This window comes from Pelecanus crispus, chromosome 3 (assembly GCF_030463565.1).
Source record: "Pelecanus crispus isolate bPelCri1 chromosome 3, bPelCri1.pri, whole genome shotgun sequence".
Taxonomy (NCBI): Eukaryota; Metazoa; Chordata; class Aves; order Pelecaniformes; family Pelecanidae; genus Pelecanus; species Pelecanus crispus.
Genome location: NC_134645.1, coordinates 102,470,376 through 102,591,229, shown reverse-complemented (window position 1 = coordinate 102,591,229; position 120,854 = coordinate 102,470,376). Strand labels below are relative to the sequence as shown.

Here is a 120,854-nt window from a genome sequence, read left to right as displayed (position 1 = left end):
CGAGCTGGTTTGTCAGTCTAGTATTTCAATCCTGCTGTGTCTTCTGTATCTTCAGAGGCACACAAATAAACCATTTAATAATCTAAATACCATGGAAGTGTTTCTGCTTGTTCTTTTTCTATGCTTTATTGTCTTTGTCATGTGATACTTGCTTATTCAAACTCTTTGCAACCGTGTTTCTTTCCCAACCCTTAAGCAAAAAGGTAATGCAACTACCATTCCTCCCATTTTTTTCCTATTAGGTTATTAGCACTGAGGTGTTTGCAATCACAATCTGTTGGCAACACATCTTGTTAGATCTTATGGAGCATGAAATACCTCACTGCCAAGGAAGGTCTCCCCTATACATTTTGATAAAATGCTAATAAATGCATTTTGACAAATGTAACCATACATTCTGAGTAGCTGGTAAATACAGTAAAATATAGCTGCATGTTGGTGTCTTTCAGATGCTGATACCTCATCCAGAACAGCTTCCTTCTAAACAAGTTCTTTGCCTAGGCACAACTGGATCAGCCAAACCACAACAGTTCCTTGACAGTATCATACACTGAATAGCAAAGACTGAGATATAGGGCTGGTCCAATGAAAGTATATACTTCTGCTGATGCCTTTTATAGAATCATAGAATTGTTTAGGTTGGAAAAGATCTTTAAGATCATCAAGTCCAACCATTAACCTAACACTACCAAGTCCACCACTAAAACAATTAAGGGGGGAGTAGCAATTTCATGTTTCCTGGCTTGGTGGCTGGATTATTTTTTGATGAAAGTAAAAACTAGGAATCATTAAGGTTGGAAAGGATCTCTAAGATCATCAGTCCAACCATCAACCCAACACCACCATGCCTACTAAACCATGTGTCAAAGTGCCACATCTACACGTTGTTTGAACACCTCCAGGGATGGGGACTTCACCACTTCTCTGGGCAGCCTGTTCCAATGCTTGACTACTCTTTCCATGAAGAAGTTTTTCCTAATATCCAATCTAAACCTTTATCTGACATATGCATCCAGTCTTCTCTTGGCTTGAGCAAATAGGCATTTTCATATCCTTGCCTGAAACAGACCAATTGCCCCCCTTGCTGTGCTAGGGTTGACCATGGTCTTAGGTGTTCCCGAATATCAAGGAGACACTCCTGAGCTCACAGCAGAGAGTGGCAGGAAATGAAACCAATTATCCAAGACCTAACACAGGCTAAAGCAAAGAATTGATAACAGCCACTCATTCTTCCTTAACATGTGACACACAGGAATGTCACTGTCCTCATTTGAAACTTCTGCATCTGTTCACAATCCTTTTAGCACAACTATCTGCTAACATTCATTTTTCTCTTTAGAAACTCAGAAATTGAGTGGAATGAGGACAGGACCAACAGAAGTGGTGATGAAGTTAGCAGGTCCCAGCCAGCCAGTCAGTCTGAACTGCACAATTTCCGTGCTGTAAGTGTCCCACTGAGCTCAGCTGTGATTCAGTAGCTGGGCACACGTCAGTACTCACATGCTTGAAACAGAAATATCATCACCTGCAAAAGTCCTTCCAGCACAGTGTTTGCTCTCTCACTCCAGCCCAGGTGAGAAATTAGATTGAAGCAATGGCTACATCTGGCAGAATCAACTTCCAGTGCAACTGCCTCCTGGGGCAGCAACTGAGCTCTGAAGTAAAAAGCAGATAGAAAAGTGCTGGATATGGCAGATTTATGGAAAGTAAAGGGAAGGTTAGACACAAGACAACCCAAAAGATCACATAGAACACACAAGAAAAACCGGCACAAAAGCATAATATATGACCTTTCCAATGCAGGCAGTGACCATTCATGACCTGACCTTGCAAATACATGTTGAATTAGCCCTAATCTGCTCTACCAGATAATCTGGCTCAGCACAGATATGACGTAACTGCTTTTATCATTAGACTTCATAACTATGTCTAAAATCAAATAAACCCTATGTTCTCAAATCTGCAAGTTTTATAAATTCATATTAAAATTCTACCAGCTACAAAAGACTTTGTCTTCTTTTAATAGAACACTCTAGATTCATTTTTGTTGAGACTTATTGAAAAGTATAATGTGAGAAAGAGCTTTTGCTTTTATATGTCTCTTAAAAAAATGAGAGCCTTTTCACTGACTAACAAACTGTGTGTACATATATACATATATAAATACACACACTACTATATATATCTACAGTAACCTCCTGACATTATCAGAATTTCAGCATCCTATAATCATGACATATACAATACTAACAAAACAATAAGAAACAGGCCTGGGAAGGATCTCAGAAGGTCGTTTAGTCTTTTCCTCTGCTACCGTGCAGGATCAGCTTTGTCACACTTGATGAAATTTGTATATTCTGTCCTAAAAACTTTCAGTGATGGATATGCCTTAGTCCCCATAAAAAAAAAAAAATTGTTTCAGTACTAAGGTTGGAATTAAAACATTACATTTAAAAATCTTCAAGACAGAGTACAGTCTCTTTTTTTCCCTTTTGCTTATGCTTGGTTATAACAAAGTTCAGTACATTGTTTTTTGCCAGATTTGAGACACTAAACAACATTCTTATTAAAACCAACAGCACTGAACAAAAAAGGGATTTGGGTGGTATTGATTACAATGACATACAATTCCACTAGCCTAAATCCCAGTAGAAAGAAAAAGTCAGAAAGATTCTCATTTACCTAGTGAGGAGTCCATTCACTGTAATTTTTCAGGTTTTTCAGATTTCTGTTTACTAGATTCTTTCTACTAACTGTAAATGCTATCCCAAAGTCCCTTCCAGCTGAGTAAGGCTAAGCTGGTGGTAAGAGACAAGGCAAGTTAATAAGTTCAACTATTCTCAATTAAAATTGCTTGGCTATATATGTGAAGTGAAAGCAAGCTTAATTTTCTTTATCTTCATGATTGCTCCAACAGTAGAGATTTGTAACAGAAATACTAAGATTGGATGAATTACACACAGAAAAGTTTGTGTGCAAAAGCACCACAAGAAACAATAGAGCAAAAGCTAAAAGAAGGCCTGTGTTGATGGCCAAGGACAAAACTGACAGCAATCAAACTGGCAAAGATTGAGGAATATGGTTTTCTCAAGATCAGAGGGCCCATGGTCTGATAACAGAAGGATGGCAATAACGATACACCATATTGTATGTATCATTCCTGTTCCTCTTATCCTAACAGGAAAGCAGATTGTAACCTTAAAGGTACCTCAAATGAGGAAACAAATACAACAGGCAACACATTGTCTAAGATTCATGGAATGTGAAATTAAATTCTGAAACAGAAGAATCACCCTAAAATATTTTTTTATTTCTAAATGTCATTGAAGAACAATCTAAAAACCCATTTGTTATCACGAGTAAAGAGGAAGCCAAGAGACGTAATGAGGAATCAACAACCAATTTCCTTTTTCATCCACATAGCACACAGACAATCCTTGCCAGATCACTTGGACATACACATCTCTGTGCTTGTGAGTATGTGGGTGTGAGTGAATTAAAACTAGGGCTGACTGAAACCAGTGTTGTTTAAAATAATTTTCTGTAAGTTCTCACATCAAGTTCTTTTAGATATACTTCTCACAAAGCTGAGAAAAGGGATGTTCGTATTGAATTGGTTGTAAATGGTCCCCAAAGAGAGACCAGTTAAAATAAAATGTATAATCACTTGAGCAAAGAACTTCTTTAAGAAATTTGCTCCTTCTGTGAGTGCCTTGACAATAAGGCAATAGAGTTGTAGCACTGACAATTATTTTTTGATAAAAGAATCATCATTGTTATCTCATCTATTAGCTATATTTTAGAAATTAGAGCTAGAGTTCTGGTTGAATTTGAAGGATCTCAGATCCTTATGGGGAGTTAGGCATATCTGGAGCATGGTTTTCAGACAGGATCCCTCTGAAGTCTTAACAGCTGTTTTGGGTAGTTTTTGGATCCTAGTACGGCAAAAGCAGAAGTTAAGCATTGAGCTGCTTAAACTGGAACAGTGCAGAAACAAAAACTCTGAGCACCAAGGAAACAGTCAGGCTGACTTGCTGAAATGAAGCTGCCCTTACAGCCACCACGTGAAAGTTTTTGATGTATGACTGCATTGAGTATGAAATTAAGACACTTAAATTTCAGTGGTACAGGTATCTAAGCTGTGGAACTTTTATTTGCTAGTAAGCCTTAATGTCTGCTCTAAGGTAACTGAACTGCTCTTTAGACTCCACTAACTGTGTTGATTAGATTTCCATTGACTATAATGGGGCCATAGTCATCTGCATGCATCTAAATATAAAAATCGAAATTTAAGGGTCTTAATGTCTAGCCAATTATCACTTTCATGCATATGTCTCGCTCTAGATGCCATTGGTATTTTTTTGTATGTGCCCCTAAATCATATTTCTGCAACAGTTTGTTTATGAATGTCCCTCTGTCTTTCAGGATAGGCAACATTTTTACCATGACAACTTTGTAATTTGCTGTTCAAATAACAGCATAAAATATTATTTATTAATTAATGCTTAAATTATCTAATTCTTAAAATAAAATTTCATTTTCTGTAGTAGAACTGTTTCACACAGTTAAAAACTGGCATATTTATAACTGCTCTAGTTGTTTGGTGGTATCTATGCTTAGCATAACAGGGTACCATACTCTAGGCTGTTTGGTTAATGGGTGACGGGCACAAACTGAAACACAGGAAGCTCCATCTGAATATGAAGAAAAAATTCCTTACTTTGAGGATGATGGAGCACTTGAACAAGCTGCCCAGAGAGGCTGTAGAGTCTCCTCTGGAGATATTCACAAACCCACCTGGACGTGATCCTGTGCAACCTGCTGTAGGTGAACCTGCTTTAGCAGGGGGGTTGGACTAGATGATCTCCAGAGGTCCCTTCCAGCCCCTACCATTCTGTGATTCTGTGATTCTGTGGTTTCCTGAATGTTTAACAGTGGACAGACTACATGACGTGAAATGCAGTATATCTGGAGCAATTATTTACTGTTTAGCTCACACAAATTTTCCATTATTTACAGATAATAAGCCATGGAAAAATGTTCAGATATTTCTATTGTAACAGATCAGACTGCATTTTTCTTTTTATAGTGAAAGTAAACTCTTGTTTGTGGAAGTCGTGACAACAATGATATCTGAAATCTCTTGTTTAGTCACTTAGCAACATTCATATCTAAAGATAAAGTAAATTTCCCCTGCATTTGGCTGCTGATAGTTTCAGTGCTGAATAAAATACTACCAGTTTCTAAAGAATGAGATTAAAACTGCCCTTTTTTCATGCTGTTCTTGCTTGTAAGCTCACTATGACTATACAGTTGTTAGAGTACAAGTAAAAATCAAGACTTTGGGGGTTTATTAGCAGTTCTTTGCTGACTGTTCAGACCTGTGCAGTCCCTTAACTTTAATTTCTGTTTTTCTTTGAGTATGGTGTTCGTGGTATAGTCCAGAGTCTCATCTAATTCAGCATGAAAACAAATTTTAACAAGTGTTGTAGATGTCAAACTGTTGCTTTTTAAATCTATTTTACTCATCTTAAACATCACTAAGGTGTTGATTTTTGAATGAAATCCTGATTATTCTTCCTGCTGTTACACACAAACACCCTTCGAAACTCATTCGGATTGTGTTTGTTTGCCCTGATTTGGGTCACTTTACAGAACTCCAGGAAGAAACATCTGCTTTGCTCCCTCCCAGTGGTTATGGTGTGAAGCTGAGGAAAGGATGCTGCACAGGCACTAAAGGAGGAGCAGTCCCATGGGAATACCTCTTCCCAAATGGGAACCCCTTCTCCATCCCCTTAACTGGAGCTGGAACATGTCGAGTTTTACAGAAGGCTTAGCATCCTCAAACCACACACCTTTGACAGAGCTAAATATGAGTTGGGCCCTGAGCAACCTGATCTAGTTGAGGATGTCCCTGATCATTGTAGGGGGGTTGGACTAGATGACCTTTAAAAGTCCCTTCAACCCCAACTATTCTATGATTCTATGCCTTCTTTGCTGTTTACAGCACTATAGTCCTGCATGTTTTTAGTAATGTTTTATTTCTTTTGGTTTATATCCAAAATACATAAGTCTAAGTGCAAGGGAAATGAGCTCTAGCAGTGATATGGATAGCCTTCCACTAGCCCGCATATATCCTGGCCGTGGTGTAGTGCACAGACAAATTTTAAAGTCCCATCATTAATTTTTCATGTCTGTCAGGAGAGGTATGATGTAAAAAACATCTATGGAAAAAGTAAGTTGAGTGGCAGAACATGAAACTCTCTTCTTTCTTAAATGCAGTAACAGATTGGGGATATCCTGTTGCCATTTAATTCTGCCAAAAATGCCAAAAGTCACTATGTAAATTATCCTCAGGATAGGTTGTCATTAGCCTAAAGGCTGAAGTGATTCTCTGTTTTGATACATCAGTATTTGTTAATGTTTAATAGCTGCCTACCATGATTTTTGAAACATGAGATTTTTTAAAAAATTGTAGATTTTATCCTCTGCTTATATAAATTGATTTTGGTGGCTTGTTCCATTTTGCCCAATACTACAGCTGAAAGTCTTACTTTCAAAGTTGTTGCAAAACATAAAATATACTGAAACAGAAATCTAAGCCTGATTCTCCTATACCACAGTTTAAAACTACTCTGTTGTCTTTTCTCTCTGTACCAGTGAGTAATTACATTATAAAAACGAAACTTGTTTCAGTGTGGGTTTTTTCTCTCCCTTATATTCTGTTGATTAAGCTCTTCTCACATAAAAGGGGAAGACTGCTCCAGATCCTGATATATTAAAATGAAAATCTGAATATATGTTTTTTCATAAGTGCCCCAACCATCGCTTTTTTGGAAGGAATGTGTATATCCACTACCACATGGACTGTAAAAGTCTTCATCATTCATTGGAAATGGTATGAAAGCATCCTCTAAATTGGTCTCCTAAAAGATAACTGGGAAGATGTCTGGTTTGGCAGTCCTGCCAGGAGATAGTTTTCAGTGTAGGTGCCCAAGCAATGCAGTGACATCCAGTGTAAGGTGGCAGAAGGACCTCAGTGGCAGAAATTCACACAGTACATGAATTGCAGGATTATGTGTCTGCAAAGGTGAGGAAGTTGGCACTACCTGAGTGAAACACTTCTGTATTAAGCACCTTTTGGTATTAGACATCTGCCTCAGATGATGGAGAGAACTGTTATCTTCCCACCTTGCAGGGATTGTGGGAAAATAAATACCTTAAAAATTGCAAGGCTCTGAGACCAACAGATAAACAGTCTCGTAGCTTTCTAGGATAATACACTGTGTTCAGGACCTATGAGAAAATCCTTAGTTTAAACAGATGGACAATGCAAAATAGTGGGTGGAAAATTTACAGATGGCACAGAAATATTCTGAGGAACAAAGCCAACATTTTCAAGTATAAATCCTCAGAAGCCATGCACACAGTGAAAGAAGCATCTTGTCTGAAAGAAGCTGCTGAGAAGCGTTGGCTCCACCAACGCAGACTGCCCCTGGTTATTTATTTCAGGTTTGATTCTAGCTTTAGGACTTAAGTGAGCATTCAAGCTTGAAAATGTTCATCTGTTGTTCATTATAATGCTTCAGACCAGGAGTTAGGTAGGTCAACCAAGTCATGCTATGAAATATTCACACATAGTAGCTGTTCATAGAGCCAGACTCCCAGGTACTACAATCACTTTTCATTATCTAAAGAGGCATAAGAGTATCAAGCACTTGTTACACATGGCATCAACTGATCACTTTGGACAAAAATTTGTCCCAGGAAAATAGCAAACATGAGGGTCTGTGTGAAAATAATCAAAAGACATTATAGCAAGATTTTCTTCCTTTTTCTTCTTGTTTCCCTCTCTTTAGTTTATCATTTCCATTTTGCTCATTCCATTTTTTTATCTCATTTATCCTCCTTCAGAACTTGTATTCTCTAGCAAGCCTCCTATTTCCCTAATCCTCACTCAGTAACTCCAACAGTGGCGTAAATCAGGCTTTGGAATCAGTGTACTGAAATCCTCCTGTGATTGACAAGTTAATGGATAAACTGTATTCAGATTTCTGAAGGCGGTATTTCCTATCCCTGACTGACAGAATGAGTTCAGGATGGGCGATTTCAACCTCCTCTCATTTCTTCTTCTTGTAACCCATCCCAGATCTTTTTCTTTTTTTTTTTTAGTTGACACCTTATACGATTAAAATTTCTCATTTCTCTTCCTTTCCTCTTCCTGTCTTCTTTCCCCAATGACATCTTCCCAAACATAGTCTCTTAGCTCTTTTTTTTTTTTTTCTTCTATAAGAAAACGATCAAATTAACTTGCACTGTTTCTTCACTGGTTTTATTTATATTTAAGAAATAAAGTTCTCTGATGGTACAAGGAAGGACATTTTAATTGAATATAGTCACACATTTTTAGAAATTGATAACAAGGGATGATATAGTATTTCACTATCTTAGTTTATGTAGTTTGCAAAACAATGTTATGCACTTCAGAACTTGTATCAAAACGTGGCTATATGTACACTATACATATACATATATATGAGTGGAAGGATGGGCAGGTATATGCATGTGTGTGGATATGAATTATCATTTCAAAAACAAGACTAGAAATATAAACTGGAAATCTGTCACAGAAACACATAAAGCCCCCAAATGACTGAACTTTTACTTTCCAAAAAGCAACTGTTTTGATTAATTCCTGCATTTACTAAAATAAAATAGAGTTGTTATTAATTTCTACCCATAAATTAATGCCTTTAAGGCTTTTTCTTCTGTGCAGATCATATGCCAGGACATTCTTTCTTTCTGAAAAGAAGATAAAGTTATGAATATCAATAAGATGTCAATATTTTACTAAATTTGGAGTGGTTTTTCAGTTGCTAAGGGTAAATTCAATCTATTTTCAGTAGAAGATTTCCTGGAGAATTATGGATTCAATCCGAGTGTTTCCAGTGTTGCACCATGACAGACAGTATATTACAGTCATAAATAAAGACATCTAATTAAACCCATGACATTTCTTAAACCATAGCATATTTGAAGGGCACTTAATATATTATGCAAAAGCAGCTGTTACAAACATACGATCCTTGAAAAGAATTCCTGAAGTATATTTGGAGACAAGTGATCATATCATTGTGTGGAAATAACTAAATTTTCTAGATGTTATATCTTCTATTTTAAAGCCCTTGTCAGCATGTTCAGAATAACTACATGTCAGAAAGTTATTTAAAGGAGGGTAACTAATCAACAATGTGTAATTTAGAAAGAAACAAGAATACCACTGAGCTTGGAAACCTAGACAAGAAAGTGTCTCTTCCCCACCAAGCTTTGCCTTATTCATGACACACTACACAACAGCAGTACTTCTTTTCCTGGGCAGTAAGACAGATTTTTATGGAACAGTTGGTTGAAATGGCATTTTTGCCTTTCACTGACTTATGATGGTGAAAGCATTGTATATTTAAAACTACTCATGTAGTAGTTTGAAAAAATGACTGCATTGTTTTTCTGAATCCTCTGTGAGTCTTGGACAAGTTGGAGGATGGCTTTAGAAAATGCCCATATAGCACAGACAGAATATGTATTCTTTTGATGGACGAATCCCAGGAGGAACAGCAGAGCTGACATTTGACACACACTGGTTACTAAACTACATCTCAGGGAGTGTACCAGAAGTGGATTTGCCAGCCATGCCTCCATTAATAAAGGTGAACTGCAGTAGCTACTGTACTTAGTAATTCTACTGGAAAGTTAATTATTAAGATTATATGGAAAACAATTCTATTTGCCAATAGCTTTCAAAATTACTTTCATTTTGATGCAGAGTGAAAAGAAAAACAAGTGGATTTTTTCTAAAATGAAATTCTGTTGAAACAACTCTTTAAATTTCAAGAACTCAAGTTGTGCGATCACTAGAAGTAATCAGAGAACCCTGCCAGAGATCCATCATAATATTAAATTCTGCTGAACCTTCATGAAAATGTACACATCCAAGAAATACTCCAGCCATGGCAAACCTGGATTTTTCAACATGTTTCCATTTCAGTGAAAGTAGTTCTTGTAATTATGTAGAAAACTAACATGAACGCTACCACTCTTCTCTTACAGCAGTGCAACCAACTTACTAGTAACGAGTCCTATTTTGCCACTTCTAAAGGAAATTGGTTAAAATGGATAGGAAAAAATTGCAATGGAAAACAGAGGCATTTTGTGATCATCATTCTTCACAGGTTAATTTAGATCTCTTCTATTCAAAATGCATATTTACCTCAATGAAGGAATTTTAAAATGCGTTAATGTTTGCATGAGACTTGCAGTGGACTGCTAAGGTTATTAGCAAAGACGAGACTGGATTTTTCTGTGAGAAACTAGTAAGTCACAATTGAAAGCAAGGATATAGGGAAAGTATTACAGCTGCTGCTATGATGAAAAGCCACTGCAATGAATGTGCATGAAAGATTTGACCTAGCTCCAGATACATACAAAGTCCAAGATGTCATCTGATACTTTTAATTTCCAGATTAGTAAGAAAATAAAGGCAACATAAAGAGGATAAGAGTCATCCTAATCTTGCTAAGACATTGTTGTGCTTGCTACAGCAGAAGTAAGGCAGAAGTCAGAGTCCTGACTATAATTTTTCATCAAAATAGATTTTCTGGACAATGAAATTTGCCTAGAGAGACAAGACACTCAGATATTTAACTTCTTACTTTAGTGTGCAAAAGGAAAAGAAGAGGAAAAATATGCTTAGTTTATCATAATTTGTACATTTTTTGGAGTTCAAATTCATGACTGTTCTGTCATTCTCTTTATTGACATACACTTAAGTATTATATTCTTATCTGCCTTACAGTTGAAAATAGAATAGAAACTGTCCTAACAGGTTAATTCCATGTAACTTCATTAAAATGAGTTCACTCCTCTCATTTGCCCCAGTTTTAAAGTAATGTATTTTATTCTGTGGCACTTAAATAACTCCTGATTTACACAATAAAAGTGTAAGAGATCTCTGGTCCTTTGGCATGGGACTGTTCTTTTATGAACATCAGTGGATTTCATCCTAAAATGTGCACACTTCTCCATGTGATTTAGCTAAGGGATTGATCTGGGTTTGGAAAATAAAAAAGACTTGATGTAAATTAAATTGCTTATCTGGGACTTCTGATTGTCAGGATGCAGATAATTGAAGGCAAGTTGGAAAACAAACTAGGTTTTCTCCTAGAAAAATTGCCAGAGTGTCTGGAAAAGCAACTGGACCTAGAAATGCTTGCTAAATACTTAATGAGGCAAACAAGCCGAACTTCATTACCTCATTTTTAGCTGTTCAGTATTCTCTACTTTTATATTAGGCACTATGTGTTTCTTAACCAAAGAAATTATTTAGATTATTTGATACCACTTTTGCACTGATGTTATTTCTTTTACAAAAATGAAACTATTCTGGACTTGTATAATTTAGAGCAGAATGAGGCCCTTAGAATTACTGGAAGGGTAGGTGTCTAAGATAACCATAGCCAATACTTTCCAGTAGAAGAAGTTGGATCAGTCATTTTAAACTTGCCCAACAACAGTTGTTTAAGCTGACCTTTTCCATACTGGAAACCTGGCTGAACCTGGAAACTTAGAAAATGTTAACAATAACACTGGTTATTTGTGAGAAGGGAATAAGGAAAAACAGGTTGTTTTCTACATATTAAAAAAATGTGTTTCTTGGCAATATTTTAGCCCCATCTCACTCTCCCCCTGTCTTTCCCTCCTCCATGCTTTGTGCCACGGTTTTGAACTTGAGCAAGACATGGATATTTCAAGGACAGACCCGTTGCTGTCCCTGTGAAATACTATCTCAAATGGCCACATTATAAAGCTTTAAAGTGCCACTCACACATACTCACCATAGAGACCTGTGAGAGATAACAGTCAAAATCCTTAGAAATTCCATACTCACTGAACACATTAAAGCTTTACAAGGCTTGTAGTGATGAGTAGGCTGTTCCTGCACAATCTCCATAAAGTGAATGACTGACCTCATACATGGAGCTTTGGAAATTTTCCCTTTCCTGGCTGTCCCAGCTGCTCTGCCTCAGAGAGGTTTTGGTACAAGAAGTGAAAACTGCAACCACATAGGCTGATTTTTTAAGAGTTAAGAACTCAGACTGTAACAGTTGTCAGAGAGACCTCTGCTCTAGACATATGAATTGCTAAAAATACTGCCTGATTTGAAAAATGAGGCCTCAGCCTTCTCAGACACATTAAATTAATGGATCCCTTTGACCTTAACCTCTCCATACTTCAGCTTCCCACAAATCAAATAGGGATAAAATTCTCCATTATTTCACATGGGCATTGGGAAAACAAATTAATGAATTTTTGTGGTGATTTCAGATGCAAGCGACACATTTCATAGAAAAATCTGTGAGAAAGGTAATGATTCAGAGAAGAATTTAAATAGTGTGCACTGTCAGCTGTAATGAATCAGGTCATATTTTAAATATGTGCTTCTATATCATACTACAGACACTTGGATGCCGAATTAAGATTGCAGAGGCATTTTTCATTCTGACACTTACAAACTTTTCAGTGCTTGGTTTCTCAACCTTACTCACATTTTTATGTTTGTGCATATGTCTATAGCCTTTAAAAAGTGAATTTTGCTGCACCAGCACTTTAAGTCTGTAGTTAATGGCAAATTCTACAGCTTCTGAACAGAAAAGGACTTATGACTGCCACGATTGTTTCTCCTTGTAATTGTTATTAATTACTACTGACTGTAGTTTGCTTTTACAGTCTGTTTTTTCACTGTATGCCCTGCCTTGCATGTTTGTAACTCTCATGAGAGCTGAAGAGTCACTTCAGAGACACTGTCCCTCATTGCTTTGCAACATGCTCACTGCTCTGTGGTTGCCCTACCTTGGCACAGAGCTCTGTTTACAAACATTTTAAACTTTCAGTTACTGACCATAATGAAAAATAAATTACTGATACAGTAATGGAGAAAGATTCACTCCCAGATTTTTGCCTACAGACTATGAAATCAGATAAATAAATAGCAGAACAGATAGCAGTTTACCATTTCTTGTCCTGTTTCACCTCTAAGGGACATTTTTACTGACCAGTTTGTTTTAGCATCACTTGACTTTGAGGAAGGTTAGAAATTTCAGTCTGTGCTGAATGTCAATACACTTAATTACATTTTTAACTGTTGCCAGCTAAAAACAGCCATATAAATAAGTTCTTGATGTTAAAGCTAGAGATGTGAAGGGGGTTAGCAGGAATATATTTTCTGCTTTGTTTTGTCACTGGCTTACTTTTGCAGCTGTGGCTCTCAATTAATAAAGGAATAGATTTACTTGGTAAGAAAGTGCCATATTTACATAAATATCATCCAAGGAAAGTCACAGCTTGACATTGTAACTAGAATTTGAATAAAGTGGGAATTGTAGTATTCAATAGCTTAGAGTTGATAGAAAAGGCAACATGCCTATACATTCACTCCAATACCATAGTTACAGCCAAGGTTACAGCCAACATGGAAAGCCACCAAGAGTAACAGATGCTGTGGCAAATTTTGCACATCATCAGAAAGAAACTTGAACTGTTGTTTTATTTGTATGCTGTTCAAGCAGGCAGATTTCTAGAAAGAGACCTCTAAAAAAGAGCACAGCCAAAAAGACTGAGTCTGGACATTGTGATAGCCAAGTAGGTCACCAAGAAAACAGCAACCCAACTAATATGAAACAGAAATAATCCTGAAGATGAAAACTAGACCAAAAAAACTCAGGGATCCAGCAGAAGCAATCATTTAAATCCTAAGAAAAAAACAGGTTATACAAAACAATTTCTCTAAGAGAGGACACTATAAATCCAGATCAACAAAGATTAAAATAACAGCAGGAAAAATTCACCATAGCAAACCAATTTTACAAAGTGGAAGTGCTTTATCTCAGTGATAAACTAGACACATGCAGGAGAAAATCATAGAAAAGAATAAATACAATATTTGGTGTAATATATCAAAGTTAAGTCTGGAATACTATCCATATGTTAGTAAGTTTAAAGATCTCAAATGTAAAATGGTTGTATCAAACACAATATGCATGTTAGAAGCACCCCAAAACCCCAGTCAGAAAAAGAATCCCAAACACATATGAAATCATGATCACCTTTCTAAGCAATGCAGTATGAGCAAGATACAAACTGAACTTGTTTTATTCACTGGAGCTTCTATGAGACAAAAATGATGGGCTTTTTTCATTACAGTTGTTGCACTGCTGGAAATTTATCCATAATGAAGATTCTACAAATTATAGGTGTTAGGATAGCATTAAAATACATGTGTAGGTATTAATTAGACATAGCAAGCTGCTAGGGACCAAATACAACATCACAGTGCCATACACATCGCATAGAAGAAGAGCTTTTGAACGTTACAGCCTAAACTTAATAAAAGTTAAATTTCACTTAACTGTGCACTGCATTGTGGTTCCCATGTCTTATCAATAATGGCAATATGTTTTAAGCTTTCCTACAAAATACATAGAGACCAATTTGCATTACACTCGGAAGAGAGTTTTCATCTAACATTTCAAGCACCGTAACAAAAATGTTCTATCTTGTGTCCTTCTACATGCTTCATCAGAATTCCTAAAAGATAAAAATTACAGAAGCTTTTCAAATGTACTGAAATATAGAAGGACCATACAGTCAGCATTGTTCTCTATATATTCACTGTAAATGCTAGACGTGCTGTTGCAGGCCTGACTTGATCCTATTTCTGATCTGCCTGTACTTTTCCAAACCTTCCTCCAGAGATCCAAACTGTTTCATTTTGTCACAATAATATCCAAAACCTGTTCTTCCTGTACATTTTTCTATTCAATATCTGAATCAGATAACGATCGTGATTCCAAGTAATTGTAATGTTTGCAACTCCAAACAGCTGCCATCAGTTTTACAAAACACCAAAAAAAGCTAAGTAGACAGGATGTGCTTCTAAACCACAAAGTTCAGAAACAGATTCCCTAAGAAATTCCTGCCCCATTCTGCCATTTTTTTATGATCATTGTTTATTTACATCTTACTGACTGAAATTCTAAGGTCCTGTCTCGGTAAGCTCTGACCTCAAGAAAAAAATCTTCAATGGATTATCGGCACAAAGTCTCCTTCGATTCTTCAAAATTAATTCAATGACCTAGCACGCACAGTCTACTCTTTCGGTTACTCAACAATTTATTTAAATTATGCTGGTCTTAAACTATGTCAGTATTTACTTTTCACTCAGCATACAAATTAGTCTTCCTCAGCCTTATCCAGAGGCATGGAGACTTTACATAGGAGTAAGAAAGAGAAATACAACACATGTACAAGCACTGGCAGTGAAAGCTGACTTTAAGCTAATTTGGGCAGCAAGTTCATAAGCTGTCAGTACTTCACTTCAGTGCCCCTAAAGGACAGTAGAAAGACTTGCATTTGATTATAGACACTGGGTACAAAGCGCAGGTGTATTTGGATTCTAGGCTTTTCCAACCACTTACAAATCTTTAGGAGGTCTTTGCTACAGATCAATGACCTACATTAGCATTTAAGTATGTAAACAGAATAAATACATGAAAAAATTGCTGAGCTGTTAGAATACTTTCTGTATTTGTAGCTTCAGGATGTTAAATAATATACCAGATTTCCCTTTACCAAAGGAGAAAGTTGGAGGTTAGTTTCAGCCAGGCATTTTTACACGCACAGATAGTTGGTTTTGTAGTACAACCAGAGGTGATTAAAAAATCTCAGTCAAGAAAGTTAGCTAATTAATTTCACCTTTTCCCTTATTCATGAAACATCAGCAATATTAACAACTAACAATGTTTCTTTACATATGTATTGGAGTAAAACCAGTTCTCTGTGAATATCAATATTTGTAAATTTGTATAATTTACTTGCAATTATCAGATAGTAATGTCATTGGTTTTGTTTTGTAATTAGATGAGAGTACAAGTTTACTTAATCCTTATATATGTCAAAAAGGAAGTTTACCCATTTTTTCTTTAACTTCATGTCATTGTTCTACTTTTCTGTTCCATTATTTCTTTCAACCAGCTGGACAGCTGAATTTAATATCTCCCTTTGCCTTTCTTGTCTCAGATCTCCAAATCACTAGACAGTGACAAAAGGCGATTGGCAATTATTAACCATGAGTTGTCTCTAGTTGTTTTACAATTTAAAAATGCTGTATAAATCCCATTATTCTTAAATGTCCTCTTGCAGAAATTAAGAAGCTATCATTTTCTTAACTATATTTCCCTAGTCATATCCATGGAAGTGTTAAAAACAGCAACAGCTCTGATGCTGACTCATTCCCCATTGCTTCTGAAGACATTTGTGTTGAATGAATATGAACAGCAGGTTTAAGAGGTATTTTATCCATAAACTGAGCAGTAATACATTACTTTTAATTCCATTTCCAGAAGGTTGTAAATCAAAACTACAAACTCATTTTCCATAATTTTAAGAAGGGAATCAAACTCGGTATTTTGTTGGTATGTTCAAATGAGAGGCAAGTATCTTGCCAAATTTGAAGAGCTTTAAAAAACTTTTTTCTTTAGAAAATCTAAAAATGTATATCTTTTAGTATATAGTTCTGTAACATCTATTTGGCAAAAGCAGGTGGTGCATTGGGTTGCAGGTTTCTGTTCTAGTAATAGAATCTAATAGTTTGGTAGGAGCTCAAATTGACACTAAGTCAATTTGCTTCTAGCTAGTATTCCGACAGCATTTTACCCCAGTGTATCCAAAGCAAGTGAAAAAAGCTTATGTCTTTTTATTTTTTCTTCTTAGAAGCCAGCATTTGCGAGGTAATAATTCCAGGCCAAACTAAACACCATAGGTGTCTTGTCTTAGTGGCAAATGAGCTAGAGAAGAACTTTCTTCTAGAAAGTTTTGGAATGATATCTCCCTTGCAAAGAATAAGTAAGATTGGAAATGTGAGGTTCCCCACTCCTTTGTGCGGTCTTCTTTTTCCCTAGAACAAAAGAAAGGACAGAAAAATAACATCCAAGATGCTCATTTGCAGGCATAGGCAGACTAGCTATGAACTGTACTGCATTTTCTACCATTGCAAGGGTGTTGGAAGACATGGTTTTTTCCTTAATGCATCTACCTGTCTCACCCACATCCCTATACTCTCCTCAGAATAACTCAGTATTGTAACAACCACCATTTGGCCTTCTCTGGTAAACTGCTTGTATTTTCTGGTGAACAGCCTATCCTATTGATTAATTTCATATAGCTAAAATTAAAACCAGTACTCAGCTTTCCTTTACTCAAAGTGGCTTTTTAACGTAAACTGGTTTATTTTTATTTGTAAGAAGAAATAAATCACTTGAAGCTGGGACTGTCAGAGACTTCAGTCCCTATAATACCAGTGGTATTACGATCATAAAAATAGGGCTTTGTAGAGGCCATCCCAATTTAGCTAAAGTATTGCTCTCCTGACACTGTCATTATATGAACACAAAGCTCTTCCTATTCTCAGCTCCCACTTGCAGTTTATAAATAGCTCTGGTGCTCTGCGCAAAAACAGGTTGCAAACAAGATGGAAGGAACCTGTAGTGGGAAATAACCTACCTTTTTGCTGGGGTCTAATTATTGTTTGTAGTGCCGCAATGATCAGAGCCAAAGCACTTGAGTGCCCTGTGTGCTTTAGAAATGAACTATGTCCTTTTTCTCTTCTTTGAGATTTTGTGGAAATGATTCACAAAACAATATTAAAGTGGAGTCCAGTAATGGTAGGTTGATCAAAAGAACAGTTGAGATTAAAAATAATTTTCCTTACTTTTTTCTACACTACCACTGCTTCACATTTCTTCAGGCAACATTTCTGACACGGGAAGAGAAAGCTTGGTGGGATGAGGGCAAAGGAGCACATAAAGTCACCATGGCAATTAGGAGGTAACCAACGCACTCAATGGCAGCAGTAATACAAAGAGGACCTACCAGCTACAGCCATTGGCCCATAGCCCATATGATCTGGCCTGCCTGAGAAAAGGCACTATCAAATTAGATTTTGTCTGGCCAAGATCTGTGGCACAAAGAACAATTTGTGTAGGAAGCAATGATCTTAAAAGTCCCAATAAAAAAAATGTAGGACTTCTGCAAAGCAGCATATCAGGATCTTTGGGAACTTTTTAAGAGATAAGTTTTGTCTTGCAGGGGAATTGCCCTACACATGTATTTTTTATCCTCCTTGACTGTTTTTTTAGAAAGATACTATTAACCTTGCAAAAAGGCAGCAAAGTCCAGCAAGCCTACAGTCACAGTTCTTCCCTCAGAAGGCTCACTATAGTGTCTACCAGGTCAGCTGGAAACCCTTAGCTTAAAATCACATTGCATCCTCTATTCAAAGATCTGGAAAGGGACCCAACAAAAATATATAAGCACTTGGTCCCAGGAGTAGGTTTCAAAACTGAGGATTTGGCATCCATATGACATATATAGCACATAGCAATATGTAAGTTACTCAGAATGACAACATAAAAATTTGAGACCCTGCTGCCCAGACAATAAAAAATCCTGAGGATAGTGACATGTCTGAAATCCATCCTCTCCAGAAATATTGCATGTAATGCCAGACAACAGTAAGGCATTCCTGTCCACTTGTGATCCCATCATGAATTCTTGCTTGACAGCAGGCTGGACCTGGATTTATTTCTTTCCTTCTAGACAGCAATGGAATGGTTTCTGCATAACTGCCTTGAGGTTAACACACTGCTAAGGGAACGACTGCCTTGGGTTTAAAATTTGTCTTTAATCTCAAACCCATGTTTCCTATTTTCTAGAGAATTTTCTAACTGACGTGCTATCTGTAGGAGGTAAATAAGGTTTATAACACATTTTAAAGGGAGGCAGAGAGCAAATTAGGAATTTATGAACTAGTCAGCCAACTGCAGTTCTCAGAAAAATACTGCAATAAACAACCAAATAATGTGAAGGTCTCTAAGGCATAGCCTAAGAGATTTGTAGGGAATCCCCTACACTAAACCAATTTGATCTCCTTCTAAACCAGGAATAGCCCTTGTGGATAGGAGAGAAGCAGAAAAGATAATATGTACTAACTTGTAAAAAGTTTTTTGATACTTTCATGAGACTTTAGTTCAAACAATCAAAGAAAAATATCTTGAAGAAACTAAATTAAGATGGATGCAAAAGCACTTGGGAAGCTATTTTAACTATTTTTTTAAGGAAAATTTAAAATTAATAGTTCATTGTCCGAATGGAGGGATGATTGAGTATAAAACCACACCTATTTTCCTTACAACTGGTGCTATTCAGTAATGTGTAATCTGTAAATTAGATTATCAAATAAAAGAGTAATTTATTGCAGTTGTATTTCTTATTAGGTTTCGGGGAGTGTATAAGCAGATTTAATGACAGAATTAGAATTTGAATGCTTGAACAAATTGGAGAAAAGTTCAATGCAATGAAAGAAGTCACATTCAAAGTATTATTCTGTTTAGGGTTTACCAAAAGTATTACTGCAAGATGACTGGGAAGAATTTCTTCAAAAAAGAATCTGGAAGTCACTGGCGTTTGTAAGCCAAAGTGAATCAACACTGTCTAACTATTGTGGAAAAAATAAATCACACTGGGATGCATAAATAACATTGTTGCAGACAATGCAATATAAAGTAGCATTTCTACTCCCACAGACATGGATAGATTCTCGAATTGAGTACTGCACCCTGTTTTGGGCATCTAACTTCAAGAAAGGAGTTGGACCAACTGAAGCAGGATAAGAGGCAAAATACATACTCTAGAGCAAAAGACTGAAAGAACTAGGTTTGTTTAATTTCAGAAGAAACCTAAACCTACAGAACTCCAGCAATGATTTAGGCAGCCAGTCCACCCGTTGCTCTATAAAATGACCAAAGCTGTGTCTGAAGTGCTGTGAAATATTAGTTTCCTTCCATTGTCCTCCCCCCAAGTGAGAAAACCCAAACTGAATAGATTTGCTCTGGGAGGGAGGGCATGTCATCCATATCTAAGATTGCAAGGAAATTATTGCTACTAGTTTTCCTCTTTTTTCTCCTACTTACCATGTCTGGCTTACTTCCATAAATAACCCCATCATCAGAAATGTAAAGTCAGCACAAAATGCACAGAAGAACACAGGGCTGAAGCACACATCCCAGACCTCGAAACAGTAAATACAAATGAAAACAGATCTGGAAAAAAAAAACGTAATAAGTTTAAACTGAAATGTAAACTGGAAAAAAAAAAACCCTGAGTATTAATTTAATATTTAAAATATTTTAACTATACTTGGAAATCTAGTTAAAAAGATCAGGTTTAGCCCTTTTAAGTCAGGGGAATATTCATTGAAAACCAAGGCACTTATGCAGCAAGCCTCTGTTTTTAGCCAGACAACTAACTGTTACCAACAGGAAGGAGGGCACTAGAGAAGTCTTCTTTACACTGTTTAGTCCAGCAGATGAACTTTGACAAAGGGTCATTAAAAACATTAATTTAACTATTAATTTAAACTTGTTTTTTTGTATTATATTTCATACTTAGAAAGGTCTTAATACAAAAATCAGAAGTTACCATATATTTTGTCCAGTGAGCAGAAAAAACATTTACTTAAATAAAGAAAACTTCATTTTGAATTATTGGACCTCTCTCCCAGATTAGAGGGAGATCTCAGACATTACTGATCAACAAACTTCATTTATTACAGACATCAAAATGTGTGGAAAATGGTGCTTCCTAAGGTCTGTATTTCATGTTAAAAGGCATGACAAATGTAAACTCTTTGTTCAAAATCATACCTGAAATCTTTCATTTCAATAGCATGTATGGTTGAAACCATGTTTTTAAATGAATGTTTAAAGACTGACTTATTGCACCTTTTAGATAAACAACAGAAGACAAGGATTCAATTTGGCTTACAGAAGGTAGTAGTCAGAATCCAAATTCCTCTTTTTGTGTCACACTAACTGAAGTTATGTCCATAGTTCAGGTGAAGTACATTCAGAGCCTCATTAACTCTACAGTCTAGGGTTTTGTCCCTTCTAAATTAACATTAATCTCATTGCCAGCCTTTTAGTGTTCAGTCTGATGCTAAATTGCTTAAAACATGTTTGAAATACACTATACCTCCTTGCTCTTTTAAATCCAGCAATAACAATAAATTACTAGTTGTTAATGCACTGTCCTGGAATGTTTGAGACTTCTGTTTAAATCATTACCCAAAACCAAACAGACCTAACTTAAAAGCAGGTTCCTGTTTATTTAATCACTGGTCTATCCTGGACCATCCTGGACCACTGATGATGCTGTTCCACTATGGATATAACACATAAATAAACAGTGAGTCAGAGACCAAAAGAGTAAGAAGGTAGACACTTAGCTAATAGGTATGGCACATGTGTTCCAGCAAAGGTTTTTACATCTTGTTAGAAAGTGAAAGAATAACAGGAGAGATTGGGAGGCTCTAGTCACTCACTATATATTAGATATGCAATAAAGTTGGAGGATTAAGGGAGTGTTCTGAGAGATGCAGGGTCAAATCCCAGCAGATGGAAGAGAGGATTAAATTTAAGGTCTTGCAGTCCTCAACAAGTGCCCTGACCCCGCAGTATTAGGCCAATACCGCAACATAGTTGTATTTGGAAACCATGTGAGGCCCTTCATTTATTTTGTTTTTCTTAAAAATGCATAAATCATTTCAGGTCAAATGCACCTTTTTATGCTGTAAAAATTAACTTGTGATGGTTTCTGGTCGTTATGGTTTCTAAATGTTTTCAAGGTAAGGATAACAAAGAACTAAACCAGATGTCTAAGAGGTTGTAGTATCCCAAATATTGAAGCACAGTTAGGAAAGACTAGAAAAGCATCTGTCAGGAGTGACATGCACTGATCCATAACTCTTTGGGACAGGAAAATGGACTGGGTGTCTTCCTGAGGTTCCTAGCTAGCCCCATTTTCCTCTGATCTTCTGTCCTTCAGAAGGGATCAGACTGGTTTTAAACTTAGCAAAAGCAGAAATTTTTCCCACAGGCTTGAAGACTACAAGTTCATTTGAAATATAAGAATTTTAGATTCTATTGCATAATTCGAAATATGGACATGTGTTCCTAGGGCTTGCAAGTACTCTACCTGTCATTTTAACTCAATACTCTAAAAACAGTATTACTCTTTAAGTATAAGGATGATAAGAGAACATCCTGAATTCCTGCAGAAGAAAGGTAGAAAATTACCTCCTGTGGAATAGCAGACACATTGTGGCAACTAACTGAATGTATTTATCAATAGTCACATTTGATTGTGCTGCAATTCTATTGGTTTTCGCAAGCTAAGTGGATTAAGGTCTGTTTGGTACGCAGCACAACTCAAAGCAAAACATCAGGCAGAGTATGGGAACAGATACTGATGACCCAGAAGATATGCTTTCCTCTGACTCAGGACTAAGCCAGACACCTAGCATGGTTTTAGATATTGATGGGGTAATTTTTTCAGATGAGTGATACACTAAAGCCATTGGTAAGGAGAGTCCATGTCACTCTAGATCAGCAAGACTTGGAGTGTCACTTTTGGCATGACACCCAACCCCACATAAACTCTGCAGTTTCAACAGAACACAAAGGTGGTTTATTTTCTTCCTATCCCAAGTTGTTGGGGAGACTTATAATGCAAAGAAGCTGCTTCACTTCAATATGGTTATTGTTTGCATATCACTATATTAAATGCTATAGGATGGTAAGCATTAGATGTGTTCAGGGTATTACAATATAATTTTAGAATTTTCCCTTTACTTTTAGATTTATTTTTGCTTGAGACATTATCTACTATTACAGTTAAAAGGGAAAAATCTTTTTAATATTTATGGCCACTAATTTATAATATTACACACAGTTTGACTCACTGAATGCATACGCTTCAGCCTGAATAAATACTAACACAGAGCTAAGGAGTACTACATACAGGAATATAATTAGACAGATGTGGAAATACCGGAATTTAATATCAGAAGCTGTGTGCTGTTGAATAGTCTTACATTTTTTGCCAATCCTGTAATTTCACCAATTTAAAAAATTAGGCATTTGAATATTAAGGAGTCATATGGAATGGAGGGAGACCTGCTCTTTAGGAAGGACAGGCTAGGAAGACAAGAAGGGGGAATTGCCCTTTGTGTGAGAGAGCAGTTGGAGTGCATGGAGCTCTGCCTGAGGATGGATGAGGAGCTGAATCAGAGTTCAGGGATTGGAGCATCTCCCATATGAGGACAGGCTGAGAGAGCTGGGACTGTTTAGCCTAGACAAGAGAAGGCTCAGGGGGATCTCATCAATGTATATAAACACCTGAAGGGAGGGCGTAAGAAAAATGGAGCCAGGCTCTTTTCAGTGGTGCCCAGTGACAGGACCAGAGGCAATGGGCACAAACTGAAAACACATGAGGTTTTGTCTAAACATCAGGAAACACTTTTTTACTATGAGGGTGACTGAGCACTGGCACACGCTGCCCAGAGAGACTGTTGAGTCTCCATCCTTGGAGATATTTAAAAGCCATCTGGACATGGATCTGAGCAACTGGCTCTAGGTGGCCCTGCTTGAGCAAGATGACCTCCAGAGATCCGTTCTAACCTCAACCACTCTGTGAGTCTGTGATAAGCTATGAGAGAGTTTATATAACCATCTACCTTAAGTTGCCCATGGAGGACAGGATTCATGTTACCTCATGTGACCAGTTTGAAATATAGCTGCTTAACGTAATTTTTCATTCTTACAGTCAAGAGAAATACTGCTGAAAAGCAATTTATCCCATCTTAAATACTTATTTCAGAACAGGAATAATTACCCTCTAGAAGGGCTTCTGTCTGTCTCTCTGAATTACAGAGGAAGCCTAGACCACTAACTCACACTTGACACCTTACTCATGATGGCAAAAGTTAAGTGGGATGTATCCTACTACAGTAGGTTTCTAAATGAGGTGCAGACCAAAGTTAGATGTCTGTTTTTCCACTTTAAGGGAAATTATTCTGGTTTAGATTGAGCTAAATGTCTAAATTTGTGTGAATAGTAGTTCATAAATCTGCTGTGTTACAAGTCAGTCCTCTGATTAGAGCTTTCTGTATTTATAATTTTGTTTCCTGTTTTACATTATATTTTATATAATGCAACACCAGATTAATGAAATTTCTTGTAATTCACTCTCTTGAGGCAATGACAGTTACTTCGAAGACAACATTTTACACCATTTTTGCCATATAATAACATGGCAGAAGACAGAACATAAGGAAAGCATACAAATATGTAGGCAGGAATGGACAGCTCAGGCCAGAGGAACTTGATAAAGACAGTATAGAAGAAATATAGGGCATAAGGGAGAGGAAAACCAACCGATCCCTAAGACTAAATATAAAACTGAATTCCTTGACCATTCAGCAGGGGGAAATAAAGTAATAATTTTTCACCTCTGCTTCTGAGGTTGAAAACTGCAATGCTTGAAGAACGTTCTAAAGAAGATTGAGGTAGCCTGGTGCACAAGATACAGGGCTGAGATCACAGGAATAAAGAAAAACAAATACGTAGTCTTGTGGCAAATAACATGAAGAAAACAATATTGTTACTCTTCATTGGTCCCTACAATGCCAGCAGAGAAAAAGCAGAAAGAAGGGTTGTCAAACACAGGCAAGTGAAAATCCTTAACAATAAAGAACTTGTACTGCAAGTAGAGAAACAGTACACAAAAATAGTTATGATGTTACATAATTGTAATAATGAAGAATGCATGCTGCTTTAGTTTATAGAGAATGAATTTATTTGAGCAAGGCAGTGTGGAAATAAGAAAATTATAGGTAGGAACCTTTTTTTTATATATATTCATGACTATGATGGATAAGGAGGTAAACGAAAACATTCATTTGTTTCAAGCAGTATTATCCTGGCGATCCTGCACAGGCTGAAACGTATTTACAAATTGACTGGAGTAGCCATTTACTTTGCGATAATTTTCTTCACCTGCAGGCTGTACTGATACCTCTTTCTTAACTAATCAGCATCTTTAGTAAGTTTTCTTAGGGGCCATAGCATGTTTTTAAAATGTTTTACTTTTTAAAAATATTAGTTTCATGGTTAAGTTCAAGAACTTTTACCCCCACATTTCTCTGTTTTCTTCGTTTTGATTGCAGCCTGACTAAAGAAAATCAGCCTCATCCCCCAAGAGTTGACAGTTACTTAAGTTTTATTCTTCTCTACATTTTTTGTCTGCTGTACCTCCCAGTACGCTGTGCTGACTCCTACTGATTCTGTTCTTAGTCTCCTAGTTCTTCTCATATTTTGAACAGGAATCCGTAACATCTAATTAAGGGTGTGAATTCCCTTATGCTGGAATCATCTAAAGCTGGGAATCCCCAAGTAACTATTGCCTTGGAAAAGGTGACTTATGCTCTGAGATAATTTAGAAGCTTCTGAAAAGTAACCTTTTAAGCTAAAGGCCAACTTCCAAAGGCAAAACTTACCTTTTTCTCAGCTCTTGATCAGAGATAGACTGGATGATCTTAAAGGTCTTTTCCAACTTAAATGATTCTATGAAGTCATATTTATTTGTTTCCAAAATTAGTTTCATATGTAAGAATGTGCCTGAATACAGCAGAGTAAAACCTGAATAAAAGCTTCAGGGTATTTTCTGAAAGAAGACTAAAATAGGTTATCTGTTGTTCTTTCCTAAATAAGGATAGTGAAGTACATAAAAATGGAAAATAGCATAGCAAAAAAACCCCAAAATATGAGCAGTGGAAAAGTACTTATGGCCAGTTGTATTCACAATGGTACCTTCAAAAAAAGTCATGATTCCTGCATTACCTTTCATTGTATTTTAGTCAAATCAGAGAGAGATTGGTAGCTTTTATCATGTACAAACAGTGCTTGGTTCTGAAAGCTTCTGTTCAAGTCTAGACTTACTGAATCACTAACAGGTTGAGAGGTTTCAGAAAATGTATGGTTCACAGAGCTGCCTTATGAGCCTAACAATACAGACAGCAGAGGTTTTCAGGCTTTTATTTGCATCCACTGAGCAGCATAATGTGCTCGTTTTCAGAGGTTCTCTTCAAAGTTTGTAGTGTTAATTCTTAGGATCAGTGTCTGCAGAGTTCTGCTATCACATTTCCCAGACTTTTGAAAATGTCTCCAGATTGTTTCTTGCTTGCTTACAAATTATTAAATAAAATTAAATCTTGAAATGTATCTTGATACTTAGATATTATAAGTTTGGGAATTTTATAGAATCATAGAATAATTTAGATTGGAACAGACCTCTAAGATTATCCAGTCCAACCATTAACCTAACACTACCAAGTCCACCACTAAAACAATTAAGGGGAGAGTAATAATTAATTTCATGTTTCCTGGCTTGGTGGCTGGATTATTTTTTAATGAAAGTAAAACTAGAATAGAATCATTAAGGTTGGAAAGGACCTCTAAGATTTTAAGTCCAACCATCAACCCAACACCACCATGCCCACTAAACCATGTCCCAAAGTGCCACATCTACACATTTTTTGAACGCCTCCAGGGATGGTGATTCCACCACCTCTCTGGGCAGCCTGTTCCAGTGCTTGACAACTCTTTCTGTGAAGAAGTTTTTCCTAATATCCAATCTAAACCTCCCCTGATGCAACTTGAGGCCTTTTCCTCTCGTCCTATCACTAACTACATCGGAGAAGAGACCAACACGCACCTCACTACAACCTCCTTTCAGGTAGTTGTAGAGAGCAATAAGGTGTTATGATGTTTTCTACAATGGAGTTCATTTAAAAACTGGAATTTCTAATAAAATGACAAGCTACAAGAAAGCTGTCAGTAAATTTTAGAATCTGGTTTCTTTAAAAAGTATACTTTGTGTAGTGAAAATATGAGAGTCTGCTTCTAAGCTTCTTTAGTTACTCTAAAGCACTGAAAAAAAATTTTTATTATCAGTTTTACATTCATCTTGTCTGTATCCTAAGAATTTTCTTCTTCTACTAACTAGGAGGGCTTTGCATGGAGTTTCTTTTGGTGGAAATATTGGCTGTATTGGCATCTCAAGGAGCTACTTCACCTTTTTCTGTCATTGCAAATATTGTTAGATTTAGATTACTTGTTGTGACCTATTTAGTAAGACTTGGCACTTAGCTCCATACCTTTCTCCTCCTTTTCCCTCCCTTCCAAAGGCCAGCTTCAAGGACATGAGTTTCACTATATACAATTATCCACAGTGGGTACGTCCACAAGAAAGAGTATTTTCACATCTACTAAGGCAACCTTAATGCAAACTACCTGATTACCTACAATTCCATAAACCAAGTATATCCTGAATACTCACTGGTGCACTTGCTTACTCCAATGGTTATGATGGTATATCCCAGTTTACCAGTTTCTGAGTGGTGCATCTCTAGGAACAAAGCAAATGGATTATTTTTCCTTTATAGCTCTAAGAACAGAAGATAATTTAGCTTGCCACCACACACACATGGGGTACTTCTGGCCCCTTTGGTTCTTACTATTCTCCATTTGCATCACAGACACATTAAAGGTGCTGCCCCCAATTCTTAGTGTTTATGTTATGATGGAGACATCCACGCGATGGTTGATGTCTTTTGGACGATACTAGAATGCGAGAAGATGCTGAAAATAAAAAAAATTACTACCATAGTATTTTCATAACAAACCGGACAGTCACGGAAACTGCTGCAGTTGTTACTCTACCCCTAAGTATACACTAGTGTTTCAGGCAGGAATTGTGCAATTCTACAATGGGAACATTTTAACACGGGTAGGGAACAGTTGCAGTGGCTCCACAATTTTGCATCTAAACGGATCTAGAAACAAACGTGCCCTACTATTCCTGGTGGGGAGATGTTAACTCCCATTATTAAAAAAGTTATTCATGTGGCACCAGAAACATGTTGAAGTAATAGCTAGTTTCAGAAAACAGGATTATTGCCAAGATGCATATGCCTACAGCTTGCATTGCTGAGAACACATAACGAACATGTCAGCTGCTACAATATTACACCCCCTGGTTTGCGGCTTGATGGCAGGTTCAGACACTAGTTTGAAAAACTGAAAAAGGTGCATGGCAGTAGTGGTACAAAAGAGGCCTTTCTGCATAAAGAAACTTGCACAAGCAAACTACAATCTATTCAGTTGTCATATTCTCAATGGGGTACAGGTCCCTACTATTGGTTTGGTATGTGTTACTTTGGCCAAGTCTCACATGACTGCTGGCCAAAGTAATATTCTGACTGTGCAAGCCCTGCGAAAAGACAATTTAATTACACATATAGCAAAGGCTGGTGCCGAGTTCCTCTGGCAGATTGAAAGCAAACCAGCATAAGGCCTACAACACCATTTGAATGTCAGTGTTGCAAAAAGTGGGTGTTTATTGCTAGCCTGATACACTCTACTGACTGAAAGACCAAACAGAAGTTCTTTTTTATAACAAAGACTTAGCGTATTTTTCATTTGCTGAACCAATTTACTCAAGCAAAAGGCAAAGGAAATTAGGGATCCAAAATAATCTCAGCATCAGATCAGGGAGGCTGATAGTTCTCAGATGCTTTCTTGTTTAAAACAAAATAGAAAAGCCACTAACTAAGGTTTTTTTTAGGAAGTACAGAAAATTACTAATCTTTTCCTTGTATTGGTTTACAACTTCCATCTTGATTTTTAAATATACATTATTTTCTCCATTTAAAGTAATACTTGTTAATATCTGTGGTTGTGATCTTTGGATCACAAGATTACACATATTTTGGCTTCCAAATGATTTGTTTTTCCTGTTAAATTAAAAATTTCTGGTTAAATTCAAAATTTCAGAGGTGTGAATATAGGTATATCTTTTCTAATACACTGACAATTATGGTACTATACAAAAGAGAAATGTTCACTAAGCAAACAAGCGACAGAAGGACACGTATGCCTGACAAGAAAATATCATAATTTATATTTTCTATGACATGTTCTAAATTTCCTTCTTCTATAACCATTTTAATCGTCATTTAATAGAATAAAACAGAATGGACCTATTTCATTTGGAAGGGAGCTACAACGATCATCTAGTCCAACTGCCTGACCACTTCAGGGCTGACCAAAAGTTAAAGCATGTTATTAAGGGCATTGTTAATGGGCGTTACTCCATCCCAGGTGCAGAATCCAGCTTGTATTTGAGCATAGAACAGAACTGCAACAGAGCTTCTGTTACCAGCTTTGGCCTCTATCTTTCAATTTTTAATTGAAATCTCAGAATTAAAATCAAAGGCAACAATTTTTAACAATAATGAAATTCCAACTGTAAATGTCAAGACAAACTTTGAGTCTAGTGACAGTACAACATACCAGTTGACAGAAGAATATAGTGAATTATACAAGTGGGCCTGTAAAGTTTTCCTGTCTTGATAATTTGTTAATACTTTGCTGCACAAAAAGAAGAAAAATCAAGGTTCTTCTTGATTCCTCCCTAGCAACAGAGGGGAAAAAATCAGGAGCAGTGTGGAGAGGCTGCTGAACAGGCAATGAGTGACTGATAGCTGCAGTAAAGAATAAGGAAGTCTGGGCACGTTTTTACAGATTTTTTCAGTAAGTGTTTTAATCCATACAGACCTGGAATACTGAAAGCTAATGGTACTTTTTCAAAAAACTCCAATTCCTACAATCTGAAGAGACTGAGGAAAAGAGCATTGTTTAGTTCTGGCTGCAGCACTAACAGCATAAGGCAATAAAATCTGTGGTTAACATTTTAGACCAAAGATATAAATTAATTTTCACACTCATCCAAAAAAACTTTTTAAAAGGGAATAGTTACTAGTCCCTGTAATTGCCGTAAGCGCTTGTAATTGCCATTAAAATGTCAAAGATACTATTATTAAAGTACTAGTTTAGCAGTCTTCACAGATAGCATTGCTGAAAGACAGTAACAAAAAAATCAGAATTATATTGCGGTTTTGTAACAACAGCTATATAGAAACTTTATGCCACAATTTCCTACATACACAGTCATAGCAAATATGGAAAGCACTGTTAGCACCAAAGGCTCTGTTCGTCATCCATGTGGCTAGGCTCCGATTCACCCCCTAACATGTCCTGAGAAAATATTCCCAGGCTGTCACCTTGAACATCTTGCTGAGATAAATGCCATGATATATCCAGAATGTCAGACCATCGGACTGTTCCAAAAAGAGTGTTTGGAGAAAATCTTACTTAAATGAAATAAAAAAGGGCCAGCTTTCCTAATGCATAGGCTTAATCTACTTCAACAGGAATAAATAAGTAGACATGTTGCGAAAGTGCATTAACAACAGAAGACTTACTTGTGAGCAATATTGTGCAATTTTTTTAAACTAGTCAACTTTAGGATTACTCCTGTAATACTTAAATCACCATCTACTTGGATTATATGTTGCCTAAGTGCCAATTATGAATGTTAAACCTGCTGAGTGACAATTACAGCATGTGCCTATAAATCATGACTTCTTCAGTCATGAAAAAATCCTTCTTTAGCAGATGTCCAAAGTTTTAACACATATTGGGCATAAAGACCATTACACAGACAATTCTTTTATTGAACAGACAGAAGCAACATGAGAAATGCACTGCATTTTCCCAATAACCAACTGAAAAGGGGCTTTACAAAGTTTGGTTGTATTTGTGAGGTATCAGTAGCAGTTCTCTACTCCCTCCAACCAGTCTGTGGCCAATGCATATTATCAGAGTTCCAGAAAGAAACTGAAATGACCTCCTCTTACGAAATCAGAAGCAGTTTTAGGACCTGAAAATGGAAAACAGCTCTCATCATCACTAAAGCATCACAAGATCTAGCCCAAGATCATGATGCTATACCAGAAACCTTTAGCATACCACACCTTGTATATGAAGTGCCTATTTACATTAATGGGCAAAAAGGTCTGTGCTAAATCCTCATAATGAATTCAGAGTATTTTTTATAAATATGCATAGACAAAGAAACCAAATAAATATGAAGAATCCACTGTAAAGTCTTTCAGGTTTGACAACGTGCTAGAGCAACACACGTAAATTTCCTACAATAAGCTTAATTCAGTATCACCCTTCAACCACTCAAAACCACAAATACACCAAATATATCTCCAGCACATCAGCACAGAAATTTCCATAGCAGAAACGTTTCCCCCTCTAGCATAGAGCACAGGTCTGTTCCATCAATCTTCTGCTAGAACAGTGTTTTTTATGTGCTATATGCCAGCAATGGAGGGCTCAAATATATGCTGTGACCATGCAGGACCAGGCCATGGAAATAGAACAGGCTTCCTTATTTAGTCTTAGAGTAGTATTTATATTAGTTGATACATAAAGATACATATTTCAAACATAAGAATAATATTTTATAGTTTAACTTTCATGAATCCCATAGAAGCAGCATTCTCAAACCAGAACACATGTACTAGCAAGAAATTAATACGAACCACTTCAGAGTGACGCATGGACACTGTGTGACTACATGTTGAAGACTACTTCCTGGGTACAGGAAGGTTGACAAAGATGATCGTTAGTAAAAAATTGCTTCCTAATTATATTAGGATTCCCCTTCTTGACAAAAATGGCTAACAAAGCATATAAAGTATACACACTTTTACATAAAGAAAGTGAATAGGGAATTTTTTTCACTATTATATTTAGGAGAGTAAGGCAACATCAAGTTATCAGAGATTACAAAACAGCAGATTTTATAAAACAAAAGAAAGTAATCTTAAGGGATATCTTAGCATTGTGATTTTTGAAACTTCGGTATTCTTTAAATTGACTGGTTTAATGTGCAACTTCCTATTAAAACTTTAAAAAAATATTGGTAATAGTCAACTAGGTAACTGATGGACATTCAGGCTATGCCCAAGATTTTATTTTTGACTCACACTGCTTCGAAAATATATTCAAACTTTGTCCTATTATAGTCTCTTATGGTAAAAGTTGTATTAAACTTCCTAACACCAAAACAGTGATGACTACATCTTTGCTTTTTAAACTGATAATATCAGTCTCTTCTGAATTCACCCCACACATTTCTCTTTACAAGCATTTTTTTCTCTTAAAGTTCTTAAGGAGTCTTTTTCTGTTATTTTCTGCCTCCTCAACCCACTTTGTTTCATCAGTTAACTAGCTGGCACGTTATAATTATCCACTTGTCTATTTGCCCTATAAATGTCTTTGACTCTGTCCATGTCATATGAAATAGTACACTACTTTATTGTAGTCTACTTCTCTCTAACACTCCAAGTATCTCTTGTCATCTCAGAGCATAAAACACAGGGATTGCATCTTAAGTGACAACTAGTATGACAAAATTAACTAGAACTAGGGGGTCCAGATAGGGACTATCATAACAAAAATGAATACTAAAAATGACACAGGCATTCTTTCTTCAAAAAAAAAAAAAAAAAAAAAAGCTGCATGTGTTTGCAGACTAAAAGCTTTCTGAACTAAATCCTTTCTTCCTAGGGAACACAATTTCAAAGAAACTGCCAGTGACTCGTATTTCCACTGTAAACTACCGTGCTAGAGTACTGAAAGGATGTTGCAGCAGAAAGTAATCTGATCCTAAAATCCTGATCAGTTTATTGTGCAATGAAAGAGTAAACAAAAGCTTGCATTGTTGGAGAATAAAAACCCAGCATGGATTAAAGCAGGTAAAGAGCTGTTTAATCTGTCTCAGAACTCTATCCAGAGCAAATTCCTCAAGCTTTATTGATGAGAGAGAGAGAAGCTGTCTTGATTTTTTCTCTTTTTTCCCCAAAACCTTCCTAACATTGTAACCACCAACAAATAAACAATATTCCAAGCAGCCATTAACCTTGGGATCATCTTCTTGTTATAGAGAATTCTGAGCACATTTTCAAGAAGTTTTACATGGAGAAGTGGAACAGCTGTAAATTCGCCAGACACATGCCCTGAGTCAGTAAATACAAAACGCAAATGTAAATAAATACAGCCCAGATGTATTTATAGCCCAGAAAAGGTGCGTATCTTGTCCTAGCAGAGACATGTCTCCTGGTCAGAAATCAGCTTACACCTGAAGCCAGGTGGAGTGAAAGGTAATACAAACACATTCTGAATAACACATCTCTCACGTGTTGGGTTACCACAAAAACCTCCTCTGTACGAACCACGGTTTCTGCAGGTTATACAAAAACAGAAGATTTGGGCAAAAACGCAAACCAGTCATGCCTTTGTACAAGTCAATACAAACTGCTGAGATTCAGAATTGAGCTGTTTATTTTTTACATGAAAACCAACTTCTGCAGACTCTTGTAATCTCTATAGTAACAATAACGTAACATGCAGAAGAAAGGCTTAACGAGTTAAATATGACTAGAATAGTATCAGACAAACTGAAGCTAAAAATAGCCTGTTATTTCATAAAGCCAGCGCTGACCCACATTAAGGTGTTTTCCAGGTCGACGGTGTCCAGCTGGGGACTGACGCCCATGCCTCTATCAGTTACGCACAGCAGTGATACCAGAGGTGTTTCCCACCGCCAGATTTCACTCATGAGACGTCGGCCTTGCCGTCACGCCTGTGTCTTGGGAGACAGTGTTTCCTAGGAGCGAGAGAGAGCACAGGGCTGAGAGAGTCCATGTTGTTTCCCACACCGCTTCTGGCCTACCGGGCTGACCTCCCATCTGCAAAACCAGAAATCGAGATTTTATTTCGACTCAGAAGCACAGCATAACCTCCGGACAAAACGCCCCAAGAGCTTGCTATTAGCGTTAAACTCGCAAAAGAGGTTTTGCAGCCCCAAAGCGAAGGGGCTTAGGGATTAAAACTCAGGCAGAGCCGCGACCATCCCACCGCCGTTCACCCTCGCCCTCTGCTTCCGAGGCCGCAGGGCCGCGATCCGCCACCCCGCGCCCAACCGCCCTCAGGGGGAACGGCTCCCCCGCCTCACCCCACCGCCCCCCGCGCTGCCCTGGCCGCCTTCCCCTCGGCCCCGCCGGGCGCCCTGCCCTCGGCCGTCCCCCCCACATCCCGGGGAGAGGCCGGCCGCAGCCGGCGGGGCGGCAGCCGGCCACCCTGAGCCGGGGGCGCGGGGAAGAGTCTAGAACTCGCCGCCCCGGGGGAGCCGGGGGCCGCGCCAGGCGCTCCCCGGCGAAGCCGCCGGCAACGGCCAGCGGGGGGTGCGGCTCCCGCGCAGGGCGGCCCCGGCCCGGCCCTGGAGGCGACCCCCGCGCCCGCCCGCGCGTCCCGCTCTGCCCCCGCCGCGCCGCGCCCCTCCGCGGCCCCGCCGCCGCCCGCTCCATTCACTAACCGGTTCCCGCCGGCTGCCTCCGCCCCCCGGCTCCCTCCCGCCTCCGCCCAGCCTGCCGGCGCCACGCCTCCCCGGCGCCCCAGCTCCCGCCCCGGACGCGCTGGCGGCGCCTCTCATTGGGCCGGCGCGACGCCCGTCGCCGACGTGCGCGAGCGAGGGGCGGGCCGCGGGGCGCTAGTGCGGGGGGCGGCGCCGAGTGTCCCTCCTGGTGCAGCCGCGTCCGCTCCGCGCCAGCCCGCAGAGCCGCCCGCTGCCGCAGCTGTATGGTCCATCCCCGCTCCGCCGCCGAACCCCCTCCGGCAGCTCCGCGGCCTCCAGCGCCTCCGCGTCCTCCTGGTTCTGCTCCTCCTGCCCCCGGCGGTGGCGCCCGCACCCCGGCTGTATGATCAGGCTACAGTCTTCAATGAGTAACCATATTCCTGTGAGTGCCGCCCGCCCGCGCCCCCCTCCCCGCCCGCCCTCGCCCTGCCGGGCGTGCGTCCCGCCGGCTGCCCGCCTGCGCCCGGCTCCCGCGCCTCTCCTCCCCGCTCGTCGTTCCGCCCCCCCCCCCCCCCCGGTCTCCTCCATGTTGTCTCTTTGTTCTGTCGCCCGGGCCAAGCTGGCTCCGGGCGGCTTATCGCAGCGCCGGGCTGCGGCCCCTCTCGGGCGGGCCGCAGGGGAGCCGAGCCAGCCCGGCTGCGGCGCGGCGCGGCTCGGCCTTGCTCCCGCCCCCGGCGCCCTTCTCCTCCTGCTTCCGCCTGCCGGTGTCCCCCTCCCCTCCTTCGCCGGGGGAGGAGGAGGGGGCGACCTCTCCGCCGCTCCCGAGCGGCCCGGCCCGCGCACAAAGCCGCTTTGTGAGCCTGGCTGCCGCCGGCCCCGCCCGCCGGCCCGGCCTCTCCCCGCCGGTGTCTGTCTGCCTGGCGGCGTCTGTCGGGCCGGGCGGGGGGCGGCCGGGAGGGGCAGCGCCCCTGCAGCCGGGGCTCCCGCGCCCCTGGGCCGTGTCAGGCCGGAGGCGGCGGGGGCCGGGAGCCCCCTGCCGGGGGGAGGCCGGGGCCGGGCGGCGGCTCCGGGGCACAAGATGGCTCCGCGTCGGGAGCCTGAGCGAGGCGTGATGCGAACCCGTGACCGCCGCAGCTGGGGCGACGGCGCGGCCCCACGGGGCGGTGTCGCGGCCGGGGCAGCGTCCCCTCGCCGGCGAGGGGCAGGCGGGCCGGGAGCCCGGCGCCCCGCGGCTGACGCGGCGCTGGGGACGGCCGGGGCTTTCGGGGCAAGCCGGGGCTTGCCCGTGGGCGCCCGCCAGCCAGGCGGTGCGGCGGGGAGCGCGGCCGGGCCTCGGCGCTGGCTGGCTTGGCTGGCTGGCTTGGCTGGCTGGCGCGGCCGGCGCTCGCCCCCCGCCGCGGCCCCATGTGCGCGGCCGCCGCCGGGGCGAAGGCGGCCGAGCAGCTTCTTTGTCTCCGGCGCCCTGGGGCGGGGAGTGGGAACCGGCTGCGAGCGAGGACGTGAATCCTTTCCAGAATGAGCGTTATGCGGCAGAGGTGGGGTATGCCCGAGCTCACGTCTGCAGCCGGCCTTGCTCAGCCTGGGCTGTTAGGTGGCTCCTCAGCCGGGGGAGAAGTCCGCAGAGGTGTCATTTAAGTACACGTTGAAGTGGATGTTTCTGTAACAGTCTGCCGTTGACCCTCGGAAGCTCACGAATGCAGTCAAAATACCATAATTTTGACCGAACCTGCTTTTAAGACCTTGCCATCTGGCTTTTCAAGGAAGGCATTTCCTTATGGAGGTGGATCACAGTTCAGCATCAGGACTTTTTGCTTTCCCCGTCATATACTTGGCTGCCCCCCCCAGTAATCTCAGGGGCTGTGCTGCCTAACATCTGCAACCGCAGAGTACAATGTGTATTTAAGCCCAAACAACGCAAGGCTTGCTAGTGGTAGTATGCCCTCCAAAAGCAGAGAAGCAAGGAAGACAAAGCGTTATCAAAATTGAGTAACTATCACATGGTAATGGTAGAAGCAGGATTAGTGGCATTTATGCGCAGGTCTTGGTTGCTGTCTGGTAGCCAGCTACACGTGTGCAAATATGAGCTGACAAATGCACAGTCTTTGTGGCAAGAGGGTCCTGTGATTCTGGGCTTTCTTACTGCTGCTGGAGACAACTTTCCAATATGTCTACCTGCATCTGTGGAGCCTTTCCAAAGCGGTGACTCAGAAGTATGAACCCTGTCTCCTTATAATCTCATAAAACTGTCAAAGCAAAAAAACTGAAGATGACACTTAAATGTCAGCTCTTATTATTCCATTGATGGAACAGCAAAGGGTTTTGAAATTGTCTTACAGGAACAGAATCATTTCAGGGGGAAATGTAGAAGCAGCAATACAGAAATTGCACAGCCATGGGAGGAAATGTAAGAGTGAGAAAGAAAATTGAGTGACAGATGTAGCAGGAGCCAAGGGAGAAGGATGTCATTGTCTTACCAAAACTGAGTCAGTAAGGCAGTAAATAAATAGAATTTAACCTTACCTAATAAATTCTATCTTATGAAACCTTCCTGTTCTGACAGAATACATGCCACGTAAGAATGCTGGATCTATCCCAGTGTGTAGGCTGACTGTAAGTGATCACTTCTTCTCTTAAAGATTAAGCAGAACGCCCAGATCAGGGCATTACTGAATTCTAAACTAGTAGCAGATTGTCACCTTATATTTAAAAAAAAAGAAAAAAAAAAGCTCACTCTATCAGATCAATGATGCAAGAGGTACCTCTGTGTTAAAAGTCCATAAGTCCTTACAGCTTTCTTCACAGCTGCAACTTTTCGTTTGGCCCTCATACCTTTATTAGATGCGATAAAATACAGCAATAACTGTCTTTGCATGTATATGCTAAATTTGTCATGTTATTGCTTAAAATGTAATGGCATAACTTTTGAGAAGGACGGTGGGATTTATGCAGTTTGCTATTGGAGTGATGATAGTGTTAAGTCATTTTGAGACTCCTTGCCTTCAGAAACTTAAAAAGAGCAAGTATTAGACAAGGGGGTGGAATGGTTTCTGTGATGTCTTATTTTCTCCAGTATCTGTTAAGACTTTTTTGCATGGGGTTTTTATTTTTCACGGTCCAAGTAGAAGAGCTAGGAAAGCAGTCGCATGGCCTCAGTTGCATCATCTGTGGAAGTTGCATTGACTTGTTATACAGGAAGTTTTGAGGTGATAATTTTTTCTTCCCCCTAAACTGCATACTTGAACCACAAGAAACATCCTTCCTTCACAGAGTATGTTGTAACAAATTTATGACAAACCTTTGGAATATCCTGTCTGTGATGCATGACTGTGTTTTCTTAGGCCATGGGTTGCTTTCTGTGGTCCAAAATGGATAGTGTTATCACTGTGGCTATCATAATACAGGCATTCATTTGCCCAGTAGATAAGAGGTGCATTTTGTCAACAGTGCCTAATGAAGGTGTGCCTCTACCTTGCATAATGGCTCCCCACAATTTGTGCCCCTTACGCTCCCACTCCTCCTTGTCTGCCTTAGCAGTTGCTGCTTGGGCCTTGAGTAGTCAGGGGTATTTGTCCCTCTGTCCTTCAGTAACTTTTTGTTAGCAAGTTGGAACAATGAATTTACTTGCAGGTGTTCTTCATTGGAATGGAATGTAGTTTATTTTAGTTTTCTAGTTTTGATTCTGTGGTTTCAGTAGGTGAACGTGTGGCAGGTCTTGACTTCAGAGAATGTGATCCCATGTAGTTGATTCTGGGTATAAATGTTTCTGGTCTGTGAGCAGGTGGATTGAGCAACTGCGGACAGTCTTGCATATCTTCTGAAGGTGGAGTGCAGTGTCATGTAGCTGTGTAAACGAGCACTTTTGTTTGCATGCTTCTCACGATGCTACTGAGTTGTGAATGAGAATGTCAACAGCATCGGATAACCTTATACCTCTCTGCTTTCCACATATCGGTAACAATCTAATAGATTACTTTCATAAGCAGTTTTTGCCAGACACAAGTGATTGTTTCAAACCCAGAATTAACATACACGTGAATCTGCTTGTCAGTGAAGACAGATACTTCAGCTTCCTGTCCCAAAGAAGGGCATGAATTAAACCTTTTATTTTCAAGATGTCTTCTTCTTGCTTGAATAAATTATTCTCTAACTTCTCTGAGCATAAATCATAGTAGACGGTGCAATCATAATTAACATAACTTGATCCCATATCGGACAGGACACCTCTTAATAGGTGGTCCTGGCATATTAATCTTAGTTTTGTTTTCCAAGTTTGTTTTGATGGATCTAACAGTCTAAATGTTGTTTGGCTTTCTCTTACTAACAGAAACTCTTGCTTCTGTTTCCAAAACACTTCAGTGTTAGTTCTCCTCAAGGAAAACTCACATGTAAATTGAAAAGAATACGCTGGAGTATCCAACTTGATGGTACAAACAATGAGTTAGTGTCATTCTGTTAAAGAAACTTCTACATACAATATTATGCATTTGAGTTTTGCTTATGCAACCTTATGCTTTCATACACTATTTTGACTTTTTTGATAGCTTACCTACCAAGTAGTTAACTGTCTGAGACAATACAGTAATTTCAAAGCTGTATTTCCAAGCCTCTCAAAAGTTGCTCGCGTCATTTGAGTTCCCCCAAAGCCCAAGGTGGTCTTAATTACTACACCACTGTTTTTATAACTGATTTTTTATCTTCCAGCTCTTTTTGCTGAACGTGGGTGAAGCCTTGTACTCTGGCTTAATGCCGTAACACAAACAGCATGCCAGTGTACTACTTGTCTTTAATTTTCATTTGGCTCTGAGAACAGAACTAAACTAGATTGGCAAAGCTGTTTTGGGATAGTGCAGCATGTTGCTGCCTTAAGGAATTGGTCTGCATGTGGAGCTTTCTGGCTAGCAATGGCGAGCAGTGATGGCATTCACATCAAAGGAAAACGCGAGCTTTGCTTCCTTATAATGTGGCAGCAGCAGTTGCCAAGGCAAACAGTGAGACTTAAATACATGCTTCGTTATGTCCTTAGTTGTGTGGATTCGTAAGGTGCTGATGTGTCTAATTGCTAACTGTTAAGTCAGTATTAACAAAATGAATTCATTTGTAGGGGTTAATTACACACAGAACTCAAACTTAATATTGCATAATGTACTTGCTTCAACTTTGTGTAATAACTTGAACTGTGCACCCGATTTCTAGATGTGATTAACAATCTGCATTAAAAAAGTAGGATTTATTACTTAACTAGTGCTTTGCTGCCTGCCCTCCTCCTTACACCCATGATGAGTTTGTCTGGTATTGTACTGAGTACTCCTAGTTTCTTAAGAAGGGCAGCCTGCCTACCAGGCTAGGTGAATTCTGATTAGTTCTTTCTTCCTACCTGTCCCAGTGTGGGGTCATGTTAACTGTTTCCAATTACTTTAAGTTCTTTTCTCCCCCAGATTGAAAGGGGGCTTTTTTTTTGTTTGGTTTTTTGTTTTTTTTTTACCCTAGTGACCCCATTCGATCTCCTTGAGCTCACTTGCATGATTTTCTATTTCTGTTTCTGACAACTTCCACTCCCTCATCCTCTACGAGGGAGAGGGACTGGCTATGATTCCTCTTAGCAGTCTTAAGAAGAGATAAACATGAGATCTGCCAGTGCATGCGAAAAGCAGCATAAGACCTTGTGCAGCTGTATCTGCTTAAAGCTGTCCTGTCCCTTTTTGCTGTTCTGCTTCTTAAACTAATTGAAAGTGACTTTAAATAAGCTATCTTCAGTTCTTTTTTTCAGTTGCTATTTAAGGTGTTCCCTAGGTCTGGTCCAAGGATTCTTTGCAATGCACACCTACCTTCTTCTAGGGCATGGCTGGTGTGTCAGATGATGATTCTTAGAGTTCTTCGGAGTCTGAATTCTCCTGGTTCCTGTTACTCTGTTGGCCTTTGCCTTCAGAGGATTTCTCTTACTCCTTTTTCATGCCTGTAATATTTAGAGTTCTCGCTGCCCCTCGATTTATCTCAAATAAAAACTGAAATAGTTTTTTTGCAAGTAACTGGCAAACTCAGACATAGGATTAAGTTTTTACAGAAATGGTCATGGAGTGTCAGGAAAGTGCTTGTGAAATTGTACTATTAGTTTCCTTCTGCTAACCTCTTTCTCGTATTGGTTAGCAGGTTTTTTTGCAAGCCATGCCTGTGATTAACATGCATCCTTAACACTTCTTACCAAGAAGCTGTCTGAAAACATGAAAAGGATGCCTGGAGGTGTTTGGTCTGCTTTTTCTAAACATCCTTTGTAACAGTGTGTGATGCAGCTCTACCCGTCTGCTACAGTCCAAACTGTTAATGATTTTTATCTTTTCCATTCCTACTACTCCGTTACTGAACTTTCCCTTCTCTGATGTTATGAATGGAGCAAAGCCATGTTTACAACATGAAACATTGTTGCAATTCTTTAAATTGTAGCTCACTTTAAGAACTCCTCTACTGCTAGGATACCTCTTAGAAAACTCAACAATTATTAGACTATTGATCTGTTGTCACTTCTGCTTAATACTAATCGTTGTTAGGTAGGCTTGCTGTAGTCTCATGGTATATTGTTTAGTGCCTGCAGTTAGCAACCATGACTTACTTGCTTGTAGCTTTTTCTTCCTGCCCTTTGGTAAAGTGTGTTAAGACATTGGCTATTATCAAGACTCACTGTACGGTTGTCTTTAGGACCTGATCTTTTGAATTTGCTTGCTCATGGTTGGGAAGCTTTTCAGCACAGGCTGGATCTTTCATGGTCTTTTGAATGGAAAGGTTTGAGTGAACAGCACCGAAATACCGTCTCTTCTCCTTATTTTCTCATGTACGCTTGCCCTGGTTATATATATGGATGGATGTATAGAGCTGGTTTGTATTGAAAAAAATCTGAACTTTGCTACAATGAAGTTACATCTTCTGTTTGCTAGAAACTAGAAGTCACCTTTTTAAGAAAGTAAGTGTGTTAGCAATTCTGTAACACTGCATGCTCAGCTAATCCATTTCCAATGTGTATTTGGCAATATTTTGTTTGGGCATAGAAATATATGGATTCCTTCCAGCGTTAGGAGTTGACTGTCCAACATAAGTAATTTTTTCTGCTAAATAGTTGTAGGATCAGTGATGTTTCTCTCTAGTACCTAAGTATATTGAGTGGGCATTTGGTTCAGCTTATACCTATCTTTTGGGAAACAAAACTTCTCTCTTCTTCTTCTCTGTTCCCTAGGCAGGTATCAGCAGCAGCACTGGAACTGTGGCTGGGCACAAAACTAACTCCTCTGCTGGAAGGTTCCACAGTGCATAAAAGCATAGATTCTTGGTTCATTTGCATAGCAACATCTGCAAATGAATACACAACTCGGAGCAGTTCATCAGCTATCTACTTCCTAGTTGTGTGTCTTGCAGTAATTTTATATGCAAATTTAACCATGGCAAAGTAGCACACCACTGGGCAGGAATAACCTGTTCAATAAACTTGCCTGTATATGTTTTTAGCTAGACTATTACCACTATCTTGGTATGTTAATAAAGTCATGGTGTAGAAAGGCAGTTAAAGGCAGATGATGGTTGCCATATGTTTTCAGCCTTTAGTATGTGAAATGTTCCTTAGTTAGAAATATGTGCCCTGAAAGTCTCAAAACATGTTCAAAAGCTCATATTGTTTTGTTAGATTACAAAGACTTTGCATTTGCTTTCAAGGCCTCCTATTTGAGACAGGTGGATTTAGATGCATTTTTTTCTACTGGCTGCTCTGTATGTGAATTAATGCTGCTTACATGCAAAGTAAGTCTTTAGCCTTTAAGACAAGTGATTCTGCATCTGTGTAGAGACTGGTAGTTTTGCATAAACACTAGAAACTGTCTTATGTCCAACTTGAATGTTCAAGGAATCTCATCCCTGCCTTCATGGGACTACTTAAAGTCAGTGTAACTTTAGTAGGTGCTGTGATGTCTCTCAATTCAGAATGGAGAATACAGTTGTATGGCTATCCTGGAAAAGCTATGCTTTATGTAAATACTGGGGTGCTTAAAACTTGGTCCCTTGTTGCTATGTTTAGCACATTTGAATTGGTATTTTAATACAATTCAGGTTTTGGTGTTGAAACAACCCTATATGGAAACTTGATGTTAAGTTGATGTATTTATTTTCAAGTAATCCTTGCTAAGAAAGGTGGCAGGATTCTTACGCAAACCTAATTCTTGGATTAAAAAAATAAACCTTGTGAAACTGCTTAGTTGCTCTGCTTTTATTTTTTTATAATGCTTGATGTCTTCAAAATAACCTTGCTTCACCTGTGCTCATTATGGTTTTTTTTCCCCCCTCTCTTTACAGCAGTTCTGTGGTGTTCTTGGTCACACATTTATGGAGTTTCTGAAGGGCAGTGGAGACTACTGCCAGGCACAGCACGACCTCTATGCAGACAAGTGAACTGTAGAAATTCATTACTACTCCACCAAGAAGCCCCCCTAAGAGTGGTTGACCAGGATAAAAAGTATTGAATTGAAATTGGCAGAGCATTTAACAACAGAATTCAGACCTGGATGGGGTAAACCTCAGTGCACTGCCTTTCTTTTGCCTCAGTATTACTGGATTGAAGAATTGCTGCTTCTTGTTAGGAGGTTCATTTCATTTCCCATTGCTCCCAACTTCATACTTCCAAGCACTGAGAATTTCACGTGGAGTATAGTGAAGTAGACTTCAGTTTCTCTAAATCACTTCTGTATTAGAATTTTTTTTTTGAATCCTTTCATAATCTTGTTGCATGTTTAACTAAATCAATATGGCCCGAATGAACCGCCCAGCTCCTGTGGAAATCACCTACAAGAACATGAGATTCCTAATCACACACAACCCAACCAACGCAACCTTAAACAAATTTATAGAGGTAAGGTCAGCACAGAATTCTTACTGATGTATTTTTTTTAAATGCCTGAACAGCATGCTATATTAACAATTTCCTTCTTTACAAGTTGATAACAGTTGTGGAAACCATATGAAGAGGTACTGAGACTGTTTGTGTGTTGACTTTTTTTTCAAATATTGATGCCGTGCTTCAAAGACCTACAGACAAATCTATTCAGATATGCTTTGGCCTTCACAAAAACATACTTCTGAAAGTGAAGCAAAGAAATAATTATACTGTCTAGTACACTGTACATTAAGTAAATTGTTTAGGTCTGAAAACAGGAGTTATCTGGCAGAGTTATGTGTAGAACAATACAAAGATCTGCTAGTGGCAGGAACTTGCATTTAGATTCATCTAAAGTGGTATAACATTTCCTTGCACCTATTGCGTAGTGATTAAAAAGAGAATAATCCGCTATACATTGTGAATCAGAACCACAGGAACAAATAACAGGATTGCAATATGCTTTCACTGGCTGTCTCGCTTCAGTATTAGCAGATCATGGTTCTAGTGTAGCTTGAGAGATTCCTCTGAATGTCATAGTGTCTACTTGAGTGAAATTGGTGGCAGTAGGCTTGCTCTGTGTCCAGAGCTGCTGAAGCCATTTTAAGTGGTTTGGTACATGCTGAAATTGTTTACTGACTGAAGCCAGGTGGCTTGGCATATATTGCTAGTATCTGAATTTGTCATCTAAACCTTGCATCTAGCATGTCGGAGCTATAAAGTGCACAGTTAAAAGTGTGTGCATGTATGCTAACAGTAGGTTCCTCCAAAGTTACCTACGTCCTGTTAAGGTCTGAGTTTGTAATGCAGTCCCTCATTAACAAGATTTTAGGTGTTTTGTACCTCTATTTTGCATTGTGTGGCATAACTTACAGGAGACATAGTGAGATAATATTTGCTTGCCTTTATACTCTCACAACTAGATAAAGTATGCTTAGACTACACTGCAGTCATTACCATGACAGTTACAGTGTGAATGATGGGTTGTTCCAGGGGGAATGAAGAGGGAGTGCCTTTTTTTTTTTAAATAACTGGAGGTTAATAGCAAAATGGAAAGTTAAATTTTGTTATCCTCTAGTTATGATAACTCAGGAACTGGAATAAGTTTTTGTCCTGTGCTCATAATTCTTATCAGTAAGAGGTGTTACAAACCTGTTGTTTTAAGTAGAGGGAGAGAAGGGGAGGATCTAAACCTCACTCAGAATACTTCTAGTGAAGTATGTAGTTTTGCAAACCAGGAAACTTCCTGTTCCTTTAAAAGGAGTGATCTTTTGGAGATGGACTACTTATTTCATCAGTGTTTATCTGGATTTGATTATAGAAGAGAAAAGTGACCCAACATAACCAAACTTAATCTTCAGAAATGTTTGCAGAAGAGCTCAAAGGTATCTGGCATTAGCGCATACAAGTTTTCAGATATTTCAGCTCTCTGTGTTCTTCACAGGGTGGCAAGCATTTGCAAGTTTACTTACTGAAACTTTTGGAATGAGTTAATAAGTTAATCTAATGAGAAAATTAAATGGTAATGTAATTGAAGTTAGTTTACTCCTAAAGCAGGTGTTGGTGGTGGTTTTTTTCCCCACTCCCTAGGAACTTAAGAAATATGGCGTTACCACAGTGGTAAGAGTGTGTGAAGCTACTTATGACACTGCTCCGGTGGAAAAAGAAGGCATTCAGGTTTTGGTAAGTAGTGCAAAAGCACAGTTTAAAACCAATGCATTCCTTGTCTGTGTGTCGTCATTGCCACCCCCCACCCCCCCACCCCACCCCCACCCCACCCCACCCCCCCCCCCCGCCCAGAAAAAAAATTTCTTTTGACACCACCTTATAACTCTACAAGTGTATTCCAACAGCTGATGGAGGCAAAAGCTGTACAGATGTCCTCTCTCATTGGGGAAAAAGAATCTGGTTTTGAGCAAAATAATTTGCTCAATAAAAATGGATTGAAGGGAATATATTCCTAATATTGCTATAGATATAGTATTAGAAAACAATAAGGTTGAGTGGTTCCCTTAGCTGTCAGCTCTTTTGTCCAGTGTGTCCCCTACTTTTTTTTGTATGCACACAGCATGCAAGCATAAAGAGTTCTACCTTTATGTATTTATTTATTTATGTATGTCATGCTATATTCTAGGATTGGCCCTTTGATGACGGTGCTCCACCATCCAACCAGATTGTTGATGATTGGCTAAACCTCCTTAAAGTTAAATTCCGTGAAGAACCTGGTTGTTGTATTGCTGTACATTGTGTTGCTGGTCTTGGAAGGTGGGTAAAGTTTTAAAGATCTGTTGAATTGCCATCCCTGGTCAGGATTGCCAAGATTTAGTACAGAAGGTTGAGGCAAATATAAAATAGTCACATATCCAGTATTGGATTGATGTCATCCTTAAAAGTAGTTCAGATGACAGGAAACTGTTCTATGTATATATTAGACATAAATGCCTTTTAGTCAACACATTATGCTATTATCACAGCTCTTGAACAAAAACTACTGAATGAAGTAAATGAATATACTCTTGTACTGAGCGTATTGCTGAGTGTCCCATTGATATTTTTTGTTTTGCTAAGTCTTCCTTTTTTTTCTAATGGGTTTGGTTTTTAGTGACTCTCCTGTAAGTTTCTTCTTCATCCCTATTTCAGCAGAATTGGTAGTATCCTTGTACCAAGGGTATTGTAACCATTAGCCACAAACAAGTGGGGTGCTCTGTGGCACATCGAGACCAACTTTCATCCCTGTTGCGGGATGAAGTGTTCTCCAAAGTCCCCAAACTGTTTCTGTCTCATTTCTAACAGTGAGCCTGAAAATTTTTATGGGTAACACTAAATATTCTCCTCTTAGCCCTGTAGCCTCTGTCTGCTGCTGCTAGCTTAAATACAATTGCAACAGTTGAGAGAATATAATGGTTTTGTTGCTATTGTTCTAGACTACCTGGGAACTAGGTCTGTTCAAAAAGCAGTTGCCATGTTCTAGCCATGAATTTCAGCATTTCCAATATAAAATGGAGGTTTCTGGTCTTGCTGTCTATAAGCCTGGTTTATCCACTGTCTGTATTATGGCTTCACACATAACAAAGTTGACTGTAGTGGTGAATGCTACCAAGACAAGTCCTCTTCAGCTGCTTACAGTGATATCTGTTGGGGTTTTTTTTCTTAAAATTGGGCAGTTAACTAGTTGAAGATCCTAGCTTTATTATGTAAGGTTTTTTTAAATCCCTGAACATATAAACCCACTTAAGCTTGATAATGTATCTCAGTTTGATTTGTGTGAAGCTTTCCTAACTGAAAACTGTGTTCTGTCAGACAAAGATACAAAGATACAAAAATACTGTGGCAAGTGAGGAAATCCTAGGGGGTGGACAGCAGGCTGTGGATTGCATTTGTTGCTAAAACTTGTTACACTAGTTCTAGGATTTGTCAGTGCTTATTGGACCTGACCCCTCTTCTGATTTCTGCTTTGGGCTCCTGACTGCTTCTAAGGATGTTTTTGTGGGAATAGAAACCCATATGCAGCTCTTCCCCAGGATCAATTGGCTTTGAAACAAACGGGTAAAGATTACTTGCATTTTATTCCTGCTGTCCTCTCCTATACCTGAAGTCAGATGAACAAAGCTAAGGTTGACCAGAGTTAATTTAAACCCCTTCCTTAATGAGGATGGGTAGCTCAAAAACAGATGGTATAATCGCTCAGTTAATGTAGAAATGCCTTCTACTTATCTTGTTTCTTCCCTGGGGAAGCAGAAATCATACAGACACAGAAGGACACAAAAGAGAACTGGGGAAAGTAAACTTTCTTTTAAGTATGCACTGGCAAATGCTAATTGAACTTCTTTTTTCCACCAGAGCTCCAGTCTTAGTTGCTCTTGCACTGATAGAATGTGGAATGAAGTATGAAGATGCAGTGCAGTTTATAAGACAGTAAGTATGAAGCTAACATCTAGCTGTTTCCAAGATTTAACGCATTGATATATCCTTTGGCACTAAAGGAAATTATGAATGCTGTTCTTGTCTTTTACTCTTTTTTGTAAGATATTGAGTACGTATGAACTTTTTAACACATACTGCATACAGTCAGTGTTGTGGGACTTGGCCTGTGGGATGGGTATTTTCTGTTTCTGTGGAAACCAGAATCTGTAAGTAATTATTTGAGCAAGTTTTAAAAAACAAAACCAAAACCTCCTTACTTCCAGGTAGATCTGCAGGGTCATCTTTATTATTTCTACATGAGAGGCAGAATACCTTTGAAATTTATGTTCTGTCTGATAGCTAGAGCTAACACTCATTCATGTTTGTGGATCCTTTCTTCTGTATTAGATCCAAGTGTACTAAACAGTTCCTCCTCATCTTTTCTGGTAGTCTGCCAAAGAAAAATATTTCCCTGGATTTTTTATAAATGTATGTAAGCTGGGTGAGAACAATTTTAGTCTCCATGCCTTAACTTTGCAAGTTTCAACTATATTTAAAAGAAGCTGCAGCTCATATAAACAATACTAAAATACTCTTTGCATAATTGCCATGCCTTTAAAGAATTACATTCAGCTTGTACATCTTAACAGGCTGGTGTATATAAAGTGAGGAGTAGGAAGCCAGGTACACATTCCAAACACTCAACAAAAATGTACCCTTCTTTCATGCACTTCTTTCTGGTTTGAGAAAACCAAGAAAGCTCCGTTTCTGTTCAGCTTCTTATTATGGGGAGTAACAATGTTTATGTACTTTCTTAATATTGTATTATTCTTCATAATTATTTTAAGAGACTGAATAACTTTAGCTTTCTTAAGAAGACTGTATCACATCTGCTTTATAGCTTCCTTTTGAAGTTTCTTTTAAAGATCTTAATGAAAGATCTTTGTATGTCAAGACTAAAACACTGTCTAAAATGCTGTGTACTCTTTTGAGCATGTGGTCCAATGAGGTATTTGTGAAAGGAAGCTACCACCCTCTTTCCTGGCACTTGACTTTTAATTACCCTTATTTTGGTGAGAGTCTTGATTTAATGGTCCTTTTTTTAAGTGACCTAAAAATATTTTTCTCTGGTTGGTGATATTATTTCACTAGGCAGTAGATTAATGTTCTGTTTAAAATATTTTTTTTTTCTCCATCTAGGAAGCGGCGTGGAGCTTTTAACAGCAAGCAACTTCTGTACTTGGAGAAATACCGCCCCAAGATGCGTCTGCGTTTTAAAGACTCCAATGGTCACCGAAATAATTGTTGTATTCAGTAAAGCTGAACAGCCTACAGTACTTCTTTGGGATTAAAGGATGGAAACTAGAATTGAGCAGACTGCATGCTAAAGACATGAGTCTGATATTTTTTTAGTAGTAAAGGAAGCTTCCTTAGGAGTATTTAACAGGCTAAAGGTTTAGTAGAAATGCAGCTTGTATGCTCAGATCTGTTTGGAGACCCAGTAAATGTTTTTGCTGTACTCTGTTTCTGAGCTGTCTCCTTGTTCATTAATTACCGGTTCAAATATCCTTTAATCATGCCATTGAGTCTTACACACCTAGTTTCAACTACTAAAAATTGGGGTACTAAAATAAATCATTCTGTAGAGAGATTAGGTGCCAAAATACCCAGCATATCAGCTACATGTTTTTCCTTATAAATGAGTATAGTTCTGATGATGTGAGAACTACCAGCTTATCTGGACTTTATTATCTTTTTTTTTCTACATTCATTTCAATATTGAAGAATATGGCCTCTAAGATAGTCTTGGCTGCTCACTGTATGTTTTGTCTCCCACAATCGCACTAGAATTATCAGGATTTGCACAGTCTGTCTTTTTTAATACTATGAATTACAGCAACTTTTTACCCCAGCATCTGTACTTTTCTGTTATCCAAACCTTTCCATTTTACAAATCATTACTCTGGTTACTCATGTAGAAAAATCTTTTAAATTGTACAGAAGCACACAAGTCTTTAATGTCTCCAGACAAAAAGCCTTACAGTAAAATTAATGTTGGCACTTCACGTGCAACTTAAGAGGGCCTGAAAAGGTTGGGAGGGGCTATTTAATATTTCTAGTAAAATGTTGCCTTTGTCTTGTGCAGGAAGTATAGAATATGCCCTTTACTTCAGTAAATATTTTTTTAAAATGTAGAAATGCTTTGTTATTGTAGCTAAAAATTCTTAATCAGAACATTTCTGAAAATTCTTGTAGTTTCTTTTACTGTACCTATTGAAAGTTGTTTACCAACTATTGCTTTGTTGAAAGTGTGATTTTTTTTTTCTTTTGTTTTTCCTTCTTGAGTTTCTGCTATGACTTGGGCAGACCTCTGTAATATTTTGTATGCCTTTCAAGCTGCGTAACTTAATATTTGGATACTTGATAATTTGTTTTATTATGTAATTGATAAAATGGTGATGTGTATTAATGTTAGTTCAACCATATATTTATACTGTCTTGGGAATGTGTGGTTATAGTTCTGTGGGAGAAATAATTTTGCCAGTGTTCACCAGCTTGTAAAATCTAGTGCGAGAGCTTAAACATCTAAATAAATACTGAAATGCACTTACAAAGTTTGCTGAAATGCTCATGACTTTCACTTATTTTTGTGTATTTTGTCAGAAATCTTGAGGTGCCTAGATTCAGAATCTATCCAGGCATCTGTTTTCTTTTTTTAAATCTGGGCCTGAATGTCCCCTTTGCTGTAATGTTTGCTGTTTGTTTTACTCATAAATAAATGTGGACAAAAATTAATAGCAGAAAGTACAGTATTTCTTTATGTAGCTTACTACTTACTTCCCCAGTACTAAAATAGGTTCCTTGCTTAGTGTTCTTGAAACTGTCTTTGCAGTAAATGCAGAAGAGTATACATATCTGTAAAGCTTGGAGAACACTTGTATCAGTAGCATTAGAATTTAATTACAAAATAGTAGTATACAATGCTTCATTGACAAGACGGAAGCTAAAACCAAACAGAAGATACCCCAAAAATTATGTGAGCTAAGACCTGTGCAAATTTGACTTTCCAGAGAGTGGTAACCAAACTTCTTGATGAGAACTGGATATGCTCTTAGTAGCCAGCTGAGGTGCTGTTCTTACTGGCGATCATAAGATCAGGCCCATGCCCCCTTAAAATTGGTTAAACATACTTGCCTTTCTAAACAGTGAGGTGAGATGCTACGTACAACATAAGCATCAATGAGACTTCTAAGGATTGCTTTTAGAAAGGTATAGTCTCATTATAAAGAGCACTTTGAAACTCTGTATGATTTAAAAATGCCTGAAACTGTATGTTTTAGCTTATGTCAAGTAGTAAAATAAACTCTTAACTAGTTCAGCTTTCCTTTAGAAGTTAAACTTGGTTTAAAGGGTATTTTGATTAAAGGAATACAGCTTCATTTGGCTGAGGAAATAAGGCCTTTTCTTTGGATGTCATTCCAAAAGTCATCAATGTTTCTGTTGTCAAGACAGACTAGACTTAAGGAACAATTGTAAAGACAAAACCTAAAAAAAAATTCTGTAACTCAGCAGTTCAGCGAGCTGATATAAATCATAGAATCATTTAGGTTGCAAAGGACCTTTAAGATCATTGAGTCCACCACTAAACCATGTCCTGAAGTGCAACATCTACATGTCTTTTAAATACCTCTGGGGATGGTCACTCAACCACTTCCCTGGGCAGCCTGTTCCAATGCTTGACAACCCTTTCTGTGGAGGCATTTTTCCTAGTACCCAATCTAAACCTTCCCTGGCACAACTTGAGGCCATTTCCTCTTGTCCTATCACTTTGTACTTGGGAGAAGAGACTTGAGACCCACCTCACTACAATGCCCTTTCACATTGTTGTTTAACACAGGTTAGTATCCAAATATAGTCAAAAGCATTAGTTTGGGCACTCATGGAACTAGGAGGAATCTGTAAAACAACTACCAGTAAAATGCCTGTGAATTTTTTACTTATTTAAGATTATTAGTGCAATTTCTGTACATATATCAGTTTTTGCTATGTCTCCACAGAATTTACATGGGTAAGGAGGGCTGTGTTTAGGTTAAGAGCTCTAACATGTTAGTGGTGGGAGCTTGGTCCTTTGAACTCTTTAAATTTGAGACTGGGCTTGACTAGTTGATTTCAGTAAACTAAGATTTCTAAAGAGGAAAAACTTGCATTAATGAGTGTGTGTTTAAAGCAAAGATCAAGTCAACTTCTGAACTGTTTCCACATTTAGACATGAATCCCTAAGGAACAAAAAATGTCTCTTCCTCTTGTCTAGCAACTGGTAGGTTTTAGGGACTAAAATGTTGGCCATACTCAAAATGTGGAGATAAGATAGTAGATGGTAGTACATAAAGCAAGTTAAATAAAGTTCTGTGTAATTTATATGAATTTACAGATAAAAGGGGAGAAAAGCCTAAATGGAATTACTGTGTCTTCACTTAAGGCTAAAACCTCGCGTCGAAGATGCTCTACTCATATCTAATTGTAGATGCTTAGAATTACTATCTAACTGCTTTGTCCTTTCTTCAAGAGTTATGCTGTGGCAGTACTTAATTACATGATTGCACATTCTTGTCTACTAGACTGTTTTGTGCTGTGGACCTAATGGCTTGGGTGAGTATGGTTTGTAAATGGTGGTAGAATTTAGAGGATTCCTTAACATGTAGCAGAAATTAAATATTTATGGGCAATAGGGCGAGAGGGAGAGCATGATCTTGCAATTATTGCAGCAGAAAACTGATGGGTTCTCTATATTGTTCTGTCAGGCAGTCCCTAAATAATGCTGAAGAAAGATAGTCAAGCAAGATATTCTGTAACTGGATATCCAAAATCAGGTAAAATCTGATTTTTTTTTGCATCTGATTCTCAGAAGTGCTGAGCAGTCAGTTTCAGCTGAAGTCTGTAAAAACTGTACTTATATATGAAATTATGTAGTACTACATATTTCTGAAGTCCTGAAGCTTTTCACACTAACTACTCAAAACTAGTTAATACTTGTGATTGTTAGTCTCTCTGGTCTTGAGTTCTCCATGTATAAAAATCCATTCATTCCAGTCCTCACATAAGGAAGGCAGCTGTGGAGATAAGCAGTAATTTCTGAAGTATTCAGCCCCATTTGTATTATTGCAGAAGAAACAGTAGGAAAATGTGTAATTCTGTATTGAGTACAAATTCTAGATTAGACTTAAGATTGTCTTTGGCCATAAGAAAAGTAGTAAAGCACTGCTCATTCATGTGACCATTGTTCATCCTTGCAAGTGAGATGGGGGAAAATTCTCGTGTCTGATTAGGTATTTGTACTTGAGAGGCCAGACTAAGGTTTCATAGGTGATCTTACCTGTATCATTTTTAAGCTTCTGAGTGCTTGACTGTGCAGCATTAATAACTCTGGTTTTGCAATGTTTTTTTAAAAACGTGCAACATAATTTCAATAGTTACTGAGAGGTAGTATCAATATTTTAGATTTGTTGGGAATTTGCTGTATCATTAAGCAAGTATTTTCTGTAAGTATGGGGGATGTTGTCAAACTAGAAATCATAGCAATCTATTTGGAACGATGTTATCTTTTTGTAGATATTTATGTAATCCCAACTGAGGTTATCACCACCGTAATAAAAAGAATAGTTAAAATTCACAAGTTGAATTCAAATCTTAAAATCAGGCTGAAAATTGGTGGGGTTTTTTAATAGCTGGGAGGGACTCATCTAAGCGAATTTGGACTTTTCGTGTGAGTAGAGGCTTCCCTTACACTCAGTGGAAGGGATCTGGCACTTCTCAGGCAACTAATCACATGCTAAGAGATACCTAAAATAGGTTAGATGAAGAGTTCTCTAAAGGTGAGTGCATAGTCTGTAAAGGGAGCATGGGACGCAAATTCAGTTTGCAGTGTTGATATCTACAGATAGATTAAATAAATCTCACCTAACGTCTTAAGTGCAATAGCTCAAAGTATTAGGTAAAGGATATTTCTCTCAACATACCCTGCTCTTAATGTGTAATAAGCACTGACAATTATAACCTGATTTGATTTTTATTGATATGGATTTATACTACAGGTAACCACAGCAAGCATTATTAGGCATTATTTTCCTCTTGATGATCACCTGCATGAATGCTGTTAATTTTGATAGATATTATTCTAATGTGTTCTGTCCTCAAGGCATTGATAATTAATTATCTCAATAACAACACAAGTTACTTATCGGTGGAAAACATCTTTGTGAGGTAATAGTGGTTAAACAGTGGTCTGACAAGAAACGATAAGGACAGCGCCAGAAGATCAAGTTGCGTGCTTCAATTTCTGATTCAAATGAGAGGTCTTTCAAAGTGTAGCTAAAGAAAACCAAATACCACAGTATGTAGATACATGGGAATGCTCAACATAGAAATACTCAAATAGTAGAAGACATTCAGTCTCAATGCTACATGTAACCTGTGTCAGTGTAACAAAACCTAAATAAGTATATGGAAAGGTTATTTTCTAGTGGGCTGTAGTCTTAATTCCACTTTATTGGTGGAGTAACAGCAGTAGCAGATCCTTATTCTTCATATAAATTTGCACGTGGCAATACTTTGTCAGTGAGTTTCACAGATGCTTGTTCTGAAGAAGACAGAACTTGAATTACATTAGGGCTTTGAAGGAGAAATAATTGAAGTCAATAAACTCTTCTTCCCAATCCACAGGACCTGTTATGATACTGATCTGAACAGGACAGTGCCGCTTCAGCACTGTCACACACTTCATTGGCTGGTACTAATAGGAGGCTACACACTACTTAGTTTGCCTTCTCCAATTCCCCAGTAAATCTGTGCATCACAAGGTCGGGCATGCAAACCCTGAATTTACCTTTAACATTCCAATTCAACTCTCAACAACATTCAGTTCATCCCAATAAAAGCACATAAAGGCAATGGGGGCATAGCAGATCTGCAAAACCGTGAAGGTGTACTGCAAGTACAATCACCCTTTTAAGCTTGATATACGAGGCTTTCTACAGTAACACACACACCGCTATCCCAGGGATGGGCTACCCACCTCTTCTGTCCACCATTTGGTATGGCATGATTCTCACTTCTCCCTTCCTTCTAACAGGCAGTTGCTTGTAGGAAATCCCTTACTTGAACCATGTAAAGACACGTAGTAATTTAGATTGGACAAAACACTAGGAGGTGATCTAGTCCAACCCCATGCTCAAAGCAGGGCTAACTTCACAATTAGATCAGGTTATTCAGGAGTCTGTCTAGTCAAGTTTTGAGTATTTCCAAGGTTGGAGATAACTCAGCCCCTCCAGACATCTGTTCTAGGGTTTGACTGCCCTCCCAGTGAATACTCTTCCTTTGGCAGCTAGTCAGAATTTTCCTGGATGCAATTTGCCTGTTTCTCCCATTTTTTTTTCCCTGTGACCTCCAAGAAAGTCTGTCTCTTCCTCTTTACATTCTCCTGCTAGGTAGCTGAGACAGCAGTAGAATTCCCTCCTCAGCCTCATGTTAAGGGTGAAGAAACACAGATCTCTCAGTATGCCATATGCTCCAAGCCTCTAATCATCTCGGTGACCTTCCACTGGGGTTCACTCCAGTTTGCCAATAGTTTTCATGTACTGGGGAGCTTAAAACTGGACACAATACTCCAGAGGGGGTCTATAATCACTTCCCTTGGCCTGCTGCCTGCTCTCTTTCTGACGTAATCTTTCTATTCCACCAGGTCCTTTCTGCAAAGCTGCTTTCTTGCCAGTTGAACCCCAGCCTGTACTGGTGCATGGGCTATTACATCCCAGGTGCAGGACTTAACATAAATGACATCTGTTTGCTTTCCCTTCATCCACTGAAGTAATCATCTCATCATATGCTATCAGACTGGTCAGACATAGTTTGACCTTGGTAAATCCAAGTTGGTTTGTACACAATCCCTTCTTTTTCATGTGCTTAGAAATGGCTTCCAGGAGGATTCGCTCCATAACCTTCCTGGGAAAGGAGGTGAGGCTGATGGGTCTGTATTTCCCTGGATCCTCTTTCTTGAAGGTGTCCACGAAGTTTTCCTTCCTCCAGTCATCAGAAACTTCCTCAATCACCATGACCTTTCAAAGATGAGAGCAGTCTCACAACAGCTTCAGCCAGCTTCAACAGTACCCTTGCATACATCCCATCTGGTCCAGTTGTCTTAACTGCTCATAAACTCCATCTTTCTCTACTGTGCCTCAGTGTTGAATAAGAATACAAAGGCTACAAAGTTTATGGAAATAAGGATATAGAATGAGAATAATTCACATGGAAGAAATTCCAAAGAGCTTTATATTTTCTAGTTGGAGAGACTGGAAAATGCCAACTTCCAAATTTGGAAAGAACTGACTCTTCACATTTCAAGTTCAGAGGCAACAGGTGCTGATCTCTTCTCCCTGGTATCCAGGGATAGGACATGCGGGAATGGTTCAAAGCTGCATCAGGGGAGGTTCAGACTTGACATCAGGAAGCATTTCTTTACTGAGAGGGGAGTCAAACACTGAAACAGGCTTCCTAGAGAGGTGGTCGATGCCCCAAGCCTGTCAGTGTTTAAGAGGCATTTGGACAATGCCCTTAATAATATGCATTAACTTTTGGTCAGCCCTGAATTGGTCAGGCAGTTGGACTAGATGATCATTGTAGGTCCCTTCCAACTGAAATAGTCTATTCCTATTCTATTCTATTCTATTCTATTCTATTCTATTCTATTCTATTCTATTCTATTCTATTCTATTCTATTCTATGCTATTCCATTCCATTCCATTCCATTCCATTTGTGTACCATGACAAAGTCAGAGGCAGGCACCCAGGGGCACAGTTTTTTGTGTCTGTTGTAACTAAGGCTGGGATTGAACCATGCAACTGCAGTTGTCTCCCTACATACCCAACCTCACTCCCTGAGGAGCGCTGGGAACAGAGGCCTGTCTGTGTTGGCAGGATGCTGAGGCTAGGAACGGATTTACTGCAGAGCTGAGTGGTGCACAGCCAGCATCCCTATGAGCACTCCACATCTTACAATGTTTGTGATGCATAGCTATGGAGGTTCCCACTCATTCAGACTGCAAAGATAGTACTGTATAGCTGGAGGTTAGCAAGTTCAGTATCTATACATAAAAATGGGGAAAAAATGAGTAGGACAGCTTTGGGCCTATCATAATAATTACAAATTCTGAGGGGGAAAACATAGGTGGAATAAAATGCAGAATGGCTTTTCCAGAGGTCATTATGGCACATGAGAAATTATTGGTTACACTGGAGACGGAGATTCAGAAGAACAGATTTAAGGTAGAAAAAGCGGTAGACAGTAACAGATAATACTGGAAGGCTGAAGAGAGGTTGAGTGGAATTTCTCAGCAATTGATTGGGGAACTGCACTTTTTTGTATATGTACATATAATAATAAATATATAATACATCATATGTAAGCATATCTATAATATATAAAAATATAGAGAGATATAATTAGTTAATAGTGCTACATAAAGCCTGGAACATGATCCAAGAATTGTGCTGACTGTGGAAGATCAGAATGGCATGCATAGTCCTTGTTACATTTGTCCAAGACAGATGAATTCAAACTAAAGCATGTATGCTTAATAAGATTCCTTCTCCAACAGCCTGGAGGACTTTTAGCAACATCAAATTCAAACTTTGAATCTTTTATGGTCTTTCATTTGATTTTGCTTTCCAGAGTGATGTATAATATATGCTTCATTCATAAATGAATTTATTTTATCGCATTTTTCCTTAGTCTTTATTTACATCTTTCTTTATTTAGAATCATGTGATTAAGAAACAATTTGCTTATTTCTGTACAGTGGTCACCTTAAGGTCTCTTGGTTCTGTGCTCTGATATGCAACAGAACAGCCCCACAATTCAGCAATCCCAGCAAAAAGGTGAATTGCCAGTCTCTACTTCTAGCACCATGCCCGTACCCCTGCTACTTGATGCAATATCACACTTGTTGGCAGGAAAAACACTTAAGACAACTGGTTATTGAACAGGCATAGAGTGTGGAGATGAATGGAGAACATGTGCCCAAAGGAAATACAATGTTCAACCTTACTGGAAAAGTAGAGACGAAATCTCACAATTCAGAAACCAGCCTCACAGAAAACTTGCACAGATTTTTAATGCAAGATATATGATGTACACACAACAATGTATATGAATAAAGCTATAGGAATACATAAAGAAAATTACCTATCTGAATAAAATTTTCTTGAAATAATAATTGATGCTCTCTCAGATCTTGCCTTAAAAATATACAGAAAAAAAAGCCCTGATAAATTATCAAATTAGCATTTATTATTTTTTTTTTTTACTATGATTTACTACCATATGATTGTCTCCACAGAACATAAAAATGAAGGTAAACAGTACTGGAGTGAAATCTCAGGTATTCAGAGGATTAGTAATTCTAGCAGCAGTTGCATAGGCAACTACCCAAACTAGTTTGGGAGATAAGTCTCAAAGGCCTGTTTTGTGCTAGCTATCATAGTTTGTTTTCCTCTAGCACTCTAAAACTTCATTCAAAGATTTTTTTTTTTCTGGTTTACACAAATCTCTGCAAATAATTGCAATTCTGTCTTGTTTTCTGGGGTAAAATGTCTTTTTCCAGTCTTGAATCTGTGTATTCCGTTGGATAATTATTAATAAATAGCTTGTAGCTTCTGTATGTTTCATATCTGTACTAAAAGCTACCCTTAGTCATACAATCAAAGGGTAAACATCTTGTCTTCAGAACCTTGCCTTTGTTCACGAAGCTGTACTGTTAATTTTAAAAGCCACAGTCCCTTTCACCTGTGGAACTGAACGGTTTTCTGTTGCTTTCTACAGTATGACATGCAATTGCTGTTTGATCAAACCACTGGCAGGTGCTAACGAGTCTTTATGTGGGGAAAGAGAATTATCTTATCTTAAACTTGGTGGAAAGTGGGTAAAGTGGAACATGTTACAGTTCCTGTACTAACTAAAGCAAGGAAAGGTGGGCAATGAAAAGAAAAATAGTGTCAGAATCAGATATTCTTGGCAAAATGATGTGCATTTTCACTATGGGACTAGAAAATTTTAGATTACTGGCTGTTATTGTTCTGCATTTGAAAAAGTCAAAGAATTCTTATTACAACAAGAAATACAAAAGAACTGAAGAACTAACAGTTCTAAATTTTGCTATGGATACTAGTTCACAGTCATTTACATCCAATAGGCTTCAAATGAGCTAACTATGGAGCTTCCTGAACTATTGATATTGGCAAATCCTGGATACTGTGAACAGGCAGTCTGCTGTTCACCCTGGGAAAAATCATGGCAAATGTGGTATGCAAGACAGTTATCTATTAAGAGGTGCAAATGTAGTATTTTCAGAAAACAGACAGCAGAAAAAGCCAAGCTTGTTCAGTGTTGTAAATTCAGCAGATGAATGCAACTGCTGCTGTAGTATATATACTTTAATTTCTTTCAGAGGTCTAATTCTGCTTTCTATGACATTCTAAGAAGTTGCATAATTTACAAAAGAAATGCAACACTGGGGTTTTAAAATTATTTACATCAAGTACCTTGAGAAAATTCAAATAGACATACCCAGCCAAAAAAAAAGATGTTCCTGTGAGACTTTGCTTGAATAGTTATTGGCCTACTGCTATAACGTATCTCAGCTTTCGACAGTGGCAAATACCACCCTGCAGCATGGGAGAAAACCTGTTAGTCCACTACCATACCCAATAACTTCTTTATCCAGTTAAGCGTATGGAGCAATCTAATTCCTTTCTACATTTTGACAACTGAAGAACTAGTAATTAACACTCAAAAGCAAGCCATGTTTAAGACCAGTACGATATTTGACTGCGTATAGCATATTTTCAAAAATCCTGTTTACAAAAAACCATGGAAGGGCAGGGGAGGGCTGTAAGGAAGATCGATCGGGAACCTCTTGGAAAGAATTGTGGCTGAAAAGAGACTTGGAACTACAAGCAAAGACACTGCCTTCTGCTGCTGCTGCTTTCTCTTGTGTTCGGGGCACTAGTAGACTGTTTCTTGAAAATAAATAGGTTGCTTTCCAATAGAAACAACTTGCAAGATCTGGACTATTACCAAGTAGCTCATATGCAAAGGGATGACACGATAAAAACATTGCTAGGAAAGATAGCAGATGGTGCAGTTGTAATTGTGTATAGCTGATCTGCCATTGTAGACAAAGATCTCTGTAATACCTATTAAATTGTCCATTGTGGGTTTGGTTTTTTTTAATGTTAAACTAAACCACAACATAGGCGCTACAGGTGGGCAAGTTCACTATCTATGTGACAGGCAACTGTGACTATAAAGGGACTGGCACAGCGTAGGTCACAGCAAAAGAGAAGTATACAAACTCTGTTAAACTGAGATGGGTCATTATACAAACTCTGTTAAACTGAGATGGGTCATTGGAGTTACGTGACTTTTCAAAGTGTAAAGAAAGAACTGAATAGGGCAATGAACAATGATCAGATTACCAGCAGTGCTTTGTCTGGTGCTTCTGTCAAAAGTAATGAGATCAATAGGGTTGAATGCTGGAAAATTTGTGCGATGCAGTGGGATACAAATGTGTTTAACTGAATTTCACTTCAGACAGTAAATTTCATTTCTTAGTATAATCTTGACAATACATCACAGGTTTAGCGCCTTGTTGAGAGACTGTGCCTGAAAAGCCTTTGAAGAAATTAGCGTAATCAACCCAGTAGCTCAGTTCTGTGCCATTGTAACACAGCAGTATGTTTTTAAAGCTGCTTGCCTTGGAAAGGAGAGAGAATTTCTGAAACTGGGAAAGCACAGGAAGAAAATTGGAAAAAAAAATTTGTGGTGATTTGCATAAAGGTGATTTAAGAAGGACAGAGAGAAAAAAGTTCAAGTGGGTTAAAAACTGTGTTCTGCTTCAAAGGTGTTACTATCTTGTTGCAACTGCCCTGTGTAGTGGCTGAAAATGTCACTGTGTTACTCTGCCTTCAGTTTAAAGCCTCCTTTACTTACTGTGATGTTAGCAAGGGAAGTATTTAATTTCAGCCTTTCTGGACTAGAGAACACGCATTTCAAAGACTCAAAACAGAATTGAAAAAAAGAAACAAAAGAAAAAACAATCTATTTTAACATCTTCACTTTTTTGCTGATTTTTTTTGTCCTGACATAAAATGTTTGCATTTCATTACAGAATATGAGGAATATGTAAAGGCAGTGTTAATATACCATCATTCAGAAGATTTGATTGTTAGAATTTGATGGTTAGAAATAATGTTCAAAATCCGTTTCTCTTTTGGGGGTGTATTTAATTTGAAACTTGGTATATGAAAAAAAAAAAAAAACAAACCAGTACTGCACTTAATACTAGCCATCTGGCTGAAGAAGAAGAACATATGCTGCGTTTAACTAATGCTATAATGCAAACTAGAGAGTCATTTTCTTAGATAACATTATGCAGACACGAAATTACTTCAGGCTCTGATGACCTGACAAACTCACGCCATAAAAACCCCTTTGGAGGGGATTCGTGTGAATGTGTGCCGCAGGTACCTATGGTGCACACGGAGGAATTGTTAGCAGAAGAAGAGGCAGCCAAGGAGAAAACTCATGTGCCAAAAGGCAGCATGAGACATGTCTCCCCGGGACTGCTAGGCTCTGGAGGCCGGTCCTGTTCGACCTGTACTAAGTGACGAACCTGGCGCATGGAGAGCTGAAGGAATCTGCCCAAGGCCGCCGGCGCACAGGAAGGATTAACACGCAGGTTGTGCAACGCGGGCCGCACCGAGGATGGCGGCTGCTGTGCGCAGACAAAGGCCACAGAATCACACAGGCGCCCGTCGCAGCCGTGCCGGGCCGCCCATCCTCTGCCGGGGCCATGTCTGCCCCCCGCGCCGCGGGTTAAGGGGAAAACCCGCCGGCCCCCCGCCACCCACCCGCAGGCCGAGGCCCGGCCAGGCGCAGGGCACGGCCCACGCAGCTGCGGCCGCGGGGCCGCACCCAGGCGCTGCTCGCTGTTTCGGCCCCCGACCCCCGGGGGGGAGAGCCCGGGACCCCCCCGGCAGAGCCATGGAGGCCGGCTCCGGTGACAGCGCCTTCGCGGGGCCTGGGGCGGCAGAGGGCCGTGAGCGCAGTCATGTCACGGGGCGGCAGGCCTCGCCGCGAAGAGGCCGCAGGGGGACACGAAACACACGGAACACCCTTCTGCCCCTCGGCTCGGCTCGGCTCGGCTCGGCCCGGCCCGGCCCGCTGCCCCGGGGACGCTCTCCCGGCCGTCCGCGGCCCGGCCCGGCGCCTGCGCAGCGGCGCGCCCGTCCCGTTCCCCCCCCCCACCCCGTAAACAGCGCCGTCACGTGAGCGGCCGGGCCCGGCGCGGCGCCGCTCGCCTGACGCCGCGGGGGCGCGCCTACGGGGCAGCGGGCACGCGGCCGGCACCGCCAGCCGAGCCGGGCCGAGCCGAGCGGAGCCGAGCCGGGCCGGGCCGGGCCGGGGGAGGGGCAGCCCGCGCGCACCCCCACTCCCACAGGCCGCGGGGCTGCGCGCGCCGCCCTCTCTCCCTTCGGCGCGGCCGCCGCGTCCTTCCTCCGCGGCTCCGGGGCAGCGCTGGGCGGCGGAGCGGGGTGAGTTACCGCCGCCGGGCCGCGGCAGGTAAAGGGGGGAAGGGCGGGGGGCGAAGGGGCCCGCCGCGTTTGCGCGGCCTCGCCCTGCCTTGGCCGGGGCGCGGCGGGCGGCCGGGCACTGCTGGGCTGGGCCTGCCGCGGCGGCGGCGGGGCCGCGGCCTGGCCTGGCCTGGCCTGGCGGCGGGGCCCAGCGCGGCCGGTCGGCCCGGGTGGGACGCGGCCTGCTTCCGCCGCGGCGCCGCCGGCACGGGCTGGGCGCGGAGGCGGCGCCGCCGGCGGCCCTTGTGCGGAGGCGACCCGCGGTCTGGCGGCGGGGCCGGGGGGCGCTCCCCGGCCGAGCCCCGGCCGCTCCGCTCCGCTCGGGCGCGGCCCCGCGGCGCCGGCGCTGACCTTGCGGAGGCTGCGCCCCGCGGGCCCCGGGCCGGCCGGGTGCTGGGCTCCTCGCCCTGCCACCTGACATGGTGCTCTGCGCCCGGCCTCGCCGCCTGTGGCCTCTCCCGTCCCCGCCCGCCCCGGCGTCCGTGCGGGACCCTGCCGCAGGCTCCCCGGCCGGCGCCGCGCTGCTGCGGCCCTTCCAGCACCGCCTTCCCTTGCCCCGCGTTTACTGGGTCTTGCCCCTTCCTGGCAGAGCTTGTCCTTTCCCACTTCTTGAGCCGCTGATGCCTTCTTGCCCCATACAAACCTGAGGAACAAACACCAATTTAGACCCTGCTGTTCTTCCTGCTATTGGTCTGACCTGTTCCGGGCTCCTCCTCCTGTCTCTCAAACTTAGCATCATCAACAATTTCTGCGTTTAACTCTTGTGTATAGTACCCACTGTAGGAGATGCGGGAGAAAATATGGTCATTGGTGGTACCCGGGGGATTCAGTGGCCTGGTGGTATTTCCAGATCCCGTTTCTTGGATGAGATGGTCTTTCTGAGGCAATGTGTCCATGTTCCTTGCTTGCCACTGGAATGCAAATAATATCTATCAGGCTTTGGAAGAGCCATCACTTGTGATTGTGAGTGTGCTTTCTATATGGTCTGCACAATAGAGACCTGTTATAGCCATAAGGGGAGGGACTGGAAGAAGAACACTCTTTGCAGTGTAGGTTGAGTTAGTAGAAATAGCCTGCAGAACAAAACATAAAAGTGAGGAAGGGGAGTCAGGAATATGGGATGACAACAGCTGTACCATAAAAATTGCAGTTGTGGTGTTGACTTTTATGTGGCTGTTAATCCATTATGTAATTTTTATACATTTGCTTTTATAAAAATGGATGCTAGTGTTGCTAAAGAGTGGAGATATTGTAGGATTAAATGTAAGGATGGCAAATATATGGCATTTCTTTAACATCACTAATTCATGGTGCGTTTTGCTTAATAGATTAAGGTTTGGGACACACTGTAAGGGAGATCTTGAAAACGTGGATTTTATATCTCTTGGAATAATTTAACTATGAGTGGTCTTTACATTTAGTGTGTAGCCCACAATGAAACTGCTTCTCAGCTCTCTTTTTGCTTTACCAAGTAGCTTCTGCTTTTAATTTCTGTAGTGTGCTTTAAAGATTATACATATAAATATGGAGTTCTGAACACCTAGATTTTTCTTTCAGCTGTGATTGCCTGTTACTCAGTCATTCAGTTTTTATGTGCATTTTGCATTTGCAAACCCTCAGGAATTTCAAGCAGCTGAAAGGGCACCTAACTACAAACCACGTTGGCTAGATCTAATTCAATATTATTAACGGAAGTAATTCAACACAGTGGTAATGTGTTTCTAAGAAAACAAAAGCTCTAAAAAGTCTGTAATTATAATCTGCCATAATTCTGTGACCTCCTCTTTTTTGAAGGCTTAGTTCTACCTGGAGTAAATACTCTAGGAGTATGGAGTAAATACTACTCATGTTGTTCAAAGAGCTGAGCCAATGTATGCTGTGTGAAATTTTTAGCTGTTATTTTAATGGAAGTTTGTATTTTTAAAAAAATAATTTGTCCTGGTAAAAAATATTGTTAAGTCTGAGTCTTAAAAATACTAAGGGGAGATAAAGTATTTGCAGGAAATTATAAAATTTAATTGTTTTATTGTATTTTTCTGGCATATTATGTTGGAAACTTTTTTTTATGGCAAGGCATATTTTTGAAAGGTAGTATTATGAAGTAGCAATGACAAAATCCACTAAATTGGGATATGAGTGTTCATAATATTGCAGCAAAAAGTGAAAGATACGGACAGTTTGTGACATCCGCCTGAGTGGTGTCGGTATAGCTGCATAATGGATGGTATATTTCTGTGGAAAACTTCATGAGGCTTAGCCAGTAACCTTCTAACTATTTCTGAAAAGTCTAATTCTAATATGTGTTTCCGAATAAATCGTTGTCAGAGACACTGACAAATTCAAAAGGTATTTCAAATGAAATTATTCTGTTGGGGGCGACTGACAAATAATCAGTGTAACCTGCTACACAGCTTAACATTTATACCATGTTCAAACTGAAAATATTTGAAACAATTCTTGAGGAACTTGAGGGTTGAAAAGAGTTGAAGACCATAGCAGTAGTAATGGAAAAATAATCTGTCCTCGTCTTTTTCTTTTCAGGGAAATGTTTTTTGGCAGTGAGCTTACAAATTCTAGAGGTATATGCAGTGATGGAGAGATTAATAAAATTATATATAATCTTTGATTAGGCTTAATTTTTGTGTGATTCAAGAGGATTCCCTGATGGGACAGTCCAGCAAAGAAAAAGAGTCTACAAAATACATTTGAAAGATTTCACAATGTAAAGACTTTTTTGTAACAGAACGCAACTTCTAGTGCAGCACTTTGTGCCTCTTCTAGTTGTAAAGTGAGGGTGAGGAATGTGGGGTTTTTTGAGGAGAGGTTACTCTGTTCAAAAGATAACTGTTAAGTTGATTTTCTGTGATATAATAATTTGGTCTTGTATGATGAAGAAAAGGTTTCTCTGTACTTTTTCTTCATTTGTTTGTCTTATAATTAAATCCTTTGTTTGAAATCTACTTTTTCTGCCTGTTCACGGAAATGAGGTACAGTTCTGGATGTTGAATGTAATTCTTTAGGATAGTGAAGGCTTAATAAAGAAAATACGTCTAACTGTCTGCCTTCCTTTCAAAAACTGTCATAGGAAGTAGTAAGGAATCTGCTCTGTCAGTGAGGGGAGCAGCATACACCTTCAGATTATAGATAGATTTTGGCATGTGGTTATTATTTGATGTGTCAGACTATTGAGATTTCAGTAGCAGGGTGATAAGATTTGGGTCAGTTGGTGTCTGAAGACTTTAGCGTGAGGGGAATACAGAAATGGTATAGAAGAACTGGTTAAGAATGAATGAAATGCTCAGATTTACATTTCTTGTTCTTTGATCTGTGGCAGGGCTTTGGTTTTGGTGCTACTAAAAGCTAGATCTTTAATTTTAAATGGGAGATTAAAATAATAAATAGGGGATTTAATTAAGGAACAGGTGGCATATGGATATGTACGTGTTGATGTTTCTGGCGTACAGCTTTGTCGCTGTACCTGTGCCTCCTTTGCAGCAATGTTGATTTTTCAAACAAACCTGTTGAGTACGTGTTGCTGTTAGGCAGGTCTTTGACAGTGTCCTGTTTGATGGGAGATGGGCGAATGAGAAAGATCAGATTTGATTATGGTCAAAGGCCAAAGCTCAGCAAACTGTATTCCATCCAAGTGTTATATCCTTTTTTGAGAAAGGACACTGGAATTTTCTTTAACAGTTCCGAACACAGTTTTGTGGCCCTGTTGCAGTTCATATGCTCATAAGTCAAATTGCTTGCCCTGTCAAAAATGTTTTGTCAGTTAATTTAATTCTTGAAGACTGCCCTAGATGGTGGGATTTGAGCCAGCGTGAACCAGAGTAGAAAGCGCATTGGCATGAGAGTTGTAAAAGTGAGGTTTTCTTACCCACTCTGCCACTGATGCACTGTCTGGTATTGATTTCCTTTTTTTATCCCATGATGTGTTTAGACTGTGAACTCGCTTGGCCAAAATCTGTTACTACAGAGAACCTGGGTCTCAGTTCTGGCGTTTGGTGCTGTAATATCCATAAATTCTGTAAGAATGAACGTAGGTTCTGACACTTAAAACATGGACACATGGCAACTTAGCATTAATTTTCAGTTAGGTGCTTGTGACCTTAAACTTTAAGGTTTTGTATAGAGGAAGGGGGAGGATGATAGTAAAACTTATCTGTGCTCAGCGTCAGCGCTTTGAAGTGACATTGGCTGGTAGGTGGGTTGTAAGCATCAAGGTATCAGTGAGCGCATGGGGTGGTCTGACATCATAGCTCCGGTGAACAAAGACAGACATTTGATAACGTTGAATGCTCTTTTTAGGCACAGCAATTGCCAAAAGACTCAGGTGAGGGATTTTTTTTTTAACTGCCTGTGTTGTTAGCTAAATTCATGTCAATTAAGGTGCAGTTTCCCTCTTTTGCTGAAAAGTTTTTGTCAGTTATTGTTAGTCGTTATTTGATTCCTCTGTGGCAGTGCTGAGTCAGCTTTTCCTGTTTGTTTTTGACACCTAAGGTGCTATTCATCCAAATAGCTCTGTTTCTTTTGTATACTTTTGTGACCAGCGTTTATTACTACTGCTTGAAGAAATACCTATAACGGGGATTTTTTTTTTTTAATGGAGTCTATTAATGTTGTTACGACTAGTCCTTGCTCAGTCATTTGATGTGCATAAGCTGAAGGAAGGTGTTCACAGGACAACAGACCAAGTGTTACATCTTGAGTGTTGCAGTGTTTCCAGCATTAGTCCAGTCGATAACTAGGTTTACAAAAGCTTTTAAAAGCACTAGCCAGATTCAGTGAATTGGAAGCAACAGACACTATTCAGAAAGGTACATAAATGAAATGGAAGGAATTGTAATGTTACTATGCTATCTTCAGGAGCTTCAGACCTGCTGATTCAGGTAGGTCAATAAAGTAGGTAAGATCTTCAACATCTAGGATTTTGAGTACCCTAAATAAGCAACGTGAGCTTTTTTCCTTTCTTTGGTTAGGTTCCTTCAGATTCCCCCCCCCCCTCCCCCCCTTGTTCCCAATTTAGGCAATTTTTTTTTTTTTAATTTCTTTGTAGAATTTTTTTTTTTTTCCTGAAGTCCAACTTCAGATGACCAGGTTTCTTTTTAAATTGACAATCACTAAAAATACAGGAATTTCTATTTTATATTCTTAAGTTTAAAATATAAGCTAATATATGAAAGTCAAGTTTAAAGTGTAAACTAATATATGAAAGTCACCCCCTGGGTGGAGAGGGGAGGAGAGAAAGTAATTACAGTGAATGTTATTTAAAAGTGTGAAACCTAGCTTTTGCTTAGTAAAATAAATGGTGTAGGAACACTATTAAAACTGAATAAAACATATGTAAAGGAAAATAATAAAATATCAAGAGAAATATATCTAATGAAAATCCAAATATGTAGTTGGAAAATTAAACACTTGCACATAACTGATGTTTAAGGGAGACTTAATTTAGAATGCAGTTAAAGACAGAGTATGCCTCACCTGTAGATCAGCTAAGAACCACTCAGGATTTCTAGTGGTATATACAATTTGTGATCACCTCTGCTTGAGGTGGGTTTTAGATAAGACGGTAGAGACATGCTGATGCAGTTGGATATCTCCGCTAAACTGTTTTGCTCTCTTCCAATAAGAAAATAATACAACAGGAACTGAAGTAATTTTTTGCCTCTTTCACAGACAAACTAAACAATGAGAAACCTTAAAGATGTACAGTACCTGTTGTCCAGATATTAGTCTTCCTTGCCCTCTAAGATTAGCTTGAAAGGATGCGCTTGTTTGAGTTCTCAGTTTCTTTCCTTAGCAAGTGATCATTCTGGCTATTTATCTTTTAATTTTGGAACGTCATTTAGAGCTGCTGCAGATGTAATGAAAAGTAGTAAATGGAGACAAGATAAAAATGTTGCCATATCAGATCCTACAGCATGTCTATTTCATACCAATATGTGTTGGGATTTGAGGCAATATTATGACATACCTAACAATTAAACTAAATCAACAACTGAAGAAATTGAGTTTCATAAGCTAGAAGACTCAGGCTGAAAAAGAAAATTATGTTGACAGCATGAAGAGAATCATAGAATCGTTTAAGTTGGAAAAGACCTTTAAGATCATTAAGTCTAACTGTTACCCTAGCACTGCCAAGTCCACCACTAAGCACCACATTTACACGTCTTCTAAATACCTCCAGTGATGGGGACTCAACCACTTCCTCGGGCAGCCTCTTCCAATGCTTGACAACCCTTTTGGTGAAGAAATTTTTCTTAATACCTAATCTAAACCTTCCCTGGCATAACTTGAGGCCATTTCCTGTCATCCTGTCGCTAGTTACTTGGGAGAAGAGACCAACACCCACCTCACTACAGCCTCCTTTCAGGTAGTTGTAGAGGGCAATGAGGTGTCCCCTCAGCCTCCTTTTCTCCGGGCTAAACAACCCCAGTTCCCTCAGCCACTCCTCATAAGGCCTGTGCTCTAGACCCTTCACCAGCTTCCTTGCCCTTCTCTGAACACGCTCCAGCACCTCAATGTCCTTCTTGTATTGAGGGGCCCAAAACTGAACACAGTATTTGAGGTGCGGCCTCACCAGTGCTAAGTACAGGGGGACAATTGCTTCCCTAGTCCTGCTGGCCACACTATTCCTGACACAAGCCACGATGCTGTTGGCCGCCTTGGCCACATCAGGCCACCATTGCTCATACTCAGCTGGCTGTTGACTAACACCCCCAGGTCCATTTCCTCCAGGCAGCTTCCCAGCCACTCTTCCCCAAGCCTGTAGCGTTGCATGGGGTTGTTGTGACCCAAGTGCAGGACCTGGCACTTAGCCTTGTTGACTCTCATACAACTAGTTGGCCTCAACCCATCGATCCAGCCTGTCCAGATCACTCTGTAGAGCCTTTCTACCCTCAAGCAGACAAACATTCCTGCCCAACTTGGTGTCATCTGCAAACTTACTGAGCATGTACTCAATCGAGATTTTATGGTAAACGTAATGTGGGAGAAATTCTGGAAGTCATGTTTAACTGACATGCTTTTTCTCTTTAACAGGGTTGTTTTTAGTGATGGATCACTTAATAATGAAAGATTTTGGTTGGTGGGTTACTTCTGTGAGTACCTACTGTTGCAGTGGGTGGGCTGATTGAAACAAATCGGTCTCAAAAGTATAAGAGAAATGTAGTTTATTTAAGGAATTGTGGACAATACTCTCTGTACCTTTAGCTTTTCTTGGTGGTCAGATCTCATTGCACCCACACTACTGTATCTTGCTGTGCCATGCGCTGTAGCAGTGTCAGTCCATGCCCTGATGCTCTAGGAGCCAGCGGGTGGGAGAAGTTTCACGTCTGTCCAGACTGAACCTGGCTGGGACTTCCTCCTCTGTCGTTTGCTTCTTTGCCTCGTTTGTGAATGCTCCTGTTCCCACTGGTTCTTAATATATGAGACTTTTCATATTCTGTTCCTCCTGATTAACTACCCAATGGGAAAACACTTCTGAATTATTGCGTGATGCGAGTACGATTGGTATGTGCGCTTTGTCTGTGAGTGATGCCAAGCCACTGGTCTTTAGGGTTCAAGTGGAGGACACAGCTGTGTTCTAGGGGAACAATACACTCCTCCTCAGAGATGTTAGAGTTATCTTTGGAAATAATTGACCATGAAAAACTTAACTGTGTTTTTACCTATACCTCTGGCTATTTTTCCTGGTGTTCAGAGTGTTTCAAATGCAAAAAAACTGTTCAAAATTAATGCACTTTAGGCATTCTGTAAGGGAAGAATTTTTTTTTTTTTTTTGTAGCAACTGTTTCTAACAATCAGCTGTCTAGCAAGAAGTTTATCTTTCATTGTGGTTCCCGCAGATTCTATACTTCATGTGATAGTTAATCTAGTAATGCTAGAAATAATTTTCTAAACTTCGTACCGTATTAAGTTACGCACAAAAATTGAACAGTGATTCCTTGAACCAGGTAAAGCAAAATTTTGAATTTCATGTACTTTACTGGGATAACCTCTCTAGTGATTTTAAAAATTGTAGAACAAATTCTTTAATCTTAGATTTTTGTGGTGGTAGGATTTTTACACAACACCGCTTTCTTTATATCCTTACAATGACTTTTTGGTGCAAAATTTGGATAGAACTTACACTTGATCATAGACTCATGCTCCAGAAATAAAATTCCTCTTGAATTTTCTCTAATAGCTAGTTAGGAGTCATTAAAGGTGGCTGTGGCCATTGCATGTGTAGTTTCTTTGACAGTTAGTTACTTTGCAGTGGTTTTAGTGTTGTGAATGGCTGCATGGTAGTCTTGCAAAACTGTAAGTATTCTTTTTGCATCACATTGCTGAAGACAGAGGTTATTTCTGTCAGCAGCGATTTTTGTAGCAAGAGCTAACATTCTGTTCGAGCTTTGCAACTTAACACTGCAATTAATGAAGTGGTCAGCACTGCTTTGGTTACAGCATTGTTGAGTAACAATTATATAAATATTCCCCTCCTATCCAGAAAAAAACTTGAGATACATTATTGTAAATGTGTTCAAAGCCCCTGCCACTCTTTAATTTTGGGTACAAAACATTTCTTACAGTAATTCACAGGTATTTTATTGCAGTGTCATTGGCACTTACTAGTGTCAGGGTTCACCATCGTTTTATCCTGTGTCTGTTACTCTTGTGCTCGTGTGATGCTAATGTGAAAAAAAAACTGTCATTACAGGAAGGTGTTTTAAGGTACTGAATTGGGTCATTTGTAATTATTTTCTTACTTTGTGCCACTGCAGCTTTTGTAGTTTATCCTGTATAGTACCAGATTGTTCTAACTACATGGCATAATAAAAATAAATTACACAGTGCAGCATAGCACTTCCTCCGTTAGTTTGCTGCTTTATTTGTTGCCAAATTTGGAAATTATTTTGACAACTGTGAAATTAATGGGCACTGCTATAGGTGCTAGGTGGCATGGTATATATGTAGGTGCACTGCACTGCTTGACAAAAATAATCCATTTTATGGTGAGGGAGCTTTCAAATTATAACATGCTTGTTGCTGTAAGACTGTTACCTACTTACTAAATGCAGCTGATTTGGCCTGACTTTCCTTCTTGCTGGCTGTTTGGTCAGTAGGATGTTGTGTATTAGACTGTTTTGTCACGGTTAGTGTGTAGATACTGTAAAGATGCCGTGCTCTGCAAAGAAATAATGCCATCTATAACTGACCATTGCTTTCTTCTGAGCAGCCCTATAGGAGAAGGAAGACTGTAATGTTTTTAAAAAACCAAACGAAACCAAAACACTTTCATGCTCATCTGTAGTTTTTGTAAATTTGTGAAATTAAATAAATTGCATAAATAGGGTTGAAATTGTAGCAGAGCTCTTACATGTGTATGGCTAGGATTTTCCCTGTTGATTGCTAAAACAGAAATGTCCCATTATTGTGTATAAGGAAGGATACTTACTGTTCTAGTAAGCATGAGTAGGTACTGGATTTATTTAGTGGCAGGTTTCTGGAATAGGCATCTAGTAAGTAATTCAAGCGCTGCAAACTCTAAATCTCACTTCTCCTTTTCCTTTAATTAACGCGTTCATTCAAAAAAATAAATCCTGTCTAATGTGTGGGAGGAGGATGATGAAGTGGGATGATGAGTGGGAGAGAATGTATGTCCTTTTTCTGTCTCCAAAAGCTTGAATAGCTTTGTGTGTGCCAAAACTGGTCTCCTAGACTTTCCTGTATGCCAAATTAAGCCAGGCACTACTGCACTGCTCCATTTTCCTTGCCTCCGTGACCATATTTATTATAGTTATCTCTCTCCACTCTAAGTATATTGATACAAGGTTTAGCCCTTTCAATGTGCTTATGCTAAACTTCTGAAGAAACATTTTGCTTTTTTTTTTCCATTCTGTTGTGTAGTTATACGTTCTTATTAGTTGAATCTTTGCTGCAATAGTTACATTTCTGCTATATCGCGAAGAAGTGATCTAGAAAATAGCGAATCCCTTCTTGTAAAATGTAGGTGCCATCTTTGAATACAGTTCCTTAAGTTTTACCTAAACTACTTCAAATTTGAAGTTTCTAAAAGGCTCTTGGCCCTTTTGAAGCCAGCTCAGAATTCTCATATACTTGATTGAAGTCAGATTTTCATATAAAATTTCTGTAATTTTATTGAATGTAATGATAGGTGAGAAATAATAGAAATAAGGCCTCGCTGCTTAAAAATAGTTATTTGCTATGAAGTACTTGGTAGTTCCTCTACGAACGGAAATACAGTGCTTCTCAATTCTGGGCCTAGTATGGCAGGCTCCTGAGCTTTCTCAGCTCCATTGATGTTAGTGGAAGCTGACCTCACATTTTTACATTTAAAGGTAAAGAAGGATGTGCGCTCACAGTGCTACTAACCAGGTTCGCTTGTTCTTGATTTCCCCCTCTGTGGTGTCCCACCCCCTTGGGTTGGTTAAGGTTTAAACAAACTTTAGAAAGCAGGTGTTTTAGTTAACCCTTGTTATACACACTGTAGAAGTGGCAGCACTCTGATGCTGATAGCGGAGTTAATATAAATTTAGAATGGGATTTCTTTTAAAAATAATCAGTTAGAGAATTGATTTTTAGATATGCAGTGGGCCATACTAGGCCATAGGCAGATTTTTTTTTTTTTTTTCTTTTGGTTACAATTCTAAAATACCTTAAGTATTCTTTATAAAAGACAACAGCCAAAACAATTTGCTGGTTTCTTAGGTGTTTTACAATTTGTAGCTTATTTTCTTATGGTATTTTTCTTGTCTTTCTATAGGGCTGAAAGACACACAGGAGTCTTCATGGATATAGTTGATACATTTAACCATTTAATTCCTACTGAACACTTAGATGATGCCCTATTTCTAGGATCCAACCTGGAGAATGAAGTCTGTGAGGATTTTAGTGCAAGTCAAAATGTCTTAGAGGATTCGCTGAAGAACATGCTCAGCGATAAGGATCCTATGCTAGGATCTGCAAGTGCCCAGTTCTGTTTGCCTGTTTTGGATAGCAATGATCCCAATTTCCAGATGCCTTGTTCAACAGGTAAATGTTACAATTTTTTAAGATTACAATTTAAAATACAGTTATACTCCAGTACCAACCCTTTTTCATAATGTAGAAATAATAATTTTGGATTTCTGTCTCCTTCCTGCCCTTTTTTGTTGCGCTGCTTACATGCCTGGCATGTAAACCATGTGCGGTTCTTTTTAACTTCGTCGCATAACAATAGAGGAAGGCTTCTAATCTGGATCAGAAGTAATTTAGGCTTTGTCTTGAGTACCTGTAAATTATTCCCACTTAAAGTCGTGATTTGTTTAGTGCAAGTACTGTGCCTGATCAGTGAAGTTGCTAGTTGTCTTCAAAAAATGTAATAATTCTGGATTAGCAGTAGGACCATGAGAGTTGTACAAATTACTGCTCTGACCTCAGGGTTATTCTGTTAGCTCTAGGCCTTCTGGTACTGGGCTGGTACTGGATTCTGGGTGTTTTGCTTTGGTTGATTTCAAACAAAACCCTGGAATGATAAAACAATTCTTTTTACTGTTTGGAAATACCTGATTTGGAAGCAATTTAGAGCAAATTTTTAAATAAAAATAATCTTAGGAGTTGTGGAGTATTGGAAGATCAAAAAGAAAAAAGGGTGATCTAGTCCCTAAAATTATTTATATTGATGTATAGTTGGAATAATTACACTGAGTTTGGTGTAAGAGACAAAAATATACTCTATGCTTAATATTTTTTTCTATTTGGAAGTTTAAAAAAAATTTTTTTTAGGTTCATTACTGAGAAGTGTTGTAGTAATCTACAGCATGCAGGTAACTGATTATATAAACATTTAATTTTTTTTTTCTAGTAACTTTATGAACCATTTCTGAAAATCTTGGTAATTCCCTGATATAATATGTGATTTGTTTCTACCAGCAGACTAAATTCTCACCTTCACTAAATTCTCACCTTCACTAAATTAAGTAGTGTTACAACATGGAAAACCATAAATCAAAGATGGTATTGACTGAGGCAACGAAAGAGTGAACTGCAAAGCCAAAACAAGATATTTTATCTTTTTACTGCTTTAGTATAACATTATTTGAGGCCATCCTTAATGTTTTTGTTTATTCTTGCTGTAGTCTGTATCTTTATATGTTTTTGTCTGTAACCCACCAAACAAAATTGTATCACTCTTAATGTGCATAAGACTGTACAGTGTACACAACTAAACCAAACTCCTCCTCTAAATTTTTTATTTCCTTCCAGTAAAACAGTGATGCAGATTCTTGTTACATACTGCATTGTCTGCATCCTCCAGTAAACCTATACTGCATTTAAAATTCTTAATTTAACTCATATTTTGGAAATTATGGGGAGACTTTTGGGGGCTTTTTGGCACATATTTCTCCTAAAAGTGATCAGCAGTGCAATAATTAATACTATTGATACTTAAATAATCACAATTGATTTTTAAGGTTGCTGTCCATTGAAATAAGTAAGCTAGCTCATTTACTTGGGGGCTACTATTTCAGGCTGTCTGTAGACTAAGGGAATCAAAACTGATTTGATTTATGCTGACTTCATGAATTTAATGTTTTTTTTTTTTTTATCTGAAAGCAAGAGCAGAGCCACATTTCAGTAGGTAAATTAAAACATGCAATTTGGAATTAACGTAGTAGGTATCCAAAAGGACATGAAGTGTTCTGCTGTTGCTTGTTCTTTGTAGTCTTGGTAAGAACTGTCCTTGTTCTGAGACGGTAGGACCACAGTATGTATTTACAGGTTTTTTTAGTTGAGAACGATTATCAGTTTGAAGCAAAGTTTCTTTGGTTGTCTGTCTTCCTCGAGTATTCGTATAGCTCATGATTTCTTTGATTTGTCCGAGACTGTTGGTGATATAACACAACTTACATAGTCTGCTGGTAAGAATGCAGTCATGCAAGATGATAGTACCCTTGGTAAGAATTACCCATACAAAGGCTGTTTTTTCCAGACAGTAAAATGCATTGAAAGCTCATCTCTATACCAATGTCAGTTTGTCTAAACAAAAAGAAAAAAGCATAACCCTCCCCAGAAAACTTGCCTTACTTACATCCTTAGAGCTAAACCACCATTGGTGTGTCATACAAATGGTAGTTTGCTGTATTCTGACCCTTCCAGTTCTTTTTTTCCCCCCTGTGTAGGATCTCACTATGAATTTATTCCGTAGTGCATTAAGCAGTATACTAACAGAATGGTTGGTTGTTGGCTCTTCTCTTAACCTTTCACTAGGGTTAGAAGTGTACCTAGAAGAATGTATTTTCAGTAAAGTTTTACTAGGTTTAGGTACACTTGTTGTTTATGTTAAGCAACGCGAGACCTAGGAAATACTGAAATGGTAGATGGTCGTGTCTTATGCTCTTGATTTAATTCCTGAAGAGTTATTTTTTTCCAGAGGCACGAATTTATTTACTACAATTTATTTTAGACCTTCAAAAGGTATTTTGCATAACCCATGCCTAGACCATGGAACAGTTTCAGAAAAGGAGCAAAATGCTCATGGAGGTTAGTTCAGAGGGCCAGCAAAGGACAGATTTGTCATGGTTGCTGCTCCATGAATAACTGGAACATACTCTGTTCTGTCCAGTTTTTAAAGTGGTGAAGGTCTCATGCTATGGCTTGTTTGATTGCTGTGAGCAAACTGAAGAAGTAAAGGTAAAAATGGTTGGACTGAGGAGGTGATTTGGTTACAATGGTGTTAGGTCTCAAAGATAGAATGGAGGAGCAGAAAGCATGGCTCAGTTCTTTGAATACCGAATACTTCTTTGAAAGCCTGGTTTGAGCAGAGTTCAAGAGTATTTGTAAACCTGTGCACAAAACAAGATACTATCTTTACATGCCTTCAACCCAAAGAACTTGTACCATGTTCTAAGTATGAAATTTCTTATGTGAACATGAGTATGTGTGAGTTGCAGAGGCTTTGAGAAAGGCTTGTTTCAGGCCTGCTTACCCACATACCAAATTTCTCCAGATCGTGACAACAATTTTCTCTGCTTTACTGTGGAGATCAGGTCTTTTTGTCTAAGAACCCCTTCTCTCTTGCTCTTAAGTTGGTTTTGAGTATGGGTTTGTTTTCTGCTCTTTTTCTTATTGCTGCATTGACATTAGTTTTTGTTGGGTGTTATTTACAGGCCTAATCCAAAGATATTACTCATCAACGTTGTTTCTGTCTTGCTCAGCTTTAGGATTTATATTGCACATCATTCACTGTGAACTAAGCTTTTTGTTAATACCAAGCTCTTTATGGTGAATTACCACTCACCTGACTGTATTTGATGGACTGGTAGCAATTGGTTGTATGTCCTTTAAACAGTTCAAGTACTTGTCTCTAAGACACAAACACATAGATTTTTGTGCGTTCAAGTTTAATTTCCAATCACTGCTTGTTAGAGGCATCTACCCAGAAAATGCAAGTTTTGTAAGTTGGATTATAAATGCTTCTCTTGGAGGGCGGTAGCATAGAATCATAGAACCATAGAATGGTTTGGGTTGGAAGGGACCTTTAAAGGTCACCTAGTCCAACCCCCCTGCAATGAGCAGGGACATCTTCAACTCAGTCAGGTTGCTCACAGCCCCATCCAACCTGACCTTGAATGTTTCCAGGGATGGGGCATCTACAACCTCTCTGGGCAACCTGTTCTAGTGTTTCACCACCCTCATCATAAAAAAAAAGTCTTCCTTATATCTAGTCTAAATCTGCCCTGTTTTAGTTTAAAACCATTATCCCTTGTCCTATCACTGTAGACCCTACTAAAAAGTCTGTCCCCATCTTTCTTATAAGCTCCCTTTAAGTACTGACAGGCTGCAGTAAGGTCTCCCTGCAGCCTTCTCTTCTCCAGGCTGAACAACCCCAACTGTCTCAGCCATTCTCCATAGGAGGGGTCTTCCATCCCTCTGACCGTTTTTGTGGCCCTCCTCTGGACCTGCTCCAACAGGCCCATGTCTTTCCTGTGCTGAGCATCTCATAGTCAGCAGTACTGGTGTATGCAAATAGCAAGGAGCATGAGAATGGATGTCTGTTGCCTATCTATTGATAGGAAGAACTGTGTCAGTACCAGTAAAGCAGTCTCATGTTCATGTCTTGGCCTGAATCCAGTTTGTGCTGGTTCTAAATGGTTTCTTCAGTTAGATGACATTATTGGTCTTTGTCTATTTGGTGAACTTGCTCTGTAATTGCCACTGTGTGGTAGAACAGGGTTGTCTTGTTCAGCTTTGATTGAACAGTTACATGTTTGGAGAAGACAAGAAGATTCTTTCCAGGTGATCCTGGTAATGGCTTTGAGCAGAGGTAAAAGTAACTCTTTATGATGCTCTCACAAGCTGGAAAGGGTATGGGTCAAAGTAACAGATGCTGTGCTGAAATACTTTTAGGATGTGTTTGTAGAGTGACTGCTAAACTGTAAAGATGTAGTTGGGTTGCTGGTTTTGTGGGGTTAGACTGAGCAGATTGCTGCTCTTGTAGCACAGTTAGGAAGTTTTCTGTTATTTCAGTGAATCAAGGTACAAGCTATTCACAGATCTTATTATTTACTGCAGCTCATAGGAACTTAGCAGTAATGGAGGCCATTTACTATCCTGAAGTAGGTATTAGCAGAAAGATGTAGTGTCAGTAGTAGAAGTTGATATAACTGCTCTCTTTGCTAGTTAAAGGACAGAATTTGACAAAATGAGGCTTTTGAGAATTAAATGAAATCCAAGTTCTTGAAACAATCAGAAGTGTCCCATATCATGTTTTAGATGTCTCTGTGCTTCTGTTCATCAGTGTGGTCAGATGGCTGTTCTTCCAAGAACTGAATGACCAACACAGGAGGGTAGATTATGTAGAACAGCTCTTGGGCATCTTTAATGTTTGGGTGGTGGGGGTGGGTGTGGACGTGTGGTTTTGGGGTTGCTTTCTTTTTTCCCCCCTTTCTGAAAAATTCCTTGATCAGAAGTAGAAACTGAAGTTTAGGATATGACATAACTCTTGAGAGCAACACCTTTTTTCAACTTTGGATGGTACCCTAGTGATAGGTTTTCTGGTTTGTTCTGTTACTTCTTGCTGGAAGACATACAGGAAGCTTACCCACTAATTTTATAAGCTTGTGAGTGTAGCAGATCAGACTGGTCACATGCCAGTGAACTAAATAACGAGCATCTGTCCTAAATCGGTATTTCTCAGCTATCATGAATTCTGTAGCTTTTCAGGGTGTCATTTACTGGGACAGTTTGATTTATTATACATGTAACAGAGGAAATGGAATTTGAATTGCATATCATCTGGAGGCATTTCTGGATGTTATAATAATAAAATCAAACTTTTAACCAATTTAGTTTATCAAATCAGGTATTTCTCATAAATTATGAGGAAGACTGATGCTATAAGAGTGTACAAAGACTGTTGGGGACATCTTTGTAATTGCGCCTTTTTTCCTGTCCCCCTGGACTGCTGCTGAGAAAGTGTTTCCCCCAAGTGCAGTCTGTTCTTTCTAGTTTTAGCCTGTGTTCTCATGAGTACTGTTGAAAGCAGCATTACGTCTGCTAAAACCATGATCACCTACTGAATCTTTGGAGCCAAACCAATTGTTCTGTCTACAAATACTTCTTTTCTTTACCTAGTGTCCTGTCTGGCTGTGTTAGCAGTTTCAGGCTCTTTTCATTAAAGCCAAATGTATGTGTATTTTTCCTCCTGCATATGAAGTAGTTTTGAATGTAACCTTCAGATTGTAACCCAAAATGGGGTCTACAGTTGTTTCTCTCAGTTTTCTTACCTCTTTATGCCTTCCTTCCTCCAAGCTGTCCATGTGAACAGTTGCACAGTGCCTTGTGACCAAGGTAGTAACTTTCCTGTGTAAAATTTAAATTTACTGTATTGGTATTATATTAACAACTTGGAGAATGTTTATTTTGCATGCTTTTCTGTTTGTAGGCAACAAACTACCAGTTTTCCCCATTTTAGGTCCTTCTGAAGACTTTAGTTATTTATTCCTTTGGATCAGTTTTATGGATTTTTATGGAAGGAGAGAGGTTGGATCTGTAATAGGGTTTGCAGGGCAGTTTATGTATTTACAAATCATAGAGCTCATCTAAAGGCTCTCTTCTTAATAAAGTAACTTAATTTGATTTAAAGTGCTTGGTTTGGTGCTGTGTTTTTACTTTGTTCTTGGAATTTGTGCTTTACTACTCTATATTTCCAAAGTACCAGGCTTCTGTGGCTAAAGAACCGTAAATATGTAGCCCTGTGATGCAATTCCATCTTTTTTTTAAATTGGGGATTCAGTCCTCTGTCAAGATACATGCTGTATAAAGTTTATTAATCCTAATTGATTTTGGTAGGTTTTAATTCTAAAGACTGGAAAATCACTCTTTATGACTTAGACATTAATGGAGAATGGAAGTAAATGTTTAGTTAGTATTTCATGTGGTACATACTGTGATTCTTTTCTTGCACTGGGCAGTCAGTACAAGATACTCGCAGGCAAATTCTCAGTTAAACAGGTTACAGGCTTCGTAAACCAGTTGGAATTTGGTGTTTTCTTATGTAAGTTATATCATCAATGACCTCATTTCTCTTGAAAATATATTTTTTTCTAACAAAGAGCATTTTTTAATTCTGTTGAACATATGCATCACAAATTTCAATAGGAAAAAGGTTTTCATATAAAATATACCATCTTTGTTTACAGTCTTGAGACTTTGTGATATTTTTTCAGTATCAATATATATGTTTCATTGCTTTACTAGAGTTTATTAGCTCTTTTTAAGGCTTACCTAGACATGTGTTAGTAACAGTCTAAAGCAGTAACTGTTCTTTTCATTGAAGCATAATGTTTTTATGTTATATCTGCATGTAACAGTAGAAATTTTAAACATTCAACCATTTCCATATAATTTGTGATGCTTGTAGAATTAAAATACGGAATCCACCAGGGACTTGCTCAGTCCTGCTGTTAGCATGATTCAGGTGGATGTAGCATTTACAACAGTGCAAAGCAGCAACAACAGTGGAGTTCTGTTCCAGGGCTAGCATCTACAGAAGATAAATTCATTTCTACACTCGAGATTTACCTTGACCAATGTGTCAGAAACTTGAATATTTCTGTCTAATTCTGGCTGAAGGTAATCAAGGGAAGACTTATGTTAATAAAGATCTGTAAATTTCAAAGATTTTGATAATGTTTTTAGGGGTATTTTCTTCTCCTTCCATCCTCTTACCCAGCAAATAAGGCTCATTTTCTTCAATTTTACATTGCTGAAGAATTAGAAAAATTACGCTTTTGTTTTAATACATGGAAAAATTTACTTTAACTTTGGAAGTAAACTGTTTTTACTGTATGTTATTCTATTATTGTATAATGTATATAAAAATGAGTCAGCACAGCACAGTAGTTTGGAAGTTTAAATACTTTTACAAGTAATGGAGAGACTCAAAATACTAAGTTGAAGGCCAGTGGTGCCTCTTCCAATATGAATATGCTCAACGTGATTCATATTTTCCTTATTTGCAGCTTGTTCAGTTGTACGCTGGTGTACAACTTCTCTATTCAGATATGTTTTTTCTTTATTTTTTCCTTTCTTCTATCTTTTACCGTTCTGTCTTAATTTCTATATTACTGAGATAATCTTTAGATATTTATTACTAAGATCACCTATACCTCTTTCTTTTTATTTCTGTCTGGTTTTGCTTTTGCTGGTTTAGTTTTCCCAGTGCTGTTTCTCTACCTCTACTTTCCTTTCATAACTTGATTTCCTAGTCTCCTCTGTATCTGTTACTATTCTCTGTCACTTTTTCTCTTCCCAGCAGGGTCTGTGTCGAATGCTCCTCATCCGGGGGCCTCATGGGGCTGTACTAGCCGAGTTATAGCTCAGGTGGTTTGAAATTAGCAAGATTCTGTGCTTCACATTCCTCTGTAAAATTAAAGCTACAGCACAGAGTCTTGTAAGTATGAAAATACTTTAATTCTAATATTTCGAACTGTCAATAGTAGACTGAATGTGTCCCTTTTGTTATTAATAAAGGAGGATGTGTAAATTCAATAACTTGAGCAAGAACATTGTAAAAGCTCAGGCTTTAATGGCAGCCCTGAAATCTGCTCCAGAGCTTTTTCAGAAGTTGTCCGAGTGGTTTTTATTTGTCACGTTGTCTTCAGTAGTTTAGTAGTTTAGTTCTATACTGACGAAACAGAAGAGGATCTGAAAGGAGTCTCCTTTTGTCACAGTCTGTTCCTGAATACCAGTTTCACGTTTTGTGGGAACACTATTGAGAACGCTAATACCAAATTGCAGAGCTGTTGGGAGGACATCGTCTTTGAGAACACAGGAGTGGGCAGGTGGAGTTAGGGTGAGGGTCCCTCTCGTTCAGTTTTCCATCTTTGACAATGGCCAGTATTAGATATTTAGGGGAAAATAAAGTCTAACGGGGCAGTTACAATGTCATCTTTTTGCCAGTGTGTCCTTTTTCGCAGTATGCAGCTTATAGCAATTAAGTGATTAAGGAGCATTCGGATGCGTGGAGTAAGACCAGCATTATCAGTCCTCTGCAGCTTGTGTGTGATATTTGTGTATAAATGTACACATGCACATGCGTAAAGGTGGCTCTGTGGATTGGAAAGCAAAAGCTGCCAGTTATGCCCAGAAACATACTTTTCCTGTAAACTGATGTATATAATGCAGTAACTAGAAATTATGGTTAAAATAAAATGAGTAACAATAAATTGTAAGCTTAAGTAGCTCTAGCTTTCAGCTCCTGACAGCCATCTAATTACGGAGGTCCAGAGTGATGATTACCTGATGCCAAGGTCAGCCTTCCTTAAGAGGCTGTTTAAAATCTTTCTAATATTTGAACTTCAAAATTAACAGGTTGTTTGTTTTTGGTTTGTTGTTTGTTTGTTTTTTTTTTTAAATTCTTCATGGTAGGTGATTGTGGGTTGAATTTACAGTCTTGATAGACTTGATTATTCATCACTGATTGGCTTTAGCAGTATTTTACAACTTCCAAATTTTGTTATTTTAAAAGTATGCTCATTATTATAGTGCCCTCACAAGAGTTTTATTTTTTTAAGTTGCAGTAACATCAGACTTGAAAAGGAGCAGGAATTGACACATTTTCTGAGACAGTCTAAAAATTCTAACAATTTTTAATTTCTATTAACTTCTTGCTTATTTTGATTTCTAAGATAAATTTATTAATTTAAATCAGTTTTAAGTAAGCAATTGTTAGAATTTTTTAGATATCTTCTGTCATGTGAGTTAGTTTATCTTAAAAATGCTTCTAGGTAGGTGCGTGATAGTGAAAAATAGGCATACTTGGTTGTTTGGAGTCTGTTATATTTGTCAGACCCTCCTACATGTTTTGTAAAATCACTTGGGTGTTTGGCTTGATCTCACAAATTTCGCATCCCACAGGGACCAGGATTCATTAATCACACATAGGATCTTTGGGATAGGAGAGGCTACCATTGCAGAACCAAACTTAGAGAAAGTGAGGAGAATGGCTGGTACAGTGGCCTGACTGCCTCTTAGGAAACCTATTTTCAGAAGCAACCTCTGGGATCCTTCTCAGGTTAGTGGAGGATAGGAATTCAACAAAGACAATGTTCTCTGACTCTTCTGGGAGACTAGTGCATGCTGCTGCACTCAATGCTCTTCCAAAAAGGGGTTGCAGATGCAGATGTGTGATGCGGGTGGGACTTAGAGTTTTAAAATTGTATCCTATGAGAAAACTGTGATTTTAAACTCTTTGCGCTTCTGGATCAGCTCTTTCTGCTGTTTACCTTTCTTCACTTTTTCTTAGGTGGGAAGGGACAGTGAGGGACAGCTGATCCTCTAAGACTGGGGACCTTCCTGTGGCAAAAAAACAATAAAAATGTGAGTCCACCAAAAAGCTATAAGGACTATCTACAGAAGTTTTAAGCTTTGGGTGATAGCTTCTTCTACACTGAAACTGCCTCACATGGGAATTTTCTGTCTTGCCTTTCTTCATTTTTTTTCCCCCCTTTTGTTTGTTTTTAGATGGCCAATTTATTTATTTTTCCCAGTCTCTTCCCTTGTCTTGCTCAGCATTACATCTGCAACATTTTTTGATCATTTTAAGTTTTAGGCTCTTTCTTGTTTGTTTGTTTTTTCCAGTTATTGGTCTTGATGATATTATGGATGAAGAAGGAGTTAAAGAGAGCGGTAACGACACCATTGATGAAGATGAGCTTGTTTTACCTAACAGGAATTTGAGGAGCCGTTCTGAAGAAACATCAGTCACATCACCAAGAAAATCACCACGTTTAATGGCACAAGGTGATCATTCAACAGGTTATGTGGTTTTGCACATTTGAAGTCAACTGAATTTTTATAATCCCACATCCCGAACATTTATAAACTTAAAAGTAAAGCTTTGCTATTTGGTTGTGTGAATTCAAGTATAGACACTTCCTTTTTTATAAACTGGATCTAGAAGTTGGCATCCATAGAGTACAAATCAATTTGAATTCCTCTTTGTTAAATATTTGATGTCTTCCTCATGGCCTGTGGTCCTTAAACTCATTTTTGAGATTTTGATCCTTTTACCTGCATCAGATATAGCACTGTTGTTCTTCACCAACAAAAGCATGTTGTATTTGCAAACAGAATTGGAATATTAGGTTAGCATGGTTTTTTATTTCTGATTAAAATTTTAATTCTATTTATTTTTATTTGTGTATATTCTTTTTATTTTAAATTAGGTTATACTAATTGCAGTCATAAAGTCTTTCATCAAAATATCTCAATATGCTTAATAAGTATTTTAATCAAATAGTTAAATTCTGTGTGGTAGGTAATTGATTATGGTTGGGTTTTTCTAACTTGTTGAACTGGTGGAGTTATTGACAGCTCTGCTTTTTCCCCCTATAAAGTAGGCTAAGTTAAAAAGATAAAATTACTTAATAGTGAAGTCAGAATTTAAATAAGAGCCTGGTACAAAGCTGGTGAATATGCTTTTTAAAAAGGAACTGGAATGGTTTCGTGTTTAGAAAATGTAAGAGATGTCATCAAGTGAGAATGTGACTACATCTCAGATTCATATTATTGTGTTCTCTGAAAGCTTTGTAACTTCACAGCTATACTTCTAATCTCAATATAACTTACTTGTGCAATTTTTACTTGAGGTAGAAGAAGTTGAGTGGTAGAAAAGTAGAGTGGGTTTTGATTGTCTTTTTATCATCACTTCTGTTTTATATATACTCTTCAGAACTTTCATAACCATTAGAATAATGAGATTTTACATCCAAACTGTGGCAGTGTAAAATTGAAATGCAAGTAATTTATAACTTTTTAAAGTAGAGAGTTGGGCTTTTTGTTTTTGCTTTTTTGCTTTATTTTTAAGTTTAGTAAACAACTAATTTTTAAGTTCTCTTTGTGTCCAGTAAGCTAAATCAGTTCTATTCTAGGCAAGTCTTGTGTTTGCAAAGAGGAGGACACAGTATACCTAAGACATTTTCTTTTTCCCTTCCTAGAACCAGTACGGAGTTTGCGACAGAGCACGCTAGCCAAGCGTTCAAATGTTGCACCTCTTGTTACTACCAAGAAATCATCTGTAAAAAGTGGATCTGCTCCAAAAACTGGACAGAAACAAGAGAGAAGTCCAGCTAAAGAGACAGATGTTGCTACACCCTTGAAAATAGAACAGCCTAAAGAAGTTAGGCGTAGTACAAGACGATTAGGACAGACAGAAGGGACAGCAGCAGCAGTAACAGCATCCCAAAGTAATACAAAATGTCTTCCTGGTCCCAAAGAGGTGAATGAAATAAAGTCTGAAACCCTTGAGCAGGCAAAAGTTAAGGAAACATCCCAAGAGTTAAGTTGTGCTAATTTAGCAGGAACCTGTTCTCCTTCTCCTGGAGAAACAAAGGAAATAACAGAGGTTGCAACAAAGACTGACTCTGGGAACGTTGAGCCAGTTTGTTCAGTATCTGCAGATCCTGAAGTTACTGCAGTTAAAAATGAAGCAAATGATGTGCTTGATTCAGTGGGCTCTGAAACCTCTTCAGAAGAAAAGACTGAAAATAAAACAGTGGAATCGGAGAAGAAAACAGAAGGGCATGATCAAAGTGGGGTAACTGGAAAAGCTAATGATCCATCTAGTGTTTGCGTGAATCCAAGTGAAATTTGTGAGACCTTTTCAAGTTTGTCCAGCTCTGTAGAAGAGGGGGTTGATTCTACTTTAGGTTCCCACAATGTGGAAGTTCCTGGTGAAAATACATTGTCAGTAAAGGCATGTGTAACAGAACCTGTAGATGACGACAAGGGAGTGGAGAAAACTGTAACGTCATCTGCGAAACTATTGGACAGTACAGAGTTTGATAATAAAGACTTGAAAAGTGAAGAGTTTACTTCTGCTGACCCAGGAAATAACATTTTAGATAGCACTGTTCTTGACCAAACAAGCCAAAATGATCAGCAGCAGATCAGCAGTACTAAAGTAGAAGGTCCTGAGGCATCAAAATTTCAGGATGATGATAAACAAATTAGCATTTCATCAAAATGTGAAAAGAATGTTAGGCCCCGGCATAGTAAATCTGTAATACAGAATAAGCAAAATCTGACTGCAGGTACTCGACAAAAATCAGGTACAGCGCAACAAGAAATAACGCGTTCAAGAACAAGAGGTGGCCTTACTGTTTCGGGTCTTCACAGTCCATCTTCAGCAAGTCTGAAGCGGAATGCAGATGAGCAAGAGAGTCATCAGCATCCAAATAACCCAGTTAAAATTAGGAAGAAACAATCTGATCTGGGTTTGAAATCAAAGAGCTGTGTTTCAGGGGTGACCGTAAAAAAGCAGACCAATACAATGCTGAAGAAAATACCCCGAGTCCAGGCTTCTGGGCAGGTACAGAAGTCATCAATTCAAAGAGCAAGTGAGAAATCTCCTACTCATCAAAGCTGTTCTAAAGACACCCACCACTCCATGCATCCATTATCAGGGCATGTTTCAAATCTTGGTCAGAAGCAAGTCCAGGGTCAGAAACACCAGCTTGCAACTGTGCTAAAAACAAATAGCTCCACAAAGGAAGAGGCAGAGACAAAAGATCCCTCTATTGTAGAACATCCGAAGGAGGATGATAAAGAGAAAAACAAGTCAAAAAGAATTGATAAGAATCTCCAACCTCGCCAGAGAAGAAGTAGCAAAAGTCTTTCACTTGATGAACCTCCATTGTTCATTCCAGATAACATTTCAACTGTTAAACGGGAAGGCTTGGAACATACCTCTGCTAGTGAAAGCAAATATGTTTGGGTGCCCAACAAGCAGTGTGGCTTTTGCAAAAAGCCACATGGCAACAGGTGTGTGTGGCTTTGTGTCTGAGGAATTTATTATTGGTCTCAGAAGATAATTTTTTTTCCTCTCTTACCAAATGTCTCATACTGCTGGTGCCAAAACAAAAAGGCATAGTCTTATAATGGAAGCCTGTCTGTTATACTGTCAAATAGTTTCCTTTACACTCATACACTTCTTTTTTTGTCTTTTAAGTAGAGCATTAGAAACTAGTTTAGCCAAGTAGTTTCACTAGAAATGTTTTATTATATGAATACATTTTTTGAGGAATGTGTAATTCTGCTATGCTGTTAAACTATGTACTTTAAACTTGACTTTTTTTTCATAGAAAAGAAATAAGACTAAGATGTCTGTGTTCCAGATTGTCATTTCCTTCTTTCCAGAGACGCCTTAAGTTGAAGGATCACCATCAACCAAAAAAATCAAATGGTTGTTTGCATGTGACTTTTATCTGGTAGAAGTGTGATTCTAATACCTAGAGATTCAGAGGTGGCTTTTTTTTTTTCCAATTTGTATAATCATTGCTGTGAGGCTTTCATGTAACAGGAGTAATGAAGTAGTTGGGTGGCGGGGAGGGAGGAGAACATCTGTCTCAAAACCCCCCTATAAAACTTTCATGTGGGCATATCTGAAATTGCCTTTGACTAAACCTAGTAATGAGGTTGCATCTGAAGTTGATAATGTCCTCTGTGACAAAAGTTATTCTTCTACACTGTAAGGGAACTGATAAAGGCCATTGGATTCCACTAATGACCTATCAATCCAAGAATAAGAATTCCTTTATTATCACTTTTTATTTTCTGGGTTTAATATTGAAGTATTTGTTCATAGTTGCAGTTTTACCTGCCAGTCTTTTTTTTTTTTCTCCTTTTTTATAATTCATTTCAAATTGAAGACATTTCTGTTTAGTCTTTTGTGTATGTGAGAGAAACTTTTAATAGTAATTTTCAGTGAGTGTGCTTTAGAACTCCATATATCATAGTGAAATATGAAACAATTACCTTTGGTGCCTGAGGTTTTTATAACATTCATTTGTATCTAAGAAGAGCCCTTGTGAGTTTTATTGACGACTTATATCATATCTGAAAAACAAATACATAAAAATTTATTTACTGTGCAGCTGTAGTAACTGCATCAATGTGGCCTATTAAAAAAACTAATGCTAGGTTTGCTCTGCCTGGTTGGTGAGAATTACTTGATTGAAGGGGCACTCAAAATTAGTTCAGTGTGTGTTGTTTTTTTTAAAAAAATCCTTTTATTGTTAGGACTGTCCCTTTACCATTTATGCCTCTAGAATAGTGTTTAATTTTATGCAGTTTGCATTTCCTTAGTTTTTATCATCTCATGTGTTACCACAATGGTACATGGGTAGCCTGTATTTCAGTGAATTGTTTAAACTCAGAAAGACTGCTTCATGATATGAGAATGCTTATGTGGATATTTTTAAAGCAAAATATGCATATGGGGGGTTTAAACTGCTTGATATCTGTTAAAAATTCAGCTTTGAGTTGAACTCTTCCTGTTTTCTTTGTATTTTTGCTAACATTTTAAACTTTCTATGGGTTTTCTTGTTCTGAATGTCTTGTTAGAGTTCAGAAAGTCTTGATTTTTAATACTAAATGGATCTAACCAATACTGGGAAGATAAAGCAGTGAGGCAGAACTAAATCTGCTTATTTTAGTTTATAAAGTCAAAGTAATGCTACAGAAGATAAACATGCTATGCACTGATATAAGATTAAATACAACAAACCAATTTTGCATTGCCAGCTCTTACTGCTTCTAGAAGAATAATATAATGTATGGATCACTCGCTGAGGTCAGATTAAGAGAGCCCATGAGTTGCCACAGATTGTGGTTATGGGTATCCTCAACTTCGTAACGTCAGTCTTGTTAAGATTTTCCCTCCCCCCGGCCCAGTACATCTGTGTTACAAAACTGTTGACACAGCCAGCAGTTGCAGTGGGAAAAGATCAGATTCTCTAAATGTAGAAAGATATTTAGTACCTAAACACAGAATTTTTTGTATCGAATGTAACTGAGACATTAGTGGAGTGAGGAAGCTTGCAGTATTGAGCCCCATGCTTAACAGAAGACTTAAGACTGTCAGTCCAGCACTTTTTTATCATCGCTATTCTAAAAAATGAGTTTTAATTTGTTCAAATTACTTTTATTTTGTAGTTGTATGCTACAAATAAAAATTCTTAAACCTTTCAGATTCGCTTGATGTCATTAAGATACAAGAGGAAGCAAAACTCGTTATCTCGAGTGCCTTGGCATTTTTGTACTTATTTAATTATTGGTGCAAGAACAAGAAAGAGCAAAAGAAAAAAAAGCTTAACATGATAAATTTCACTTTTATCACTTTTTTTATCAAAACTATTGAAATTGACTAGAGTGATAAGGTTTTTTCCATTCACTTTGCGGGTAGCTTTTAAAGGAATTTTTGTTTCCCTTTTGTAATAGCCTAGCTGGCCAGCCTGTTTCCTTTTTTTTCCCTCTGTTCATTCTATAGGAGAAAAGGAGAAAATATGAGACACAAATATTGTCAAATGACAGTAAGTTCAACAAATGTCAAAGGCAGAGCTAAGATCTGAAACAGTATTTGTGTTTACATCCTGATCTATGGTTATTTAAACTTTAGAAATTTTTATCAGTGCTGTGGTACAAGTTACTTGCAGAAAAAGAAGTTGAACTGAAGTTGCAGCCCTGAGTTGGGAAATAATGTGCATAAGACCTTTGCAGTATGTCATGTTAATGAAACACATTCAGAATTCAGGCTGCAAAATAGTAGTCACTTGAACCTTTTTGTATTCCCTACAATAAATGCAAAGCCACTAACTTGTTGATAATGTAATACTAAGCTTGGAAAATTGATTCGGGTCAAAGATAATGTGTGGAGATTATTTCATCAGCCTTGTTTGTGTACAGAATCCCCAGAGAGGGATGCTTACATAGGCCTTTCACAGACCCAGAGTAATCTTGCTGTGCCTGCTAGAAGAACAGTAGAAGGAGGATGGTACTTGTATGTTGTTTTATTTCAGAATTGGCACCTGACAAATGGATTCAATTTATCCCTGTAGGAATACATGCGATAATTTGCTGACCACATGCAAGGTCAAAGTATGCTTACCTTGCACTGCAGATACAGTGCATTTGGCTGGAAAAGGAGGAATCCTTTTTTACAAACATGTGACTTGCATGATCAAAAAAAGTTTACATAATGTGTTATAATGTGTCTTACTCTATAAGAGGCATGCCTGTTTTTTTCTGTTAATAGATCGTCATTCTTTGGCACCAGAGCTTTGAACAGTGACTGTTCGTGCTCTGTTTTCCGCTTGTCTTGATGCTTATAAGCTGGAACCAACATATCTGTTTTGTATTTTTTATCTTCCTTACCCAGAGAATGGGTGGTCAGTGTTTGGCTTTAGGACTAATTGTTTCAGTCTGCTTGATGTATTGTGTTGATTCCCATTCAGAGATTTACCTTTGCAAAGTAACTAAAAAATACTTGTTCCTTCATCTGAAAACTAAACTCTGTGTTTCTGGGCAAGTCAGATAATTACGATGTAACTTAGTAATTTTCAGCACATCTGAAACAGGTTTTTTTTTTTCAGTGCGAAGTTTGAATTATTATTGTTACTCATTATAATATTGCTTTCAACTTGTTTAACTTTGTCATTGTGTTCCCATGTTGCTGTCAGCTGTTTTCTCATCAGCTAATAACATAAATTATACACATAAATTTTCATTTATCTGTAGATGAAACGTGTGTATGGATATGCACATCACTAAGAAAAATGTTACAGACTGAATTACTACCTCAACTTCTTAATGAGTTGAAGTGGTGTTGAAAATACTAAGCTTTGTCACAAACAAGAATTACTTTTCCTGAAGACACATAGAAGATCTTTAAAGATAGTTGAAGGAAAAAGAAAAATTAATTTCTTGGCAGAGAGTTAGATGAAGATGGTAGCTCTGCAGACATTGAAAAGTCTGCTAATGTAGGATTTCTTCTTGTGTGCGTCATACGCATCCTTCTGATGTAAAGGCTCATATTACAGATTTCTCCAGTTTTCACTGTAGATGTTCAAGTTCTCTGCAGGCTGGAGGGCTGAACTCGTTCCTTTCTTGTACATATAGACAAAACCAAACTGATGTTTTGCATATTGTGTCCCTTGTCTTCACTCTGTCTTCTTTAATAGAAGAAGTTCCACCAATTTCTGACTAATAAATCATAGTCCATAACTTGAGATATTTTGTTTCTAAGAAAATTTTCTAGAAAGCATTATAGGACGAGGGAATTTTGTAGCCTTTATTTGTTGCTGGTGACTTCCTCTTTTGATTTCTACAATTATAGTAAGATTTTTTTTTAATAGGCTGTGGGAGTTTGGGCATTCTCTTTTGTTGTTTTGTGGATTTTTTTTTCTGGTTTCTTTTTGTTTGTTTTGTTGCTTGGGTTTTGATCATGCAGTTTGTGTGGTCAGACACAAACTGGCCTTCTCAGAGCTCACATTAAAATTAAGTGATGCAGGACCAGAGTTTTACTCAGGATCTTCTTTTTCCCCACATTTCAACTCTGTTTTAATATAGAGGAAAAGTTAGTAATACTGTAAAAGGCAGTTCATTGGCAAGTGCAGGAGCTGATTTAGCAAAGATATAGTATTCCTGATCTCTTGTATACACATAGTCACTAAAACATTTCTGCACAACTGTAATACAGAGAATTACTTTGGCTGATGGATGAAGTTAAAAAAATATCTGAAAACTGTTTTTTCCTATAGTAAAGATTATTATTAGGACACTTGTTTTTTGAAAATAGTGCTAACTATTTTGGAACCAGGAGATCATACAATTTGCACAGCCAATACTAAAGAGAATGGTTGAGGAAGAAGATTTAAGGCTCCAAACTTATAACTACCCTTAATAAGTTATATGTGCCTATTTTTTGAAGGGCGGATGCATATACAGCAAATGAATCATTGTTGTGACACTATTATTAACAAGAAACAGTAATTTGAATAATTATGATGCCTTAGTTCTAGTACATGTTCATTGAAAAGTATGAGTATGTTAAACTGTAGATTATGCAAGATGTCATCAGTTTATAGTCATGTATGATGCTTTTAAGTTTTCTGCCTCCGTTAATGCTTTCTTCCACTGTGAAAAGCCTTGCAACATTAAAAGCTGTCATCCATGTCCACCCACAGCTGTAGAAAAACTGAATGACAAAATAGCATTGTAATGTATAATTGTGAATGGAAGGACTCCAGTGTGTTTTATATTTACAGCTGTATCATCTTATTAGTAGTTTTTTATATGGATTATATTACTATGCTGTAGTATTTGTAGGATTATTATTAATACCAGTACCATTAGGGAATCAGGCAAATGGATAACATGAGTTGTCTAAAATACATAGTTTTATAAAGTGCGTGTGTATTAATATGCAGTTCATAGAATGTACGACCCTAATCCTGCAAGATGCAACTTGTGGGTAGAATCCACTGGCAGTGGAGCGTCTCTTAATGATTTTTTTATTTTTAAAGAGATTTGTGATTAATGTTAGGAGATGTATTATACCCATTTTTTCCAGGGTTTTGGGAAGTTCAGTGATTTTGGTTTTCCTGTTTTGTTGTTGGGCACGTTTCATGCATTCACCTTTAGTTCAAAGAGCATAGGGTTGCTTGTCTCCCTGCTTGCTTCCTTTTTGGAGACGTTCATGTAACATGAAAAACAAAGAAAATTATGCCTTCAAGGAAAAAAGAAACATATTATATAAAAGCTGGGTTACTGGAATTTAATACTTAGGAAGTAAGTTTGCAGTGTCTTTTTCCTATGTTGCAAATTCCGTGTAAAGAGATCTGCTGATACTGTTTCTTTGAAGATAGGTTGTTCTTGCTTCTAGAAGATCAAAACCTGAAAAATAATGTCAGCTGTGTTAGAGTTGTACAAAAAGCAAACAAGAGAAACTGCTCATGTATATGTGCTCTGACAAGGTGGTGCAATTTTTTTTTTTTTTTCCTTGACAAACACTCGTTTCACTTGAGCTTTGAATCAAGCTCATACTACTTCACTGATGTGGAACATAGGCTCTGCTAAAGCCATGCGAGTATCTTCTCAACTAGTTACATCTTTATTAGCTGAAGGAAAAACTGTTGCCTCCATGCAGTGTCTCTGCTTTAATGTTGATGGACTGTAGCATCATGCAGCTGAGAGACAGTTGTAATGTTAATACAAATTTACAACAGATTTCATAGAAGATTGGTGCACAGTGCCATTAAGGGCCCGTGGGAAATGCAGATGTGGGACAGGCTTTAAATACTTAAATCCTTAAAAAGTGCGTGAACGGTGGTTTTACTCTTAAGTGAGTTTGGGATTAGGGTGTCATTTTGAATACTTTAAGTTTTGCTTTTTTTTTTTTTTTTTTGTTAAGATTTGAGTCCTGTTGCAGTCTTTTCCCCATGCTATGTACCACAAATGCAAAGGACTAAAGAGAGGCAGTTATTTCTGAAGTAAATGATTTCCTGTAGCAATGCACCTCACACTATTAATTAATCTTAAAAAGCTGATTACTGGCCCACACTGAACTAGTCTGACAGCTTCCAATTTTTTGTCTTTTGTTTTACTCAAGTATAGCTTTACAACAAACAATTGTTTTATGAATAAGATGGTTTCTGCCCATTTTACTTGTAAAATCTTATTTCACAGTAATGGATTTCTCTGAAAACTTGCTTTTGTTACATAAATTGAATGTATGTAAATTAATTTTAAACCATGGCCTGTATGTTTTGAAAATAAATCGTCCAAGCCTGAGTTTTTCATCTAACAGATGAATTTAATTTACTACAAATAACACACCAAAGAAAATCTCCCAGTCCTAAGAGAAAATCTCCCAGTCCTAAGAGAGAATGTGGATGTTTGCATTAATTACTGTCTCTCTCTTATGTATCATCTACTACTTTCTGATTTTAAGGTGCATCTTTTCATGCTGATGTGTGGAGTACCAAGAGGATTCTTTAAAAGGAACGGAACAATAACATACTCTGTGCAAAGGTCCCAATGAACTCTAATACTGTCTACTGCCAAGTGTCAGCTCTTTTGCTTAAGAAAAAACTAAAAATTTTGGTTTTATATTGAAGTCCAATGAAAGCAATTCTATTATGGAATGTGGCATGATTTAATATTTTAAAACACGCTTTTCTTTCTCTTGCAGCTTTACATCTTCCAATCCAGCCTTACAACATGGGTAAAACTCCTGCACTTCAAACTTGAAGCAATCTCCAGTCAGAAACTTTGGTGTTTTAATAGTCCAAGATATCAGAACCTCTTCAGTCACAACTCTGACAGCTGTGCAAGAGGACATCCTTGATCCTTCAAGCCAGGCTTCAGTTTCCCTTGACTCCTCTTTTTAGTCTTTGAGCATTGCCCGTTACCCAATTATAATTGATGTTACAAATGATAATTGTGTTTTGTGTGCAGATGAGTGAAATAGATAAAGATGTAAAGGTGGCCTTATGGTAAAAAAGATTCTTAACATTACTGGTATCAAAATCAGTATGTCCTCTCCCAGCCTCAGAAGTCACAGTCTTGCGGCTGAATAGTGTGAAAATACCAGGAGAAATACTGATATTTTTTTTTTTTTATGGCAGTCAGCACCAGTATTTTTTATTACCGTTTTGTATAACTAGGTTTAAGCAAGACAATTGTAAACACTACATTCTGTTTTATAGTACAGGCTTCATGGACATTTCCAGATTCTCTTTGTAGTCTTAGTTTCTGAATCCTGAATTCTGAAGCTTTATTTTGTGTCTTTAAATATAGTGTAATTGAAGCTTTATTGTGAAGACTGGAGTGAAGCCAAATGGATATTCCATCTTCAGTAGTTTGCTTAAGATGGCTTGAATGACATCTGTCTGTCTTGGTGAAGAATGATCTGTTTCTGAGCTGAATTAATTATAGGGGTTTTACCATTTTTTTTTTTTTTATTATTACTATTTTTTTTATAGACCTGAAAATAAAGATGTAAGACTGGATGCCTATCTGGTGCTTTACTCATCTTACACTATCCCTATTGCCCATTTACTGTGTGTGAGCTAAGCTGAAAAATTCCATGTGCTGTCAATTTAAAGTTGAAGTACAGCATCTTGTGTATCTCTGGAGTTCATCTCTGCTTTTTTGCCAATTTAATCTGCTTTCTAAATAATGAAAATTTTGTTTTGGTTGCTAAAGGTTGCAGTCTGCCTTGCTCATTTAACAAATTAGTCTCTAATGCCTGAATTTCCAAATGGGAAAAAATACATATATTTTTAATAAAAATTCAAGTAGTAGCTGTGGCTTCAAGATGGTGTATTCTTGGTTTCCTTCTATTTTTAACGAAAAGGCATTCATTCATTAGTACATTAAAGCATCCTTTAAGCAAGAAGCACTTGACTGTTTGCTTTGATCTTACTTCAGCTCTGTAGAAAACCTTATGTTCAGAATTTTTGTAACCAGTTTTGGTATTTCCAAAGCTTCACTAATATTTTCTTGCTGTGGTGTGAGATGTATCCTATGTAAAGCATTCTCTTATGGGTCCTTGCAGTTGTGAAATAGGCACTTGTACTGTATTTCCTACCATCATGTGTTTGGATCTAGGTTCTCAGGAAGGACCAGTCATCTTTGTGTTAAAGTCCCATCACTTCTCTCTTGTTCTCCTGTTGTGTTTATGAATGTTACGGTATTACTATGGTAAGACCATCAGAAGTGGTTGTCCCCTATTGTTGCCTTTCTTGTGTCTTCACTTTGCTGGAACGTGGATCTGATTACAGAGGTACTGACAAAACATGAAGGAACCTCTGCCTTCCAAATTGAAACTACTAAATATATGGGCAGATACTGTTTGCTAGTCATGACTAATACCAAAAATGTACTTGCAGCTCAGAGAAAAGAAAATTAAAAAAAGAGAAAATAGTTTTCTTCACGAACTAGATTAAAAACTGATTTATTCAAATCTAGCAAACAGCATTATAGGTTAGTGAAGCTGGAAATGACCTTTTTCTCAAACTGCTGGAGCTTTAAAGCTTCTCACACTAATTTTGCATCAAAATGCTATTTACTTCAGCAGAATTTAATCCTGATTTGTTTTGGGTAAGCAAGGATAGAACACAAAGCCACAATGTTTTCTTCTTTCCTTCTCTTGTGTTTCAAACACCTGCTGTTAAGTAGATATTTCATCTCTTGAGATAAGTGTAGTTTCTTGAATATAGTACCTGCATCAAACCGTCTGGAGTGTTCATCTACAGTTCTGGTGAATGAGAGTTCCTCTAAGCTTGTTCTGTAACATTTATATGGTTTTGCAAAGTAGGTAAGTCAGCAGATAGCAGATCCTAGCCTTAATAGGAACATACATACGTTAGGAATAATTTTCCTTATAATCATTTTATGAAAGAGATTTATAGGATATTAGATTAAAGAAACAGGGTTTGCAGGTCAGTGTACTTATCTTGTTGAATATATTGCTGAAACAACCAGCGTTTCATTGAATTACTTTTTAAATCGGGTCTGTCTGCTATGGATTTTAAAAACTAATAATTCAGTAAATTTTTTGGTATTAACAAAGCACTCACACTTTTCATAATACACTTGCAGTCTTTCTGGATTTTCTTCATCCAGACACTATGTATCATAGTGCATATATTTAATATATTTTATGTAAGCGTAAAACAAAAAAAGATATAAAAGGGGAAAGAGAACGTAAGTAGGTAATGCAAGAGATCTTCCTATATCCTTTGAAAGCAGATCTTTAGTAATGAGGCTAGATTCATTATTATAAGAAAGGATTGTAAAAAATAATTACTACCCGTTAGGTCTCCTGAAGCAGATTTATTGAGGTGTTTAACTTGTCTAACTTTGAAATTCCACACCTTTCCAAAATAATTCCACTGTAAATTGTACCTTTCAGTGCAATTAGGTACTGGTGATTCCTAATGAACTTTTCAAAGTGCTTCTGCAAATAGTCAGAAATTATGGTTTTATTTTGGACCAAGTTATCTCTACAACACTTTGAAAATATTATCGGTACCTGAAGTTACTTTTACTTTCAAAAAAAATGAAACCGTTTAAGTGACTGTAAGATGAAAAGTATCCTTTAAATGATACTCATTTTGGTGTTTGAAACATTCTTTAAATAACTTAGCTCTGAATAAAATAGCTGAGCAACACAAAAGTGGCACGTACCCTATTTAAAACTAGCCAATCAGTCACTGCGAACTAGCCAGCTGTAGTTGGGAGCCAAACTTCTGGCCCATATTCAGTAGTAATTCAGTAATAATGGCCTAGGGAATGTGATGTAAAATACCAACTCATTTAGAATATCCTGATGTTTCTGTACTGATCATATTTGTCAAAATGCTTTAAATGTCTCTTACTGCTATGGAAGATTGCAGTTGATGCATTTCTGCTGTAAAGATGATGAACATATTTGAGGGAAAGCAAGGATAATATGCTCTTGCAAGAAAACATTCTTTTCAAGTCTTTCAGTCTTTTCAAACAAAAGTCTATTGGTTTTGAGAGTTGTGGATTTTTGGTTCTTTTGTTGTTGTTGGGTGGGGGTTTTTATTACTATCAAATTTTTTTTAATACTCTCAAAAAGTCTTGTTGGTAGGATTTGGGGGCAGGTTACAAAAAACATAATGAGGTTATGATATTCTCTTGGACTATTGCAAAAGGCAAAAAAAAAGGTTTCTTAGGAAGATCATACCATGTCGTAAGGCTGGAGATGGATGTAAAGCTACAAAGAAAGCCACTTACCAGGTAAGAAGGAATTGTTGAGATGCACAAATCAAAACAAGTACAGTACAGTCTGCTTAAGTTGTTGTATCTTCTTTTGTAGTCTATACACTGACGTCTTGTTTTGTTTTCAGGTTTATGGTAGGCTGTGGTAGATGTGATGATTGGTTTCATGGTGATTGTGTTGGACTGAGTCTTTCTCAAGCACAGCAGATGGGTGAAGAAGATAAAGAATATGTGTGTGTGAAATGCTGTGCTGAAGAAGACAAAAAAATGGAGTGTTTTGATCAAAGTGTTCCAGATACTCAAGTGAAACTTGAAATCCATAGAGAAGAGAAAGCAATTGAGTGTGAAAAACCAGGGATGTCAAGGCAAATACCTACTTGTAATCTGAATGTAACAACTGAAAAGACAAAGCAAACAGAGGACGCTGGGAAGCACAAAGTCAAAATATTCAGACGGGTGAGTCGTATTTAATGCTTAAAAGTTCTGTTAATTATTGGGGGTAGAAGGAGTTTCCTCTTGACCCCCAGCCATTTAAAATACCATGTTTCAAACATTTTTGTGAATCTAATATAAAACTTCATTATTATTTTCAGAATTACTTCATTTTCCAACTGGCTTGACTCTTTCGAGATGATATTGCTAAACTCTTATTGAGCAGGATTATGTGCACATCATATGTATGTGTGTACATACACCTATATATCATATATACAGGCGTATATAGAAATGGTGAAGAACTTTGCATTTTTCTTTCAGATTTCTAAACACTTTTACAGGACATCTGTCAATTTGCTACATGATGTAAACCACAGATCTGTGGTTTATCTGTAAAATCTGTAAAACAATATGAAAACAGTATTCTAGTTTTGATTGTTTTAACTTCAGATTGTATGTAGAAAATGCCTAAAATTTTAATTTGGGCCTTTCTACTTTCTTTTTGTCTCATTTTACTAACCAAAGGATAATTTGCAAGAGCAGTGAGATGTTTTTACTAAAATTCTTTAGAGTCTTTTAGTATATAGTATCATATCCATCATAACTTAATATCAGTAATCCTTTTTGTCTTATTTCTGAATAGTATTATTGTAGTTCTGACATGTAAGCTATTCTGCTTAATATTGGTTTACATGTGCTTTCTAAACATAAGTGACTTCCTGTGGTTACATGGCTAAAACTGGTTAAGGGATGTTCATTGGTATCCCTGACCTTTTAAAATGGCTGAAAACATAGTGGTTTTCAACACAGAGCTTAACTTCAAACTGTCCATGATATATCTTTAGCCAATATTTCAAAGAGATTGCTAAGCAATACTTGGCAGTAACTTGGGACATGGTTCAGTGGCTTTTTAGAAAATACTAGATGATAGAGCATACATCCAGGGAATTCATTATACAGAATACTTTAAAAAAATGGGAAAAAATGTGCAGTAATTACGTAGTGGTTCGTTGTAGCATTCAGTAGCGTGCTAACGTGTAAATGTTTATTTCAGGAATCTGGTGATGGGAAGAACTTGTCAGAGTCCAGAGACTCGGATACTAAAAAAGGGCAACATGTTCCTGCTCGAAAAGGATCACAAACTGCTGTAATTCCTCGTCGGTCCCCTGAAGATAAAAATGAAAAAATAAGTAAAGAGTCCCTTAATGTGATTGAAAGGTCCACGAAATCAGGTAGTGAAGTTTGGTGAAGTACTCCAGGCTGTGATTCACATATATGTTCAGTGAGGAATGATTACTTTACAGTATCAATTTTTCAAACCACATGTGATGGTGATCTGAAGAGCTGTTTGTTCCCATGATGTTTATGAAGTTTATTTCTCATTTCCTTTTAAATTTTGTTTGGCAGGTAAATGTTGCCTGTATAGATGTGTGAATGTTTTCTGTTTGAATAGGAGAGGATGCTCACATAATCAAGAATGGGAGAAAAGTACACAAAGATATCTCTCTATTAAGCTTTATTTCATATTACAGAAAACTTTGAAATACTCTTCCATAAAATACTATGAAATACTTAATGTACAAAAAGTGTTTCAATCACTCTATAAATTATACTTACTGATGCCTTTTGCACAAGCTGACAAGTAATTGTATTGACTCATTTCAAAGGGGAACACTATATTACATGCTGAGCCACCTGATTTTCATCTAAATTTTATTCGAAAGGTTGAAGGGACATATTTCCCCTCCCAGCAACCTCTGTCCCCTCCCCAGCTCCCTTCCAGGAAGCATTATTCTTCTAAGGTCATTGTAATATGAAATTGTTGTCATTTGGGACTGAAATCTCAGCAGCAAAGGTAGTGAGATTTTGTGAGTACTGTGTCTTTAACTCCTAAACTCAAGCTTTGAATTCTTGTCTTAAAAAAAAGTGCTCTTCTGGTCTTTTGCCAATGTTGATGCATTCTAGAAACTCTTTTTGGTGGAAGAAAACAATTGAAAATGTCAGGGTTAAATGTAAATCTAAATGTAAGTATTTTATACTGAATGGTATCTTTTAGACTTCAAATACATTGTTGTTCAACTTTGAAATTCTGAGTCACAAAATAATTGGCACTCTTTAACTGCAAATTACATGCAGTGAAATGAGTCTTTAGCCTCTGTGAAATAATTGTTGTTCTAAAATATGGTAATTGAACTAGGAGATGACAAAAAGATTTTTACAGTGACGATTTCAGAATAGAAGTTAATCTTAAAAAATTATTTTTAACAGAGGGGAGGCTTGGCAGTCTCATTTAGGACAATTAACATAAAATTATTAAGCATCACATTTGTCTTAATCTCTTAACTGCTTTGAATTATGCTTATAGTGGCATTGTTTATTGCTACTCTTGCCCATCACTTCCCTGTGTTTTCAAATGGTTGAAACTGCCAAAATGTTGCCGCCATGTGGAGGTTTTCCATTTCCCCTGACCCCCTCAGGCTACAACTTTGAAAATGTTTTAGTCCAGTTCTTCATCCTCCTTCTGAGGAGGAGATGAGCAAAAAATACATTGAGCAAATAAAATCATTATTAGAGCTGCTTTACTTAACAAGCCTAGCATATTCATACTTGAGATCACAGCGCAGAGTGGCAAATAGCTGTCTCAGGTCTGTACCACCTTGCTGGTGAGGAAGGGGAAATCAGTAATTTCATTAGGGATCATAGTTGCATTAATGAGAGAGTTGATCCAACCACACAATCTGCCCAATGGAAAAGAAAATCTGTCTTTTTATAGCTACTTGAAAATGTAGTTAGGTTGCCTCTCGTATTACTGCATTTTAAGTTGCACTCAATAGGTGAAAGTAATAATAAATACTTCTTTTTTTCAGAGTAGAAAGTGAATAAATTAGTTTTGTTTATGTCCCATTGCTTTCATAAATAGAAGGCTGCTGCTCTAAATTAATGATGTGTTCACATGCCGAGATAAATGAACCTTTAATTGACACGCTGAAAATTGAAGTTTGAAGGAATTGGGGTTTTTGCTTTAATGATTTTAATTTGATTAGAAATTTCCATTAGTTGTATATTTATGACACAAACCTTATAATGGCCTTGTTTAAGAGTGTCTGTTACCTGAATCAGAAGCTGAGATTATTATAATTGAAATAATTTTGATGGCTAACGGATACAGAAATGCTAAGTTTAATGAAAAACGCTGTTTTAAAGTGAAGTTTAATATGCTTATTATAAGTGCTTCCCAGTATATTATTTCTCAGTTTACTCATTGAAAAATTAATCTATGCTTTCACAAGATTTCAGAGTCAAAAATCCTACTTAAGATCAAGCTAATAAGCACTGGTCATCTTGGTTCAGTGAAGGAGAAAATACTGTAAGTCAAAGAGCAAAAGTCCTATTTGTTTCTGCTAAGGAAGTTTTTTCTGGATTAATTTATGTAATACAAAATCCAAACCAAATTAGGAAAAAAAAAAACAACCCAACCCTGTGAGTCCCTTCTCCTTGAAGGTTAGTTCTTAGCAGTTTAAAAATAAAACTTCATGACATCTAGCAATAGTAAAAGTTTATAGCACTGGCTTGAGTAGTTTACAGTTTTTAACTGTGTTCTGATAGGTGTCCATGAGAAACAAGAAATTAAGAAAAAGAAAAATGAGAAAGGATCCATTAGTGCAACACACCTGCCAGCCGTGCCAGCTTCCAAACCTTCTGCTGATCAGATAAGACAAAGTGTCAAGCAGTCTCTTAAGGAAATTCTGATGAAAAGGTAAAGATACAGTATTAAATGAAGTTACTAATTTGTGTTTGTAGTTATTTCTTTCAGAAGGCAGAGAAAAAATTATTTGGAAGCATTTGATAATTTCTCTTGTGTTCTCACACAGATTGACAGACTCCAGTTTAAAGATTCCTGAGGAGAGAGCAGCAAAAGTTGCCACAAGGATTGAAAGAGAGCTGTTTTCTTTTTTTCGGGACACTGACTCAAAGTATAAGAACAAATACAGAAGTTTAATGTTCAATCTAAAAGATCCTAAAAATAATGTATGTATTATTTGTCTGTTGTGGTTTATGGAAATCCTTCATTTGTCGTAGATTTAAGGAACCATCTTCTATGTAGTTACATTATTAATCCTTTCACATTTATCCGGTTTGTTATTTTTTCTGTAGGTTCCCTCATGTCTTTGACGTTGTTAGTCTTCTTGTGCACTCAGTGTTCTCTGTTCTTTTTCGCTGTTCCCCTTCATTAATTCTTCAACTCCTTGCTCCCAGTGTACTTTTTATAGTGAGGTTTCAAAGTGTAGTGGATATAGGTTGCTTTGTTTAAGTGTTTGTCTTTACCACTGCTCTGTTGTTTGGGTGTCCCTGTCCCCGCCATAACTCTTTCCTGCTTACTGCACTTATTTTTGTTTCTGTCCAGTAGCTTGTCTTCCTGTGCTTTCTCATAGCCAGGTTTCTCAAGCTTGGTCTTCACTCTCTTTTCTGCTTTTATGAGCCCATTATTCAACATCACACTCGCCTCCTCAACTTCTGTCTTTTGTGCTGTTATTCTGATCAAGTTGCTTTGTCTATAGTATTTTACTATTACAATTAGCAAACTGTAAATTATATGAAGAGGCTAACGTCTGTCATGGGCTTCTCTTTGCTCATACTGCTAAATTATGTGGGGTTTTTTTATCCTGGGAATTCAGTTCAGTCAGTCAAGAAGCATAGGCATCCTCTTTAATACTAGCTTCTTTCTGCTGTGTAATACAGGGGATTTGCACCTTTACAAAAAAAAAAAAAAGTTACTGCTGCAATGGACATAAACGCACTTTCTCCTTTGGAACAACAGTTAGTTATATATCTGATCATTAAGGGTGTATGTAGATACATTCTGTTATATAGAATAAATGGAGCTCTGGAATTAAGCTTTTTAGGTTATAAAATCTAGTACCACTTCCTACAATGGGAGGTAATTACAAAACCACATGATTCATATAGCTGTACATAGTATGTTGCATGTTGCTTCTCTGCTTTATTTTTATTTACTGCTGTGAGCTGTTTTTTTTCTTGATAGCAATAGTTAACTTTCTTTCTATCTTCTAGATATTATTTAAGAAAGTACTGAAGGGAGAGGTTACTCCAGACCATCTAATAAAAATGAGCCCAGAAGAACTGGCTTCCAAAGAACTGGCTGCTTGGAGACAGAGAGAAAACAGACATGTGAGATTTGGCGATTTATGTTGTTTAGTTGACTGCCTAACCATATTAACTTGAGTTTTCAGGTTAAGTGTATGTAGAAGGAACAGAATGCACATTGCACAAAGCAACTCTGACTAATCAGGAGGATCTCTATAATTTATTTAGGATTCAAAACTGAAAAGGGTTGTTAGGACAGAAGTGAAAGAAGCGTGGTAAATTCCTGAAAGGGGGAAACCATGCATTTCTCCTTTGCCGTCCAACTTTGTTACTGCTCTTTCTTTCTTCTGTCTCAAGAGTGAAGGCTTCTTTGTCTTTTTTTCCAACAAGATTTTAAAGCTCTAGCTGAAGCTTTATAGACACCAGTTTATTAGAAAGAGAGATCTCTTTGGACAAACCAAACTGAACTGGTGTTGTTCATAACTTACATACTGATGGAGCATGACAATTCACCCACCAAGAAGTAAACCTGAAGCTGAAAACTTGATCTGCCAGTCTGAAAAGCAGTCGGGGGGCGGGGGGAAGGGGGAAGAATGGAGGGGAAAAAAAAAAAAAAGCAAAAAAGCAGCTTATTAGGTTAGAACATTACTTTTCTTGAAACAGAAGGTCACAATATATTTATAGCTGTGTTGACAATTTAGAAGAAGCAGGAGTATAAGGACCTGTATTATTTTTATAGAAGATGCCTTTTTCTTAGAAATTACCATGTTTATTGTGCGGTTAGTCCGATGATAGTTAACTGCAGCTGCTTAGAAATGTCCACTTTACAGCATCAAGTTTTCTAGTTTACAACATCTGGATTTGTCTTGGCATCTTTGGTATTTATATGCCACTTCATAGAACCGAAAGGCAGAAAATTTGGGTAGTGTTAACTGGTATGCATTTTGTGTTTGGGTTTTATGATACTAGGAATTGTGGGTTATATCAGATGACTTCCGATGTAAAAAAAAAAGAGTAGGGTAGTATAACACAGAACAGATGGAAATTCATCCTCTTGAATTCTGTGTGCTCAGAATTAAAGAATGTTCAGTGATAACTGATTCAGTACAGTAGGATGCTGTTTTAGAGACTGCAATTTGCATCGTGACATTAATTATTCCTGGTTTTTTCCTTTTCTTTGCATATTGCGACTAGACCTGTTTATGAATCATGACAACTTTTTGCTAGTTCATATGCAAAAACAGTTGTTGAATTACTCCATTATCTCAAAGTTGTTTTGAGGTCTAGAAAGGCATGAAAAGTTTGTTTATTCTGTAGCTATCTGAAGTCCATCTCTTGCAGTACACCTTCATTAGATTTATTTTTATGAACATCAATAAAATACTGAAAACAGACCATACAAAATAATATTCCACTGCTGTGAGGAACAGCTTCAAAACAAAAGCATATGCTGCTCAAAAATTACTGAAGGGTCCTAAATATTTCAGAGAAATACTTCAAAATTTCTAGACTTCAAAATGAAATACAACATGTAAAATAAATAGCAATGTATCATTTGACTGTATTTTTCATGTTCCTATTTAAGCAAGACTTTGAGACTGCTACTTAACTAATTTTTTTCAAAGTTTTCTCAATGTGTGCAAAAGTAACTAGGTATTTGGCAGACAAATAAAGCAATCATAGAATCCTTGTTTAAAGGCTTAAAATATTGGGGACAGCCAACACAAACTGTTTCTGGCTTGAGAAGTAGAAATGTGCTTTAAGAAGCAATTTTAGAAATAATGGTTTGTGTTTTAATTTTTGCAACAGAGCACAGCAGCAGTACTGATCAGAATTAGCACATCCATTACTTTAATAATACATTTAAATGTCTTTATTGAGGTAGAGCATTAGGCTTATGTACTCAAAAACAAGCTCTTGAAAAATGATGCAAATCTATATGTATTTATGTCCTACATTGTCCCTATTATTATGGGAAAAGAGTTGATGCATTTTTTTTTTCTTTAACTCTTGGAAAATCAGAATTACCTGAATTTAAAAATTTAGTGTTGAAGGTCTGCTTTATAACTTGTTTAAATACATGCCTGATAAGTACTCACTGCACTGTAGGTGAAGTTAGACCGGCTGCTTGTATGCTTGCTTTATGAAACTACTTGACACTTGCAAAATAAGAATATATTCCTTTTTTTTTTTTCCTAGAGGGTTTCCTAATTGCAGTCCTGTTTTCTGCTGTTACATTTGTGGATTTCCAAATTTTATTATATGGAAGTAAATGTAAATAACTCCCTGTTTTTACAGACAATTGAAATGATTGAGAAAGAACAGAGGGAAGTTGAAAGAAGACCTATCACAAAAATTACTCACAAGGGAGAAATAGAAATTGAAAGTGAAACACCAATAAAAGAACAAGAGGAAGTTATGGAAGTTCAGGTAGAAAAGAAAACATGGTAACACAGTGTATTTGGTTCATAGATAATGTGGTTGTAAAGTGGTTTGTTTATGATTTTGTTGTTCAGATCTGAAATTATATGTTCAGTCTGTTTTGAGTTCAATTTTTCTTTTATCCTCATTGACTTTCACTTCTGGGCCTGGTGGTTTTTTGGTTTTTTTCCATGTTGTGTCCATGACTGTATGATGAATTCTGGCAGTAGTAGAAAATTCTAAATCTCATCTACAATATATTTAGGAATACCAATTCATTCTTTTAATGCATTTGTAGACTTTGTGATAGCCTTTTAGGCTACACAGCTGAAGGGAAGGGTTTATGTCTGAAGGGAAGAAAATGTCATAAAATATTTAAGCAATATGAATAGCAATATTAGGAATATTAGCAGAAGGCTAACTGAAAAAAAGGCTAACTGAAATGTCTTTGACTTTTCTTAGGAACCTAATATGAAGTTGTTTGAGAAGTCAGAGGAAGCTGAAAAAGATAAAGAAATAAATGAATCTGCATCTCCAGACACCACAAGTCAACATAAAAATCATCTCTTTGACCTTAACTGCAAAATCTGCATAGGTAATTTTGAAAAGCATGTCAGAACAAATACATCATGCTTGTATAATGCATTTCAGTCATAAGTCTTAGTGTACCTCAGGAATGTAAATAAATGGGGTTTTTCCCCTAGTTTGCTGATGGAGATGTGGAAGCAGTGCTTTACTTGTAATTTACAGAAGAGACAATATTAAAATGATAGGCTATTGGCATAAAGTTGTCTTCTATTTAAAAAAAAAAACCCTGCAGAGAAAGAAAGTCCTTTAATGTGTGTACATGCTATTGTTGATTCCTCATTTCCTTATCCTATCCCATTACAGTGCCAATATTTATGTATAATATTGTATAAATATATATATAATGCATAAATGTATACATTTTATAAATATGTATAAAATGTATCATTTCTTTATCCTATCCCACTTCAGTGGCAATGTGTAGTATTTTTGGTGCATCTTCCATGTCTTCAAGAAGTCCTCTTTTGTTTCTTTAATAAAAACTAAAAAATATTGCAATTCATTCTCTGCAGGCAGAATGGCACCACCTACTGATGATCTTTCTGCGAAAAAAGTGAAAGTGTCTGTTGGAGTTGCACGGAAGCAGTCAGACAACGAAGCAGAGAGCATTGCAGACGCGCTTTCTTCAACGTCAAGTATTTTAGCTTCAGAATTACTGGAAGATGATAAGCAAGACTCATCAAAATCATCATTCACACCTCTCCCAAAGTAATATAAACTGTAGAAACAGTATTTTTAAATGAAAAATGTTATTGATCTTAAGCTGTTATGACTAGAGTTAATTTTTTTTAATAGCATTTCATTAATCCATTGATTATGTTGGACACCTCTTCTTAGGATTGGGGTTATCTGCTGGAGTAAATGATGCTATGCATTTATATAAATAATACTACATATACTGTTGTGATTACAAATTTCTAATTACCACATTTTCTTTTGGGGAAAAGTAAACTACCTTACATTTTCTGGTGCAACAAGGCCTAAAAAGGCAGCTGAGTTCATATTAAAGTCAGAATATAGATTTCATATTGTATTTTCCTATTAATGTAGTGTGTACGGTGCTGCAATTGAATGAGTGTGTGTGTATGTATGTATATATAAAGCTAGGAAGTTTGAGGTGGCTCTAAACAGAACATTTTACACTGATAAGTCAGGCTAGTTTCAGATCTTAAAGCAACACTCTTCTAGAAATGACAGTTAACAGCAGCTTGTTTGATGTTTTGCCACATTTGCTGTCAGCTCTCTCTTCGTTTTCTTCCACACTCTACTGTGCTACCCACTGAAGAGGGAACTGCAATTTATGAGGCTGGCTTTTTTCTGGTTTGAGGGAGGTGTTTCTAGAAAAAACATCGACTTCCAGTTACTCAGAATTGACTGGACTTTGTCCTGAAATTCTGCCTTTATCAGGACAGTGGGGTCCTTTACCGAGGACAGTGGACTTTGAATCTTCAGCAAGCTGTTCAAAAAACAAAGTCATTTCTAGTGTAGACAGAAAGAAACATAGGTTACTGTGTTACTGTAACAGGACAACATCTGGGTGGCTAGCTTAAAACTGCTAATAGCATGCCTAGAATATTTTGATAACAACATGTTGGGAAATGTTGAAATATGGCTGTAACCTTTTCCATGAGGAAACCCCCAGGCCGAGAAACACTCCTGTGAAAATATTTCAGTCTTTCAGTTTATTCCTTGCAGCTGCTTTACTGACAAAACTGAGGCTTTTTTTGAAGGAGGGAAAAACACTATTTTGTACAGTTGATACTGGAGTTGGGAGGAGGCCCTCACAGAAGCCGTAGAAGTGATGCATGGGTGAGAACAGATGAGGAGCCAGCTTGTGGGACAAGGGAAGAGGAGGGGGATGCAGGTATTCAGGTGGCGTTGCCACAACATGTAGGAGCTGGGAAAGCAGGGTGAAGACAGGCCAGCAAGCAGTATGTCGTCTTCTCCTCCCCTCCCTGTGGCAGGGGAAGATCTTACTGAGTGTGCAGCACCTATATGTGCTTGTGTGTCCTCTTCAGTAGCATTTAATAACTCTTGGACTAAATAACTTCTCCATTCTCAAAAGCCGCAGTAGAGAACTAATGTGCTGCTTATCTGACGATCCTTTGTGTAACATAATATCCTCTCCACTGGCGGGTGAGAAACATGGATGTCTGCCTGTCTCTTTTCATTGACCCTCAAGTACGCTTACCTGAAAAAGAAAATTCTTAATGACACATGATTTCTTTTACAAGGAGAGATTATGATGTACATGATCTTGCATGATATATCATGTTCTAAATAAAGTGGTGTTTTGTTTGTCGTTTTTTAGGTCAGAAACACCTGGTACTGTGGAATGTGAAAGTCTGTTTCTGGCACGCCTGAATTTCATCTGGAAGGGTTTTATCAATATGCCTTCAGTGGCAAAGTTTGTTATTAAGGCTTATCCAGTTTCTGGCTCTTTTGAGTATTTAACGGAGGTACTTTACATTTACTGCAAAGAATGAAAAATTAATTTCTTAACTTTTAGTGACTTGTTTACCTTGTAGGCTGATAATAGTATAATGATGAAAGGCAGTGCAGCATGATCATTGTATTGAGTAAAGTATTTGTGGGAGGACAGAGGTTAGGGTATGTATTTGTAAGTAAATTATTTTTCGGTTTGTCCTACGTGGACACATGTTCATTAGGATTCAAGTTCTTTGATATATTTTAAGATGTTTTGCTCTCATCTCATTGTAAGATGTTTCTTGAGGATGAGCAGCAGTATTTCCAGAGCTGGTTTTATAAAAGTTGAACTGTGTTTGGTTTTTTTTCTTCTATTATGGAGCATCTTCTGTAGTATAAAGTAGCAGGGAAAGATAGGGCAAAATTAGCTACTGAAATAACCACCTCGGTGGCATCCATTTTCTGAATTAGGGGTGAGAAAATTGTAGCTCAGTTACGAATTCAAAGCATTAAACAAGTCAATACCCATTTTTGGAAGAGAAAACTACTGTTAGTTTCTGTTGACAGTGCAAGAAGTCTTCTCATGTTCTACAACAGAAACCTGTGTAACAGGGTTTCTTTTTTTGCCTATCTGGTGGCAATTCTGGTCCTAACCTTCCATTGTAAGACTAAATTGTCCCTGAAAATAAAGGTTTACGTAGTGTTCGCTTCAGTGTCTGAGAGGCAGAAAAAGGATGCAACTGCTTATAACAGTTGTCTTTGTGTCATAAAATAAAGATCAGAGCGCTCAAAAGGCTCAGTGTTACTTCTTGCCAGTGACACAGGATGCATCAGCTTTCTAATTAAATGCACTTAGGTCTTCTATTAGTGTGATTATCTTTACTTTGCTGTAAATCTTCAGTGAAGTGCAGGGCATGCAGGACCCTTTAATACTAAAGGATTGTTTTATGAATATGATGTGCTTTTCAAAACTCTTTTGCTTTATTTCAAAAAAATGTTTTTTCTTAGGTGTTCTAAATGATTCTGTAGGTTATGTTTTTCCCTCATGATGAAGGTTTATATGTTGGATTCAGATGTCTGTTGTCTTTTTTCATAGGATTTACCTGATAGTATTCAAGTAGGTGGCAGGATATCTCCTCACACTGTCTGGGAGTATGTAGAAAAAATCAAAGCTTCAGGGACCAAGGTAAAAATGTTATGTATTGAAGGCTTGCTATTTAACATATATTTGCTATTTAACACATATCCTATTCACCCTAAAGGGTTTTTTTTGTTGGTTTTTTTTTTTTCCCCTCCCTGGAACATTTGTGAAATACATGACACTTCAAGGATAACTGGTGGTTATGTTCAATGGGATGGATGGCAGCTGGTGGTGTTTATTTGCTCATTATCTAACATTAACCTGTCATTTGCTGTTTGAGAATACTTGTATTCCTTTGAGACAGTAACTCATCATGAACGTTTGGGCACCACTTCCCATGTCTCAAGTGTTACCCTTTCTTTTCAGTACAGTTGCAGTATGCAAACCCATCTCAGTGGTCCTCTGCTGGACTTGTCCCACTGTGTGCAAGTTGTCCTTGGGGTGGGGAGCCCAAAACTAGATAGTGTTCTCCAGATGCTCTCTCACAAGTGCTGGATAGAAGGGAATAATCATTTCCCTTGGCCTGCTGACTGCTCTGGTTCTGACGCCCAGCATGCAGTTGGCCTTCTTGGCATGGACACATTGCTGGTTCACATTCAACTTGTCCACCAGGCCCCCCACGTCCTTTTATGCCAAGCTGCTTTCCAGCCAGTCAGTCCCCTAGCCTGTCCTGGTGCATGGGGTTACTCCGTTCTAAGATGCAAGATTTTGCATTTGCCTTTGCTGACCTTCATGAAGGTCAGCCCATTTTTTCAGCCTGCTGAGGTCCCTCTGAATGGCAGCCCACACTTCAGAGTATCAACCACTGCCCCTAATTAGGTGTCATCTCAGTTTTGCAGAGAGTTTCCTGTCCCGTCTTCCAGGTCGTTAATTAAGCCATTAGCTTAGCCATAAGCCATAGCGTCGGCCCCAGCATCGACTCCTGAGCTGGGCTTTGGTCATAGTTCTGGGATCTGAATACTGGTCTTCCCCTAGTATTTGAATATCTCTGACACAACAGACTACAAAATAAAGCTTTCTAGTAATGTTAGGGGTGGGGAGGGGAATAATTACTTGGAAGCTGGCATGCTTCCCTAAAACTTGTTATTTAGCTGGCTGATAAAATGTTGGCTTTTCTGTAATGCACTGTAATTCATTTCTTTTTATACTAAATGCTTTTTATTTGTTTTCTTCAGTTTTCCATAATTATTTTTGTCTGTGTTTCTGCTCCTTCTGTCTCCTCTGTTGTTCTCTGCCTTCTTGGGGAGGCTTTTGCTCCTCCTCTGGACTGTGCTTTTAAATAAAAAGCAGTCACTAAAACAATTAAAATTTCACTGAAAAATTATCTGATCATCTTTTTCTCTCTCTTCTCGTAAACAGGAGATCTGTGTAGTGCGCTTTACCCCTGTAACTGAAGAGGATCAGATATCCTACGCGTTGTTGTTTGCCTATTTCAGCAGTAGAAAACGCTATGGTGTAGCAGCCAATAACATGAAGCAAGTGAAAGATTTGTACCTCATCCCTTTAGGTTCCTCAGATAAAGTCCCACATCATCTTGTGCCTTTTGATGGGCCTGGTAAGCATGGCTTGAAATTTGGAACTTTATTATCATAACAGTACTTGAAGAAGTTTACAACAGAAATAGAAAAGAAAATTAAATTTAAAAATGCCAGCTATTCTGTTCAAACATGTCATGAGTTTTCTATAATATTATATTAGCTTCCTTGAAAAGACATTAATTTTGCATTATAAGATTATTCTGATACTTTTATTGTCGAAAAAATTGCTGTGTGTAACTTTTGTTTCTTGTTTACTACATTATTCCTCTAATCCAGGTGACTTTGTAGATTACAATCTCAGTAAATTCAGTGATGCAAGTGAACTATGATAGTAGTCTTACTGAGCTCCAAATTGATACTGTAACTTTAAAGTAGTATTTTTCATTATTTGAAATGTACTAATTCCTTTTTTCTCAAGTTTTCCAAACTTCTTTAAAAAAAGAAAGACATGAAAAGTTTAAAAAACAGGTGGGCAAGGAAGAAAAGATCCTGAAATGGCTCTCCGTTGTTCTGCTTACACCTGAGTTATTTTGTATCAATTTGTTTTGGTTATAAAAAAAATTGTGGATTATTTCTTCTTTTGAGATAGGCAGGGCTGAAACGAAGAGAGGATGAGCTACAACTCATAATTCTTTTGCAAGAACCTAAACTATACAGAGCAAAGTACATAGTGAAGAGATAGCTAATAGTATACCTTGAAACACAGTGCCTTCCTGGAATGAGGGAGGCATTTTGGAAAGGTCACTTTTGGTAAATTTTTGAAGAAGTATGTCTAACACGAATTGATTAGCAGACTGTGGTTGCAAGTGTGCTATTTACTTTTTTTTTTTTCCTTTTGTGCTTTGCTACCACTGGTACCAGACTGTAGCTGTGTTTAGACTAACATGGTGTTTAACTTCTGTGCTTTTCCTTAGGTGACTGGATGTCCTATGTAACTGTCTCATATTCTGTATTTGGAAGTTACAGTGGGCAGTATAGTAACTAAAGCAATTGTAATTTGCAATATTTGAAGTAATAATTTTTATGTGGGAAATAATTTTAATTACCATTATTATTATTATAATAAGTATTGTTTGTTATGTTTAATGATGGAAATTTCAAAGGTCATAAAATGAATACTTTCTATAATATATTGTAAGAGAATGGGGGTTATTTTTGTTAAAATGATTGCCTTAACCAAGACGTAAGGAGATGATAAATTGCTGTTACAATTTTGTACAGGGATTGAAATACATCGACCAAATTTGTTACTGGGATTGATAATTCGCCAGAAAATGAAGAGGCAGATTACTGCTGTTGCAAGTGTTACTAGTAGTTTTGTGGATGAAGCTTCTGAAAGTACCTTGAGTAACTTGCCACCAGAGAAGAAAAGCAAGCCAAACAAACCTGAAGTCTCTCATCACGAGTTGGCCCTAGAAGAAGAGGAGGAAAATGATTTTTTTAATTCCTTCACAACTGTACTACACAAGCAGAGAAATAAACCTCAGCAATCTAATACAGAAGATGTTCCAGCAATTATTGAACCGTTGGTGGAAAGTACCAAACATGAACCACCAAAGCCTCTCAGATTTCTTCCTGGAGTCCTGGTTGGATGGGAAAATCAGCCTTCTACTCTGGAGCTAGCAAATAAACCATTGCCAGTGGATGATATTCTCCAAAGCCTGTTGGGTACGACAGGGCAGGTGTATGAACACAAGTCAGAAGCGAGTCCCAGTGAAGACATACCATTATTAAATGAACAAGCAACCTTAAAAGAAGAAAGCATGGATGTTGCTGAGGTAACTGCTGAAGTTAGTGAAGCAAAGACTGGTTTGGATGATCTACAAGAATCCACTAACACTACTGTAAGTGCAGATGCAGCAGCTGTAGGGGCCTCAAGTTCTGCAAGAAGTGCTGGATCTTTGATAGGCCTGAGTCTTAAGGGTAAACCTCCAGATGTCTCCACAGAAGCATTTTTAGCAAATTTATCTGTTCAGTCACACAATAAAGAAACTGAAGAAAGTAAAGAAAACGACCCAAAGCGGCAGTTACCTGACAAGGATAACATTGCACAGGAAGTTAGAAGGACCACAAATTCCAGCTTTTCTTCTTCCTCATCAAATGCAGGGAAAAAAACCAATGAGGGCAACGTTAATGTAAGCTCTGCTGAAGGTACCACTGCTAATACCTCTAAAACACCACCATTTATTAATCTTAAAAGAGACCCACGACAGGCAGCTGGACGAAGCCAGCAGGCTAATGCTTCAGAAAACAAGGAAGGAGACGTTAGCAGAAATGAGGACCGACAGAACACTTCAGGAAATGATCAAATGGAACCAGAGAATAAACAGTCTTCTGGAGAAGTGAGCTTAAACCTGTATCAAAGTGATGCACAAACGAATGAGACGCAATACAGTTCAACTGCAGCAAAAGCAGATAATGCAGGTGCATCACAAGCAGAAGATACCAAACACTCACAGGAAGATGCCCTGATGCAAAACATTGAAACAGTGAACTCTTTTAGAAGAGGACCAGCAGCAACTTCATCTCATTTTGAAACTGAAAACTCTTCTCGTTCTGAATTTATTTCCAAAGTTCCAAGCCCTATTACAAGTGGCAGCTTCTCATCTGTTAGACCTCCACAGCAGAATTTTCAGCATCCTAAATCTAATCCACCTGGATTTCAGTTTCAGCCTCCTGCACCTCATAACTTCCCTCCACAAAACAACCCTATGTTTGGATTTCCTCCTCATTTACCACCTCCACTTCTTCCTCCTCCAGGCTTTGGCTTTCCTCAGAATCCAATGATGCCATGGCCACCAGTAGCTCACTTACCAGGTCAGCCACCACACTATGCCGGACCTATTGCACAAGGGCTACCAGTGGCTCACAAACAATCAAGATTTTTGGGGCCAGAAAATTTTTTTCAGAGTAAAGACAGTAGGAGACCAGAAAGACGCCACAGCGATCCTTGGGGCAGACAAGAACAGCATTTGGAGAGAGGGTTCAGCAGAGGGAAAAATGATCAACATAGACAAAGATTTTACAGTGAATCCCATCACCAAAAGAAGGACAGACATGAAAAAGAGTGGAACAACGAAAAATACTGGGAGCAAGATTCTGAAAGAAATAGACGCAGAGACAGAAACCAGGAAAAAGAGAGAGAGAGGAAGAGTAGAGAGGAAGGACAGAGAGACAAAGAAAGATTGCGATCTCCACACAGTGATAGAGCTGCTGATGGAAAAAGCCCTAGAGAGACTAGAAATCCAGAAAAAAAGACAGAGAAGCCTAAAAGTGAAGAACAGGCTCATGAAAAAGATAAGGAGAGGGAGAAAAGCAAAGAGAAGCATAGAGAACGAGAGAGTGAAAAGAACAGAGAGAGACATAGGGACCACAGTGACAGAACTAAAAGCAAAAGGTAAAAAGATGCAGGCAGTCTTTTAAAATACTATTTAAATAAACTGTTAGAGTAACGTCGTAAAACTTTGTATAAAAAAAAAAAAGCCTGCTAGGATTGTGCCATCTTTTTTATTCAGTGTTGGTGTTTTGCAGAAACAAGTCTGTGTTTTGGTACCACTCGATGTACCAATACTCATCCTTTTTTTCATTATACCAACTATCGCTAGAAGTAGGAGTTTAATATTTTTAAAAATTTTACATTGCTGTATATTCAAAATTTTAAAGATTTCTTTTATTAATATGCAATAAAGGCTTAGAAATTTTCTTAGCTGATGAAGTTGGCTTTAGTCAAGTCTGCAATATAGTTGCTGCCTTTGGTAATTTGTGCTCTCTTCTGTTTTAAGATGCTCTGATAATTTTAAAGGTGAATTTCATACGGTAACCTTCTTTTTAAATTGCACTGTTTTTAAAGACTGTAGGAAAGCCTCAGAATCCACACACATTACGACAAAATATAATACGCTCGATGGTGTGAAGAGTTCTTTTTAAATTATTCAGTAGTACAATAAAATAATTCAAGTGTATTTCATTAGTTTTTCAAGTATTTCCTAAGCATCTGAAGCAGTTTGTGACCAGAAATTGGAAGGCTGAGCTGCTCGAATGTTATTGCTTTAAACTGCACTTGTTTTAATAAGAAAGCATTTTTAACCTAAATTCTTGAAAATATGATTTGTAGTAGTAAAGTCATTTCTCCCACCATTTTCCATGCTTCAAAAACTTGAATACCTAAGCTTGTACATTACTTTGTGTTTTGCTATCCTTTTTACTGTAAAATGTAAATATTTTAAGGGATATTTTGATTCTAAAACGATAAAACTTTCTCACATACTGTGTGTGTTTGATTTCATAGGTGTGAAACTGTAGGCTAAATGAATATAGCAGGCTGAGCTACAGAATGCCACGTTCGTTGTACACTTCATGGCTCAGTTGTCTCGTTTTGGGAGGCAAAGAGGGGGGGAGAAGGGCAGAATGGTGTTTGTACCATTGGGGCTTCTAATAAATTGATATTTTGTAGTGACTACCATCCAAAAAGGGAAAAAAAAATGAAGCAAAGCTGAAAACAAACTAAAATCTCCTGCTCTTATACTTCTTAAAATACACTGGTCATCTTGCCGAATCTGTCGGAAACAACAAAAATATTCCACTATATAAAGAAAAAATTAGGTTTATTGTTCTGTTTTTCAGTGTTTTGTTTTTCAATTTGAGTATATGGCCTTGTGTACTGATGTAGCATTTTGGATGTTGCTGTAGAAAAGCCTCTTCTTTCTAGAAAGGTCTTTCCAGTTTAACAACACACTAATTGTTAGTTTTAATTATGATTATACTTTAAGGTAAAATTTCATTTGGATACCTTGCAGGTAGCTTCATGATCAAATTGACTAAAATTAAAAATCTTGCACCAAGTAAAGGGGGCAGTAGACTTTTAAGTAATGTTTCTTAGACTCGTAGTTGAGAAGTTTCATAAAGAAAAAAATCCCCAGTTTGTTAGTAACTAGAAGCAATATTTTAACTTTTATAGCATGATAACATGATGTGATTAATTTAACCTTTTCCACATTAATTCCATGGTCTGTATAGCAGTAGTGCCATTGAATATATCTGGTAGTATTATGCCTGTGTTGTGTTGTTTAATATTTACATCAGGGTTCTTTAGACACAGAAGTGCACCAAAGCATTGTTCTGTTTTTTGCAGTAAGTTTTAAGTTGGCAGCTCTGCTTGTGAAGATTTCTTTTGACCTGTTCAGAAGTAGTCTACTCCCAGTCCACTGGTGATTTGTCACATTCACATCCATTTGTGCTCTAAAAATAAACTGGGAGCAATGAAAATTGCATCTGCCTGTACGGAAGGGACAGGAAGGCTGTCTGCCAGAACTACCAGAAATAATTTGTTTGGGAAGAATATGTAAACATTTTCCAAGTTTGCTTTACTACCTGCCTCTTGTATGTAGAACCCAAAGAGCCACAGTAAAACAGCTCTCGAGGGAGAGTTTTGTTAAGGGTTTCAATTAACAAGCTGTGACAGTTGCCAGGATTTGGGCCTAGAATCTGAGTTAGTGTAATGGGAATAAATCCCGCTACTGCAGGAATAAAGGATGTTGTCTTCTCCATTGCCTCCAGTCACTTTCCTTCCAACACTCGTGTTAGCTGGAAGTGCTCTGATTATTTGTTACTTGTTTTACACTGAATCACTGCTCAGGCCACAAAAAGCAGTGTGCACTGATGAGGAACTGGCAGTACACCAGGAGCCCCAGAGAGAACAGGATAAACCCTAAATATGCTCCCTTCCCCAGCATCACATGGCCATAAAAGGCCCTCCTAAGAGAAACTGGAAGGGGAGAAGAAACTGGAGCCAGCTCAAATGCCAAGTGGGCTTCATGAGCTGCCTGTTGGGGAGAGGGGAAGAAGCTCTGTTGCATCAGGCTGATTGTTTGAGGGCTCAGAGCAGCTGGCAAGGATAGAAAGAACCTCACAAAGATGTTTGCAGACCCTTATTAAAACATCTCGGGGTAGTTCCATCACACGCACCCCCTCCCCTTAGTTATCTTCAGGTCATCTGTAACTGACTTGGCAGTGCATTCATTGCTACATACTAGTTATGGTTATGTGGAAAGTAATGTGTGTCACCTACTTTTACTGTGCTTATTGTCTCTGCTCTGTATCTGCTTTATGGAAAGATGATAAAAAAAAAAAAAAAAAGAGAAATAGTTACTTGTTTCTGCTAGGTACCCACTGGAGACTTGTATTCAGAGAATTTCCGTGCAAGGAAGTGATGGTTTATTATGTGCTTTTGAGCAATAGTAAAGTAAAAAAGGAAAAGATAGGAATCAATCACTATTATTTTTATTTAAGTATTGTACTTCTACAGTAAGCCATCAGTCAGATGAGAAATGTAGATACCACCACAAATCATTAGTTTAAGCACATTAAAACATAACTTTATTTTGGTTTTATTGCTTGCTAAACTAGAACATAACTGAGCTTTTTCAGAAGGAATAGAGTTTTTGCATTTATATATGAAGACCTGTATTTACTTTTGAGATTTTAAATTCATGAAAAATACAGTCATGGAAATTCAATTTAGTGTGGCCAAAACCTTTGACTAGTATAATTTCAAAATCTCGTTTAGGGGCATATAAGCCAGAAAGGTGTATCTAAAGCAAAGCAGTTCTTGGACTTTCTAGTTTTAGGAATAGAAGTTGGTTGTAGGCAGACTGCCACTTTCCCACATTGCAGTTGTGAATGGTTAAAACAAAAAGTGTTCATGTAGTCGAACAGGGGAGACCTCTGCTGGAGAAAAACAGCAGGCATTTTATATCTGTTCAGTAATTAAGTAAAATACCTTTTCTGCTCTTAAAATCATTCTTCTGTAAGTGTAATATTTTAGCATGAAGACAGGCTTAAGTTCTACCCTTTTACATACATGCATACATGATGGATAGAGACTCAGAAGGGAGGGAGAACAGCCTCATTACTTTTGTGGACTTAAGTAATTACAGATGCTATGATGCTGAAAATTCTCATTACAATAAACATGCGCTTTTTGCCCCAGGTACACTTTTTCTCCCCCTCTCATTTCAGTTTTTACACTTTAATATTGCAAAATTATAAAAGAGAAACTCTGCATTCTAATAAAATTTACGAGTTTGGAGAAACAGGTAAGTTGTCTGTTCTCATAAAGCAACCAACAATTAATACTGGAGTGACGGTTCGCTTTGTAAGCTGATTACTACCTATTTGTCTACAAAACTACTTCCAGCACGATAAAGAAAAAAACTGCAGATCCTCCCATTATTTTAAAGTAAATACTAAAGAGTATGTATAAGTAATTTTTTGAGTAAAACATCTGATCGTGTTTTATATATGCTATTAATACTCAAAAAAAAGAAAAGGAGTTGGGGACAATTTTATTAAGTTCTTTCTTATGTTGGTTCCTGGGTCTTATACTGCCAGCTAACATAAGAAGCAGGAGGAAAAGGAAATTCATTACTTTTAAACAGTCTTAAATATTTTTTAAATTAATTTCCATAATTTCCATTGTAAACATTATACCCTTCTGCTTTCATTAGCTGAATCTTCTTAGAATCTTGGAAGAGCACAACATCTTTGATTTTACCAATGAATTCCTTCTGAAAAAGCCCTGTAGTGACTATATTGACTTTCCTGCCAATTTCAAACCCACCAAAATAACAAATGCCACCGTAGTTTAAAGCAGTGTATTTTCTCTGTGGATCAATATCTTCAAAAATAATTAGCTCTTCATCAAGATACACCTTAATACAAGTTTGGTTTTGAACTACAGTAACAAAATGCCATGTTTCATCACAACAGATGGAGTATTTGCTATGAATTAGAGGAACAGAGATTCTTTCTCCAAGATTAATCACAACTTTTAATGTTCCATTAGCAAGACCAATGGCAAGGAAATCGTTATCTTCATCTTCACCCTTTCCCATCCATACTATTAAGCCTTCGGTTTGATTGGTCGTAAAATTCAAAGAAATGCGGCTATACTGGAGGTCTCTTTTTCCATAATAAGGATCTGTGTATTTGATGTAGGAGTTGCCGACGAACTTTGCTATAAAAAATTTGATTTTGCTATCGCAGTACTTACCTGACCAGCCTAGGGCGCATACACAGGTATATGAAAACGAAGCAGGTTGAGGAATACAGAGAGCTTGAGACCCACACCTGTTTTGTGAACAGTGAATAGATTGTTCACATGTGTTCCCTATCCACTCTCGTGGGCAAGAACAAGAAAAGCCTGAGTTTTCAACTTGACATGTTCCATTATTTTTGCACACTGTGTACCCACAAACTGTTCCATCACAGTCGCCAATGTTGGCTCCACCTTTGGGGTCCGTCACGGTAAGCTTCAGTTCCCTGTTGTTTATAACAATTTCTCGTATACAACCAGTGAAACTTGTGGGTTCGTTTTCTACTGCCATTGAATTAACAAGGTTTAAGGAGGACACCCCTCCAACAAAAAAATCCGTGTGTGTGTCTAATGCATGCATTCCAGGACTAGCTTTTTGAGTGACGTTGATACCATCCAGGTCCAGGTAGCCTTCATTACCAGCTCTTCCTGCTTTGAGTGAATACCATGTATTTCCATTTGCATGGACCTTCTGAAAGGTCTGTAGGATGACTGTCTTGTCTCCAAGGTTGTAGCGTAACTGTATAAATCCATTTACTAATGATATACATAGAAAGTCACCTGTAAAGAACAGTATAAAATAGTTTTACTTTTTAGAGGCTTCACACTGAAGAAAAGCATGTTCATAATCCTGATGCTTTCATGCCTGCACTTCCCCAGTTCAGTAACTTACTTTCAGTAGCCTTGTACCATCATCACATCTAAATCACACAAAGGCTAATGTTCCCTGATGAGATCCTCATGGCTGGTTTTTTTTTTTTTTTCATTCTTGAAAACTGAGGTTGTGTTTGCTTCAAGGTAAAAAGCCCAAACTTCTGAAAAGCTCTGCTTTGGTGCAGACTAGATAACTGTGAGGTAGGAGGAAACAAGGATCGCTTTGGCATCCAGGGAATGTGAGTTGGAGTTCCCGCAAAAAACAAGCAAGTTTTGGTGAAGTTACAAATGCCAGAATACTCTCAATTTCCATATGCTGAATAAAGGCTTGATGGATTTGTCAGTTTAATGCACTGAAGGTTTGTCTGCACCAAACATACTCTGCTTTCCCTGAAGCTGCTTTTTGCAACAGGGGTGTTTTGGGTTTAATAATCTGACAGCTGTAGGAACAGATAAGCTTTTTATTGAATTGTTCTTCTGGAAGCCTCCATGACAGGAAGCATTAGGAGAGAGTTATCTTTTCTTGTACAATCAGTGTTTCTGGCCTTACGGGCAATATAAAAGGAGAGAGTACCACTATGAACTATACTTACAAACATGAAGAAGAAAAGCTGGGAAAGGTTAGGAAACGGGAGCTAGAAGGAAGGTATGTATGGGCAGAGGTAGAGTCTAATAGGGGAAGGTGACAGGGAGGCAGAAGAGGACAGCAGAAGAGTCTGCAAATGAAAGTCACATTTTCAAACTTTTTGATGTTTGCCTGTGCAATTTAATGGGTTTTTTTTATATTGCTTTTGGACGTAGTAGGCATAAGGTGGGTTTTTTTGAAAGTAAGTTTATCGATCAAATTGATAAATATGTTTCTTAAATTTGAATGTAAGCTTTCTCTCCTAATAGTTACCAGTAAAACTTAAGTTTCATTTAGTGTTTTACTAATGAATAAATACTTCTAAATTTGGAAAGTACAATTTCCTTAAAGAGCCAGCATTCTTAAGGGTGGACCTGTTAGTAGAATGATGAAGGGTGCTTTCTTGGGGGTTTAATTTTTGACTATTTCTAATCCTTTAATTACATTACCTTCAGTGAAGTTAAAAATGAATGGCTTAATTTACTGGAGGCTTGTGAAAGTTACTAAAATTATACCTCCCTTTTCAGCAATTGTTCAGGTTCCCATTCAGGCAGGGTGAAGATGTTTCAGTTGTATTAGTGGCTGCGGAGCACATGCTTTGCACCTCACCTTCCCTGCCCCAGACACCCATGGGAAGAACAAGAAGGCAGCTCTTCCCTCTTTCAACTCCAGTTGAGCCATGGCAGAGCACTTCTAGCTTGCTAGTTCCAGCTGTGATGATCTGTGTTACTTCCCTGCCTTTAGTGTTCTTTTTCAGCATCGTGTTTGCTTTTGCTTCTGCTTTTTTTGGAAAATGAATATAATTCTCTTCACTTGTGGTTTCTCTTGCTCAGTGATGTGGCTTTAAGCTTGCTTAATTTTTGAGTGCATAGTTTGAATGCACTCATCTTGTTTGTTTGAGCAATGTACGTAACCTGCTTGTCTATTTCTTTTATCAGGACCTCAATGCTAGGGTGAGAAAGGAGTGTCAG

At 38.3% G+C, this 120,854-nt stretch overlaps 4 protein-coding genes across 16 annotated transcripts in view; 3 read left to right on the top strand and 1 right to left on the bottom strand.

Annotated features, from left to right (window-relative positions):
* Positions 1-34,635: 34,635 nt before the first annotated feature.
* Positions 34,636-42,702, top strand: LOC142593264 (uncharacterized). Its single transcript, XM_075707788.1, has 2 exons — positions 34,636-34,720; positions 42,607-42,702. The coding sequence occupies exons 1-2, from the start codon at positions 34,682-34,684 to the stop codon at positions 42,700-42,702; spliced, it is 135 nt and encodes a 44-aa protein (XP_075563903.1). The 5' UTR covers positions 34,636-34,681.
* A 341-nt stretch (positions 42,703-43,043) lies between these two features.
* Positions 43,044-49,849, top strand: PTP4A1 (protein tyrosine phosphatase 4A1). Of its 6 annotated transcripts, none has more exons than XM_075706722.1 (5): positions 43,044-43,085; positions 44,772-44,866; positions 45,318-45,448; positions 47,024-47,098; positions 48,287-49,849. In XM_075706722.1, exons 1-5 carry the CDS (start codon positions 43,055-43,057, stop codon positions 48,402-48,404), a joined length of 450 nt encoding a protein of 149 aa, XP_075562837.1. In that variant the 5' UTR covers positions 43,044-43,054; the 3' UTR covers positions 48,405-49,849. The 6 variants fall into 6 exon arrangements, with proteins under 6 accessions (XP_075562837.1, XP_075562836.1, XP_075562835.1 ...); XM_075706721.1 differs by having other exon boundaries at positions 43,044-43,159; positions 44,774-44,866; positions 45,357-45,448; XM_075706720.1 differs by having other exon boundaries at positions 43,044-43,159; positions 44,774-44,866.
* Positions 49,850-61,692: 11,843 nt separating this feature from the next.
* Positions 61,693-114,925, top strand: PHF3 (PHD finger protein 3). 8 transcript variants are annotated; one of them, XM_075708441.1, is made up of 17 exons: positions 72,775-72,814; positions 82,184-82,340; positions 82,572-82,645; positions 82,907-83,068; positions 84,265-86,089; positions 96,985-97,312; positions 98,346-98,523; positions 100,898-101,048; positions 101,164-101,320; positions 102,365-102,481; positions 104,696-104,827; positions 105,281-105,413; positions 105,919-106,114; positions 107,718-107,865; positions 108,930-109,019; positions 110,334-110,529; positions 111,734-114,925. In XM_075708441.1, exons 4-17 carry the CDS (start codon positions 82,927-82,929, stop codon positions 113,911-113,913), a joined length of 5,973 nt encoding a protein of 1,990 aa, XP_075564556.1. In that variant the 5' UTR covers positions 72,775-72,814; positions 82,184-82,340; positions 82,572-82,645; positions 82,907-82,926; the 3' UTR covers positions 113,914-114,925. The 8 variants fall into 8 exon arrangements, with proteins under 8 accessions (XP_075564562.1, XP_075564555.1, XP_075564561.1 ...); XM_075708442.1 differs by lacking the exon at positions 72,775-72,814 and adding an exon at positions 81,622-81,637; XM_075708440.1 differs by lacking the exons at positions 82,184-82,340; positions 82,572-82,645 and adding an exon at positions 61,720-61,732 and having other exon boundaries at positions 72,546-72,814.
* A 3,041-nt stretch (positions 114,926-117,966) lies between these two features.
* The window catches only part of LOC104027713 (protein eyes shut homolog), a 961,671-nt gene continuing 958,783 nt past the window's right edge, over positions 117,967-120,854 (bottom strand). Inside the window, exon 48 of the mRNA XM_075707654.1 lies at positions 117,967-119,165. Within this exon, the coding sequence (XP_075563769.1) occupies positions 117,967-119,165 (1,199 nt within the window). The remainder of the gene's footprint in view (positions 119,166-120,854) is intronic.

Excerpts from the sequence above, each read along its gene's own strand:
- LOC142593264 (XM_075707788.1), top strand. The coding sequence starts at position 34,682 with ATGATCAGGCTACAGTCTTCAATGAGTAACCATATTCCT. Across the intron at positions 34,721-42,606 it reads CAATGAGTAACCATATTCCT|CAGTTCTGTGGTGTTCTTGG; the intron begins GTGAGTGCCGCC and ends CTCTCTTTACAG.
- PTP4A1 (XM_075706720.1), top strand. The coding sequence starts at position 43,055 with ATGGCCCGAATGAACCGCCCAGCTCCTGTGGAAATCACCTACAAGAAC. Across the intron at positions 43,160-44,773 it reads CCTTAAACAAATTTATAGAG|GAACTTAAGAAATATGGCGT; the intron begins GTAAGGTCAGCA and ends CCCACTCCCTAG. Across the intron at positions 47,099-48,286 it reads GCAGTGCAGTTTATAAGACA|GAAGCGGCGTGGAGCTTTTA; the intron begins GTAAGTATGAAG and ends TTCTCCATCTAG.
- PHF3 (XM_075708440.1), top strand. The coding sequence starts at position 72,571 with ATGGATATAGTTGATACATTTAACCATTTAATTCCTACTGAACACTTA. Across the intron at positions 86,090-96,984 it reads AAAAAGCCACATGGCAACAG|GTTTATGGTAGGCTGTGGTA; the intron begins GTGTGTGTGGCT and ends TTTTGTTTTCAG. Across the intron at positions 105,414-105,918 it reads TAACTGCAAAATCTGCATAG|GCAGAATGGCACCACCTACT; the intron begins GTAATTTTGAAA and ends CATTCTCTGCAG.